General features: G+C 36.5%; 1 long non-coding RNA gene across 1 annotated transcript; it reads left to right on the top strand.

Annotated features, from left to right (window-relative positions):
- Positions 1–46,590: 46,590 nt before the first annotated feature.
- LOC114086952 (uncharacterized) lies at positions 46,591–105,684 on the top strand. The gene is made up of 4 exons (XR_003581704.2): positions 46,591–46,631; positions 102,155–102,304; positions 104,990–105,053; positions 105,457–105,684. It is a non-coding gene; the product is annotated as an uncharacterized lncRNA (long non-coding RNA).
- The last annotated feature ends 31,330 nt before the right edge of the window (positions 105,685–137,014 follow it).

Below are 137,014 nucleotides of genomic sequence, written 5' to 3'. Positions count from 1 at the left end.
ATCACCATTATGAATCAGCATCCTCATATCAAAGAAAACATTCAGCCTTTGTTTTTTGGATATTGTCTTACTTCACTTGGCATGATATTCTCCAACTCATCCATTTATCTGCAAATGCCATGATTTTATTTTCTTTTAATGCTGAGTAATGTTCCCTTGTGTATATATACTAAAGTTTCCCTATCCATTCATCTACTGAAGGGCATTTGGGTTGGTTTCACAATTTAGCTATTGTGAATTGTGCTGCCATAACATTGATATGGCTATGTATGTATGTAGCATTATTTTTAAGTCCTTTAGGTATAAACCAAGGAGCAGGATAGCTGGGTCAAATGGTGGTTCCATTACAAGTTTTCCAAGGAATCTCCATACTGCTTTCCGGATTGGCTTCACCAATTTGCAGTCCCACCAGCAATGTATGAGTGTACCTTTTTCCCCACATCCTCACCAACACTCATTGTTGTTTGTATTCTTGATAGCTGTCATTCTTTTTTTTTTTAAAGAAAGAGAGACAGTCAGAGAGAGAGAGAGAGAGAGAGAGAGAACGAGAGAGAGAACCCTTTAATATTTATTTTCTAGTTTTCGCGGGCACAACGTCTTTGTATGTGGTGCTGAGGATCGAACCTGGGCCGCAGGCATGCCAGGCGAGCGCGCTACCGCTTGAGCCACATCCCCAGCCCCATTGATAGCTGTGATTCTGACTGGAGTGAGATGAAATATTAGAGTGGTTTTGATTTGCATTTCTCTAATTGATAGAGATGTTGAATATTTTTTCATTTATTTGTTGATTGATTGTATATCCTCTTCTGCGAAGTGTCTATTCAGTTCCTTGGCCCATTTATTGATTGGGTTATTATTTTTTTTTGATGTTAAGGTTTTTGAGTGCTTTATATATCCTAGAGATTAGTGCTCTATCTGATGTGCTTGTGGTAAAGATTTGCTCCCATTCTGTAGGCTCTCTATTCACCTCACTGTTTCTTTTGCTGAGAAGAAGCTTTTTAGTTTGAATCCATCTCATTTATTGATTCTTGGTTTTAATTCTTGTGCTATAGGAGTCTTAAGGAAGTTGGGGCCTAATCTGATATGGTGGAGATTGTGGGCCTACTTTTTCTTCCATTAGGCGCAAGGTCGCTGATTTAATTATCAACTTCTTTTAATCTCGGTTCCGTATCTGTTCAAGGAGAATCATGTAACTCACTGCATACATTTGTGAGGAAATGAGATGGTGCTGGGAAGTTATAGTTCACAGTGACGGTGAAGTAAGTCTTGATTATTGCTATTTCTATTAATTTCAAATTTGTGCCTTTACTTATTTTCTTTGTGAAAATCTCTTTTCTTTCTTGATGATGTGGAGAAGTCCTCTTTTCACAATGGCTTACCATGGTTATTTCCAGTGCTGGAAGTCTCTCCCTCCTATATACTCCAAGGTTTTGTGTATACTTCCTAATTTTTAGTTCTGTGTTTACACACCACTTTCCTCAAACTGTAAGATACTATGCATGCCCAACATAAGCTCAACACATACTTGTTGACAGAGTTAACAGTTTTTCTCTCCAACGTTCATCCCTCCTGTATATCTTGCATCTAATTCCATATTCTAGACTCTGATTTCAGGGCTTCCTAAACCCTGGGCCCCCATCTCTGTGTTCTACTCAGCTGAATGTCCTCTGGGTTCTTCACAAAGTTCTACTCTCTCTGCAGTTATAATAGCTTCCTCTCCCACCTCAGCAATATTCCTTCTCAGCCTTTCAGTCACTTCAAGATAACCAACACTTACTTCACAGTTACTGTGTACCAGCAGCTACCTCCTAACTGAAGCATTAGCTAATGACTCACATCAATTTACCTTTCTCTAACTCCATTCAGGGAGACTGTTCATAAATGTAATACCTATGACATAATAAAATCTATCCAGGATGCTAATAGGGGTGCATGGAGTTGAATGGATGAATTCTTCATGGGAAAATGGCTTTTTCCAATTCTCCCTAAACTCCCAATACAGGTTGGTCGAATAGAACACCCAACACTAGATGTCAGAGGAAGAAGCCTATTTGTTACATGCAGATACAAGAAGAGAGTGGTACTAGATGCTCATCACCTCATTTTTCCTCGGGGCACCCAAGGTGGGGCATTCTCTTGGTGAAAGTGATATTTCTTAAGGAATATGTGGCTAGGGCCAGTTGTTGTATTAGTAACCCGTCCTGCAAAAACAAAACCAAACAAATGAACAAAACCCCTGTTCTTGCTCCTGAATCTTCATATTACATATTTGTTTATAGAGGATGCTGTGAATAGAACTAGGTTGCAAACAGTCATCTGAGCTAGAATATATCCGACAGTCATCTTTCCTGTTATGAAGGCCATACACTACTACATAGCCCTGCCCCATACTCTGAACTTTCAGAAGCAAGTGTGATCATAATTGCTGGCAAAAAAAAGTTGAGATTTTCACACTGTAGGTTTTGCCTCATCACCTCAATAAAACCATTCTTTTCAAGATTGCTCAATCTCATTATTGGCTAAATCCAAGAAATTTTTCTGTGTCCTTATTTTAGTTGGTTTCCTAGAAATATTCAGCATTATTGAAATTTCCACCTTAAAACACCGTTTTCTTTAGAATTCCTTGATCTTATAATCTCATGTTATTAAAAAATATGCATCTGTTTGTGTTTATATGATATACTTTTGCATACACTTTTTATTTTTCAACTTTTTTGAACCACTTTAAGTTATGCCTTATCTACAGCATAGAGTTGGATATTGCTTTATAAGTCAGTTTGTAATTATTTTCTTGATATAGAGGTGAAAATGAACTCTTCTGCATCTATCATAACAGATATATTTGGTTTTAACTCTGGAGGGAAGGGTTGGTTTCTTTGCAAGGGGCTTCTGGTTAGGTATCATGTAGCTGGTAGGTTGATCAGTAAGGATGCTTTCAATTGCCAGCTTCAAAAAACAACATAAATGGGGCTGGAGATGTGGCTCAAGCGGTAGCGCGCTCACCTGGCATGCGTGCGGCCCGGGTTCGGTCCTCAGCACCGCATACAAACAAAGATGTTGTGTCCGCCAAATACTAAAAAATAAATATTAAAGAATTCTCTCTCTCTCTTAAAAAAACAACATAAATGGCTTTCAAAAGATTTATTATCTTGAGTAACAAAAAAGCCTAGAAGTCTTTCATAGCTTATTTACTGTACATATACACACATATACATATATGAGAGAAATTATCTATTTTTTCTGTATTTTTCAGTATCACTTTTTTTTTGATTTTTCTAACACACTTAGAGAGATGTATTTTTGCTTTGAAGATAACTTTTGTTTAATATTATATACTACTTTTAGATTTTAATTCTTTAGATATTATCTCCTAGTTCTTCAATATGGAAAATAGCGTTAGCCCATTCCCATTTCCTTGTTACATCCCTTCGGGCCCTGCACTACTCAATTTTGGTCAAGATGGTATATTCTTATTTTTAATCTTTGTATATTTTAATGTTCTTAATATTTTGAGTACTTGTCAGTTTAAATAATAAATCTTTTGGTGCACATTTATTACACCAGAGGCCATTCACTCTACCTCCCACCTTCTTTCTCTCTTCTTCCATTTTTTGATCAGTATGTAATTAAAAATTCTCAAGGCATGTAGCCTGACATCCTAATCTTTACATCTCCTTTAGGACTGGTTCTGTAATTACATCATTCCATGCTCACTGTCACTGCTTTTGCTTTTAGTTTAAGGAATTTGTCAAAAACTACATGGACAGACCAGAGCCAGAATTTAAACCAGTTTGACACAAAATGCCATGCTTCTCCTACTACATCATGCCTCTTCCAAAAGTATGTATGCACATGCATATATTTAAAAGATAAACTATACTGAAAGCAAAAAAAGGATCAAAATATTACATGGAAAAATAAAATATAAATATTAAGAGGTAAAAAGAAACAAAATAGAAATAAATCAATAAATATATTAAAGAAACTAAAATTGACTTAGTTATATAATATGGAAAAATAAAAATGACAAAAGATTTTATGTGGGTACAAAATATTATTTCTTGGTAGGTTGTTGGCAAGTCAATAATAAAACAAAATAATAAAATAGATTAACAATAGACACACAGAGGGTTAATCTTGTTTTCAAAAAAGTATTGAGACAGAAAACAGACTAAATTAAAAATCATTAATCTCATTCCCTGTACAAAGGCAGCCATAGACACCGGAGAATAGTGAATCCATTTTATCTTAGAATGATTTTCTTGCAAGAGGTTTCTGGTTTGGTATTCTTTGGCTGGTGTGCAATTCATGTGGGATACCTTCACCTGCAAGTTTAAGAAGACCCAGCCCTATCAGCTTAAACATAACAGAGAGGTCCACTGAGGGCACTTTCACTGTGGAAGAGAATGGTATTTCTAAGATTGCTTACTTCAGTGCTAATGATGACAACAGGGTTCCAGACCTTTTACTTCTTTTTCCACTGCCTGTTCTCATCATGTAAGGCTTTCCCTCAGGGATACCAAATGATAAAAGTGGTCTTTCTTAAGGAATATGTGGATGGGGCACATTATATTTCCATATAAGCACAACAAAACCAGAAAAGAGACAAACTCTTCTTTGCGGACATTTTGCAGAACGTGTGATCTTTTCCTAGTCGTCCCTTCTGTAGAATCTCCCACTGATTATGGCTGCTATAGTGCTACATGCTCCTTAAGACACCAAACATTGGAAGAGTGCAATTAGAAGAATGGTCACAAATAATCCAGAGCCAAGCATGGTGGAGCACACCTGTAATCCCAGCTACTTTGGAGGCTGAGTGAGGCAGGAGGATCAAAAGGCCAGCCTCAGCAACTTAGTAAGGCTCTAAGCAACTTACAGAGTTCTACTCAAAATAAAATAAAAAGAGGATAGAGCTTAGTGGTGAAGTGCCCCTGGGTTCAATCATCAGTACTGAAAAAACAATTTAGATTCATCTTTCCTTTCATAGAAAGAAATGGACATAGATTTATCTGAAGCACTTAGAGATCCAAACTCAATGCAAGAAAAAAGAGGATACTCAACCAACAGCATTTGTCAGTGGTACAGACAAAATAGAGAGACCTTACCCTTTATCCTCTACCAGTCTGCTTCTCGCTTTTGATCATTCTCAAATACTGGGAAGGATCAGGATGCATCTCTTAAAAGCTCACTACTATTGGACTTAAGTTACTATTATTAGGTATGTAATTCTTTACATATAATGAACAACAAACTGAATTTCTTTTCAAGAATGGCTATCAGAAAATATTTATCCATGACTGGTGTTAACTTCCCAAGGTCTTTAGGAGTCAATGATGAAACCAGCCTTAATGCACAGTCATACTCACAAACACACCTGTGACTCTAATGAGGAAAATAAATCCAAAGCACATGCTAAAAACAAGCATTTCCAATCATCAAAGAACATTCAAGTTTATGCTTATGGAAATATACCCCCAGTTTAAAATTACTGTCTAGATTTCAATGAAAAAAAGGAAGACATAGAAAACCAACACAGAAATGTGAAGGATCAATTGTAAAAAAAATTTACAGACCTTTTGTAATATGCCTGATATCATACTCAGCTCTTTGTGTGCATTTTTCTATTTAAATTTCACAGTAACTTTCAAAGGCAGGCAATTTTATCTTTATTTTGCAAAAGAGGACACTGGGCTAAGAGGATAGGAACTTTGCTGAGGTTCCCCTGTGAGTGAGTGCTAGGGTCAAAACTTAAACCCAGTTCTGTCTGCCTCTAAAGCCATGTGGTTGGCCTTTGATCTCTTTCCTGTAAACATGGTGGAAACAATGGTTCCCAGATGTTTCCCTTTGCTTTCCCCTGACCTGACCTCATAAAGGCCAAAATTTTTCTTGAAGATTTGGAATATCAAGGTGGGACCCAGTTGGTGAGACTTCAGTATTTTCAATACTTAGCAACCCACTAGTACACAAATTATTTCAAAATTGGGGTAATGAGCTACTGAGTGTATGAAACTTGAGTTCCCTATAGTAAAACTTCGCCAATGTTTTACATGTTAATATAAATCTTCAAGAATAAAAGCATGGTTTCCAGCTAGGTCTCTGAGCATGTTAGAGTCACAGGATATACTATTGACTGTGTGTGCATGCATGTGTGCGCGCATGTGTGGTATTTACTGAAATGGGTGATCTGATAGTCATGCCAAATGCTGAGATCCAACAGGAACTCTCTTAGGTTTGAGAGTTTAGAAAGAGTAAAAATTCTATTTTAATTCAATAAAGTGCACCACAAATTTATTGGATTCCTTAGACCTTGAAGCTGCATCTACTATGGGCCCTTAAATGTGCATTTCCTGTTTTATTTGGAGTGATCTTTATGACATCTACCATCATGAAGGCATGAAGTGAAAAGGTGGTGCCCCAAGAGAAAAAGAGCCCATGTCAATGGTTCTGGAAGCCTAGTACTTGATAGTTTGGTATTAGAGGAATGAAGAGTGTGCAAAAATGGAGGTAAAGGGTGAGGAATGGCAGGGACAGGGCAGCTGGTGAGGCCAAATATCTTGAAAGAAACCCCAGACATGTATACACATTCCTGGGACATGGCTACAGGCAGATTTGGTCCTAGCTCAGCCTCCTCAGGAAAGCTGAAGATGGATGTAGATGGAGGACAGAGCTGCTGGGTCTTTTTTTTTTTTTTTTTTTTTTTAAATCAGCTCTTACAATTAAAGAACACTTACCTTCCTGCAGGTAGAGTTCAATGGACTATGTTCTAATCTATTCCTTTGGCTTTACAGCTGTGTGGTTTTAGCCACTAAACTTTCTGAGCCTGTTCCCCCATGGGAGAAGTGGGAATAATACTATCTATCTTACCTAGTTATCCTGAGGATTTGATAAAAACAAAGCATCTGAACATTGCCTAAAGCAGAAAAGGCTGTTAACAAAGGTTCATTCTTAAGTCCTGAGGCACAAAACTTTCCCCTTCTTCTTTCCTACCTCCAGCTTTCCTCAATTTCCTTCACTTTTATTTATTTCACTTTTGTGGGTCATAATGTTAAAAATAAGTGCATAGGGATCTGAGGGTAAGGTAATAGCTTTGGATCCTTCCAGGTGGGTTGAAGGAAGAGGTGTCACAGTGGGGAAGGGGTTGTCATGTTGGAAAGCAGAGGTATTCAGGCTTCTTCAAAGCACAGGAGTGATTCCCATCCTTTGTGCAGTGAGAACTGTGACTGTCCCTGGGACAGTGTACCTGGGACCTCTGACCAGAGGCTGCCCTCATCACTAGATCTAATGGGCTTCCAGTGGTCCAGTGGAGGGAGAGACCCCACCCAACTCAGGGACTAAAATAGTAATGTAGGGAGTCTGTGGTCCTGGCAGGTCAATTGGTGCCCCTTGCACATTTAGCCTACCACTTGTGTTAAGTGCTAGAGGCTTGCCTCTTAAAACAGATATTGAACTTCTTATTCTACAGCAATAGACACCCTCCCCAATCCATTTTGGGAATTCGAGGGAAGCCCAGATGATAGTAGAAAAGGAAATTAGTTCTCTCACTAGCAATCGGGACTATTCTTGGTCCCTCTTTAAAGTGCCTGGTGGTTTTTTCTTTCCCTATTCAATCTTTGCTTAACAATCTACATTAATATTTCAGAAACCTTAGGTGGCCTGTGCATTGATGACACTTTATTCCCTAGGCTAGAAAAACTCTTTCCTTGGAATTGGATTGCTTTATGCAGTTTAACAACCTGTGTTAGGCTAAGAGTCAAGCATATTGCCCCTGTAATTATCTTGTCATAGCCACCAGACAATAGATAAGGGCATGTCTGCTCTGCAAAGCCAATTCAATTGTGACATTAAACAGATGTCATGATCGAAATGAAACACAAATATTGGGCTACCAACTCATCCTATTCATAACCAGACAATCAGCAAACCCCTAACCTCACCACCCACTAAATTATACTGACAGATTATTATTTAAGTAGAAAATGCAAAATTAAAAAGTTATAAAACATTCCCTGAAAACACACCACCTCCAAATTTGCAGTGAGCTAAGTTCAGTCAAGTATCTGTGTATACCTCAAGCCCAAGACCATTTCATGTTTATGGCTAATTTTTTAGTAGTAATTTTAGAGAACATTTAATAAGAAAACCCTATCTCAAAGTTAGGCTTTGAGGCAAAGTCTTATTAAGAAGTACAAGCATGGTTGCTAAAGAAAGTACTTTTAGGAAGAATTTCTCAAAGTCTCTAAGAAGCTGCACGCTGACTGGCAAAGGCCCACCTCCCTTCTGCCCACTCCCCCTGACATTCACAAACTTCCTTAGGGTCTCTGGGAAGTTGAGATGACCTTACAGGGGATATGTAACATATGAATAATAGAAATGTAACAAAGTGCGGGAGCGGGAGGGGTACTTGACAGAAGGCCATCTGAGAGTGCAAACATGGGACTTGGACAAAGGGGAACTTTTAGGGGATGAACTGTATTTGGCTTTTTTAATTCTGAAAAGGTACCCTGCAGTCTTGGTTAGAAAAACACAAACCAATGAGCAGCGCCTCGCCTTTGCTACTTTATTTCAACTCATTCACTGCCATAAAGACCCGGGTGCACGAGTCACCGCGCTCCGGCTTTCTGGGTTGGGGCGATTACTTCCCAGAAAGTCACTCCCCAGCTCTTTCCACCCGTGTCCTCATTCTTTACCGAATAAGTGTGAAACCCGCAGGCCATCCGCCCCAGCTCAGTCCCGCAGGTGACTCCACAGAACCAAACTTTGTACCTTCTGGGAATGGAGGGAAGATCCCGGCAACCACCGCACACTTGAAGGTGAACCCGCCCGGTGGGAGGAGCGGCGGGTGGAGCGCGCGCCGGACGGTCGCCGCTGTGCCGCGCGCTGCACCCCAGACACCGGAGTAGCGGAAAAGCCAAATGGGGCTCACTGGCCTCAGCCTGCGCCCAGTGACACGGATGCCAGACGCCCTTCTTCTCTCAGGGGCAGCAGACCTATCCCACAGGCCCTCGTAGCAAACCGCTCACAACTGGTTCCAGCTGCGGGAAGGTGGGGAAGCAGTGGGAGGGTCTGGATCTAGGACCTCAGTCTCGAACTGTTCTGGTGCCAACCCTATCTCCACCGAAATGAGTGGCAAGGAAATGAAAAGGCCGCACGCACCGCCGCCCCCCCCCCACCTCCCACAAGAGCGCGATTACCTTTGCCACTTAAAGCTCGCTTCCTCCAATCAGCACGTCTTTATTGAACGCCTGTCCTGTGCCCTGCTCTCTCCTAGGAGCTTGGGATGCCTTCTCCAATAGAATGGTAAAACATTGCTCCTCTTGCCCAGCTTGCTTTTTCAAGCGCTTCTCTGGACTGGACTCTGGTAGTCACATAGGTTCCTAAGAACATTTGTTAGTGTTTTCAGCTGGGCAGTTAAGATATAAAAATTTGACCTTTTTAATGTCAACAAATATTTACTGATGTCCCAAAGGTTAAAAGGAAGGGAGGGAGGGAAGAATAAACCTATAATATCACCAAGGAACAAGTTTCTTTTTTAAAAAAACTTTGCCTTAATCCGATTAAATCTCTTCAGTATCCCCCAAACTATTAACCCAGCAAAGTTGTTTGATAATAACCTTGAGCTTCATACTTGCACTTTGGTCAAATCTGCTGGCCTTAGTCATTGCTTAGCAAACAAGATGACACTGATGAAACTGGAGTTGGATCTTTTCTTTTCTTTCCTTCCTTCCTTTCTATTTTTGGTACCAGAGATTGAACCCAGGGTCATTTAATTACTGAACCGTGCACATCCCCACCCCCTTTTTTACTTCTTTTTTAGACCGGTTCCCATTAAGTTGCTTAAGGCCTTGCTAAGTTTGCGAGGCTGGCTTTGAACTTGCCATCCTCCTGCCTTAGCCTCCTGAGCCACTGGAATTACAGGCCTGTGTCACAGTGCCTGGCTGGATTACTTCTTATCCAAAGGGGGTTCAGTGGGATTTTGAAGACAGCCCACTCAACATCCCATCCCAATCTGTTAGGCATATGATCTTGGACATATTCTTTAGTGTGCCAAATCCTCAATTGCTTCTTTTGTAAAATAAGAGTTGTAAAAACTTACTATGGATGGTAGGAGGCTTTATGGGCCCAATATATGCAAAAGTACTTTAGCTGGGTCTGGCATGCAGTAAGAGCTCAATAGGTGGTCCCTAAAATAATTAGGATCATTATAGCCTAGCACCTTTTAGAATTCTTCCCTTTCCTATTAGTGGTCAAAGTGGCATAACAAAATGTCATACATTACACATTAAATTAGAAAAAAGGAAAAAAGAAAAGAGAAAAATTGGTTCAAAAATTCAACATATCAGAATTTTTAAAAGCCAGTGTAGAGTCAATGGTTATGCATTTCAGAACTGCAAGCTACTTTAGAGTTAGTGTTTAAGCAAAAAGACATCTCTAAATGAGTACATGCTTTAAAATCTCTGCAAAAAAATCAAGAAGTATAGGAGATGGAATTTAAAGAGCATTTGGGGTTCAAGGTGGGAGATTTCAAGGCCACTCTGAGGAAAAAATAACCATAGGAACAAGTTTCTTTTTAAAAACTTTGGTCCATCTTGTTGGCTGATTATTTAAACCTCTGCAACACCTTGTGGACAAAGCATTTCCTATTTCTCGGATAAAATTTAAAAAATGTGGCTAATTATATATTAACACATATTAAGTGTTTTCCAGATTAAATTCTTAAAAGTTTATTTTTCTGTTCAAATTTGCTATTTCTGACCAGATCCTCTCTTCTCCAAGTGTAGTCAGGCTGGCTTGTCTTGCTATTCTCACTCATAGACATTCCATCTTAAAAAGACCAGGATTATCTGTGATGCTAACTTCTATGACTTCAATGCTTTATTCCAGTGATTGATAATAATGAAGATGATGATGGCAATCAAATCCCAACTGATTGTATAATTTAAGGATGACTGAATGAAAGATGAAATAATAAATCTGTTTTGTGGTTGTTGCCATACTGTTAAAATGAATACTTCATTAAAAAAAATTCTAGCCCAGTATGTTGCATTGTGTTTTACTAGAATCAGTCACCAAAAAGGCTTGTTCTGGAGATCACTATTCAGGAGAATGTCACCTTATGAGATTTAATTGCATCCTTACTTATGTTTGAAAATTTCCACAGATATGGACGGAGGATACGTGGCTTCATCTTACAGTTTGGTGCCACTTTTATGTATTCTTTTGACAGTATCATTACATTTATTATTTACTTTTATAATAACTCTAGATGGATGCTATTATACTTTACTAATTAATGACTTCTCAGTGTTACAGGTGATGTGCTGCTGACCTGGTTTTCTCCTACTCTGTATATGGATTTCTGGCTATGCATATTAGAGAAAGTTTCATCTGGTTCAAGAGTTCTTGGTGAGGATCACTAATCTGATTTTGTTTAAAAACCAAAAGGATTAGTACAATGACTAAAACCATATATTGATGAGAATGAGGTACATTATACTCCACACAGGTATATACCATGGACCAAAGTGGATCCTGGCGTCTATACCTTCTCATTAAGAGACATTCAGGGACATACGTGATGGCCTGGCTTGGCTGTCTTCTGGGGTTCCATGCTGTTCTTGAGCTGCCTACCTGGCCTGGGAAGGGATATGACATCTGTTGTCCGGATTGGTATTCAATACTGCACTTCCTCAAAGCATAGCCTCTGAGAAGTTAGTTTTACTACCTCCTGTGGAAGAATCTGGATTCCTCCAAAGTGCTTTACAGAATTCTGGCTGAGACATTTAGAGCATGTTCTCTCTCCAAACTGAATGAATTGTGTCTATATTCATTATGGGGGCTGAATTCTTGATAAGCTGTGACAACAGGAGGGATTTTAAAGTCCCATTAACATGAAAATTCTTTCTCTGTTAAGAATCTAAGTGGATGTTCACTTACCTTCTGATAATGTTAAACATCTCTCAGGCTGCAGCACCTTAGGATGTCACTGTCTGGTATCTTGTACCCATAACATAAGCACTGCAAAATATCAATAAGATGTTGCAATGGTTCATACAGTATGTCCCATGGACACCAGTCCCATGAAAGGATCTACAATCAAAGAGTTATGGGATTGTGAGAGATTTATTGATCCCATTCTTCTTCCTGGATCCATTTCCTTGTGATGGCTTCATTAAAGATGGAGCATATTTCATCACCCCTGACTTTGGGCTTGACCATGCAATCTGCTTTGTCTAGTTCAATGTGGATCAGAGAGAAGGCATGACAATTCCAGATCTAGGACTTAAGAGACATTATGCAGTTTCACTGCCTCTTTTGTACCTCTGGCACTGAAGAAGATCATATCCTGACAAGGCTGTTGGGCCAAGAGGGATGAAAGAAGATGATGCTCCATTGAGCCAACCAACACACCTACCAATCAGCCAGCCAATTGAGCAATCAGCCAACTAATCAGAAAACCAACCAACCTGTCAATCAGCCAACCAACCAACAAGTTGACCCATTTACTAGCTCCTTTCATTTTTACATCATTATATTATAACCATCCTATAGAACAGACATATTGGAATTTTAAAAAAATTAAGGATAGTTTTTTAAAATCCTAGAATTATTATTAGGAAACCTGAGAAGAACTCTTAGAACAATTGACAGTAATTTTCAAGCCTTACCAATCAACTGGACTTTATAAAATTTTGCTTCTTAATAAGTCCCCAATTACCCTCTCATGGCTGCTGAATTTTACATCAATTACTTGTCTAGTATGGCTCTAAATTGCCAAATGATTAAGAGTTATTTTCCACTCCTGATGCTAGCCATATTTTACAGTGATTTTATAATCAGTACAAGAACATTTATTTTTTAAATAAATGACCTATAAATTAAACTGATGGATTTTAATTAAATGTATTGGTTTTAATAAAATCACATATCTAATATTCACTTTCAAGTCACTGAGAAGTCATTGTTGGTGTTAAAAGTGAGAATGAATAACCCAAAATACTTCTGAATTCCTTTTTCTTCTCATATTGTGGAGCACATGCAGGAGAACTTTTTTCAAATTTATTCTCGATACCATGACTTGAGGCTGTTTCTCAAGCACTGTAGAAAACAGGCTTTGGGGGAAACATATAAGAAACAATTTTTGTGAATTTAATTCAGGTAACTATGAGTCATTATTGATATCCATTTACATTCTCTAAGGGACCATGGCAGATGCACACATTTCACTCACAGGGGCTTATGTTCAAAACTCAGCTTTCGCAATGATGTCTGTGTAACAATTTATACTTTATTTCCTTCCAACCTTTTTAAGAATGAACATAGATTATCATGTAAGCTATCTTAGTAACCACAACTCATTATGACCTGGAATATAATAAAACAATGTGAAAACTCAGTTTACCTTTTATGTCCCTCCCTTCTTGTAGGTGGATTTCTTTATTTCTTACATTTGCTTCTAGGTACCTGGTCTGTGGTAAGGTGCCCTCTGTGGACTAAAGTGTTAGTAAAGTCTCATTTCTCTTTTATTTGCATTTTTTGAGCTGAAAGAAATTTTATTTATCTTTAAAATTTATTTTAAGTGATAAAACATAAAAATTGTATATGTAATGTTTTGATATATTTGGCTTATTAATAAGTCCCCATTTACCTTCTCATGGATGCTGAATTTTACATTAATGAGTTGTGTAATGTATATATTGTACCATGTAAGCATGGTATGATGTTTAAATCAAGTTAAACATATGTCTCTCCTCCTATCATTTCTTATTGGTGAAAACTTTCAAAATCCTTTCCTCTAACTTTGTGAAATTTACAGTACATTACTATTGTATAGTCACCCCAATGTGCTATAGCACACCAGAACTTCTTGCTTCTATCTAATTGTAACTTAGAACCCATTGATCAACATTTCTCCATCCCTCTCCTTCCTCCCTACTTTCCCCACCACAGTGAAACTTTTAAAAGACATCCATCCCCAATAACCAAATGCTCAGAGACTTGAAGAAAATATTCTATAAGGAAGAAAGACAAGTGATGAGATTCAAAATATTGACTATCCTTTCAATAATCTCTTACTCATATCTTGTGTATCAATGAGGCCTAACTCTGATGGGGGTAGACTTATACTAAAATTGAGGTATCATACTGTGAAGGAATTATAATTTACTAATTAGGTGGGTTATAATTGGTTACTTAGCTTTAATTTTTTTTGGGGGGGGGATTTTATCGTACCATACAGTTATCCAATACAATGTTTTAGAAATTATTAGAACAAACAAATGCAAAAAATAGTTTAAAATATTTAGGAACTGAAAAAAGCACATTAGTGAAGAAATTTTACTTAATGTGGAATTCTATCCATAGCATAATAATAATTTTCTAGGATAATACATCCAGAGACTAATGGGTGGAACACTTCTAACTTACTCCAAAGACTCTGCTTCACTGACTGAGTTAATTCATTCATTAATTTGATTAAACAATCAGTGTGTCAGCTAGGCAATCAATCAACATATTATTGAGCCATTCAACCAGAAGCTAACCAACCAATAAAACCAAAACCTATCAACCAGCCAGCCTACCAACTTGAAAAACAACCAACTAATCAATAGACCAGTCAACCAACAAGTCAATCTATCTACTACACACCAGTGATTATTCCAGTTACTGGGGGTACAAGGAAAGATATCATCCCTGCTAATAAGGGATTTGCAATCTTTTGGTAAAAATAAAAAATATAATAAAGTACAATAAGAGGTTGAGGTATAATGTGTTTTTTCAGATAGAAGTAAGACAGGCTAATTCAGTATTTTTGAAGGAAGTCTACTTTAACAGTTTTGCTTATTTTGGGCACCAGAACTTTAATTAATGTGATTAATGAGTCAGGGTACAGAGTCTGGCTGTTATTACTTGACAAAACATGAGAGGTGCTTTATGTTGGAAAAAGACAATCACAAAGATTCACTGTGAACTGCTGCCCTTTAATCTTTGGAATTAGAACTTTATACTATGTATATAACAGTTTCCCTAAATATAATTCTAGAAAAAAATATATATATATAAGGAGAAAGTAAATGTTAATATCCAACTTTGTGCTTGAGAATGATGAAAGACTTTTTTCTAATTAGTTACACATGACAGTACAATGATCTTGACATATCATACATTTGAATCAAATGGGGTAAAATTTCTCATTTTTCTGAGTGTACAGGTTGCAGAATCACATTGGTCATACAGTCACCCCTATATACATACAGCAATACTAGTGTCTATTTTATTCTGCTGCCCTTCCTTTTCCCCCTTCCCCTCCCCTCCCCTCCCATCGCTTCTCTCTACCCAATCTAATGTGACACACTTCTTTTTTTCCCCCCTCACATCATCATACATATATTTTGTATAATGATGAGGGTTTCCTTCCATCTTCCATGCAATTACCCTTCTCCCTCCCTTTCCCTTCCACCTCTCTTCCCTATTTAGTGGTAATCTTCTTCTTATGCTCTTCCTCCCTATCCCATTTTGAGTCACCCCCTTTATATCAGAGAAGACATTCAGCATTTGTTTTTTAGGGATTGGCTAACTTCACTTAGCATAATCTGCTCTAATGCCATCCATTTGCCTGCAAATGTCATGATCTTGTTATTTTTTATTGCTGAGTAATATTCCATTGTGTATAAATGCCACATTTTTTATCCATTCATCTATTGAAGGGCACCTAGACTGGTTCCACAGCTAGCTATTGTGAATTGTGCTGCTATAAATATTGATGTGGCTGTGTCCCTGTAGTATGCTCTTTTCAGGTCTTTTGGGTATAGTTCTAGAAGGGGAATAGCTGGGTCAAATGGTGGTTCCATTCCCAGCTTTCCAAAGAATCTCCATACTGCTTTCCAAATTGGCTGCACCAATTTGCAGTCCCACCAGCAATGTATGAGTGTACCTTTTTCCCTGAATCCTCGCCAGCACTTGTTGTTTGACTTCATAATGGCTGCCATTCTTACTGGAGTGAGATGGTATCCACAAAATTACAACTACCTTATATTAGACAAAGGTGCTAAAAGCATGCAATGGAGAAAGGATAGCATCTTCAACAAATGGTGCTGGGAGAACTGGAAATCTATATGCAACAAAATGAAATTGAATCCCTTTCTCTCACCGTGCACAAAAGTTAACTCAAAATGGATCAAGGAGCTAGGAATCAAACCAGAGACTCTGCATCTAATAGAAGAAAAAGTTGGCCTTAATCTCTATCACGTGGGGTCAGGCCCCAAATTCCTTAATAAGACACCTATAGCACAAGAGTTAAAACCAAGAATCAACAAATGGGATGAATTCAAACTAAAAAGTTTTTTCTCAGCAAGAGAAATAATATGTGAGGTAAATATGAAGCCTACATCCTGGGAACAAATTTTTACCCCTCACTCATCAGATAGAGCTCTAATCTCTAGAGTATACAAAGAACTCAAAAAGTTAAACAACAAAAAAATAAATAACCCAATCAACAAATGGGCCAAGGACCTGAACAGACACTTCTCAGAGGAGAATTTACAATCAATCAACAAATACACGAAAAAATGCTCACCATCTCTAGCAATCAGAGAAATGAGAATGATGAAAGACTTTAACCGAGCAAATCTAAGTGAAGGGTTTTGGTTTAATGAAGTCTACATATCCTGCTGCATCTGATTCAATAACCCTCTGCTGTGTTTCAGTGCTGCCTGAACTGAGATAGAAATACCAGAGCCTTATTTTCAGTCTCAGCTAATTCACTTGCACAAGCGTCACTGCACTTTAGACTTTGTAGGGATAATTGTTTTTCAAAATTCTCTGGGAAAAAAAAATGCATACTCTTAATACCAGGATAAACTTATATCCCAGTTTTCATAGGACAATTTCAGTTAAAACATGCTGTCCCAGTGTGATGATTAATATATCTCATTTCGGTGTTATAAGTTCCTGGGGGAAACCACCTGTATGTCCTGCTCACCATATGGGGATAGGAGTGTTACAATCCATTCTCCTTGCGTTTGAGATGACACAAAAGCTGTAAACAGCATAATTGCGGGCACCATGATATTTCTGTGGGGCATCATGAATATTTTTGTTGGTAAACAGTACCTCAGAATTCTAAGGTTTTCCTATTTCATGCCCCCATCAAATGGATGTAAACCTCTATCCTTCCATTCTCTTTAAATTCCTCCATTTTAATATTTACAGAATTTATATTTTGAATCATTGTTGTAGTAATTTATAAATGCCCTTGATTTTAATGACACAGATACTCAAAGCATTAATTTATTCCAGTTTTAGTAGAGAGATACCATTAATCTAGAAACATATCGAAGAGAACTCACTGGTTTACTGTTTCTCAATCATGACAAATTTCATCTCTTCAGAGATACAGTATGTCCTCATATATTGGAACAAAATTAGCTCTGCCATACAGTAAAGAACGATATAAAATATTCAGTGAATTTCAGATTATAAAATATGTCTATAGCAGAATTATTTTTAAAATTCAGAGTAAAAGCATGTTAAGGAAAACAGATCTATGCATGCTTCTAGATAGAAATTGAAATCAAGTCTAAGGACTTGTGCCATTGGAAAAATCATTTAATGTCTTTAAGCCATAAATTCTTTGGGGAAAACAGCTTGCCCTACATACCTGTGTTAGTTTTATTTATTTTTTTATCACTGTGACAATACCCAAGGAAAAAAATCTTAAAGGTGGAGGGATTTATTTTGGCTCACAGTTTCAGAGGTTTCAGTTCATGATTGGCTGACTTCTTTGCTCTGGGTCTGGGTGAGGCAGAACATCATGGCAGAAGGGCAGGGTGAAACAAAGTTGCTCACCTCATGGTAGCTGAAAAGCAGAGAAAAAAAAGGTACATGCCATAATCTCCAGGGGCATGTCCCCAAGGACCCACTGTCTCCAACTATGTTCTAACTCCCAGAGTTTCCACCACTTCCCCATTATGCCATCACATTATTGACCCATCAATGAATTAATCCACTGATGATGTCAGAGCTCATTTAATCCAATCCCTTTCTCAAAGCCCCATGTCTGAACATGGCTGCATTGGGGACTAAGCCTTCAGTACCCGAGCCTTTGGAGGACATTCCAGATCCAAATCATAATACTACTTAATGAGGTAAACAAATGTAATTAAGTATAAGAAAATACTTTAAATCAATGGCAAAGCATCATGTAAAGATAAGTAGGTCTTAAGTAAGTGATTATTGGAAGGGATTCTTCCTTCAGTATATGGGGGGGGGGATTATATTCATGGAAGAAAGAAAAGATATCCATCTGAAAGGTGAGATTTCTTAGTCTGTCACTCTTCCCTGTAGCAATGTCATTCTCCCTTTGCAGACTTCAGCAAGTAAGTTTCGGCCAATAAGAATTTATCAAGAATCCATCAGGATATAGCAATGGGTGTGAAGGGGCAGAGGATGCTATTCAATGGGGGCAGTTCTAAGTTGTTACTCTTTGCAAATTCTTGTTCTACTTGTTTCTTCTCTTGCCAGTGCCTGAATTTGGTGTTGACCTGGTTTCTGCCCTAAAGAGCACACAATCCAGTGACAGAGAGAGGCATGCAGATGGATTAATTTCAACATAATGCAATAAGTGAATGATGAAATATTATCAGGAGAAGAATGTGGAGTCACTTAACTAAATCTGCCTCTCATTAGATAAGTTTTAAGAGAGATTTTCGGTGTCAAGGATATTGTGTGTGTCAGAAAGCTTTCTACAATAGCTATATGGCAGAATTTTGCAAAAGTTGCAAAGGAACAGAGGTTCCACCTCTTTGCTTGTAGCATAAAAATGACAAGCATAGGTTTTATTGCAGGATATACCAGTGTGTAAAATCTCATTTTGTCAATTGCTCACTGCATTTCTGAGCTTCAGTTTCTTTACCTGTGACACAGGTAAAAAGCTAGAAAGCTTTCTGACACACACAATATCCTTGACAACAAAAATCTCTCCTAAAATTTTACCTGTGAAAATATCACTGCTGTATAAGGCAGTGAATATGGCCTCTTGTTTATTAGTATCTTCCTTGTTCACAGCATGCTAAACACTATAGACCTTATCTTACATGGTAAGGCCATATTTGGCCCATGGATGGTGCTTAGTAGATGACTGTTGAGCAAACAAAGGAGGTATTCATTTTTCAATCTTCATTTTTTTTTCTTGTTTTAGTGAAAAGCCACAACAAAGTAAAAGAGAGACTGGAGAGGGCCCACCGAATTGCTCTTAATCCCTGTCAATTTTTCTTCATTGTCTTCCAAATGGCTATTTCAAAGATACACAGTATCTTTATGTATTTGACCAAAAATAGCTCCATTATTCAGAAAAAAAGGAAAATAGCATGTGCAGTTCATGCACTTTGTTGTGTATATCCATGTCGTCAACCACATTGAAATACCCCTCCACGTTGAGAAGTCTGAAGTCTGGAGATTCAGGTCTTCCTACAGATATGGTATCATCAAGAACTTCTACTTTTTCTGCCTTTTGATGTATTGGAGTTTCTTTTTCATAAGTGTACAGTTACTCTGAAAATAACTTTTCCCCAAATTGTCAGAAGAAATTATTAATATGTCAGAATAGATCATCTGTCAAGCTACATATTTTATAAAACTTCTTATGTAAGAGACTGACAGATTGTACATTTCACTGGGAAGCTGTCACCCAAATATTATTCTGGAGTGTTAGTAGACCTACAAAGCTTGAGAGTTTGATCTTGATGTTGAAAAGGCAAATGGCCCATTGACAATTGATTCTAACACTAAATGCAGTTCTCACTGCTGACCACTTGGTGGCAGTGACAACTAAGTGGCCAACTCAAATGTACCACAAGTAGGGTTTTTTTTTAAAGGTTTCTTTCTATAAATATTTAATAATATTTTCTTATTATTTGTTGGTGAATTATAGTTGTACAAATGTTGCGATTTGTACACACTCGTATATTTACACAGTATAACAATATAATTTGGCCAATATCATTCCCCAGTATTTCCCCTTTCCTTCCCCTCCTCCCTCCCTCTGGTTCCTTTCTTCTACTTTACTGATGGCACTCCGATTTTCATGAGATTCTCCCACCCGACTTTTCTTGTCCTTTTTCCTCTTTAGCTTTCACATATGAGGAAAAAATTTGATCCTTAACCTTCTGAGTTTGGCTTATTTTGCTTAACATAATGTTCTCTAATGTCACCTATTTTTCTGCAAATGACATTATTTCATTTTTCTTTATGACTGAATAAAACCCTAACAATAGAGTTAGAGTTTTATATATGATATACATATATATGTATATGTGTATCATATTTTCTTTATCTATTTATCGAATGATAGCCACCTAGTTTGGTTCATAGTTTGGCTATTGTGAATTGTGTTGCTGTCAACATGGGTATATGTGTATAGCTATAGGATGATGACTTTAATTCTTTAAGATAAATAGGGTACACTCAAGTTTCAAATTTGAACCTAACAAGATTTTACTTTTTGTCAATTGCATGGGTTACGATAGACTTTGATAACTGAGAAAAAGACCCTATTGAAATTTTAAATAAATTTTTTTAGTTTGACATTAGAGTAGGCCTATATAGTTAGGTGACACCCTAAAAGATAACTAATGAATATTTCTTCAGTGTTTTTTTTTTTTTTTATTAATCTTTACCTACGTTCAATACATCAATTGAACTGATTGTCACCCTGAACTTCTCCAACTCTATAATCTTGAACTCTGTTTTCAGATCACAAACACTTCCATCTCTCTTCACTGTTACTTCAAAGACCACAACCACTTGATCCCTTTTATCTCTTTATTCTTTGATTTTTTACAGGTGCCATTCTGCATTCTGTGTTTGAGTTCTTCCAAGAAACAGAAGCAATAGGGTGTGTGTGTATATATTTCAAAATTTATTGTAGGAATTGACTCATACATCTGTGGAGGCTGAGAAGTTCCACAATGTGGAGTCTGCAAGCTGGAGAACCAGAAGAACTTGTGGTGTGAGTCCCAGTCTGAATCCTAAAGTCCAAGAATCAGGAGCTCTGGTGTCTGGGAGTAGGAGAAGATGGATGCCCCAGCTCAGATAGGAAGTGAGAATTTACTATCCTTCTACCTGTTTGTTTTATTTTTGTTTTCATACAAACATATGCATAACAAAATAAAGAGAAAATACTCAAAACAAGTATGATTCTCATTTCTGTAACTGGTTGTAGTTTTCATTTATAACTCTTCCATCCATTTTTGTATTCTCTTTGCCTTTGGGAAGTGCTTCAGCTGGTTGTATTTTTTTGCCTGTTGGGGTGAGCCAGATGTTCATTCCTGAAGGGCCTGGGCCATTACCAGTCCTGTCTGGATTGGACCATAACAACTCTCCCTTGACTTTTTTCACAGGTCATGATAATGCCAGACTAAGGGAGCTCCTGTGTCTCAGACGTGCTCTTCCTCATCTCCATTGTGATGTTGTAGTTCAATTTTCTCTTGGTATTGAGGATCAATTACTCCAATCCACTCTGTAACCCCCTTCCTGGTCTGTTGATTCAGAAACTGAGGGAACTTCCAGTTCAATGGAATAATATTTTTTTTCCTTTTTGTTTGTTTTTTTAGATATACATGACAGTAGAGTTTATTTTGACATATTATACACATAAGGAGTATAACTTATTCTAATCAGGATCCCATTCTTGTGGTTTTACATGATGCAGAGTTTCACTGGTCATGTATTCATATATGAACTTAAGAAAGTTATATCAGATTCATTCTACTTTTTTCCTATTCCCATCTCCCCTTCCTTTTCTTTATTCACCTTTGTCTAATCCAATGAACAATGGGAATTCTTCCTTTTCCACCCATTATTATGTGTTAGCATCCACACATCAGAGAGAACATTCAGCCTTTGATTTGGGGGGACTGGCTTATTTCACTCAGCATGATAGTCTCCAGTCCTCGATGAGATAATTGTTGTATCTCTTGGTGGAAGCATTTTATGTTCTGCTAACCCAAAGAGGACCTCTGGGTTAGCAGAACATAAATCCACAGGAAGCAAAAAATTTGCTAGCAGATAATTAAGGGTAAGGGTGAGTGAGGGATGCCACTCTGTAATCCAACCCCTAATTCTTAGACTAGTAAATATTGGCTATCACAAAAACGGTATTCCTGCCTGCGACCCGCACAGATGAGACGACTGGGTTTAAATGGGCTGGCTGAAACATTAAGCTAAAAAGAAGGTGGTGAAAAATCACACAACACAGAGAGTAGTTTTTAAATTAAGGGCGGGACGGCTCTGTGACCTTAAGGGTCCTGCTTCCACACTGGAAGACAAGAGCACTGAAAGAGAGCATTAGCCCGTGTTTGGTTTATTTTATAGAGGGGACATCAGAGGCAGGGATAAGGTTTGCAAGTGTGGAGTCTTGCTTCCTGATCTCTTGTGGTCAGCAGATTGACTGACATCTTGGCAAGTCACACCCATCTCAGGTGCTGTGTGGGATCTTAGAGCTAGAGGGGGGAGGTGCACCTGCATCATGTGATCAATCCCTGACAGGGAGTTCACAGGGCCAGGTCTATCCTCATTTGGCTACTATGCGCAATAGTCCACACACACAGCTCATGGACGCTGTGTGACACAGTACCATATTTTGGATGCTGGTTCATATAATATACAGCTGTCTGGAGAACCTTGCCCCAGATATACAAGGTATTATCACTTGGCTGGCACTGTAACTATGTCTTCAGAAGACCACTTGAACCATTCTATCAAAACTGCTGCTTCAGGATTCTGTGGGCTATGATGGTAAGACCAATGAATTCCATGACCTTGTACCCATTACTACACTTCCTTTTATGTGAATGAGTTTCTTGCTCAGAGACAATTCTCTGTGGCATACCACCATGGTGGATAAAACTTTTTGCAGGTCTGTGTATGGTATTTTTGGCAGAAGCATTGCTTTTAAATTGAGGGCCAAAAATCAATGTCAAAATAAGTTTCAATGCTATAAGATAATAAGTCTCAAGATGTCATATGAAACACTGCCCCATCCTGACAGAAGTGGCCCAGGGTAATCAGTATGCCATCAAGTAGCTGGATGATTATGCTAGGGAGTGATAGTTTAATGGGGGTTCAGTGTTGGTCTCTGCTGTTGCTTCAGACAGGGCACTCAGAAGTGGCTGTGGCCAAGTCAGCACAGTAACTAGAATTTCGTGTTGCTAAATACATGCATAACCTCCATCACTGCAACCATGGCCACTTTTTTATGAGCCCATTGTGAGTTGGTAGGTTGGGGAAAGAAGCTGATCATTATCCATAGAATGGGTCATTCTATACATTTGATTATTATAATTCTCCTCCACAGAGTTCACACTTTGCTAAGCAGTCACATGGGACACATTTTTTGACCACTTTACATTTTTTGACCACTCACTGAGGCTTATCTAGATACCTTTTCCCAAAATTTCTTTGTTACAAATTTTCTAATAATATTTCTTCAAGTCTGGATCTGGGGGCCTAAATGTGCACCTGAGGAACTTCCGAGGGCCTAAACATGGATGCCTGAGGCATTCCTGATCCTGGGGCCTAAACATGGACGCCTGAGGCACTTCTGGATCCAGCGCCTAAACATGGATGCCTGAGGAACTTCCGGACCTGGAGGCTTAAACATGGACGTGCACCCAAGGAACTTCCAGATCCTGGGGCTTAAACATGGACGTGAGCCTGAGGAACTTCCGAATGCTTCAGCCTAAACATGGAGGACTGAGGAACTTCCAGATCCTAGAGCCTAAACATGGACGTGCTCCTGAGGAACTTCTGGATGGGGGGGGGGTGCTAAACATGGATGCCTGAGGCACTTCTGGATCATAGAGACTAAACATGGATGCCTGAGAAACTTCCGGACCTGGGGGCTTAAACATGGACGTGCGCCTGAGGAACTTCCCGATCCGGGGGCCTAAACATGGACGCCTGAAGCGCTTCCGGATCCAGGGTCTTAAACATGGACATGCACCTCAGGAATTTCCGGATGCTACAGCCTAAACATGGATGCCTGAGGCACTTCTGGATCTGAGGGCCCAAAGATGGACGTATACCTGAGGAAATTCTGGATCCCGGGGCCTAAACATAGACGCCTGAGGAACTTCCGAATCCTAGAGTCTCAACATGGACATGCACCAAAGGAACTTCCAGATCCTAGAGCCTAAACATGGACATGCAACTGAGGAACTTCTTGTTCCAGGGGCCTAAACATGGACATTCGCCTGAGGAACTTCCAGATCCGGAGGCCTAAACATGGATGCCTGAGGCATTTCTGGATGCCAGAGCCTAAATATGGACGCCTGAGGAACTTCCTGATCCTAGAGCCTAAACATGGACATGCACCTGAGGCACTTCCGGATGCTAAGTCCTAAACATGGACGTGAGCCTGAGGAACTTCCAGATGCTACCGCCTAAACATGGATGTGTGCCCGAGGAACTTCTGGACCCGGGGCCCTAAATATGGACGTGCACCCATCGAACTTCCGGATCCTGGGGCTTAAACATGGACGTGCGCCTGAGGAACTTCCAGATCCAGGGGCCTAAACATGGACATGTTCCTGGAACTTCTGGGTCCTTGTGCCTATAAAGGGCAGGGCGTGACTCTCAGAAGGGATGTGGCCCATGAAGGGGAGCCGAGTATGGGGAGGCAGACTGAGCTGTTGCACCCTGAACTTGAATGTGATGGTGGCCTCACTTCCCGGCCTTCCCCTGAGTGTCACTTCCTCCCCTTCCAGGCAGTGCCAGGGAGGAAGTGAGACCAGGCACAGGGGTCAGGCCCTGAGGAGGAACACCGTCTTTCTCTTGGCTTAGCCAGGCGCCCGGCCTGGCTGGGAACGGGGACATCTTGTGACACTGGCTGCCTCCTGCATCCCAGCCCCAGGACCTCAGGGACCACAGGTGGGGACAGTCGTTGATTCTCCCCTGGCCACTGACCCTCAGCCCTGGGGTCTGCCTAGAGAGAGCTCTGTCTCCCAGAGGGTCAGGGGGCCCCTGTGACTTGCTGCTCCTTACCCACCGTCATCCTGGGTGAGAACAGGTCAGGACACCAGATGCTACTGAGAGTGACATCTCCTAGATGGGCGGCTGGGGACTTTGCCTCTGTCCCCAGGCCTCGGACACTGGATGATCCCCCCCAGAGTCAGAAAATAACCCCACACTGCCCAAGACTTATTTTTAAGCTTTGAATTCTGAAATTTTCCTGCTGCCACCTTCTTTGTGAAGCCAGTTTTCAACAAAGACAATATTCCAAGGGGGGAAAACAAACAAAACATGGAGTCAATCAAACCAAGCTGACATATCTGGTCCTCCCAGAGAAATTTGGATTGTAAGGAGAACAGCCATTCTCAACTGGCGAAATAGTGAAGTTCCCTTGTCCTTATTTTGTGTAAGCAAAATAAATACTCTGATGTTAATCATCAAATTATTTTTGATGAGTGCTTGGCTCATAGGAAAACTGATTCTGTTTTATGGAATGAAGTGTTACCTGACTTTAAAATTTAAAATGAAGCCAATTAGGATTGTTAAATTACACTGTCATAATTCTGTTCTTTGATAGCAGAAATAAATAAACCTTTTAAAAAATATTTATTCAAAGTCCCGAGCTATCCTGTAAAACCATTGGCTACAACCCATGAGTGGGTATATAATTGTGAGTCTGGCCATTTCTTCTTTAAGGCAAAACACACAGATTCACTGTCTGAAGTTCTGCCTGCTGGGAGGATTGTCCTTCACTACTGTTCATCAGGGATGTCCTTGAAAAGGCCTGTGGTGCTACAGCTGTCCACTTTCATGTGGTACCTGCATATAATACAGAACCATCTGTAATCCAGACCCTAGTTTTTTATTCTTCTTTCAACTGATCTTTGGGGCTTCCCTTGAGTCCATAAATGCTGGCTGGTAGGAAGAAGGCAGTGCAGCTGACTGAAGACTATGGGCATTTCAGTCACTTCTTCATATAACTTATTTGTGCCTTCAGGGTCTCTGTGGCCTGATCACAAATATACCACTTCCATTTGATGGAATCTTGCTATGCATGCCCAACTTTATTACTCAGTGTGTCAGCTAACACCCAGTTTATGACAGGCAGCTCAGGTGACATGGCAATTTAGTGACCCATGGCCAAATGTTCACTCTTTGCTAAAGCACAGTAGTAGTCCAAAGATATCTCCCCAAAGGAGAGTAACTATCTGGGGATGATGGCAGGGCTTTGATCTAAAATTCAAAGTCCTGTGATTTTCTTCAAGGGGCTTACATAAAGGATTCGAACAGAATCCCTATTTGCTACTGACACATCAAGACAATTGAATCTGCTTGGTCACATGGCTCTACATCTTTCAAGTCTTTGATGGTGGCACTAATCTTTGTCATCTCTCCAAGGATGTGGTATTGTTAGGTTGTCTACCAGCTGAAAAATCATGAAAGCCAGTGGTTTCATTCCGGTCCAATCCTAAAGGTCCAAGAATTAGGAGCTCTGATGTCTGAGAGTTTGGAGGAGATGGTTGTCCCAGATTACACAGGGGGAATGGATTCACCTTTCTCCTATTTTTCCATTCAAGTTCTCAGTGGATTGGATGATGCCCCTTCTTGTTGGTGAGGGCATCTCTCTCTCTCTCTCTTTCTCTTTCTCTCTCATACTGGAGATTGAATCCAGGGACACTTAACCACTGAGCCACATCACTAACCTTTTTATCTTTATTTTGAGCAGGTCTCACTAAGTTGCTGAGGCTGGCTTCGAATTTATGATCCTCCTGCCTCAGCATCCCAAGATGCTGGGATTACAGGCATGTGCCACCATGTCTGGCTCTCCTTTTTTTTCTATAAACAGCAAAAATTTATTTTTTGTATTTCTGGAGGCTTAGGAATCCAAAATAAAAGTGATAGCAGACTCAGTGTCCAGTGAGGGTTTGCTCTCTGGTTAATTAACAATATCTTCTCAATGTATCCTTACATGGTGGAAGGAGTGAGGGGTCTCTCTGAGGCCTCTTTCATAAGGACTTTAATCTTCTTTACAAGGGCTCTTCCCTCATGACTTCCTCACTTCCCAAAGCCACCACCTCTCAATACCAATACATTGGTGATCAGGTTTCAATAGATGAATTTTTGAGGGGACACAGCGTTGAGACAGGAGCAGATACAAAAGGCTTCCTTCCCATCCCTACCAACGAGTCTGCTGAAAAGTGAGTTGTGATTCTTATCTTGTTTTCCAGGACAGAAATATGTGATGTGAGAACTTCTTAGGAGGATTGAAGACTTGCTCTAGGGTCTGTCATCTTCCAGATGTGAAGGAGGCTCTAACAAGAGCATAGACTATGACATCAAGGGCAGTGTGTGAAGATCTCCAATACCTTGGATGGCACAGTTCCAAGAAAGGCGCATATATATATATATATATATATATATATATATATATATATATATATATATATATCAGGGTTCTCCAGAATAAGCTCAAGGGTATAAGTCTCTTGGTTAATCTGGGCTTTTCATCTTTCAACTACTATGAGAAAGAAAAATAAACTTTTTTTAAAGTAAGCCATCATATTTTTTTTGTCATAGAAGCAAAAGCATTTACCTCAACTAATATAGAAACTACCTGGAGGAACCTCATCCTTAGATCTACCCAACTTTATAACTTCCCCATATTTCCTGAGAGAAATAATACCTAACTGATTATGTCTGTGGCATATAGGCATTTCTCCTCCAGTTGGACCTTCACACTGCCCAGTGGTCTTTTGAATAGAAATACTAATATGCTTCTGCCCAAGTTTTGAATAGAAATACTAGTAAAACAGAACTACCAGTTTAGTAAAGACAAATTTTTGCCCAAGAAATATTTTTTAAGTTACATAATATAAGGTATTATCAGCCCATTCTCTTTCACTCTCAAACATGCCATCGTGTGGATAGATTCTATTGTCACTCAACACGTAGGTCTCCTTGAGCATCTCCAGCATCTAGCATGGGAATATTTAGCATGTATTTGTTACAGGGATAAATGAATACATGCACACCCTGTCTGTGATATAGTCAGTGGTGCTGTCACTGATAAAAGGTAGGCAGTGGCAAAGCTTGATATTAATGCTTTCTCTGTTTGCAGTATTAGGACATTTAACATTCAGGTCAGCCATGTCCAGATGTTGCCTGGTGGGGCCTTGGATGCAGAGCTTAGTGCCTTAACTCTCAGTTATTCCTTTCTCTTTGGGTTACTATCTCTTTAATTTTTTTCTTTTAATGAATTTTGAATCTGCAAAAAAGTTGAAAGAATGAAATTAATATCTATGTTTCTTTCAGTTTAGAAAATGAATAAATTCATAAATATGTAATACAATTAATACTTCCATATTGGCAAAAATGAACTTAAACTTTCCCAGTTATTCTCCAAATGTGTTATTTTACAGCCATTTTTGAAATCCTGAATCTCATACATTGCATCGTCTTTGTCTTTTTAAAAAAATCCATTTAATCTGGAACAGCCCAATTGCTTTTTTCAATCACTTTTTACATCATTGACTTTTTGAAAGAGACTTGCAGCATAATTCTGTACATTCTGGATTTGTCTACTCTTTAGTTTTTAAAATTTTATAAAGTGAATTAAGAACATGTGGTCAAAGTCCCTTTTATTAAACTAGGATGTTTTATGGACCTAGGATTTTTGATGAAAATGTCAATCATAGAAAAAGAGTATGAATTTCATCCAACATACAAGACAGAGGGGATCCATTCCATATGGCAAAAAGGAAAAAAAAAACAACTCAGTTATTTCAATGAAGAAATAATCATTTATTAATCATTTCTACTTTTCAAAAACATTAGGTAAAATTTCCACCTAGTAATTTCTAAAGCACAATAACTACATTTGAAAAGAAATATCTTGCACATTTAAAGGATGATTTTGTTAGTTTTTCAACAAACATTATTGTGACACATTTGGAATAAAATGGCACACTAATTATTATTTGTACCAATAAATAGCCAAATAAGTTGAAAAGAGATGTTTTTAATTTTATTCAATTTTCTTACACAATAACATCTTCTTTCTCATTCTTGATAGGAAATTAACTGTGTGTTTTTTTTGGCAGTGAATAAAGTGGACACAGGCATCAATCCAAATCAATTCTCCTTTCACTCAAACAGACTGATTTATTGTATTGAATCAGTGAATAGCATTTATCTGGTTTTATTATACAAAATGCTAAGAAAAGATGAAGAAAATATTGTAGGTATAGTTCCTACTTTGGAAGATTTTTTTAGTAGTACAAATAATAGAAACACCCTGATTTTTTTTCGCTTTTCAATATTTTACTCTCTGCCTACCTATACAAACTTTTGAGCATATTAAATTTTATTTTAGGTGTTTTATTTTCCATGCCTTTAAATCAACCATCTTTCAGCATCTTGCACAGAAAATGGTAGGTGCTCAATAAATGCCTTTTGCACAAATGAACTCAAATGTGTTCTATGCATATTGCTATTTTCATATTGCTGTCACACATGGTCTGGGTGAATTTCATCTGCATTGAAATTTGAAGGAAGCTCTTGACAGATGACAGCATGGGGCCCTGCAGAGTGAGAAGAGAAGCCATGCCAGCCGGGTAGAAAATAATGTGACCTTAAGGCTGCCCTTGAAAGACAGCAGGAGTGTGTCTCACACAGTCTCCCCAGCACCTCCACACTGGGGTTGTGGATCTCAGGATGTTCACAGGAGTGGAAAACAATAACTGCATTAGCATTCAGAGCCATCTACATCAAAGCACTGCCTCCTCCAATGTCTGCAAATGGGAAATCTGGGGATCTTTAGATAGTTTTTATGATAATTATAATGCTTCTTATGTGCTTATTCTTTTCTAAAACGTCGCTCATAAAGTAACTACCTAACACATTATGCTGTTTTTAGAGGAGGAAAAAGATTAAAATTACTCAATATCTTTGTTTGCATAGAAGTCTCATTCTGTAGCATATATTTGCATACATTTAGATCAAATGTATTCCTTCTGGCATCAAACAATATTGGATCAGTCCCTTTACCTCTCTGAGATTTAGATTCCTCATAAGTGAAGAGAGAATAAAAATATCCACTATGTTTACCTCTCAGGCTTGCTCAAAGATCAAATGACTGACATGTATGAAAATGCTGCAAAATGTATTGCTACTGCTATGAAGCGCCCTCCCGCCCACACATATGTATGTGACCCACACACATGGCTAGAGTGTGGTCTTTGTGAGTATCCATAGTCAAGTAGACACTATCATGGAAAGTTAGAGTGAGCGGTGATAAAAGATGGAAGAAATTATCCCAAGAAAAGTCTGGGATACTGTAAAGTCAGGAGACAGATGGCTTCTCTGTTGGTTTCCTAGAGGAGTTTTCTCATATTGTCTACATCCACCAAAACAGAGCTCAGCCTTTCCCCATCTGGGTCTGTGGTGGGCCTTATCAAGTGAGTACAGAAACCAAACAAAACTGGAATCCTCCTGACTCTCTGCTCTTACTATGGTGTGGGACCTTGTACACAATACTATCCAAAGTCTTGTTTATCTTATTCCTGTAACAATTGTAGCATTGCTCAGTCAGTTGTGCAATATGAAATGTGTGAAGCAGCACATGGTGGGCTTTCCAAAACTGTAATTTCCTTTACTTCAAATCTTCAGCCCACACAGTCTGAATTTCTTCATTCTTGGAATGGAAAGAATACTTACCTTACAGAGATGCTATTCAGGTTAATGAGGCAATATAGGTAAACCCCAGCAGAGACTGTGGAATATACTTAATTCCCTCAGGCTCCAACCTTGTGATGGTAACACATGGAGAAGGATCTGGGAAATAAAATGGGAAGAGTCTATGCCTCAGAGGGAGACCCAGGCCAAGAGGAAAATGATCTGATGTTTGTCTAATAGGGTTAGATTGAGGCTGCATGAACAAGTTCTGCATGCAATTCAAATTTTGGTTCTCCCCTGGTTTAAAAGTGCCAAAAAGTCCAGTCATTACATATGTTTATATATGACTTGACATTGGTGCTTAGAAGGGGCTTGAATTGAAAAGCCCAGAAGCCTGCTTTCTGGTGGCAGTTTGCTGGGACCTGAATTTGGCATTCATACTTTTGTCCTAGTCTGTATTTGGTCTGAAGGAGGACCTGGAGTAGAAGTGGAAGAGATGCAGTGTTTTTTAACTTGTTTTTCATACTTAAATTAAATGCCAACTCTCTCAGTCCCAGTCTAGCTCTAAGTCCTCTTGTCTCTGTCTTCAAAAATGTACTGTCTATCCACCTTCTACCTTCCTGCCACCACCCCAAGTCAAGCCACTTTTAATTCTCAAGTGAACAACTGTGTCTATTCTGTTGAATTCTGCCCTTTTCTCTCTTCCTCCCCTTAGCAAGCATGGTGATTATCTTGTCAACCACCAGTTACCTCTTTGCATTGTGGCAGATGTGTGGTTTGTGTAACAGTTATCAGTTCAGACAACAGAGGGCCAACCCAATCAGCTCCTGACATTTATCTGGCCAAAGAATTGGTTCTAGGTAATGCAAAACTTGGAGCCTTTGTAAATTGTCAAAGGAAGCTGGTCTATTCTTTTCTGGATGTGAAGGAGAGAGCATGAGGTAGAATAGTCTGGTGGGCCATTTTGCACAGCCAGCCCCACAGTGAAACCATCACAGTAGGAGGGAAAACTATCAGAACTCAGAGAGATGAAGTGAATTGACCTTAATCTTGAAACCTTTTTAATCCTGAACTCTTCAGCAACATGGAACAGTAAATCCCCTCATTTTTGAGTTAATACAAAGATTCCCATGACTGCTTGCTTCAAACTGTAGACAGACTGATGTTTTCAAGACAAAAATTAGACTATGCCATACCCTTGTTCAAATTTTTCCGTTAAGGATTTAAAGTACAAATTCCTAACTAAATTGGATATGACCCCATATGGTGAGACATTCACTTCTCTGTCCTAATTGGCTGCCATTTGTCCTCTCTCTCACAGTGTCTCTTCTACTCCTAGAATTCTTCCTGTCCTTTAAATCCATCAAGTTCACTCCAATCTCAGATTTGCACTGTTGGTTCCCTATGCCTGGAATATCTTCCCTCAGATCTTCAGGGTTGACACTGTCATTCAGGTCTCAACTCAAATGCTGCTTCCTCTAAGGTGTCTTCCCTAAACGGTAGTCTCATTGTGCCCAAAGCAAAATGTTACCGTCTATTATATTAATTTGCTTAGTTTTGTTCATAGCACTTACTGGTATCTGAAATCATCTTGTTTCCCTTTTTAATGTCTCCCTACTGAAAGTAGGCTTCAAGTGGTCAGTGACATAGTTGCCATGTCCATGCTGTATTCCATTGTTTATAACATTCCCCAGAACCATAGTTGATGTTAAATAAGTAGTTGTTGAATTAATGAAAGTAAAAAATTATAGGTTAATGTTTTTTTATATCACCAAAATACCCTACTATATAAATATCTTATTTGTTTTTATTAACTTTTGATTGATTATTATATTAAATCCAAATTTCTAGATCAAACAGGGACTCGAAAGTCTCTATAAATAGTACTACGTCTAGGATCCTGTATGTCTGAGTGAGAGAACACCAGGGACCTATCTCTTTATGTCTCTTAAGTGCCTTGGTTTTCTTTTCTTCATTAGGATTCAACCTCAATTTGGCTGCTGTGACCTCAGTTGCATATAGTATAATTTTTTTTAAATTTGCTCCAATTAGTTATACATGACAGTAGAATCCATTTTGACACATCACACATAAATGGAATATTACTTGTCATTCTTTTGGTTGTACATAGTGTGGAATTACACCAGTCATGTAATCATATATGCACATAGGGTAATAATGTTTGATTCATTCTACTTTTCTTCCTACCCATACCCCTCCCCTCCCTTCACTCCCCTATGCCTAATCCAAAGTACCTCTATTTTTCCCTATCCCCCACCATTGTGAATTAGCATCTGCATATCAGTGAAAATATTTGGCTTTTTTTTTTGGATTTACTTATTTTGCTTAGCATGATACTCTCCAGCTTCATCAAATTACCTGTAAATGCCATAATTTCATTCTTTAATGATGAGTAATATTCCATTATAGATATATACCACATTCTCTTTATCCATTTGTCTGTTGAAAGGCATCTAGGTTGATTCCATAGTTTGGCTATGGTGAAATGAGCTGCTATAAACATTGATGTGGTTGTGTCACTGTAGTGTGCTGATTTTGAGTCCTTTGGGTATAAACCTAGGAGTGAGATGACTGGGTCAAATGGTGGTTCCATTCCAAGTTTTCTGAGGAATCTCAATACTGCTTTCCAGAGTAATTGCACCAAATTTCAGCTCCATAAGCAATGTATGAGTGTACTTCCCCCATATCCTTTCCAGCATTTATTGTTGCTTGAATTCTTAATTATTGCCATTCTGACTGGAATGAGATGGAATCTCAGTGTAGTTTTAATTTGCTCTTCTCTAAATGCTAGAGATGTTGAACATTCTTTTATATATTTGTTGATCAATTATATTTCTTCTGTGAAGTGTCTTTTCAGTTCCTTAGCCCATTATTGATTGGGCTATTTGGTTTTTTTTTATGTTAAATTTTTTGAGTTTTTTATATGTCCTGGAGATTAATGCTCTGAGGTACATGTGGTAAAGATTTTATCTCATTCTGTAGGCTCTCTCTTCTTGTTATTATTTCCTTTGCTGAGAAGAAATTTTTAGTTTGATTCCATCCCATTTATTGATTCTTGATTTTACCTCTTGTGCTTTAGGGGTCTTGTCAAGGAAGTCAGTTCCTAAGCTGACATAGTAAAGATTGTGGCCTACTTTTTCTTTTATTAGGCACAGGTTCTCTGTCCCAGTGTCTAAGTTCTTGATCCTCTTTGAGTTGAGTTTTGTGCAGGGTGAGAGATAGGGATTTAATTTCATTTTGCTACATATGATTTTTCAGTTTTCCCAGCACCATTTGTTGAAGAGGCTATCTTTTCTCCAATGCATGTTTTTGGTGCCTTTGTCTAGTATGAGATAACTGTATTTATGTGAGTTTGTCTCTGTGTCTTCTATTCTGTACCATTGGTCACTTGTCTGTTTTGGTGCCAATACCAAGGCATTTTTGTTACTATGGCTCTGTAGTATAATTTAAGTTCTGGGTGTTGTGATGCCTCCTGTTTCACTTTTCTTGCTAAGGATTGTTCTGGCTATTCTGGGTCTCTTATTTTACCAAATAAATCTCATGATTGCTTTTATATTTCTATGAGGAATGTCATTGGAATTTTAATAAGGATTGCAGTAAATCTGTATAACACTTTTGGTAGTATGGCTATTTTGACAATGTTAATTCTACCTGTCCAAGAGCATGGGAGATCTTTCTAAGATCTTCACAGGTCTTTTTAAAAATTTTTTTCTTTAGTGTTCTGTAGTTTTAATTGTAGAGGTCTTTCAACTCTTTTGTTAGATTGATTCCCAAATATTTTGTTTTTCTTGAGGCTATTTTGAATGGGGTAGTTTTCCTAATATTTCTTTCAGTGGATTCATCACTGATGAATAGGAATGCATTTGATTTATGAGGGTTGATTTTATATCCTGCTACTTTGCTGAATTCATTTTTTAGTACTAGAAGTTTTCTGGTGGAGTTTTTCATATCTTATAATTATAGAATCATGTCATCAGTAAATAGTGATAGTTTGAGTTCTTCTTTTCCTATTCATATCCCTATTTTTTCTTCTAATTGCTCTGACTAGAATTTCAAGGACAATGTTGAATAAAAGGACATTGTGAGCTTCAACAGTGTTGAAAGAAGGCATCCTTGCTTCTTCCACTTCTTAGAATGTTTTCAATTTTTCTCCATTTAGAATGATTTTGGCCTTGGTTTTAGTATATATAACTTTTAAAATGTTGAGATATTTTTCTACTATCCATATTTTTTTTCTAGTGTTTTGAACATAAAGTGGTTGATTCTTGATTTTACCTCTTGTGCTTTAGGGGTCTTATCAATGAAGTCAGTTCCTAAGCTGACATAGTAAAGATTGGGACCTACTTTTGTCAAATGCTTTTTCTGTGTCTATTGAGATGATCATGTGATTCTTGTTTTTAAGTGTATTGATGTGATGAATTATGTTTATTGATTTTCATATGTCAAACCAACCAACCTTGCATCCTTGAGATGAACCCTACTTGATCATGGTTCACTATCTTTTTAATATGTTTTTATATACTATTTGCCAAATTTTATTGAGAATTTTTAATCTATGTTCATCAAGGATATTGTCTAAAGTTTTCTTTCCTTGATGCATCTTTGTCTGATTTTGGTATCAGGATGATACTAGCCTCATAGAATAAGTTTGGAAGGGCTCCATCCTTTTCTATTTCATGAAATATTTTGAGGAGTATAGGTATTAATTTTCCCTTGTAGGTCTTGTAGAACTCAGCTGTGAATCTGTCTGATCCCAGGCTTTTCTTGGTTGGTAGGCTTTTTATGGCATCTTCTATTTTCTTGCTTGAAATTGATCTGTTTAAATTGTGTATGTCCTCCTGATTCAGTTTGGGTGATCATATGTCTCTAGAAATTTGTCAATGTTTTTGAGATTTTTTATTTTATTGGAGTATAAATTTTCAAAATAGTTTCTAATTATCTTCTGTATTTCAATAGTGTGCATTGTGATATTTCCTTTTTAATTATCAATTTTATAAATTTTAGTTTCCTTCCTTCTTCTCTTCATTAGCATGGCTAAAGGTTTATCAATTTTCAATATTTTTTTAAAGAACCAAATTTTTGTTTTCTCAAATTTTTTTCATTTTTTTTGTTTCAATTTCATTGATTTCAGCTCTGATATTAATTATTTTCTGTCTTCTCCTTTTTGGTGTTAATTTGTTCTTTTTCTAGGGCTTTGAGATGTAATATTAGGTCATTTATTTGTTGACTTTTTATTCTTTTAATGAATGAGCTCAATGTAATGAACTTTTCTCTTAGTACTGCCTTCATAGTGACCCAGAGATTTTTATATGTTGTATTGATGTCCTCATTTACCTTTAAGAATTTTTTAATATCCTCCCTGATGTCTTCTGCTATCCATTGTTCATTCAAACCATATTATTTTGTCTCCAGGTATTGGAATAGCTTCTATTTTTTAATTTTATCATTGATTTCTAATTTCATTCCATTATAACGTGATGATAGAATGCAGTGTATTATCTTTTTTTTGGTATCACTTAATAGTTGCTTTGTGGCATAAGACATGGTCTGCTTTATAGAAGGGTCTATGTACTGCTAAGAAGAAAGCGTATTCACTCATTGATGGATACAATATTCTACATATGTCTGTTAAGTTAAATTATTGATTGTGTTATTTAGTTCTATAGTTTGTTTATTTTTTGTTTGGAGAATCTATCCAGTAGTGAGAGAGGTGTGTTAAAGTCATCCAGTATTATTGTGGTGGGGTCTATTTGCTTCTTGAAACTGAGAAGGGTTTGTTTGATGTACATAGCTTCTCCATTGTTTGAGGCATATATATTTATAATTTTTATGTCTTGTTGATGTATGATCCCTTAAGCAGTACGAAATGTCCTTTTTTGTTCTGTCTGATCAACTTTGTCTTGAAGGCCACTTTAACTGATGTGAAGCTAAAAATCCCTGCTTGTTTACATGATTGATGTGAGTGATATGTTTTTTTCCCATCCTTCCACCTTCAGTCTATAGATGTCTTTTCCTATGAGGTGAGTCTTTTAGAGACATAATGTTGATGGATCTTGTTTTTCAATCTGCCAGTCTATGGTTTTTGATTGATGAGTTAAGGTCATTACCATTCAAGGTTATTATTGAGATATGATTTGTATTCTTTGTCATTTTGGTTTATTTCTGGTTTTTAATTTGAATTAGTTTCTCCTTTGATTGACTATTACTTCAGTGTAGTTTCTTCCTTTGCTGGCTTTCATTTTTTTTTTCATTTCATCTTCATGGGATAGTTTGTTAAGAATGTTCTATAGTGCAGGCTCTGTAGTTGTGAATTATTTTAAATTTTGTTTGTCATGGGAGGATTTATTTCATCTTAAAATCTAAAGCTTAATTTTGCTGGTATAGTATTTTTGGCTGGCATCCATTTTCTTTCAGAGCTTGACATATATTATTCCAATATCTCTTGTCTTTGAGTGTCTGGGTTATGAAATCAGCTGAGATATGAATTGGTTTTCCCCTGAATGTTACCTGTTGTTTTTCTTTGGAAGCCTTTAAAAATTCTATCCTTATTCTGTATGTTAGGCATTTTCATTGTAATGTGCCTTGGTGTGTGTCTGCTGTAATTTTGTACATTTGAGGTCTGTAAGCCTCTTGTATTTGATTTTCCATTTCATTCTTTAGGTTTGGGAAATTTTCTGATATTATTTCTTTGAAAAGATTCTACATTACTTTGGTTTGTATCTCTGTGCCTTTATCTATCCTGGTAAATCTTAAATGTGGTCTGTTCATGTTGTCCCATACTTCTTGGAAGTTCTATCCATGGTTTCTTACCATCTTCTCTGTGTGGCCAACTTTATTTTCAAGATTACATATTTTGTCTTGATTGCCTGATGTTCTGTCTTCCAAGAGGTCTAGTCTGCTAGTGATGCTTTCCACTGAATTTTTAATTTGGTTTATTGAGTCCTTCATTTTGAGGATTTCTGCTTCATTTCTTTTCAGAATTTCTATCTCTTTATTGAAGTGATCTTTCACCTCCTGCATTTTATCTCTCTTTCACTCCTTACATTGTCCTTTACCTCACAGATCAGTTTAACTACATACATTCTAAACTCCTTCTCTGACATTTGTCCCACTGTGACATCATTTGATTCTATTGTTGGTGCATCTTGGTTTGTTTGAGGTGCTTTGTTCCCTTGTTTTTTCATCCTGTTTTTCTGCCCATCTAGCAGTGTGGATCTGAGGCAGAACAGTGTCTACCCTGTAGACTTATAGTGTACCTAAAAATTTCCAAGACATTACCTTTAAGGAGGAGACAAATAGTAACAGCAAACAATATATAGTCTTAAAGCAAATCACCCCTACTACATCTACAGTTTCATCACAATAAACAGAAATGATGTGTTTAATTATTGCCTATAAATAAAACAATAAGTTTGCAAAAATGGTTTATAGTTTCAGACAGTGGACAAAGAGAACAAGATTGGTGTAGCATGTGATGTTTATGAAGAAGGAGGGGAGAAGAGAGAAGTAAAAAATTATAGGAAGAGTGAAATAGAGAACGGTCAGGATTGATTGTTAGTGCAGAGAAAAGAGAGAAACAGAATTAACTGGAACAGCCAAGGGAGAGAAAAAATATATAAAATAAAAATTTTAAAAAATTAACAATAGAAAGAAAAAGGTATAAATAAAAGAAGGTGATTCATCCCAGGGATGCAAGGTTGATTCAACATAGAGAAATCAATAAACATAATTCATCACATCAATAGACTCAAAGATAAGAATCATATGATCATCTCAACATCTCAATTTATGCAGAAAAAGCATTTGACAAAATATAGCACCTTTACATGCTTAAAACACTAGAAAAACTAGGGATAACAGGAACATGTCTCAACATCTTAAAGGCTATTTATGCTAAGCCCCAGGCCAACATCATTCTAAATGAAGAAAAATTAAAGGCATTCCCTCTAAAAACTGGAACAAGACAGGGATGCCCTCTTTTACCACAGTTCTTGAAACACTTGCCAGATCAATTAGACAGACGAAAGAAATTAAAGGGATATGAATGGGAAAAGAAGAACTTAAAATAGCACTATTTGCTGACGATATGATTCTATACTTAGAAGACCCAAAAAGCTCCACCAGAAAACTTCTAGAACTAGTAAATGAATTCAGCAAAGTACCAGGATATAAAATCAACACCCATAAATCAAAGGCATTTCTGTATATCAGTGACAAATTCTCTGAGAAGGAAATGAGGAAAACTATCCCATTTACAATAACCTCAAATAAAAAAAAATAAGATACTTGGGGATCAACTTAACAAAAGAGGCGAAAGATCTATACAATCAAAACTACAGAACCCTAAAGAAATAAATCAAAGAAGACCTTAGAGGATGGAAAGATCTACCTTGCTCTTGGATAGGCAGAATTAATATTATCAAAATGATCATACTACCAAAAGCACTATACAGACTTAATGCAATTCCAATCAAAATCCCAATGGTATTCCTCACAGAAATAGAAAAAGCAATCATGAAATTCATCTGGAAAAATAAGAGATCCAGAATAGCTAAAGCAATCCTTAGCAGGAAGAGTGAAGCAGGTGACATCACTATACCAGACCTTCATCTATACTACAGAGCAATAGTAACAAAAACAGCATGGTATTGGCACCAAAACAGGCTGGTAGGCCAATGGTACAGAATAGAGGACACAGAGACTAACCCACAAAATTACAATTATCTTATATTAGACAAAGGTGCAAAAAAACATGGATTGGAGAAAAGGTAGCCTCTTCAACAAATGGTGCTGGGAAAACTGGAAATCCATATGCAACAAAGTGAAATTAAACCCTATCTCTCACCATGCACAAAACTCAACTCAAAATGGATCAAGGACATAGGAATTAAACCAGAGACTCTGCATCTAATAGAAGAAAAAGTAGGCCCACATCTTCATCATGTGGGATTAGGCCCCAACTTCCTTAATAAGATTCCTATAGTGCAAGAATTAAAACCAAGAATCAATAAATGGAATGGAATCAAATTAAAAAGTTTCTTCTAAGCAAAAGAAACAATCTGTGATGGGAACAGAGAGCCTACATCCTGGAAGCAAATTTTTACCCATCACACATCAGATAGAGCACTAATCTCTAGTGTATATAAAGAACTCAAAAAGCTAAGCACCAAAACAAACAAACAACAACAACAACAAAAAGGAATAACCCAATCAACAAATGGGCCAAGGACCTGAACAGACACTTCTCAGAAGATGATATACAATCAATCAACAAATATATGAAAAAATGTTCATTATCTCTAGCAATTAGAGAAATGCAAATCAAAGCTACTCTAAGATATCATCTCACTCCAGTCAGAATGGCAGCTATTATGAAGACAAACAACAATAAGTGTTGGTGAGGATGTGAGGAAAAAGGCACACTCATACATTGCTGGTGGTACGGCAAATTAGTGCAGCCAATAAGGAAAGCAGTATGGAGATGACTTGGAAAGCTGGGAATGGAACCACCATTTGACCCAGCTATTCCTCTTCTCGGTCTATACTCAAAAGACTTAAAAACAGCATACTACAGAGACACAGCCATATCAATGTTTATAGCAGCACAATTCACAATAGCTAAACTGTGGAGTCAACCTAGATGCCCTTCAGTGGATAAATGGATAAAAAAATGTGGCATATATACACAATGAAATTTTACTCAGCAATAAAAGAGAATAAAATCATGGCATTTGCAGGTAAATGTGTAACATTGAAGAAGATAATGCTAAGTTAGCCAATCCCCAAAAGCCAAATGCCAAATGTTTTCTCTGATATAAGGAGGCTGACTCATAGTGGGGTAGAGAGGGGGATCATGAGAGAAATAGATAAACTGTAGATAGGGCAGAGGGGTGGGAAGGAAAGGGAGGGGGCAGGGGATTAGCAAGGATGGTAGAATGTGATGGACATCATTATCCAAAGTACATGTATGAAGTTCAAATTGGTGTCAACATACTTTATATACAACCAGAGATATGAAAAACTGTGCTGTATATGTGTAATAAGAGTTGTAATGCATTCTGCTGTCATTTATTTTTTTTTAAATCAATTAAAAAAAGAATGCAAAACAAAACTGAAATATAGGATATCCTAGTCCTCAAAAAACTAATGTATGAAAAATAGTTGCTTTCTAAAATGGTAGAAATATGAGAAAAAAAGAAAAGACAAAAAAAAAAAAAAAAAAGAAAGAAAAAAAATGATCTCGGTGAAAAATTGAACAATTGTTTCTGTTGGAGTTCACAAGTTTCTCAGCTTCCCTTCTCAGCAGTTATGTGGGGTTTTCAGCTGTTCTGTGAGGCGCAGATCAAGGCTGGGTGCCAGTACCTGTGGGCACCTGAGAAGCTGTGTGCTGGACTGGGCAGGTCTGGTGGCTATTCTGCTTGTGGGGTAATTTAGGATCAAGGCTGGGTGCTGTGACCTGTGGGCCGGGTGGAGAAGCTGGGTGAGATGGACCAGGTTGGGGTCCAGGAAGGGGTTGGGAGACTGGGAACTGGGGGACTGGAGGGCCCTATTCGGTGCCAGACTACTGCCAGTCTTGGAAGAACTCAGAGACTGGTGATGCCAGACTGGAGAGGGAGGCAGTTGAGAACCAGTCTGCTGCTGGACTGGCTGGCTGGGTTGAGATGAGGGTAAAATGTCTTCATACCCTCTTCCAGTCTTCCTACTCTAACCTACCGTAACTAGTCACAGCAGTCTACAGGAGCCTTTGGGCTCACAGAGCTGGGGAGAACCAAGTTCTCTTCTGCCTCACTAACTTGTGTTCCCTAGTGAAATGCACCCAGTTTCTGACTTTCCACAGGCTTGCTAGTCTCAGACAGACCCAGGAAGACCTAGCCGCAAACTCACAGATCTGAGTTTCCATTTTCCCTGCACTCCACTACCCTGCAGCCCAAGATGGCTCCTGGAGGAGAGGATTTTTTTTCCCCACTTTTTTTTTTTTAAACATTTCTAAATAATGATTAATGAATCAAACAGTCTCTGGTTCAGTGAGGGCAGACTGCCCCTCCAGAATCAGGAATTTTCACTCTAGACCTCAGGAGACATGCTATTCCTGCTGTTTGAGTTCTAGAAATACTGTGTCATACTAATCTTCCATCTTGAGAACCCCACATATAGTATAATTTGAATGGTGTCCTTGTAGTTTCTCAAGGCCCAGGGTAGATCTGGTCCTGACTACTAATTGGTCAGCTCTCATCCTTGGGCTAGACATTTTTTTTTCATGGTAGCCACTGGCCTAAATGGTTCCAAACTGCCAAATCCTTGGACCGTTAGGAGTTATGAGACTGCTACCAGCTTGTCTTAGTATAGCTACTGGCTTGAGGCTCCTGCTGCTTTGTTTAACTCATTAGATGAGCAGTTCTTGGATATAATCCTGCCTAGAGCAATTCAGAACATGCCACTCATTCAGCCTACCACACATAATACACACAAGAACATCTTGCACTCCCTTACTGCCCTCGACTCAGGCATCTTTTTGGATAGTTTCCCCCCCATTTCCCCCCCCCCCTAGATTATTATGCAGAAGGTAGAATGACTGTAGATGATCCCACATAAACTCTGGGAAGCTCTCAACCATTTTCCTCTGGAATAGTTGTGAAATATTTTTCTTCTCCTCTGGGGTAAATTGTCATCAAAGGTAAAAAAAGAGATAAAAAACAAACAAACAAACAACAGTCAGTATAGGAAAGTAGATTATGCAGTGAAGGAAAATATCAATTGTGAAAATAGGCTAATACAAGGGAAAGAATAGCTATAATTTCTGTTAATCAACTGACACAAAGTGAAAACAAATAACACAATGGCTCACCTCTATTTTCCATTCAGCCCAGACCTGCCTTTCTCTTTTCTGGCACTCATGTGAAGTTGAGGCTGACCAGAGATGAATGGTGGTGAAAAGTGGAGAATCTCTCAGTTCAGAATGTACTGTTTCAGATACCATAGCATATTTATAAGAAAACTAGGGAATCTTATAATTGTTAGATGACAGGAGGTCATTTAAAAAAAAGTAGCACTGTGCAAAAGAAAATGGAATGATTTATAATTTAAATTTTCAAACACTCAGATCTTATCTTTGATAATAGAACTGATAAAGATCTTTTTGTCTGGTTCTTTCTTTTTAAATATCCCTGCAATTTATTTTGATTTCTAGAATAACAGAAATGAAATTCTTTAGTACCATGTTTTAGGTTGACCAAAGTTTGAGGATCAAGCTGATAAAAAGTATCATTACTGTAAACCTCTTTCCATTTGATTGGAAAAGGACATGACCATCTGAAAAGAGTGTTGGCTAGGGTTTCTGTCTTCGACTTCTGGTGGTGAGGAGACCACCAAAGCCTTGTTCCTCTGAGTCTTGCTTTACACATCAATGAAACAAACTTGCCAAGAACATTTTCAGCTGTTCCTGTGATCATAAATATTTGTGAGTAAATTCAGGAAGAACGTGGTGTTGCCCACGCAGGCCTGCTTATTCTCTACCCAAAAGGTCAAATGAGAATGTACATTTAGGCTGAATCTCTTCCTTCATTGGAATCCACAATAAGGTAATGCTGGAGTTTTAGAAGTCAGGTGAGTCCTTTGAATTTTCATTGTATATCTCTGTGATAAGCTTGGGGTTTGGTGACTGTGGTAGATAAGAAAAAAATTTAGGAACCTTTTAGATCCATACATTTCTAATATGTTAACTTTCCACAGGTACGTAGAAAGTTGCTGGCCAAAGCAGAAGTGTGTCAGCACTGTCCCCCCACCCCCACCCTCAGGTAGGCTGAAGTGGGTACTTGTGTATTTTTGAACAAATAGACTTAGGAAACAAACTTTAAGATTTTTATAAATATCTGGTTCCAGTCCAGTGTTGATTCAGGGTCACATCATACTAACATATCTAAATCAGATCTAGATACTATAAAATATTGTGAGATTGTTTAAGGACTTGTTAGTAGGATTTTTAATGCTATGGTAATATCATCCTATACATTTTAATTACTTTTCAAAAAAATTAGATTCATACTTCACTTTGTTGTGGGGAGAAAAAGCAAATAATAGAGTATAACAAAATTGATTAAAAAATATCCTGAGTACTTAGGATTCTAAGTGATGGACAGGAGGCCAAAGGATATCTCTGGCAGAATAACAAAGGTCCAAAGGAGGAGAAAAGCATCTCAAATATTAGCTTTGAATATTGGAGTGGTGTTCCCATGGCCTCAGCCATTGCTGATCGCACTGTCTGCCAGTGGTCTGCTGGGGTTGTGCTAAGTTATTGGCCACCTATTTTACTCTAGATCATGATGAAATTCCACCAATATAACCTGTAATAATCATATCTGTGGTTTTAACTTTAATAATATAAGTTAATTATTATTTATAACAGGCTATTAATGTAAATGACAATTATTAAATTATTTTTACTGAAATTTTTAAGATAAGATAAAAATTATTTAGACAGAAAAGAGATATATAAAAATATTATAGTATATAAACCATTTGAGTAGAGTTAGATACAAGCCCTTTATATATGCTAAAAACAAAATTTTATATTCACAGAATAATACTTTGTAAATGAATCACAGCATTCATAGTAAAAGGCTCATTTTTTCACATTTTTATTGGTTCATTATAGTTATGCATATTGATGGGATTTATTGTTACATATTTGTATATGTACACAATATAACAATATAATTTGGCCAGTATCACTCCCCAGCATTTCCCCGCCTCCTTGATCCCCTTCCTCTACTGATTTCCATGAGAACCAACCCCACCTTTGCTTTTCTTTATTCTCTCTAGCTTCCACATACAAGAAAATCATATGACCATTTACCTTCTGAGTTTGACTTATTTTGCTTAACATGATGGTCTCTAGTTCCATCTATTTTCCTGCAAATGCCATAATTTCATTTTCCTTTATGGCTGAATAAAATTCCATTGTGTATACATATATGACATTTTCTTTACCCATACATCCATTGATAGACACTTAGACTGGTTCACCATAGTGTGTGTGGCTATTGTGAATTTTGCTGCTGTAAACGTGGAAATGCATGTATCACTATAGTATGATGACTTTAATTCTTAAGGATAAATACTGAGGAATGATATAGCTGAGTCATATGGTGGTTCCATGCCTATTCTTTTGAGGAGCTTCCATTCTGATTTCCACAGTGGTTGTATAATTTACAGCTCTACCAACAGTGTAAAAATGTTCAAAAGGCTCAATATTGATAAGTACTTTTCCATACAGTTTCCTAGCAAAGGTCTTGAATTTATGCATCATCATAATATAAATTATGTTCTCAAGATTATCTACTTCCCTCCATTAAATAATAAGGTAGCATTCTTAGTATTCTTAAAATATGAGCACATTACTCAGATTACATAGTTTTACATGTTACTTTGATGAAATTTTAAATATGACCTAATTCTGCTTATTACTTCATCAAAGAAAATTTTTAATCTCCTTTTATTTTAATCAGCAGACAATTCTTGAACACATAGAGAAGCATGGAACTGTTAGCAGGTGCACTTTAGTGTGAAACTCTGAGCCAGGTTGACTTGAAATAATCTCAGCTCTACTTATGAACCATTTATAATCTAAGGGGTAAGAAGATAGAGGAAGCTGTGTACTATGCCATAGGTGTCTTTGAGAACCAAGACACATGAGTGGTTATGCAACTCATACACATGAGTGGTTATGCAATTTGATAAGAAATCAACAGCATTGTATGTAGAATTCAGATAGATCAATTCAAATTGGAGTTGTTTTATCCTAACTAGATTGAAATAACAGAATATTAATTCTGCTGAATGGAAAAATAGTACTGTAAAAAAACAAGATGAATGGATAATGCTCTAATAATTGGTTAATATACTCACTAGAGTCTGGAAATGCCAGGTAATTAAATACTGAAATTGTGGTAGAAGATATTAATATCCTTAAAATATGTTCTCCATGTTACTTGCAAAAAATTAACTACAAAATAAACTACAAATTAACCTTTGGTCTAATTACAGACTTAACCATACACAATGTTGTTCTGGTCATTTCCTGCAATGCACAGATAGATGTCTTTGGAGACTTTGAAACTTGTCAAGCTTTAATTAGCCTTTGCTATTTTAGATATTAGATTTAACTAGAATTGTAAAAAAAATTCTCAGTTTCTGTAGGACACCAATAACCAGGTGAAAAGTGAAACATTGTATTAGTAACATTAACTACACGATTCATCAAATGTCACAGAACACTGACTTCTATCCTCTAGGGTTCAGTGACCTGCATAAAGTATTATTTCCCCAAATTTTATGTTCTGGTCTCAATTCTAAATGTGTTACAACTGCAATGGGGAATTTGGGTGAAATCCATCTGAAGGGAAAGTCCCCATGTATTATGAAAAGCTGAACAACGAGAAATATTTTGGAGGTTTAACTGCCAGTGGACAATAGGTTGAAGTAGGACAGAAAAGGCTGGACACCCGAGGAATTTTCAGGAAGCAGGTTTATTGACTGCAGGATTCAGAGATAGCTCTTGCCTAAGAATTCTTCCTCTGAACAAAGATTTTGGAAATTCTTTGACCTTTATATACAGTGGGAAGAAGGGCTTGGAGGTTTTACATAAAAATAATTTTTTTCTTTGAGTTCTCAGAAAGTGTTTTTTAGGCTAGACAGAAGTCTTATAAGTCTTTACCAAGAAAACAGAGATAATACCTTTTGTACAACAAGCTTACAGAATCTAATTGTATCACACCCTTTATGTGTAAACCTGACATTTACAAGAAAAAGGAAGCTACCAACCACAAAAACCTCTGCAGACATCCTGCTAATCTGACAAGAGGAGAAGCTTAATATGGCAAGGGTCTTTTGGGTGGAGAGCTCTAGCATCCTTCAAGATGACTCTCCATCTCAGTGTAAGTCATCTCTAGGTTTTATTTCTATATTTTGTTTTGTTATTGTGTTTTTTTTTTTTTTTTTTTTGTGTGTGTGTGTGTGTGTGGTGCTGGGGATTGAACCCAGGTCTTTGTGCATGCTAGGCAAGCACTCTACAAACTGAGCTATATCCCCAGCCCTATTATTGTGATTCTAATAATTGAAATGCAAATTTTCACTGTTAGCCCTTCACCTCCCATTTCCTGTTGTGTTGGTTCCCAGAATTTACAATCTCTGAAGAGAAATAAAAAGGAGGCATTGGACAGGGGATTTGTTCCCCAAAGTATCCAAATCTGGAGGATAGCTGCTAAATTTTCTGTTGATACAGCCTCTGGGTATCAATGGGGGTATTTAGGAAATTATGAAGGTACCACTTTTTCCTATTTGGTTTTAGTCTGTTAGGTAAGTTCCATTCATAGTAGCAAAATACACACGTTGCCAGGTAGGATTCTGAAGTCAACTCCATTGATCATGTAAATAGAAAAATCCTCTCATTTATTGGCAGTAAGATGGCTTTGAGTCATAATTTTCTCTGAAGAATGCAATTTTCTGTGTTTATATGGGTTTGTTATTGAGAATTTAGAAGAGACCAAAACTGAAATGGAAAGCTATGTCTTAACTGTTGAGCTATGAAATTGCCATGAATATTTTAGTTCAGTTGTCTAAATAGATGGAAAATCTGGATTTGAAAGTACTCAATGACTTACTTGGTCACAAAGTCAGAAATCAGAAGAGCACAATATTCAACCCCAACTCATAGGATAATGTATAAAAGAAATAACTAAAATAAACTCAATTATGCAGGAGAGCTGACTGTCATATAAGTCAGCCAGGCCCTTACTTTCCTTTTCCTAATGTCCTGTCAGCCCCTTGTCATATTCATGTTTATTAACACTTATATCTGAGGGCAGAAGGAGGTGACATTTCAATCTGTCAACTTCACTGCTCATTATCAACTCATATAAAGGGCACTAAGTGGGAAGATCAAAGGTTAAATTGAGGTTACAAGTTTTCTGTGGCTGTCACCCCTCTATGTCATTAGCATAGATAATGGAGAGGGAGCCATATTAAGGAGTTTTAGAGTTTGAAGGAAGCATGGGAAAAAGCTGTAGAAGGGTTGGGAACCTAGATGTGGTAATTCTATCTGAGAGTGCTGGGAGCTACAGGCACACATAGAAGTTCCTGATTCTGTGCAATGTTGCATCCAGATGAACGTGATTAAAGGTCTTGGGTGTGGCTGAGCAGGATATGTTAGTAGATGACATTAAAAGACCATATCAGATAGTGATGTGTAGGAACAGGACAGCGGGGTCAGCTTTAAGGATGGATTTCATTCACTTGTGAGAAGTAGTGTGTGTGGATCTCCCGGTGGAAGAAAGTAAAAAATATTTACAATAGAATTAGTGCTACTTTTAGGTTAGCAAAATATACTCTTGGTTAATTATCCTTTTCTGTTTTTCTTATAAATTATAAATCTTAAAGGTATAGTGTACCGCATGTATATTTGACTTTGGATTGATTTTTCCCTTGATGTATTATACCTCTTTAATCAAACATTACTCGATCATTTGGGTCTTTTTGAAAAAAGTATCACCACGAGAATAAAATCATGGGGCATGCCAATGACCAAATTAAATTGTTGGAGTGAAAGGACTAAGTAAACAGTACTGGGTTACAAAAATATGAAGAATTTTGCTTTCATAAATACATCTAAGCATTGCATATTATTGTTGTTAAGACTTACATGTGTAACTACAGACATTTTATTTTCTCTCCTTTCTATATCAGAATTTTAAGACAATTTCACATTTGCATTACTTGAAGTTCTCCTTTCAAGTGTGATACCACTGAGATTTAATCAATCAATCAATCAGTCAGTCAGTATTTCAAAATTTCCTCATCTCCATTTTACTCCAGGTCATGTTGAGAATAAGTTGTTTCCTGCCCTAAATGACTCACAATACAGCTATGAAATCATAAAAAAACCTACACAAGGATGTGAGAGAAACCATGCAGCATCAAATATAATATAATAGGATTTAAATTTGGTATTGGCTTTGAGGATGGTCAGAACTTGAAATTTGACTATAAAGGCATTTTTTCTTTAATAATTTGAAGCCTCATTTCATAAAACAATCAATTGTTTTTCTATTCCGCAAATTCCATAGTTTGCTTGTTTGTTTATTTGTTTTTCAGTTAAGATGGTCTCAGTGGGAGGCAGTAGATAGATTTAGTGGTTAAGAGCTCAGCCTCTGGAGTTTCCATGAAGGAGAGTCATTTCTACCTTCTTCACCCTATAAAATCTTCCCTGTTACACCTTGGGGCTCCACCATTGTGTTCTGAAAAATTTTCAGTAAGTTCCTCACTAATCTCCCTCCTTTTATCCATCCCCTCTTGATAAGGGTCTTGGAAATCAGGATTGGGTCTTTGTTTCCCAGGTGTTGGAGATTAAACACCCAAAAAACACAGAGGCAAGTGTAGAAAGCAAGTTTCCTTTAAGAGATTGAGACAGAGATTCTCCAGCGAGAAGGGGACCCAGAGCTGGGTATGGGTTGGAGTGGGTGTGTCTTGTCTTTTTACAGATCCCAGGTTTCCTCTCCCTCCCCACCTGCCTACCTCCTTAAGGGCAGTCAAAGAGCAGCCAAGGGGTGGTGGTGGTCATATTTAGCAACTCCTTGTATTGAGAGGAGGGATTCCTGATGTGTTAGCAACCTATTTCCTTTTCTTTGAAAATATGGCGGATCAATCCTCATCTCATCATTTACTACCTACCCTGACCACCTGTCCTTCGCCCCACCTCACTCTCATGATATATCCTCTACTGGAGTGATCTTAAATCTTAAAGGTGGGCAGTGGTATTGGGGGTTGAACTCAGGGGCACTGGGCCACTGAGCCACATCCTTAGCTCTATTTTGTATTTTATTTCACATAAGTTCTCACTGAGTTGCTTAGCGCCTAGCTGTTGCTGAGGCTGTCTTTAAACACGTGATCCTCCTGCCTCAGCCTCCCGAGTCGCAGGGATTACAGGCATGCACCAACACACCTGAACATGAATTATCTTTTTATAGGCTCTTCTCTCTTCTTTGAATGCTCTTTCACTAGGTATCTGCTGGATTAACTCCTTAAATATTCCCTTTTTAGTGAGGACCACTTGAATATTTAAAATGGTAAAGTCTCTTGTTCTAGTTTATCCTGTTCAACTCTTTTTTTTTTTTAACCTCAACAACTAGACTTCAGTATATGTACAAACTCAAGAGTTTGACAAACATTTTTCTAAAGGGCAGAGTTGGAGGTCCTAGGAAAGAATAAGGAATAGAAAGAATTAAGTAGACGAATGACTTAAAAACTTGTTGGGGTTTGAAGATGATTCATCATTGATTTAACAATTGGACATGTCCCTACATGTAGGGCAAGGCATGAAGCAAAACCTAATTAATCTTTATTCTTGAATAGCATCTTGCACACAGGAAGCTCAATACATATATGTTGAATGAATATGAATGTCTGTAAGTGATAAGATCCTGCCTATAGACATGTAAAGTGTAACTACAAACTATTTAAAAGCAGTATGATTTTAACTAATAGAAGTATATCTTAAAGCTAAGGTAAAATTCAGCAAATAATATCAAACTAAGTTAGAAATTCAATGAAAAAATTAATTCATAATAACATTATGAGAGATGATATAAAATATGAATCCCAATGAAGATATTTTTTCAAAAATTTTATTTATGTATCTGGTTTACCTTAAAACAAGAATGAGTGGGATCTACATTAATTGCTAGAATTTGTATGTTTACCTTTTCTTAATATGTGTGGTTTCTATATCAACACGCTGAAGATTTTCAAAGGGAAGTTTCATTACTTTTATTTAATTTGCAGTTTTTCAGAGGTTGTAGAGTTAGGACCAAGTAGAATAATGTGTCGGCAGGAAAAAGGAAGTCAGAGTACCTAACAACTCTGTTGTTAAGAATAAAAAGTGTCAGTTTTGTACATACAGTTGGCTTGATAGTCAAACATTAACATTTCATGAACTAATATATGTAGAACAAAATAAGTAAATTTAATTTCACATTTCTTAATTTGTTGCTGGTAATAAAATCTGATAAATTTCCTGCTATACAAAAGCTAAAACCTATTTTGAGCTTAATACATAATTAATTCAAGAAGGTGATATTTAAAACTTTGTTCACAGGTGGTCTAGACCTTTGAGATATCAATCACTATCAGAATATGCTTGAAGCAAGGAGGTGCTAATAGAGAACTAAAACTCAGATTGAAATATAATTATTTAAAGCCTTTAAACTAAGATCAACCCCATGTTCATTTTATATTAAACATATTAAGCATGCAGATTTATATCAAGATCCTAGAATATGACAATGAGAACAGAGGTTGCCCTTTTTTGACAAACCTAAACCAAAGATCCTGGTTTTAAGATACCATTATTAGTTATAGTTAATGTCTTGATGCCAGACTTTGAACATAAATAATCAATATTTTAGAGAGCTTATTTTAAGAATACGTCATGTCAATCATTCACTTGGCGTCTACATGTACAATATTAAGTCTCAGAAGAACCTGGTCAAATCTTATCTGTGCTCTAAATAGTCCATACTCCCCTCCGATTCTTCTCAGCATGATGAATGCCTGTGCTGTATTCCACCATCTCTCAAGAATGGCCTCATAGAGATTCTCTGAAAAAGTCTGTTTCAGTGTTTAGCTATTGTCACTGTCAAGTAATATTTCTGTATGTAGTGAAAGTTAGGATCATCCTTTACACACACTTCCAAAGACAATCTAAAGGACGTGCTTTTGTTCATTGGTCACTTTGTGGTGTTGTTTCAAGGTTGTTCTACAGCAGAGGATTTTAGGACTTCAAAGTCCAAGAGCCATCTGGGTTGGAGCAACATCTGAAATATCCATTCGACCTTAGACCTTAGATTGTCACTGCCAAGTGAAATAGCTGGTCCTGCTCTCCATGGACAAGTAGTTGCCTCTTGAAGACATTTTCCCCTTTTCCTTTGTAACATAATCTTGAAAAATGTGACTAAAAGGCTATATAGTTCTCAACTCTCTTTTGCTTCATGTGGTGTTATGACTAAATTTCAGACTATGAGATCAAAGTGGAAGCAAGTGGAATTTCCAGGAAGAACCTTTGACAGGGTGGATACTAGCCTGGAATATATACATAAAGGCTGGAGCTTTAGCAACTCCCTTGGTCCTTGAAGTAATTGTGAATGTAAAAACCATGCACTGGAGATAGCAAAGCGAAAAAATTGTGGGTGGTGGGCTCTTGATGACATACTTGATCTGCCAGATCTGCTTTGACCTCTCTGGATTTCATTCAGTGAAATAAACTTCATTCTTATTTAAACTAGCTATTTTTCTTTCTCTTACTATGCAGCTGAATCTAAGTTTAGTTGATGTATCACATCAGGGATATGTGAATGAAGCCCAAAAGTGGATTAATCCAAAACTTTCTCCCTAACAATGTGTCCTTGTGCCTAAAATTCTCGGCATTATGATTACGTTGTTTGGGGGGTTACAACGTTATTTCTAAGTGTTTCTAGCAGGTACAAATGCTTCATAAAGGATAAGCTGTCAATGGCTTGATGAGAGCCTAATGGTGGAGATCTGAGTGTGATGGTGGTGAGCAGAAATAGTAATGATCCCTCAGACAACTGAGGCTGCGTCTGGGTTGAAGAAGGAAAGCCACTGGGCTCTGCAGATATGTACACTTACTTCACAGTTAGGAAACGTGAGTTAATGGAAAATATTTTCTTTGAAGTTTTGCTTTAGAAATTACATGAAGCTTAATCAACTTCAAAATCTATGAAAGGGACTTTCTGAATGGCAGTGTCTTAATATTCAATTCATTAATGACTTATTTTAAATCCCTAATATTCCTTGCTCTTTCTAAATTTCAAGAGCATTATTTCTTATTATTTCCACGTTGTTCATGTCATTGATGTCTTCTATGACCTGCAACATCCTGCTTCTCTTGTAACTAGTCTTCTCTGTTGTAAATTACAATCCACATTGTAAAGCTGGTCTCAGTGTTCATTTTTGGGCATCTTTTGTTAAAAGTTAGAAATGAAACAGTGTTATTAAGACAAAGCTGCGTAGTGATGGATGAGAGAGAGAGCACAAGGCAGGATTTGAAGCCTGATGGCCTGGTTTTGAGACCTGATCTCACCACTTACTACCTGTGTGAGCTCAGAGAGTCGTTTAAATTACCACACCTCATTTTCCCCATCCATAGAAAGATAATTAAGTACCTACTTCATAGGAACTATTAATTAAGCTACTTTTAAATAAAGCACACAGAATACTGCCTGCATGTTGTTAAATATATTACAGAAATTTTCAGTTAGTGCACAGACAGAATGTAGGATTGAAAAACGGCTTTAGAGGCTAACTTGAGTTCTGCTGCTTCCCAGCTATGCGACCTTGATCTACTTAAATTCTCTAAGACTCAACTTGCATACTTGAAAATGGGCGTGATATAATACTGACTTTTACAGCGTTTGAGAAGGATATGAGGAGGACCCAGGGTTGCCAGCTAGAATACAGGATATCCAGGTAAATTTGATTTTCACATAAAGACTGAATAATTTTAAAGTATAAATGTGTCCCATGCAATATTTGGGTTACACTTATAGCAATTTATTATAATTAAAAGCTAACTTGGCATCTAATCTTACTATCCAAATCTGGCAATCTTAACAGTAAATGAGATCCTAGAGTACTCTTTTTTCATAAAGGGACATCAGTTCCAAATATGTAGAATTTTATGTTGAAGTAATAACCCTTCTATGATTTTTGTTTCAATTAGAAAAGCATTTCTTGTTTTTGATTTTTGTTTCAATTAGAAAAGAAATTCCCAATTTCCCAATATTTTCTTTATAATAAACATATGCCATCTAAATATTCCATTTAAATGCATATATGCTATCTCCTGATATTAGTCTACCAAAATTCTTTGCAGTTTTCATGATCTTTTATTGTTACTTTAAAATAATTGTGACTTTATGGACTGTTAAGCCTCTGGGGAAACTCATCTGAATCTAGTACTTTTAACAGATAATTATATCTCTAGCAATAACTTTGTGATAAAAACAAAAATGATACTGGAAGCAAGCAATCTCTATTTTGAAGAAATTGTTTCTCTGTATCCAACAATTAGGAAAGACAGAAGAAAAAAACAGAAGAAGATTTTGAAAAGTAAATCTGCTAGGCTTCACCATCTAGCAGTCTCACCTATTGACAAGCAGTGAGCTATTTTTAACTTCTTTTAGGCTTAGATATTCTCCTCCCTCCTTGAAACCTTTTTTTTTTCTCCTAGTAATTTCCTATTTCAAAGCATTAAAACTATACAAGTTAGGACTGAAAAATTATAGGCTAAAAACATTTTTCTTGATTTCTTCATTCAAAAGAGTATTATAAAAAAATGTATATATATATATATATATATATATATATATATATATATATACACACACACACACACACAAACACACACATGCACATAGATATACATATATATGTGTAAAATTTGCTTAAGCATTAAGAAATATGTTTTCATCATAGAAATTTTTTAGACATTTATTCATGAATATTAACAGAAATATTAAGATGAAATCACATGTTATATTTATCTGCCAAATGGACAAATATACTAAAAATAATGTCCCAATATTTTGTCTTTTGCCCTATCATTTAAAAATATTCCTAATTAGAGACTTAGATAAAACCCTGGAGAAAATAACAGAGCACTTTTAAAGACATGCTCATCACTAGAGCATTTGGTGGCACAACAAATGTCATTTGTTGGATGCAAGCACTTCTCTGACTCAAGGTGGGAGCATGATGTGAAAGCAGGGCTCTGCTCTAGGTCCTGTCCCTTAGAGGGCTTCATGCTTTATGCACAATGCAACACAAACATGTCTTATTTCTTTTACAATTCATAATAACAGTTTTGGAAAGCTTGGAAATAATGGCTGGGGCCACTCAGTTCTTCGAGGAAGTTGGTCTGAAGGTCAGGGAGTATTGTGGATTCTGCTCTGGAAAACCAGATAAAGTGGCTGCTTTAATTCAAGTTGACTCATTCATAGTGCACAGAGTGAGTGTCTAGGCACAGCAGAGTCTTGGGGTTACAGGCACTCTCTCTTCTGAATAGTTGGGTAGTAGTTTGAAAGGTACTGAAAAATGCCTAGAAATTTTGAGTCAGAAAAGCAAGGCTGGGGAAGGGGTACTTGCTCTTCTTATTTCCTGGGGAGCTTGACCCAGAAGTCTAGATATAGCTTCTTCCCTATCCTAGTTTAGCAAATCTCTGGCTGATAACCTAAATAATGTCCAGTTATTTAGAAATATGGCATGTGGGTCTCCATTTGTGGTTTTTCTTGGGCACTACCAATGTTAGCCATGGATTTGTTCAGAGCAGTTGAACTCTAATATAAAAATATTTTAGGAACACCTTAATCAAATTAATTTGCTTATTTTTCTTCTTGTGCATGCATAAGAATAATAACTAATTTTAAAAACCTGTGTCTGCAGAAGTATGTAAGATGTCTTTCAATAACATGAAAATCCTAAGTTTTAGGAAAGCATTGTGTCATAGTTGACTGGCACCATTTTCTATCTTCCTGTAACACAGTTGATGAATTTGAATTCATGATCTGTGGTGGATCACTAGACTCAACTTTTCTGAACCCAGCTCCATGCCATGACTGAAGGACTTGAAGAGCTTGTGACTGCAAAGTTCCCATAACTGACATTAATGGGTGGGAACACTGCAGAGACATCCTGTGGAGGATAACAGCTCCTTCCTAGTATTGTTCATGAGAAGAACAATGTAGGAAAATTACTTCCTACATACCGGCCAGTTTGGTTAGTGGATGAGCCATTCAGATGTGATCAGGAGAGGTTGAGCCTCTTCTGAGGGCCTCAAAAATATCAGGAAAGTCCTATGCTGAACAGTGCTCATTCTGAAAAAAAATATCAATTAAATATAGAGAGAACCTTTATCACCAAGTGTCAATTTATTATTGACTAAATTCAGATACTTCTTGGTTTTCTGATAACCTGTAACCCATAATCCCTGATACTTGGGAATGACAACAAGAAACCTGATATGTTTGTAAAAAGGGACCTCGGGGGCTACATTGTTTGTCCTTTCCAAATAATTAGCAAGGTAGTGTTTGGATGATTCCCTTCCTCCCTTTCTCTCTCTCTCTCTCTCTCTTAAATTAACTTTTTAAAATTTTTTTCTAATTAGTTATACACAACAGCAGAATGCAGTTTGTATCATTGTACACAAATGGAGCACAACTTTTCATGTCTTTGTTTGTACATGCTGTAGAGTCTGTGCAGTCATACCTGTACCTAGGGTAATGATGTCCTTCTCATTCCACCATCTTTCCTGCCCCTGTGCCCCCTCCTCTCTCTTCCTTCCCCTTTGCCCAATCCAAATTTCCTCCATGCTTCCCATGTCCCCTCCCCCCCATTATGGATCAGCATCCACTTATCAGACAGAGCATTTGGCTTTTGGTTTTCTGGGATTGGCTTAGTTCGCTTAGTGTGGTATTCGCCAACTCCATTCCTTTACCTGAAAATGCCATAATCTTATTCTCTTTTAATGCTATCTCTCTCTTTAAAAAGTCAGGAGAGCTTTACAATTTTTTGGTCTTATAATTTTGTATTGTAGTTAGTCCCTTTTTGAAGTCAAGAATTACAGATACCTGAAATTTTTAATCTTGTAAGATTGCTCTACTTTACTGAGTCCAAAATCAGATTATTGCTCCATTGTTTGTATAGATGGGCCCAGTTACAATATATTTTAATATTTTTTGAGAATTACCAGTGCTTGAAGGAAATGTTAATTAAAAAAAAACTACATAAGGTGAGTGCTCTTGGGAAAGCCTTACTTGGCTCATTTAACTTTAATTTCTACATGATAAGTGACTACAGAGCTAAATGTGAATATTAAAATGTGATGAGGAATATGTGAGTGTGTGTGTTCTGTAGACTGGGGCACCCAGAGTGAGGACTGTAGACCTCCAATCCTGATTCCAGCTCATGAGTAGCTCTAGCAGATGTCAAAGTGGATGCTTAAATGATGTCTGTGAAAACAGAATAGACAGGTGGTTTATCTGACATCCTGTCAACTAGAGATTTGCATTAACTGGCATGTCTGCACACATTCTACAGAGCAGTGGCTGACATTTATAATCACTTTGTGAGTTATCAAAGAAACATGAAATAATGTTTGTGAAAATCATGTTTGTAAGCACATTTTCTTACATACCGCTCTATTAAAATTGACCATTTATATAGAACATATATACATTTTTCTCTTAATAAGAAGAGTTAACTCTACTTTCTAACCAAATCAGATGGCATAAAGGTTATTGTACAAATTCAATACACATTTTCTGATTACCTGCTGTGTAATAGTCTCTGAGAAAACCATGATGAATACAATCTTATCTCCTCAAAAAATCCACAATTATAGGAGATAGAGATTCATATAGTTATTATGCAAAAAATAAAGACAATCATAATGTAAGGATAATTGATATCCCTGGAGAGTTGAAGATTAGTCACTGAGAAGGTAATGTTCTAATTCAATGTTAATGAATGAGTAAGATTTTGTACAGTTGACACATTATACAGTACAAGATAGAGTTTGGTGTGGGTTAAGAAACCCCACTCTGAATACACTGGGGCCTGCTTTTAATTGTCATTTGTGTATTAGAGTAGACACTGTAGTTATGTGATAATCTTTCACTTCAAGTGAAAGAGGCAGGTCTAGAAATTAAACAAGGACTCCAGGGAAATCACAGTGGTCGGTAGGATTATTTGCATTGTTTAACACTCTATTTCACCGTTGTAAGGTAAAGTTCCTTTGGATTCCTTAGTATTGCCAGATCCTATATCTTATGTTATGGAGAGAACATCTGGTATAGCCAAACCACCTTGAAAACAACAAGGGTCACAAATGGCTTAGGTGTTGTTTATTTCTCCTCAAGTCACCTTCCATACCTCCTGCTTGTTAACACATAGTTAATTATGATTTAGATAGCTTCTTGTTCTGCTCGAACCCCGCCCAATGGCTAAGAGGCATTGGCATTTTCCAGCTGTGTTTTGCCCATGGTGGGGTGCAGCTACAGAGTGCAGGGCAGGTAGGGCAGCCTTTCCAGGCAGTTAGGAGTCAGGAAATCTAGGCCACTCCAAGTCTCACCATTATTCACTCAAACTACAGACTTTCTAACTTTCCCCTTTGTGTATAACTCTATGAGTGTAAAGAAACTAACAACATTTAACTGATATATTTTTCAAGATTATTCTTTTCATGGAAATGGGATAATGAAAAAGATACTAAACAGGGTACCTGTGCCTGGATTCTGGTGTTCTCTTGCTGTGTGAACTTGGGGGCCTTTCTGGGCTTCATTTTTATTTCTATATGCATTAGATGATCAGAACAGTGTATTTCCAGTTCTAGGTGCTAGGATTTTAAGATGGTACTTACACAATCTGTGTTACATGAGTAAATTTGTTCATACCATTTCATTAAAAAAAAGCATCAAATCCTTTTTACTAAAAAACAAAGTATCTGAAAGTATTAGTCTAAAGTATTATTCCATTAGTGTACTCTATCGATAAATATACAATTCCATAAACTAACTTTTGTGATATAAGGAGACAAACACCAAAATCTATGTCTATGCTTCCTCCCCATCCCTGCAAACACATTTAGGAAATAGCACCAATAATTTCTTCTGCTACTCCTAGTAATAAATAGAGGCTACAGATTTTAATGTGGATGACTAACAACTCTCAGACACAGCCCGTAATTCATAGTCACAGAGCTCCCTGACTCATTCTCTAATATTTCTTGAGTGAAAATTTATATTCATATTTATAGTTACAAACATTCAAAGCCTCCCTTGCTTTCTACTTAACTACATTTCCTAAATGATTATTACATAGTTGTTAAGTTTATTAAATGGAGCCTCAAACAAAAGAATTTAATCCTGATAACAGCATTAAAGAAAAATGTCAAAATGATACCTTATGATTTATTTTTCCTTAATGACAAAAATTAAGATTCCATGTATATGTATACACACACACAGACAAAATTGATTATCACAGCAGCAATTAAAGTGCCAAAAATTGGACACAATCTAAAATTTCATCAAGAGGGTAAAACATATTTGGTATATAATTGGTGCATGCATAATTATAATTCACTGATGGTGCATGTTATGGAATGTTACAGGGCTATTAAACAGAATGAGCATTTGAGTATAGTCATATGGAAGAAAAACATCAAAGTAAAAAAAAATTCTAGTTGCAAAACTATGTTTTAGTGGTATGGAAAAATACTTATCAAGAGTTACTAGTGGTTACTTCTCCAGACTGAAGATGGGGGTCCTGGGAAGGAGTATCTTGAATACTATGTGTTTTTATATTGCTTAAATTTCTTAGGATAAACATGTATCACTTTAAAATTTAAAACAGAAAACCCTTCCAGAAACTCTTGGTATTACCTTTTAATATCTGAAATTCAAAATTTGTCAGCTAATATTAATTCTTGAAACATGTAATTATTGTTAATTCTTATAGTACTTGTGAAATTGCATCATCTCTTCATAAACTGCACAGAAAATGGATAAAAATTATTTTTATTCAGAGCCACAGACTATAGTTTATGATAAAAGGTTTCAGCCAAATGTCCTCTCCCTTTTTCTCACCATTGTTTCTTTGAATCAAAATCTCTGAAGTTGAATCACTTTCTCTGAGTAAATGTTATGACATCATATCACTATATACTCCCTTCAAAAATGAATTAAGTCACTCCTTCATTCTTTGTTTTGTTTCTCAAATAATTCAGAGCATCACTAACATCAATTAGACTAACTATTAGACTTATCCATAGACTTAATATTTCCCTTTGTCGACTGCATGCCCTTGGCCAACTTGATCATTTCCATTCTCTGTTATCCTGTCTATACTCTTCCCCTTACTCCTGAAAACTTTTCTTTAGCCACCTCTCAGGTTGAGAAACTAAATACTATTTTATGAAACCCAATAAGGTGGAATCAGAATCATGCAAAAGTTTCTATTAAAGCTATGAAGTGTTTAGGTTAGCATCAAACACCCACACTTATTAAACACTCTTTCTACAAAGAACAACCTTTCCCTAAAAGTCTTGTCTATAGGTTGTATTGTTCACAATTGATTGAATATTAGCTTTTTAAATGGAATTTCATTCAACTGTGTCACTGTCTTAAAATGCCTCTAAATTGTGAATGTAGTGTACAGTGAAATATTTGTATGAGTCATTTCTAAGTTGAGCTTCAATGTTGTTTTTCTTTGAATATTTGTATTAACAAAACCACAAATATTCTTTCTCTCAATATTCCCATTTAGTGGAGCAATTTTTATCTAATTTGAGGAATGTTTAGGGGTTCATGGGAGTAGAGAGGTGTGTAATGAGAAAAAGTTGAAGGAGGATTGAACAAGAATTTTGTAGTGAACATTAGCTGCATCTGAAATTTCATATTCCAAAAATTGGAGTGCATTGGTGTTGTAGACTTATGGCATTAAGACAGGGCATTTTAATGACTATGAAATTCAATAACTTATGTTACTTCCCAAGTCCTTGTTTCTTCACAGTGAAGAAAATAATATCCATTTTAGTAGTTAGTTGGAAGAATTAAATAGCAGCAATTGTGAAAACATGTAGCACAAAGCTTAGCATATAGGAGGCATCCGATATATTCATTATTTCCTTCTTTCCTCCCCCTCCCCAAATCTATACAAATAGGACACTTAATCTTCATGTGAGGCATAAGGATGTAAAGATTCAACACAGCTGAGCCTTCTGTGCTTGCAGCGAATGTTTTAGAAGAACAAAAGTAAATAGCCTCCAAGGTTATTATTCTAAGGAAATGTATGTCATGATAAGATCACACCAGCTTCATTCTAGTGAAACTCAGGTATCATGAGGAGAAATTATCATTCATGCTGTTGTAATCCCAGTGAATTGGGAGGCTGAGGCAAGGAGATTGCAAGTTCAAAGCCAGCTTCAGCAACTTAGTGAGACCTTGTCTAAAATAAAAAAATAAGAAGGGTTGGGTTTGTGGCTCAGTGGTAAAGTGCCCCTGGTTTCAGTCCCCAGTGCCCCCAAAATTATTATCTATCTCTCCATCTCTCTCTATATATCTATCATCTGTTAGTAAAACACTTGAGATATTAGGAGAAAGAAACCAAGTTGTTTAGGAGAAAGAAACTGATGCAGATAGAAGGAAATGGAATTTATGTAGAGAAGATTATGAATAGAAATAATGAAAAAAGTCAGTAAATGGACAAGAAAGAGGAATCATGTCATACTGGACCTTCAGAAGTTAGAGGACAGAGAGCTCTAGGTACTTCAAGGTATATGGTCTTATGATAACATCTAGACTTATGAATCTTTCATTGCATTTTTATGACTGCCTAATGAACATTGATGTCCAGGATCACAATAATAAACTAATAAGGTTAATTAGTTTGTTAGTATGTTCATAGCCAACAGTGTTCATTTTTTATTATTATATTGTGCATTGGTCATTGAGAAACTGTGAAGTGTAGGTGCAGAGTTCTTATTTGAATTGGGTGTTTTAACACAAGATAAATTAAAGGGAAATTTTAATCTGCTCCTTAACATTATAGATGTTCAAATGATGAATTCAGTGTCATACTGTGCAACACCATGTACAAATGATGGATTGTCTTGTGGCTTAGTCTGATAGAGTGCCACTCTTTGCAAAGCAATCTTTGTGCTTAATTTTAAAACACAAATCATGTCATGTTGTACTTCCTCTCCTTACAGTTTTGCTCATTATAGGTAAAATTTTCCTTTATTCAACAATTCAGAAATGCTGAAATTATATATCTCGTATTTTAAATCAAGATCCAATGGTGAGGAGATAATATATACATCCAAGATGGCTATAGCCAACACTTACCTCATCCTCCACAAAGAAGAAACAAAGCAACAGTTAAATAACTGAATTTTGAAGTGAGTAACCATGGCAAAATGCTAGAACTCAATAGTAAAGAGACTGGAACCTTACAAGATTTGGAATACCAGCATAGAAAGAGGAACAAATTACCCTAGCAATTGCCACCTCAGTTTCTCAGCTAGGGAGAGGGTTCTTCTTCACAGGGGAAGTAATGAACTAGAGATTCACAGCAAACTTCATCAGCGTTGTTGCTCGCAGTCCCTGCTACTGGAAAGTTTCTCAGTCATCATAGGCTTGAGGCCCCCCCAGTTAGAAGAGCAACCTGGAGTCTGCACGATATCCTCTCTTTAGAGAAGGAACTCATATAGTCCTTCCATTAAACCCCAGAACCTAGGGTGCTGTAGCTTGGAATCATCTTGAGAAGGCAGATAGTATTCAAATTTCTACTGTTTGGGGGGTTAGAGCATATCCCCACCCCTGGGACTCCAGAGACATTCTATTATAGTAGCAAGGGGACTGCAGCCTTATGAACCCAACTTAAACCAGAAGATCAACTGTGACCCTAGAACCCAAGACTGCTTGGTGTCCTACATTGTAGGACACAGGTATTTCAGCACAGAGTGAAAGAGTAGATACTGCACTAGAGAACTGACTGACCAGGGTGCTTGTCATCTAGGCTCTAGAATGTGGCCAGCTGTGTGTGAACTCACACTATCTTCAGAACAGAAACTAGATGACCATGCAGTTTTCTGCCACCACTCTTCATGAATAGCTACATGTGAGCTCTCACCACCGCTGGAATTGAGAGCAGCACCCCTGCCCTACCTCTGAACCATGTCTGGGCAGATGCCACTGTTAGCATTCAGAGCAAATGCTGCACTGCCAAACTCAGAGCAGAAGCCAACAGAGAGGGTGTTGCTATTTGTACCACTTCTTCCCCTCATGCAGTGTGGAGACCCACTGCCATTATCTAGGCAAGGGCTTCAGCCTCCCATACCCCAAAACACACTTCTGAGGCTGCCAGTGCTAGAGGCCCTTTCCCATAGCAGAGCTCACATCAGCAGTGTCTGAGGATATGCTCACCATCTGACTGGTGCCTCCACTTCCATTGTTGAAGTGGCCACATGTACCTGCTGGGCTGCTGGAGTGTCCCCTTGCATCTGTGGGCCCCTGAGGTATTGGGTCTCTTTGACCCTACTGCAGCATGCACTGTGCCTAAAGCCATTAATTGTAGCCAAAGACACTATAGGGAGACTACATTAGGGCACCTACCTTGAACCAAAGCCATTGTTGAATTCCTTAACAACACCACCAAGACACATGGACGTATTCAGGAGAAAGTTGCTTACTTTGAAAATCACCCTATAAAATTGGAAATGCAATTCATGCACTAGATGTACAAATCTCAACATAAGAAACATGAAAAAAGATAACATAATACCTCCAAAAGAACAAAATAACTCTTTAGAAACATATCCCAAAGAAAATGATATTGAAGAAATGTCCAATGAAGAATCTACAAGAACAAAGAGTTATAAAGAAGTTCAATAAGATTGAAGAGAATACAGACAGACCATGTTTCCATCAGCTTTCTTTGTCACTGTGACCAAAAGACCTGATGAGAACAACGTTAGAGGAGCAAAAATTTATTTAGCTCATTGTTTCAGAGGTCTCAGTTCATAGATGGCCAACTTCATTGATCTGGGCTTGAGGTGAAGCAGAACATAAATGGTGGAAGGGTGTAGAAGAGGAGAACAGCTCAGGATATGACAATCAGGAAGCAGAGAAAGAGAACTCTTGCTTACCAAGGGCAAAATAGAAACCCCAAGGCATGCCCCCAATGACCCATCTCCTCTGCCATACCCTACCTGCCTACAGTTACCATCTAGTTAATCCTTATCAGGGGATTAATGCACTGATTATGTTAAAACCCTCACAACCCAATAGTTTCACCTCTAAAACTTCCTTTCATTGTGTCACACAATGGGAGATCTCTCACATCTAAACCATAACAGACAGTTAAACAAAATTAGAAAAACAATGCAGACTATGAATGAGAAATGAGAGGGGGCAGGGTGGGGGGGAGAGAAATCTTGAAAATGAATCAAACAGAATTCTTGGAGATGAAGAAACCAGAATCAAGTTTAAAAAAAAAAAGAAAGAAAGAAAGAAAAAAGGAACAGTTGAAAACTTCAACGACAGACTAAACAGTCTAATGAATACAAGTCTTTTTAAATATCCCAGACAAAAATTAAATAAAAGGAAAAAAAGGAAGAAAAAAGGTAGGAAAAAAAGACAGACTTTGAGATCTTTGGGTCTTTGGGATATGTAATATATATAATATATATATATATATATATATATATATATATATATATATATATATGTATTATCACTAAATGATAAAGATATTTGCATTTTGAGGATAGCCACAGGAGGAGAAAAGAGGAAATATATGAAAAACCTGCTCAATAGAATAATAGCTCAAAATGTGGACATCCAAGTACAGAAGGGCCATAGGAGCCCATCTTTATAGTCAAACTGTCAAAAAGTGCAAGACAAAGAAAATTCTAAAAATTGCAAGAGAAAAGCACCACATCACATTTAAGGAAACCCCATTAGAGTAATAGATTTTTCAGCTAAAACCTTTCATGTCAGGAGAGAATGGAATGACGTATTCCAAGTTCTGAAAGAAAATAATTGTCAACCAAAAATAATATATCCAAAAATGCTATTCTTCAGAAATAAAGGAGATATAAAGACTTTTCCAGGCAAGAAAAAACTAAGGAAATTTATCACCACCATCCTACACTGTCTTTACAAAATATGCTTAAGGGAATCCTACTTATAGAAGTAACAGAAATACATCAACCATCATGAATAAACATGATAATATAAAACCCACTGGTAAAATAGATGCATAAAAGAGAAATAGATAATAATCAAAACTTAGCAATACAATAAACCACCAAACCACAATGATGAACAATAAGAGATGAAGAATAGAGCTGACATTTCAAGTATGATGATCAATCAGGATTGTCAACTTGAGTAGATTAATATATGCCTAGGGGGCTGGGGTTGTGGCTCAGAGGTAGAGCACTCGTATACCATGCATGAGGCAATGGGTTCCATCCTCCACACCACATAAAAATAAAATAAAATAAAGATATTGTGTCCACCTAGAACTAAAAATAAATATTTTTTAAAAGGATATGCCTAGGATTAAGAGACTTCTATGTGTATCCATGAGTGTTTCCAGAGATGATTGACATTAGGGACAGGAAACTGAATGGAGAAACCTACTCTGAAGGTGAGCATCACAGTCCAATAGGCTGGAGGTCTGGATGGAAAAAAAGATGAAAGAAGGAGGAAGCCAACACAGATGTAAGCTTGAGTTGTCTTGACCAGGCGCTTCTATTGCTGCTGTAATTGCCTGAGGACACTGAACGTCAGTTCCTTCACTCTTCCAAAGGGGACTCTAATCAGTGATTCTCCAGGGAGTTTTCAGGCTTTCAGTCTTGAACTGGGGCTACCCTACTGGTCCCTCTTATTCTGAGGCTCCAACTTCTTAGACTGAGCAGCTAGTGGTTCTTCCAAATCTGTAGCATACAGTCAACCATTGTGGGACTATTCAGCTTCTTATTGTGTAAGGCAATCTAATAAATCCCCCTTGTACAATAATATATATAATAATAATTGTTAGGGTCTGTAAACAAGTTAAGATGGCACCTGGCATTTTGCCAGAGGGAGTGGTTTGTGAAGTAACGCCAGCAAGCCATTAAATGTGGAGATTCCTTATTGGTTGACTGCTATATCTAGTTTATGTTAATTAAGATAAGCTGTGTGGAATGTATGTATATACCCCTCCTGTCCTACAATAAACGGCTCCCACTCCTGCTGTATCAACGTACACAAGTTGTTTGTCACCCCCCCCCCCCCCCGGTTATTTTGCTGCAGCCCGACTGCGGCAAATAATAATATATAATATATGATAATAATAAATAATATATGTAATCAAATATAATCATATATATTTTTCTCATATATATACACACACATACATGAACCAACAGGCAACACAACGTAACTATATATCTATATATCTATGTGTACATACACATATCTATGCATGTATACACATGTATGTATATGTATGTGTATGCATACATAGTCACATAGAACTATAGATTATCTCTTGTTGGTTCACACATAGAGATATAGAGATAAATATCCTATTGGTTCTGTTTCTCTAGATAACTCTGACTACTACACCAAGCAAACAGAAGATATTTAACAAAATAAAAAGAGTAAAGTCTTTATATATTAAGTAAAACCTTATATACAATAGGCTAAATTCCCCAATTAAAAGATACAAACTGGATGAATGGATACATAAACAAGACAACAACATGATGTCTACAAAAAACTCATTTTACCAATAAAGACACACACAGAGGAAAGTGAAAGGGTGGAAAAAGTTGTTCCATGGAACAGAAATAGAAAGCAAGAAGAAGTAGCTATTCTTACATGCAACAAAATATCCTTTAAGACAGAAACTGTAAAAGACAAAAGGATCACCATAAAATGATTAAGTAATCAATTTAATAGGAAAGTATAATAATTTTAAGGGTATATATCATCTAATTCCAGAAAGCACGATTTTATAAAACAATGTTATTAGATCTAAAGGGACAGGGATTATCCAAAACAACAACAATGAGAGACTTCTTCAACACCTGACTTTCATCAATGGACAGATCATCCAGAAGCCCCCACCCCATGAAAAAGCATCAACAAAGAAACATCAGAGTTAAACTACACTATAAATGCACTTCATACATTTACAAAACAATTCATTCTACTGCTCAGAATGCCCATTCTTTTCTCTAGCCCATGGAACATTCTGTAGACTAGGCCATATATTAGACCTGTACCTTTTCTGACCATAAGGGAATAAAACTAGAAATAAACAACAAAATATATTTCAGAAACTATACAAACTCATGGAGACTTAGCAATATGCTAGTGAACTAACAGTGGATTATCAAAAAATAAAAAGAGATATTTAAAACAATTTTTTGAAGTCAATAAAAATGGGAAAAAATACTAAAATGTATGGGATACAACAAAAGCAGTGGCAATAGAGAATTTTTAGCAATAAATGCTTATATGAAAATGAAGGAGGAGGCTGGTGGCTCAGTGGTAGAACGCTCGCCTAGCATATGCAAGGCTCTGGGTTTGATCCTCAGCACCACATATAAATAAAGGTATTGTGTGCAACTACAACTAAAAATTTTTTTTAAAAAAAAGGAGGAGAAGGAAAAGGATTTCAATGAAACAATCTATTATTTTAAGACCTAGAAAGTCAAGAAAAAAAAACCAATCCTAAAATTAGTCAAAGAAAACAAATAAAGGTCAGAGGAAAAAAGAAAGAAAAAGAAATAGGGACAAAAATGCAATATAAAAGATCAATTGAAACAGTTTTATGAAAAAAAATAAACAAAATTGACAAAACCTTTAGCCAGACTGAGAAAAAAAAGAGAGAAGACCCAAATAAATAAACTTACACATGAAAAAATAGACATTACAACTGATTCCACATAAGTGCAAAGGATCATAAAAGACTGTTATGGACAAGTATTTGAGAACAGGTTGAAAAACCTAGGTTTGGATAAATTTCTGGACAAAGAAACCAGAAGGAAGAAACAACCTGCAGAATGAGAGAAAATATTTACAAACTACACAATTGACAAGGGGTTAACATCAAGATTTTGTAAGGAACTCAAACAATTCAACAGCAAAACCCCAAAAAAACTGATTTAAAAATGGGCAAAAGACTTAAATAATCTTTATCACCCAAAAAGACATACAGATGACTAACAAGTACATGAATAATGTTCAACACCACTAATCATCAGGGAATTGCAAATCAAAACCACAGCGAGATATCGCCTCACTAATTAGAGTTTTAATTTATCAGAAAGGCAAACAATAACAAGGTGGGTGAGGATGTGGAAAAAAGAGAACCCTTGCACACTAGTAGTGAGAATGTAAATTAGTACAACCATTATGGAAAACAGTATGAAAATTCCTCAAAAAAAAAGTTACTATATGATCAAGCAATCCCACTCCTGGGTGTGTAGAAATGAAATCAGTGTGTTAAAGAGACATCTATACTCCTTTGTTTATTATGGTTGGTTAAAATATGGAATCAACCTAAGTGTTCATAATCTGGTGAATGGATGAACACAATGTGGTACATAAACAAAATGGAGTACTATTTAGCCACAAAAAATGAAATCCAGTTATTTGTGACAACATGGATGGAATTGGAGACCATTAATGTTGAATGAATAAGCCAGGTGCAGAAAGACAAGTACCTCATGGTCTATATGTGAAATCTACAAAAGTTAACCCTTATAAGAGGAGAGAAGTGATTACCAGGGGCTGAGAGTTCAGGATTAGAGGAATGGGAAAGGATGATCAACGGGTACTATGTTACACAACAGCATGATTTTAAAAACAATTGTGTACGTCTATCTAAGAAAGCTAGATAAAAGAATTTTGAATGTTTTTACCATGAAGAAAGGATAGGTGTTGGAACAGAGAGAGATGTTTAACATGATTTAAACATTATTCATTGCAAACATATATTGAAACATCACATTATGTTCTATTTTTATGTTTTTCTTTATCACTTCAAAGTTTTTTAAATTAATAAAGAATAGTTTTGTTCTGAGATATATACTTAATGTGTTTGTGTTCTGATATCAGTGTCTGGATTAGCTTGTTTTGTTATACAGATTAAACATAGTTTTTTTATTTACACACGATTTCAACAAAAAAGAATTTTCCAATTAACTTAGATTTAAAGATAACAGTACCACTTGTGATTATAAATATATCTTAGAGAAGATAATCAAGTTAATTAAAAATAGCTATCCAAACATACCCTTACATTACACAAACATACATATCCTTTAATGCTTTAATGACTCTAGGATAATAAAAAGGAATGTTCTATGTAATAACTGAATTTTTTTTACACAAATAGCACAGGAGCTGATCTGCATTATAAGATATCCAAATAACACAAAATATTCAGAAAGTGGGAATACTTTCCTGCATTTACTTTTCTTCCCAGTGTTTTCCACTTTCCAAGGGGTACCTAGTGCCAAAAATTCATACACCCTTTCCCAGTTCATTTTCTAAACATTTATGTACACATACACTAATACATGCATTTAAAAAATTCTATCATACTATAATTTTATCATTCACCTTGATTAATTTTGCTCTAAAATTTATCTTGGAGAGCTTTTCACATTGCTCCAAAAAGTTTTACTTTATCCTCTTTGATGACTGGCTTCACCGTGATAATTTAATCCCTCCTTTATAGCTAGAAGTTTGGCTTTCCTTCCAAATGGTGTACCACTTTTATGAACAATGCTACAGTGACTGTCCTTGTCCATACAGCCCAGTAGTGAGTAGCAGTGTGGGAGAGTTTCTTAGACATGGAACTGCGGGGTCAAAGGATACCCACATGTGTGAGTTTGAAGGATTCTGAGAAATTGGCTATGTGGAAACCTCCTGAGGAGTCCTTGAGTGCAGATTGTTGACAGTTGCTACTGCTATCAGTGTGCATTACTCTCCCTAATGGAGATGGATTATATGAGTCTGTGATGAAAGTTTAGCATGCTTAGTATCTTTAGAACTCAGGGATTTGTAACCCGAATCCTTTACCACTCAACTCTTAGGACAGGTGGACACCAGCATGAAAGCACAGTGTGGTTAAGATTACATGACAAATAGTGCTATCCACTGCCTCAAACTCTAGTTTCTTTCTGAAACTTCCTGTCAGTTCTTAGTTTCACTGTTGAGTCATTTCCAAGTATTTGTTTTTTCTTTGACAATCAGGCTTATTATTCTCATTATTATTACTTTATGTTTAATAAAGTATTTCTATTATAAACACATTTATTTGTGATTCTTAATTACTTGGAGCTTCAAATCAGAGTCATGGGTAAATTGGGAAGTACATGTATCCAAAAGTTGTAGCCAATTTCTCAGAATCCCTTAAACTTGAACATGTGTGTATCCTTTGACCTTTTAGTTCCACTTCTAGTAAACTATCCCACAGTGTTACTTACTATTCAGCTATATATACAAGGACAGTTATTGTAGCATTGTTTGTAAAAATAAAATTAAAACCTAGGGGGAGGGGAGGATAAGATGGCAGAAAAATCATAATCTTTATTCACTTTGAGAAATTCTATGTGAAATCACTTTTGGTTGAATGTCCTGATTTACTTGTTGCCATTTAATTTTCCTTAGTATTCATAAACCGTTGGGTCTTGAACAATATTGATGTAAGACCAGCAAATGGTACAGCTTGTGTGGATAACTTGATACATTTATAAATGGCCATAAATGTTATTTATAATATTTGTAGAAAACTAACTTGAGTTTGTGGCTTCATATCAAATTCACTTTGACATTAGGTATATCTTTGACAAGTTAGTCCAACTACTTAGCATATGATATTAATGAAGGAAAAGATATTAAAATTCTCCCTGAGACTGAATGGTTGGCCTTTCTCTAAACTACTGCCAAGGAGTGCCTCATGATTGTTGGATAAGTTGCAAATGATGACTGGCACAAGTGAATCAGTATCTGAAATAGTTCATAGCATAGAAAAAAAGAACAGCCTTGCGGGAAGACAGCCCTGAATTTAAATCTGAGCTCTGCTGCCTACAAGCTCTATGATCTTAGTTAATTACTTACCCTCCCTGAGTCTCAGTTTTCACATTTGTAAAGCTATCTACTTCAATACTGCGTGGGTTAAGATACCTGAAACAACAGATTGATTTCCTGGTACGTGCCTGTCTATACCCATGTCAACAGTGACCATCATTTTTGACACTAAGTGTGGCTACTTACTACTGCCAAGTGTGACTTCATTTTTAATTCTGAGATTAGAATATTGTTATCAGATTGGACTCAGCCAGAGATCCTCGCTACTGAAAAGAACGGATGTTTTTAATTGGTTGGCAGTTTAGTTTAATTATTTAGACTTTCCAAATGCTGAATTCATATTCTCATATTTCACATCTGTTTAAATTAGATAGTCTTTGAATCTGGTGTCAAATATATTCACTTTTGTGACTGCCTTTAGTAGTATGGGAAAATGCTATGTTTATATTTTTATACCATTCCACTGTTTGTTGTTGTTGTTGTTGATGTGACACCTGTTAAAAATACTTAAATACATAATGACTGATGTTAAAAATGGTATGAAAATGTTAGTATCTGGTAAAGTATGAGCAATTGGTGTGTGGTGAACAAAGAAAAATGTTATTAAAACTGAACACAAGGTAGGCCAAGTGAAGCTTACATTTTGTTCTTATAGTGAACACAAATCAAATGCTTAATATGACTTCTCTCAAAGAAGTTGTAGGATTTTTTTTTTCAATAAAGCTGTTGTGGAAGCTCGTTTGCATTTGTAAATAGCTCTTTTTGCTCAAGCATGATTTTCCATTACTGAAACCACTAAATTGTGACGAATGAGAAGGGCTGATAGAAAGAAGCAATATTTATGACACTTCCATTGATGTTGGCTGGCATCTGATATCCCCTTATGGAGGGCTGAGCTTTCTGCTGTGTGTGTGAGGAGGGACCTGTTTGGCATGTAATTATTGAAAAAAATTAGCAAATCCTCATTAAACAGCTGCTTTTCTATTTTTTGTTGACTTGTGTGAGATGCCAAACAACTCCATTCTTTGCCTAGAAGATTAGAATTGTTCTATCTGGTTTATATTGCAGGCATAATTTTAATGTATAATCATCCAGGTAAATAGATCCTAGAGAGTGGTAGTGTTAAATATAATTTAAAATATGCAAAAGGAATTATGTTCACTTTTAATACTAGCAATAAAATAACCTGAGGCTCTTTGTGTAGCTCTGCAACCTATGTTAATTTTGCTCTGCCCATAGTTCACTTTTTTTGTGGATGAATTTTAAAGACTTAGCAGAGAGAGTCAAACAGATATACATGTGCAAAATTTAAGTGTAAATGTAAAAGTAATAAAAATGGCATACTTTCAAATGCATTTGTACCTAAATCTATCTAAATTAGAGTAGCCATAGCTTTTGGACTCATGTCCTTTATATGAATGGAATTATTGGTGTTAGAAATTTAAGCAGGTCCTAAATACGGTGCCCCTCTTCTCTTCTAAATTTGAAACTATGTAAAAGATAAAGAATGGAGAATATGAGGGGTCAAAATATAATCCTTTTTACAGATGAAGTTGATATTGGAGTAGGGATACTAAGCTTTCCAAATGCAAATCCCAGAATTCAGCAGAGTTGCACTCCAAATCACAGGAAGCACCAGACTACCAGAGTGTGGGACTTTATTTGTAATTAGGGTAGCCACCTAGATCAAATGGGATCTAAAGAAGTCTGGTTTTATGAAGAAATTGAAGAAGAAACTGAGTTTTGCATGTCCATTTTCCCCCCTACAAACTCATCAATCAGATAAGACATTCCATCCATCTATGTGAAGAAAAAGTGATAAAGAGGGGTCAAGAGTACTATGTCTCTTACATGGAAGCAAATGTCAAGAAAAGGGAAGATAAATACATCCTGCCAAACAATGTTTCCCAGATTTGTTTCTCTTAACACTTATGGCTTAATTATCGAGCCCCTGTTAACTTTAATCCATTCCCCCCCAGAGAAGATGTGCAATTGATCAGGGTAGTTCAGCTCATTATGTGAAGCCACTTTACAGATAAATGGGTGTCCTAATAGGACCATCAGGCCACAGTACAGTTTTTGTTCACAGAAAGCACTAGAATGAGCTTAATTAATATACTCTATCCTAAATTTAAATGTAAACTCATAGGGAGATTGCAATACAAAGATTTAAAAATGGTCATTTGACTGGAAAAGTCACTATGAACTTTTTATTTACAATAGGAAAAAAGTCCTTGTTTCAGGTTTAGTTAAGACAAAGACCTAAATTCACCTTCCAAGATGCACCAGAAACCTCAGATGCTGTGTGGTGTTTTCCAAAGTCCATTCCTTGTCCTTGAAATATTTCAGGATTTCTGGTCAACATATCAGATGTCAGTGTTTGAGGGGGTCCCCAAATGACCTGTCTGTTTGAGTTCAGAACAACTGGGGAATTATACAGGATTCATACAGGGGAAGTTCACCTTTGCCCATACTCTTGGTCCTCTTTGCCATCACTATAGATATGCTGCCATGAGCTACACTCCTTCTCAAGAACGGCTCCTCCATTTGAGCATGAGACTCTATCCTTGGTCACCAACTCTAAAATTCTCCCTTATTCTCTTTTCTGAAATGCTAGTTTCTCTCCAATGCCCCTTAAAAAAAATTCAACTCTCTTGGCCCTACTTCCTGTCTACCCATAGGCTTATGTATCTACTTCTCTTTATAACAAAATTTTTGAAATGGTTGCCTGTGCTTACTGACCCCACTTCCATTTTTCCTATAATCTCTTGAACATCTGAAAGATTTTTCTTCTCTGCCCCACCAAGCTTGTACATGTGAGGTCACTAATGAATGACATGCTAATAAACCTAGTTGCCAAATCATTTGACCCAATTTTTCCTCCTCCTTAAAACACTTCCTTTACTTTTCTTTTTTTTTATTTTTTTTTTCCTTTACTTTTCTTCTGGAATATCTGATGATTTTTTTTTCTTGCTGCTCTTTCTCCATCTCTTTTTCCTCTGATCTTGAACTTTTAATGCTGGATTAGCTCAGAGCAGAGAATTTGGACCTCTTCTTTTCTCTATCTGTATCATATTACACACCAGATACATACATTCCACACCTATGCACACCAGGTGTATGGTTGCATCTAGATTTAAGGCTTTTATTTCATTTGGCAATGCTGAGGATTGAACCCAGATCCTTGCACTTGCTTGGGCAAGAGATCTACCACTGAGCTCAATACCTATTTCCTAGTTTCAAGGCTTTAATTATGATCTATAAAAAAAATCCAAATATTTATTCCTAGCCCAGGCCTCTCCTCTGAACTCCATACTCAATGCCAAACTTGTTATTCAACATATCTATTTGGCTATCTAATATGCATTTCAAGTTTAAATGTTCTAAATTGAACTGGGCACCTTCTTTTATTTGGCTGATCACATCTCTTTGGCTCAGTCTGAAAACCATGAAATCATTCTTGAATTCATCCTTTCTGTCATATTTTGCTTCTGACCTGATCAGAAACCATGTAGGCCATACATTCAAAATATATTGAGGATCCAGCCACTTCTTACTATTTTCATTGCTTCTGCCTTCGTCAAAGCCCTGACAGACCTTTAACAGGATTCCTTGAAAAACTACCTAATATATCTCTGTGCTGTATGCCTTGTCCCTTAGATCTAATCTCAGCACAAGACAAGAACTATCCTGTCACAAATGTATTTTCAGATTATGTCGCTCTGTCTAAAGTTCCCTACTTTATTTTCTTTCAAAGAACTTGTGATTCTTTGATATACTTTTTAATGCTTTGTTTTGTTTGTTAATGCTTTGTTTTGTTGTTCTTTGTGTTAGTCTTTAGGGCTAGCATAGCAGAATACTACAGACTCAATGGTTAAAACAACAGGCGTTTATTTTCTCACAGTTCTAAAGACCAGAATTTTAAGATTAAGGAGCTAGCAAAGTTGATATCTGGTGAGAATTCTTTCCTTGGCTTGCAGATGCCCATCTTCTCAGTGTGTCCTCACATAGCCTTTAGTCTGTACATGCATGTTTTGGGTGCCTCTTCTTTTTCTTATAAGGGCACCAATCCTTTAGATTAGGGCTCTACTCTTATGACCTCATTTAATTTTAATGTCCTCCTTAATAGCCCTGTTTCCAAATATAGTCACATTGGGAGTTAGGACTGCAACATATAAACTTTGAGGGCCACAATTTGGTCCATAACAATTATGTAACTCTGCTAACTGGCATGTTAGCTTCATTAGAATAGAGATTTTGGCTGTTTTGTTCATTGTTATATGTCTAGTCCTAGAACAGTTAAACTAAATAGGTGTTCAATGAATATTTATTACATATGAGCCACTGAATGAATAAGGCAGAAAGAATAGATATAAACTGGATTGTGAAGGCTTAGTATGTCTTGCTATGGCTTCAGACTCTTTTCTGTAAGCAATGGAAAATCACTAAAAGCAAGTAAATACCAGGTAATGTGGACATGTTTGCCCTTTAGAAAGGCTGCTTCATCTGCCATTTAGAAATTGAGTCTAAGACCAGCAAGAATGTTGGCAATGAGACCAATGTAGGAGGTTATTTCAAATAGTGCAAACACTGATATAGAATTTTATTAGAATGTGGCTACAGTCTACATTTTATCTTGCAGTCCAGAAGATAAACAAGCAAACAACTCTCTAATGACATATGACCCCCTTAAGGGCACTGCCCAGAGACAATTCTGTGGGAGTAAAAGGTATTTTGGATACTCATCCTTTGTTCAATGGCTTTTCCTACCAAAACAATGAACTTATACTTAATACTTAAATCCTTCCAAAAGCAATTTTAAACTAGAGTTGTAAAAAAATTCCAGATAAGATTTCTATCCCTATCACTTCAAATGTTTTCGAAGACATCTAGGAAAGTTGGAGCAAGGTAAAGATCATCTTTGTGTGAACCCCAATATCTGACACATGACTGAACAGGAAGAACCAGAAACTCATGAGAAGAGTTCACCTAAGCTAATTTAGAAAATGCCTTCTGGTAACTGCATCAATGTCTCTGAAAGTTCTGTTCACGTGCATTATAGTTAGACTCAGGGTAAAGAACATGTCAGGAGCCAAAGCAAAGCTTCTGCTGATGTAGAGTGATGAGACAATCTGCAGTGTGGATTCTGAAGGACTCATCATGTTCCCCATCTTGAGGCCAGGACCAAAGCCCTGGGTGAGTCACATGAAAACAGAGAAAAGGTCACTGTCATCACATCACAGGTCAACAGTGGAGTCCAGTCTGCAGGAGCAAGTGTGAAGCCAACTCTCCCTTTCCTACCACTGTTTTCTAATTAGACAAACAAGTTTAAAGGTCATTTACTTGCAGGCAAGAGAGAGCAGTGAGGAAGATAACCAAGTTCTCCAAATTAACTCTTTCAGTAACTACCTATAATGGCTTTTGTGTTCTGGGCAATGTGATAAGTATGGGGTATACAGTGACGAGCAGATAAAATAGACATGTTATCTTCCCTGATTTTATAAAGTTTATGACCTGTGGTAGAGGAAACAGAAATAAAAGTTAATTGCAAATTGAAATAAGAATATGAAGAAAATGTTTAGCATACTATGATAGATAGTATTATAAGAAGACCCAACTTAAACTGAGAAGTCGAGGAAAGCCTTCATAGGGTGGTATTTAATGGTAAATCTTGCAAGGGCCATTTATTTCTTGTTGCCTATCCACACTCCAGTTGCCTTCTACATTCCTGGAAAAATATATTTTTCAGATAACTACCCCTTTTCAGTTATACTGCCAATGTTCCCCAATGAAATCAACTTTATTAGCACCAGTAATGACACCGATTAAATAAAGACAAGCCCCATCTTTATTGTCAATTTCTGGTTCAGGTATGGGCTGGATACTATTCAGAGCACTGACGTGAAGAGAGGTTTACTCTAATGAAAAATGCTGTACCCCATGATATTGTAGCTTTTCCCGTGTTAATTGGCTTATTTTTTTTCTTAGACCTAACTCAATGATATTACTTTAATTACTTTTTTAAAATGATGTTTCTATTCCACTGAAATAAAATCTTCATGAACCTTGAGTAGTGCTTTCCCATAGTATATACTCAATAAATATTGCTGAATATAAAAAATGAACAAAGCCCTAGGAATTAGACCAGGAACCCTGTACCTACTAGAAAAGAATGAAGGTCCAACATTCTAAGATATTGGCTCAGGAACAGACTATCTTAATAAGACTCCTAAAGCAAAAGAGTAAAATGAAAAATCAATAAATGGGATGGCATCAAAGTAAAAAGCTTCTTCATAAGCAAAGGAAGCAAGAATGTGAAGAGAGAGCCTACAGAATGAAAGAAATCTTTGCCACCTGCACCTCAGATAGGACATTAATTTCTAGGACATACAAAGAACTCAAAAGACTTAACACAAAAACAAGCATACAAACAAAACCCAAACAACCTAATCAATAAATGGGCAAAGGAACTAAAAAGTTACTTCTCAAAAGAAAAAATATAAATATTCAATAAATATATGAAAAAATGTTCAACATCTCTAGCAATTAGAGAAATGCAAATTAAAACTACACTGAGATTTCATTTCACTCCAGCAAGAATGGCAATTATCAAGAATAAAAGTAATAATAAAAGTTGGCCAGGATGTGGGGAAAAAGGTATACTCATACATTTTTTGGTGGGGTTGCAAATTGGTGCAACAACTCTGGAAAGCAGTATGGAGATTCCTCAAAAACTAGGAATGGAACCACCATTTTACCCAGTTATCCCACTCCTCAGTATATATCCAGAGGATTTAGAATCAACATACTACTACAGTGGCATACATCATTGTTTATATCAGTACAATTCACAGTTGCTAAGATGTGGAGTCAAACTTTGTGCCCTTCAACAGATGAATAGATAAAGAAAATTTGGTATATATGCACAATGGAATATTACTTAGTCATAAAGAAAAATGACTTTATGACACTTGCTGGTAAATGTTTGGATCTGGAGACTATCCTGCTAAGTGAAATAAGTCAATGTTTTCTCTAACATATGGAAGCTAACCCACAATAACGGGGAATAATAGAAGCTCAGTGGATTAAACAAAGGGAAATGAAGGAAATGGAGGGGGATAGGAAAAAGAAAGACAGTGGAATGAATCTGACATAACTTTCCTATGTACATATATGAGTATACCACAGTGAACCTCACCATTGTGTACATCCACAAGAGTGGAATCCTAATTAGAATACGATATATTCCATGCTTGTATAATTATATCAAAATGGACTCTACTGTCATGTATAACTAAAAAGACCCAATGAAATTAGAAATAAATAAATAAATAAATAAACAAGGCCCAGAGGCAGAAAGGGGTTCAAGCTTACTTAAGCTGTGTCGAGGCTGTTTTCCCTGAGTTCTCTTCTCCCCAGTTTCTCTTTGTGATGAATTTGTCCTCAAAGTGTGGCAAGACAGATCCAGCAGTTGAAGTTCCTCACCAGTAATACTGAAGGGAAGAGAAATGGGGCTATTCCAAAAGCCCTCCCATCAGAGGAAAGAAATTTCCTGAAAGTCCCAGCAAACCCTGACAGGAACTCTTCTAATGAAGTGATTTGGAGTAAATAAATGGGGGGAAAAATGAAAGTTCAAAGGGAAATGCAGCTAGTATAGAAAATTTTCATGGGAGTATTGTTGAAAAAGAGAGCGGAAAAAAAAATGGAGCTTGGAGGAGGAGTTGGAGTCAATAAGGGTATTTTCTTTTTTAATCTGAAAACTGGTGCATTTTTATATTGCTGAAGAAAGAGCATCAGGTAAGTGTGGGAGATAAAATTCAGGTAATTGCAGGAGGAGTCTTTGAATAGGCAAGAGAGAATGCAGTTCACTATATAAATGGAGATAGAGGCCTTCCCTAACAACAGGAGAAAGGCAGAGCTTATGGCTACATAAATGGATAAGTTGTACATTTGCTGGTGGGAAGATGACTTAGTTTTTTTTTTTTTTTCAGATTCCTTCTAATTTCCCAGTGAAATGAAAAGCAAGGTCTTTGGTTAAAACATAGAATGCAGAAAATATTGAAGGTCTGAAATGGAGAAGAAAGTATAAAGTTGTCATCTAGTAAGAGAGTATAAATTTTCTAGGATTGATGAGCAGTACTTTTGGAATTTTGGTCGTAAGTGTAGAGTATGACTAGTCATCTAGTTGTGGGCAGGCTGTGGAGAAGGCAAGAAATAAGGTTTCTGGACCTGTGTTTTGCCAATTGAGTTGGTGTAGAAAAAAATAAGGAAATGAGGTGTGCTTGTAAAGGTGCACTTATGTGGGTGGAGTATGGACTCTGAGCCAGGAAGGAAATGATGGGCAGTATAAATTAGTAAGATCAATGGATTCCAAATTCTGTTGAGTGTGTGCTAGAGTAAGGAGGTAGAGAGGAGAGAGTGACAGAGCTGGACCTATTTTTTGAAGGGTGGGGGTGGGTGGGGAGGTATCAGAGATTGAACTCAGGAGCACTCAACCTCTAAGCCACATTCCCAGTCCTATTTTGTATTTTATTGAGAGACCAGGTCTCAAACATTTCATCTCTAAAATTTCTTGCATCGGCTCATACATGAGCTTTTAGGTTGACACCTTATATCTAAATCATAACAGGCTAAAATGTTCATTTCTGATATAGAGAACAGTTGATTACAAATTAGGATAGAAAGCCAACACAGTGGCCCATGTCTGTAATCCCAGTGATTCAGGAGGCTGAGGAAGGGAATCACAAGTTCAAGACTAGCCTCAACCACTCTCTCTAGGCTAGAGAGCTGTCAATCATTCCCAAAGTGGCTGCACAGTAGTTAACCATGGCCACAAATACTACTAATGCACCTGTTGTCTTGACTTGTCATGGACTAACATAGCTTCATTTGGTTAAAAACAAAAACAAAAGATAATGAGCCCAAATAGATTCCGACAGCAAAAGCAAGTAGCATAGTTAGGGTCAGCTTCCTTTATCCCGAGTACTGTAAGATGGCACCAAATCAGAGAGGCCAGATAATATATGGTGGGCTGCTCTGTTGGAGAAGAGCCAACTCTTTAGGCAGTATTATAGACTTGCACAAAATTCTGCAGGTGTACTCTCTGGGAGGGTCAAGATGAAAGTCTTGTTCTCAACTGAACTAGGGAGATAAAGAAGAAATGGCCTTGAAGCTACCTCTCACAAGCAAGGGATAAGAATCTCTCCTGATTATTCCTTACCGCACACTTATTTCCTCTTGCTCTATGAAGAACTGCAGGATGTTCTGCCAAAATTGACAGGCTGCAGTTAAGCCTTGCTTACATGACCTAATTGGAAAGATGCAGGGTCACCAAGTATTGCAGAGCCATTCTACCAGGACCAGGTGTTACTCCAAATTTAAACCTGTTATACTCAATGTTCAGTTGCTACTTGCATGTGACACTCTAAACCAGATATTCTCTTCACATTGAATGATGCTTCTCCCTTCATTCCATCAATTATTTCATCCTCATTCACAGTGATTTGCAGATTTTCCTTCTCGTTCAAAGTTTACTTTGTTGGGCATTGTGACATTTTTATTATAAATAGCAGAGCCTCCAAAGGATGAGGGGACAGGTTTGTGCAGTGAGTACTTCTGTCAAGATTTTTGGCTAATTCATGATTTGATCTCTCTTTGCTTTGCTTTCTAACTGGTTGCTCTAGGTGACTTCTAGAGCAAATCATTTCTTAGAGTTCTTTGTATAGTTTCTGGTGTTTGTGAGTTTTGTGGTTACCTTTCTACACCCTTTATTTCTGACAAATACATATTTATTGGATAAGACATATAAATTTGCCATTTTTGTAAGTCCAAATGGCCAAATGGTGGCAATTTCAGGTTTCAATAACACATCTCATTGACAGGTGTATAAGTAGAGAAAAAAAATGTATCCACATAGACAAAGGCCGCAAATATACTAAAATTAAGTTTAAAAGGAAGCTAGGTACAGTGAGACATGCCTGTAATCCCAACAACTCAGGAGGTGAAGGCAAGAGGATTACAAGTTTTTGAGGCCAGTCTCGGGAACTTAATGAGGCCCTGTGCCACCTAGCAAGACCCTATGTCAAAATAAAATATAAACAGGGCTGGCAATGTAGCTCAGTGACAAAGCACCCCTAGGTTTAATCCCCAGTACAAAAAAAAAAAAAGTTATCATGTCTTATTCTTACCACTCATCTTTTTCTATTGTGATTGACATTTTTATATACTTCATATTAATTTTCCCCTATATAAAATTCGTTATAGGCTAATATTTTTTTATAGACTCAAGTTGCTCCAAGCACTTACCATTCATTTTAGTATTCAAACTGTGAAAGCAGTCTTCAAGTGTAACTTTTTAAATCCTTTTTTTTAAAAAAAAGCATTATTGATTTCTGGAAACAATATATTATATACCCATTTGGATTTATTTCTCATTCTAGATGTAGATTCAGCCATTCTGGCACTCACCTGATTCCTCTAGATGGACAATGATATTAGAGACTAAAACCTAGGAGCTGGGGTGCACATTAAATTGTCATAAATGAAAACCAATAATAGGAAATTGCTGCTGTTATGAGGATTGCTTAAGTTTTTAAGCCCTTGTTTCTATAATTCTTATTTATTTATTTTATTTTATTTGTTCTAATTAGTTATACATGACAGTAGAATGCACTTTGACACATCATCTATAAATGAAGTATAACCTCTCATTCTTCTTGTTGTACATGATGTGGAATTACACAGGTCCTGTGGTCATATATGCACATAGTGTAATAATGTTTGATTCATTCTGCTCTCCTTTCTACCCCCATAACCCCTCCCCTCCCTTCATTAGGATTTCCCTCTGCCTAATCCAAAGTACCTCTATTCTTCCCTAACCCCCTGCTTCTAATTGTGAATTAGCATCTGCATATTAGAAAAAACATGTGGCCTTTGTTTTTTTTTGGGGGGGGGTTGGCTTATTTTGCTTAGCATGATACTCTCCAGCTCCATCCATTTACTTGGAAATGCTATAATTTCATTCTTCTTTAACTCAAGAGTAATATTCCATTGTAGATATATATACATTTTCTTTATCCATTTATCTGTTCAAGGGCATCTAGGTTGATTCCATAGTTTGGCTATTCTAAATTGAGCTGCTGTAAATATTGATGTGGCTGTGTCACTATAGTATGCTGATTTTAAGTCCTTTGGGTATAAACAGAGGAACAAGATAATTGGGTCAAATGGTGGTTCCATTCCAAGTTTTCTGAGGAATCTCCATATACTTTCCATAATAGTTGCCACTCATTTGCAGTTCCACCAGCAATGTAAGAGTGTACCTTTTCCCCCACATCCTCACCAACATTTATTGTTGCTTGTGTTCTTGAAAATTGCCATTCCAACTGGAGTGAGATGAAGTCTTACAGTAGTTTTGATTTGCATTTCTCTAATTGCTAAAGATGTTGAACATTTTTTCATATATGTTGATCAATTGTCTTTCTTCTGTGATGTGTCTGTTCAGTTCCTTAGCCCCTATATTGATTGGGTTATTTTGGTTTTTTGGTGTTAGGTTTTTAGAGTTCTTTATATATCCTGAAGATTAATGCTCTATCTGAGGTGCATGATTTTCTCCCATTCTGCGGGCTCCCTCTTCACATTATTGAGGTTTCCTTTGCTGAGAAGAAGCTTTTTAGTTTCTTTTAGAATCCATCCCATTTATTGATTCTTGATTTCACTTCTTGTGCTTTAGGAGTCTTGTTAAGGAAGTCAGTTCCCAAACCGACATGGTGAAGATTCTGGACAGTTTTTCTTCTGTTAGTTTCAGGGTCTCTGTTCTAGCGCCTAAATCTTTGATCCACTTTGAGTTGAGTTTCAGGTGTTTCTGTAATTATTTTTTGGGCGGTGGGGGGTACTGGGGATTGAACTCAGGGGCATTCAACCACTGAGCCACATCCCCAGCCATATTTTTTATTTTTTATTTTATTTAGATATAGGGTCTCACTGAGTTGCTTAGTGATTCACTTTTGCTGAGGCTGGCTTTGAACTCGGATCTTCCTGCCTCAGCCTCCCAAGCCTCTGGGATTACAGGTGTGCACCACCGCACCTGGCTCCTGTAATTCTTATATGTTCAACTGACCACATCTTCCAAGTCAATAGGGTGCTTGGATATCAAGATTCTTACATGACACATATTACAATATGTAACTGTAATAAAGGTGGTAGACATGAGATACAGGGCAGAATGCTTGAGAGTGAAGATATCAAGGGACTGAGAGCCCAGAGTGCTGAATAGATATTTTGTGAGACATCATCAAGACTAATGGTAGCATTAGCTAAAAAAAACCTTCAGAGAGTTAAATAAAAGGAGTCATTGAAACTTTTTAGATGAGTATAATAAGATAAAATAGTAAATTGTACTGATTTATATAATGTATGTCATAGAATTTGTGGATATTAAGGGAAGAGGGAAAAATAATGAAGCTGAGAGAACACTTAACTATCATGCCAATATGATGGGTAAAAAATAATACTCAATTGTATTTATATTTATTTACTTAATTGTGAAGCTTAAAATATTAATTTGAATTTTTAATCTTTTGTGAATTTTTGATTTATTATATTGTTGCTCATTTGTTTTTCCTGATTCTTGAAAGCATTTTTACACATAGTAGTGATTTTCAACTTGATATGACATAATTTTCTTGATTGAATTCTTGATTGTGTCTTGATTGTGTGTGTGTGTGTGTGTGTGTGCAGGCAGGTGTGTATGAAGGATTTGTTGTAAGGATTTAGCCTCATGCAATTGTGGAATCTAAGCAGTGTTTATAAAGGTGTTGTCTTCGTGTCTGATGCCGGAGCTTAAAATCCACCAGGCAGAGAGTTGAGAAAGAAAGATGACTAGAGGGTGAGAACACAGTAATAACAAGTTGGGATCTACAAATAAAATCTGGAATCCATCAGGTTTAACAAAAACCTGAGTCAGTCCCCTTACATCATGTAGTACTTGAACTTGATGATGTAGGCGAGGCTCCTGCAGTGCAAATTGAAGTTGGCCCACACCCCCAAGTTTGTGTAAGAATAGGGTGGTTCTTATACAAATCCAAAAGTGGGTACCCCTAACTTTTATGTCCTATGTGCTTTGCTTTTCTCACCCTAGTCCTGGCCCTGTTTCAGATCTTGATGCTGTTGTATCCTTCAGAAGCTAGGACTTTCATCATGGCTCAGGAGCCACATTCATTTGGCTGAGGAGTCAGAGACCCAGAAGGAAGATCTAAAGAGATGGTGGGACAGTTGCAGGGTCAGTTGTCTCCTCACATTAATGAAGAGAGTTAGCAGATTCATGGTAAAGTGTGTAAGCTGCAAAATGGCTCCACACCCACCCAGATCTTCATCTTCATCCAAGACTCTGTGACCCACTCTCAGTGGAAATACGCAGGAAAGGGGATGTAGTTCTGGGAAATGTAGTTTAGCCCACCTGTGTTGACACATCACAAAAGTACCAGAGGGCAAAAATTAGTTCATTTACCTGCTCACTTAGAGTTTAGGGAATCTTTTTAAAACTTGACTAAAAGTTTCATCTAGAAGAAAATATGAGAAGGAGTACTAAAAACATTCTTCCACATTTAATTAAGGTCCTTTTTTCACTAGCTACCATGACATGAAAAGTCTATAGTAATTAGAGCAGATGTTGCTGGTGTAGGGAGAGATAGGCTAGTTAAACTGAAGACTGCAAAAAGATAGTCATGTGTACATTTCAATTTTGTAGATGAGAAGAGTGTTTTAAAATACTAAGCAGAAGAGTGGTTATCCTCATATAGAAGTCAATCACTCAAGAATCACAAAATTTAAATGCAAAAAAGTAAAAACATGAAATTATTATGGTGGTATATATTATTTTTGTAGACATGCTATGACATAAAAACTAGAAGTGTAAAATTTATTACATAAAAATTTGATGATATTGATTATAAATTTAACACAATTAAAAACCACTATATATACATTCCAGCATCATTTCTAACCCTATACCCATTCCCTTCCCCTCCCATTCCTCTGTGGTGGACATTATTATCCAAAGTTACATGTATAAAGACATGAATTGGTGTGAATATACTATGTGTACAACCAAAGATATGAAAAATTATGCTCTATATGTGTAATAAGAATTGTAATGCATTCCATTGTTATATGTAAATAAAAAAATACTACACATAGTTGAAAGACAAATCATAATCTAGGAAAAATATTTGAACTCAACATGACAGATAAAATTGATCATCCTTTTTATATTACAAGAAAATATACTTTTTAAAATCAGTAGTAGAAAAAGAGATGACTAGGGACATAATAAACTTGCATTTCCCGAAAGATTAGCAATTCTCATTAATATTTTAAGCTTCACTATTATTGAAATAAATTAATAGAAATTCAACAATTAAGTATCATTGTCATTCATCAGACTGGCAACAATAAAAAGGTTTATGGAACTGAATATTTCCAACAGTACACTTAATATTAGCAAGTAAATTAACTTGATAATGCATAGTTTGGTAGAAAACCAATAAAGTTCTTCTCAGGGGCAGTTAGGCAATATGTATCAAAAATTTAAATGAACAGTCTTTATGTCCAAGAAACTTCACATCTAAATGTTTACCTTAAAGAAACAATTGTACAAATTTGCCAATTTATATGCTGGAGGTTGTTTATAAAGTTTTATTTATAAGAGCAAAAAAAATTGAAAACAATATCCCTCAGCCTAAAAGTATATATGTCCAATATAATTCTACATGACCATTTAAAATTGTATTTATTGGCAAGAAAATATTTATAAAATACATTGCATAATATAGTCCTTCATATGTAAACTTGGATATGTAATTTTATATGTATACATAGAGATGGAAGATACTTACAAAAGTGGTTCTCTGAGTGAAATAATGTCAAGTGACTTTTACTTTTTTGTAATTTCATGCATTTTTGTCTTTTCATTGAACAGTGAATAACCTGTAATTTTTACAGTGAGCAAAAATAACATACTATTTTCACCAAGTGAAAATGCATTTGTGTTGAAGGATTTTTTTTAACTTCCTCTCTCAGATTTTCAAAGCTATTGATAGAATTTGGGGGACTGGTAACATCTCTATTGGGCCATTTATGCCACTTCCTGGGTTGGTATATGCTTCAATTCCTACGGCTTTCAAAGAAAATATGACCTGTCATAAACACCAAATGTACAAAGGGAAGACAGATTCTTCAGTATCTGCCGTGAAAGTGCATCAGAAATAGATTCTGATTTGCCTGTCAGTATCATGAAAAGTAAAATGGAAAGATTACTTGGTGTTTAACTTCAGACATCTGATATCAATTGGGCACAATCCATCTCTCAGTTTAGAGTAGTTATCCCTCAGCTGCTTTCAGTCCTAATCCCTTAAAAAAAAAAAATCTTAACAGTTTCCAGAGTTTGGTCTTTTTCCAATTTTCAATGCATAAGCCGTTGGGAAAACTTTAGATCTAATCTTCCCTTACTGCCTTTCCTTTTCCTAAAAAAACAAAATATTTCTTCACATGTGGGATTTTTGTGGTTATCATTTATCACTTTAGGCTTTCAACCACAAATTCACCCACTATTTTGTAAACTTTTAATTCTTCACTGCAGGGTATTGGTGCATTCTCAATATAGCTTTCTAGACCTGGACAACCTAAAAACTAATAGAAAAGGCTCTTGAATTATTAAAAGTGATTCAGTGATGAACTCTGCTGATACAGATAAACAGAAGGTACCAGATGTGAGTGCCATGGTTCTTCGTGCAATGAGTCATGTTATGAAATATTGCATTCATGTTGAGAGGTAAGCTACATTTAGACCAAGGAAAAGCAATAAGCATACCCTGACTAATGTTAATAAGGCCTTAGATTCTCCCTTACTCCTTGGCAGCCCTGTCTACAAACTAAAAAAATTAAATCTAGACCTAACCACTAGTAGTGGGTACATAACAAACTGAACAATCACCCATTAAGAATTGCTCCTCAGGAGCCCTTCAAAGTCTGATTTTATTTGATAACTCTGACCTGGAGAAAGAAATTGAGATTTCCTCACATCGGCTCATGACAGTAAATTAGCTGGTGCACGTAACACCTCCTAGAATTTCCTTGATATATTCGAGAATGGTTTGTAGAGCCCATTACAAAACAGTTCACTTGGGGTCTCAAACAAAGTCAGAAGACAGTGGGATGGAGAAAATCCACACATATGCAGTCAGATTCCGAGGGCCTTATCAATCACGGTGAGCACAAGGCAAGAATGCAGCTTTTATGAAAAATACAAGATAATATTTCAACATGTTCAGAAACTCATTCATCTTTGATTTTTGGCACTGGACTCTATGTTCTCTTTTCAGAACAGGAATGAGTATGAATCTTGAGAGAGGATTCAAGTTGATTTAAAGATAAGAAAAATAGATCCTTTGAGAAGAAGTTAATAATCTTGCTTCACTTGGATTAAAGATGGAGATGATAATATATTTGGGAGTTATACATTTGGCTAGAATTGAGGAAAAACACTAAGCTAAATAAACATTAGAATAGGCCAAAAATGTATAGTTGAAGTATTTTTGTCTTTGAGATCAATTACATGTAGAGAAGTAGTACTCATTTGGAAGAGCTTAAGTAGTCCTAAACTAGAAATCAGAAGGTGAATTGCATCTTAAATTCATCACCTACTCCAATTTACTTCTTATTTTATGTAAGATGAAAAAAGGCAGTAAATTTTGAAAATGCAATACATATAAAGTTATGTTTTGTCCAAACACTAAACTCAATAAATATCTATTGATCACCTATAATGGCAAAGCACTATATTATTAAGTTTTTGAGGTTAAAAATCTGTTAAACATATGGTTACTTCCCTATAGAAAACAAAATTTTTGAGAGAACATAGGGCATATATATGAATATTAATGAATCAAGGCATGTGTGAGGGGTCTCATCATAAGACATTGCCTATTGGCATTGAGAAAAATGAAAGACAATCATTTATTAAATGACAGTGATGATACTAGTAGCAAGTGCTTTCTGTTCTGTTGCTGCTTTAAGACCTTTATGTAGAGTAACTCATATAATCTTCATTCACCCCATGAGATGGTTACTGTTCCTGTTTTAAAACTAATTAATCTGAGGGCACAGGAAAGTTGAGTAACTTGTCCAGGCTCATATAGCTGATGAATGGGACAATCAGAAGGCAATTGGTCAACTTACATAATAGGCAAAGAATATGATGAATAAATTTGGGTAAGATAAGGAAGGAAAGGGAGTTTTTGACAGAGCTCATCAAAAGAAAGTGATGTTAAGAACAACATCTTAGGGAACAGTGGTTCCCATCTGGGAATGCTGTTCTTCTTGAGGGAAATGAGACTAAGAAGACAGGCTGGGCCAGATGATCTTGGGTCTTGGATTCCATGGCAAAGAGTTTGAACTTAAGTAAGCAGTCACTGGAGAACCAATGAAGACATTGAAAAAGAAAAGTAGCCTATAAAAATGGATTTGGGGAAAATAACATTGTGAGGAAGGAAAAAATCTGAAGGCTGAGATATAAACATCTACAATTAAAATTATAGAAATATTTATTCCAGAGGCATTTAACTATGTTTTTTATTTTTGTAACTATTAAGAGTTAAGAAAATGGAAGATGGCAGAACATTATTCCAGGATTGAAAACATAGGTTTCCTCTGGTATTCTAAATCCAATTAATTTAGATGCATGTAGGGTTGAGTTGTGAAGGATTCTGAGGCCACACACAGGAATAGCAGGAAAGAGTGCAGTGTCAGAATGGGGAGTGCCAGCATAAATGTCAACAATTTGCCATCCCTACCGTTAGCTTTAATGCCTAGATTTATGATCAGCATGAAAAATTTATGGATCATTTTACTCAAAGCTGAGCTCACGTTGAAGGTAACCCAAGGAAAACATAATACACAAGAAGAGAACTGACTATACTGAAAATGTTTCTAAATATAGACTCGGAAGAACTAGATTTGAATGGGACCCACGTAGTACCCAAGTCTCTCAGGTAATAGCACTGGGCCTCCTGAGCTGCTATAGTTGTTTTGTGAATTATTTCAATGAGAGCTACATACAGTTCTTTGTAGACTATAAAACACCATCTAAGTAAAAGCTTTAGATAATCATGTGGGATGTTAATTTAAATATGGTCATAACATTTAAAATGTGGGTGTTTTTGAAAATTTAGCTTGTCAAGAGTATCTTAGCCTTGAGCATACATGGTTCTTCAACTTAGACATCTTTTTGCAGAATTGGGAATTATGAATGAAAAATCTATCCTTTCTGACAAGTGGGTTTCATAAGCCCAATGCCTTTCCTTAGATTAGATGACAATCTCCAGCTAAAATTTGGATATGGGCAATATATCATTTCTCCAATAGAAATGCTCTTTTTTTTAGGTTCAAAGGATCTTTTGTTAATAAATCACATGAGACTACATCTGTGTAATACTAATACCATAGGCCATTCCACTTGTTTTTTTTTTTTTTTAAATCAATCTATTGGAAGGAAAATGCAAATTTGATTTGCCAAATGAATAAACTTTTTGACAAGTAGCTCCAATTAGGCAAGTCCTGAACTTATCAAATGATTTCACTTCCAATGTAAACAAAGTTGTAGCTGCTTCACTCAATTCCTTAGCATTTGGGTAGTGATGAAAAGTGTCATTTAATAGTACCAGCCAGGAGACCAGAGGGAATTAGCTGTTCCCTTGATGCCATATTTGGCTCACCTGATGAAATGTGAAGACATAATCCAAGTTCCAGGAGCAAATAAGATATGTGACCTGCCAACCATGACTCAAAGTTTCCCCATCTTTAATGACTAGTGGAGACATTGGTAGTAATACTCTATTTTTAGAGGCTAACCAATGCTAAAGTTTTGTGTTTTGCATTATCTTCTAGAGGAAGGTGATTTGAAATACACCTCTAATTTTTGTGCAATGATTTGAATGTCTCTGCACAGAACAGATTTGATAGAATTTAACCAGGGAGCAGAGGCAGAGTAGAACAGGGGCAGTGAGTTCATCTACAGTCTTTTTGTCTTACGATCCCATCAGCCCAGTGAATTCTTTGACTTGTTCCTCTGAACTTATTAGATTTATACAATTTTAAGGTGGTACAGGTGCAGCCTAAAAAGTACAGAAGTTATCCATTATTATTAAAACCTAGATATACAAAATAAGAAAAAAAAAAACAATCTTTCAGTATTTCCCTCAGATTTAGATTCATTAATTTTCATAAAAATGAGTTTATTTCATTCAGTTTTTTTTTCTGTAGCCTCTTATTCACATAATGATAATATTCACTTCTTTAACATTTTTTTGGTAAGTAGCAATCTAATCATCATGTGTGATGTTGTAATAATGTTCTATTCTATGTAAATGACATTCTATTATTCAATTCCTTGTTTTTGAGTGTTTAGGTCTAATTTTGAGAGAGAGTAGTGGTCATGTACCCACAGCTTTGCATCAGTTTCTGAGCCAATTTATGTTTCCTCCAGAAGAATATTTATAATCTTATGCATTCCAACTCCAGCTCTGAATGTAATCATTCCTTTTAATCTTTGCTTTTCTGGTAGCTCAAAAATAATATCTTATTGTTGCTTAAATTCCATTTCTTTCATTACTAATGAGAGCATATTTTCCTGAGACTTCATTTCATCCTTTTCTATTTGCATTCTTATTCCCTTTATATATTGGCTTGCTGCTCATTTTAAAAAGTGGTTTGAAAAAATGTTAATCCTATGTTTGGAATGTGAGTTCCACAAAGGTAGAGGTGTGTTCTTTCTCTGCATATTCAGGGCCCAAAACAGTGTCCACGTATAGCAGGTATTCAGTTAATAATAATTATTAAACATATGATAATTGTCTCCAGTTTTTACATTACATTTTAACATTGTTAATTGATATTTACAGAGGTTTTAAGCCTATATTTTTCAACATCTTCAAATAAATACTTGCTTCTGAAAAATACAAAAATCTCATGTCTACACATGTCTACTTTTAAGATTATTTGAGAATTTCAACACAATTTAAACAATATAACTAATGCTTCAGAGCCCTGGCTGATCAGAGAATAGTGAGTGAAAGCAGATGTGGGCTCAATTCCAAGTTGCCCCATACAAGTCAGTCATATTAATCTCTGAGCCTGAGATTTCTTATCTGAATATTAGAGTAGTAATGGTTTCTACTCACAGAATCATTGTGAGAATTAAGTGAGAATGCTTGAAAAGTACTTAGCACAATATGTGGAATATATACAAGCTGCTAATAATGTTACATTGGCACTGGTAATAAGGGTGATAATAATTTCTTTAAGTTTCAGTCTTCATCTATAAAATAAAAATAATGAAGCTGAACTCAAACAATCATTGCTTGGCAGATACTAAGCACTTAATGAGTAATAATTAAACAAAAAAATTAAAATTACATAAAGCAATAGTAATTTTAGAATTCTTTTCTATCATGTGTACACACACACACACACACACACACATACACGCACACATATACATACATGCACACTGATATTCTTCCATCTTTGGGAAAGAGAAGCAATCCTTTGACAGCTACTACCTCCTTTCTGTTGAAAATAACTTTCTGAAAAGTTTTTTTCTTTTTCTTTGAAGGAATCCTCATCTTAAGTCAGGTTTAGGAAGTCCACACTCAAACAAAATTAAAAATACTCACCAATACTTTATTCCATATTCAAAATCCTATTTTTTATGGTTAATCTCTAATTCAGATGGAATACATTATAATAATTGTGAGGTTCCCAATTGATTAGCAAAGTGTTCCAAATGTTTTTGTTGCTAATAGGACTTAAACTTTTCTTGAATGATTTTCAAAATGAATTAGAGGCTTTGTTTTGTGTGTTCTTCAGATTTATTAAGTCCATTTAAGTATTTGTTTTTTTGTATTATTTTGAATAAGAATTTTTACCATTATGTTTTGATTATTAATGTTTAAAATGTTTTGTGTATTTATTTTCCATCTGTTGCCTTGCTGTATCTATATACTTTTATAAATTAGTTTTAACATTTTTTTCAATTAGTTTGAATCATATTACTTGCAAATTACAATCACATTTGCAATTGCTGTCTAAAATTACTTTGAATCAAACTTCCAATAGTTGTTAAATAATCGTAGTGGTAATAAATATTCTTCATGCTCTCCTATCATCAAGAATGACATTTCTGTTGGCTGGAAATAGATTTTTCACCTCTTTTCCACATGAAGGAAATATGCCATATCCTATTTATGTTGAGAACTTTAACCAGAAATAAATGTTAAATGTCATCACACATATTTTTAAAATTTATCAAGATGTGGTTTTCTATTTTGGCCTATTTGTAGAATAAGATTATTTTTTTTTCATGATAAACAATGCTAACATTAAACAATGTTCACAGTACAACTCCTGCTAGGGCTTAATTTTTTTTGTTGTTGTTCTATTTCAGGATTTTTTTCCTAATATTTTAGGATTTTTGCATCTATGTTCAAAATCTGGTTTATTTGTCAATATTTTGGATTACTCATCATGCTAGAAAATGAGATTGGTCTAGGGCTGGGGATGTGCCTCAGGGGTGGAGTGCTTGCCTAGGACATATGAGGCCCTGAGTTGTGTCCCCAGCACCACAAAAACAAAACAAACAAAATAATACTGGTCTATATCTATATTCTTTATGTTTATTCAGAATTTGGAATTAAGGTTGTAAGTTTTTTTAAAATGAGTTTTCTTCATCTCTCTACCCTGGAAATGTATAAATAACACAAGGATAATTGTACCTTGTGGATTTTAATAAATGTGACCAAAAACCTTCTGAGTTGAATGCTGTAATTTTAAGATTGTTCTTTCAAAACTGTCACTTTGTTCTATTATTTGGTTGTACACATTGTTGTGTTCTTTTTTTAGGAAGAACTTTTATAGGTTATATTGTTGTTTAAAAAATATCCTTTTACTCAGATTTTCAAATGTGATTAGCAAATAGAATATTAGCAAGGTATGTAGTTATAATTGGTTTTATTTAGCAAGATTATGTAAAAGAAAAACACAAGCAAGTATCAGCAAGTTTGCAAGAGAAAGGATAGGGAATACAGTCAGGGCAGAAAATCGGGATTTTGAGGGATTGGAAATGGCAACTGCATATAGGCCCTAAGTGGGAAGAAGTAAGATTTTAAAAGCTTTTAAGTAAGAAAATCCCATTAATACTTAATCTTATGGAAAGCATCACATTAAGGTTGTGGCTTTCCTCCTAAGCCTAAGCCCTTGAGGGAGATACTTTAGGTTGAGAGAAAAAAAATATTTATATGAGGAAGAATGAAAAAGAATGTGGGCTTAAGAATTATGTCTAGGAACTCTGAAATACAATTAACTTTCTGTTGCTGCATAACAAATTGCTACAAATTTAGCATTTAAACCATGTTTATTGCCTTACAGTTCATAGGTCACAGGTCTGGGCACAGTATAGCTGGGTCCTCTGGGGAGTCTCACATGGCTGAAGTTAGGGTATGGGTTGGGGTTGTGGTCTCATCTGAAGCTCAAGATCTAATTCTAAATCTCTGGTGGTTGGCAGAATTCACTTCCTTGAGGTTGTAGAGCGAAGGCACCCATTTCCTCACTGCATGTCAGTGGGGTGCTTTCAGCTCCTGGAGGCTGCTCTTGATCATCAAAGCCAACCATGGGGAGTGTAGATTGTCCCCTGTGGAATTTCTTTCTTCAGACAGGATCCAGTTCTTTTTAAGGGATCACCTGATTAGGTCTTGCTCACCCTTGTCATTTCCCTTTTCCACTTAGTTGGTTAGTGACAGGATCATAGAAATAATATCCTATCATATCCCCAGGTCTGTCCAAACTCAAGGGGGCCATATTATACAGGTATATATATCATGGAGTGGTAATCTTGGAGGCCTTAATAGAATCCCAGAGGCTTGGGAGGCTGAGACAGGAGGATCATGAGTTCAAAGCTAGCCTCAGCAATGGTGAGGCACTAAGTGCCGGAGTACGGCTGCAGCAATATAACAGGGGGGGGGGGGGGGGGTTGACGAGCAACTTGTGTAGATTGATACAGCAGGAGAGGGAGCCGTTTATTGTAGGACAGGAGCGGTATTTATACGTTCCACACAGTTTATCTTAATTAGCATAAACTAGATACATCAGTCAACCAATAAGAAATCTCCACACTTAATGGCTTGCTGGCGTTACTTCACAAACCACTCCCTCTGGCATTTTGCCAGGCGCCATCTAGACTTGTTTACAGACTCTAACAACTAAGCAACTCAGTGAGACGCTATCTCTAAATAAAATACAAAATAGGGCTGAAGATGTGGCTCAGTGGCCGAGGGCCCCTGGGTTCAATTCCCAGTACCAAAAAAAAACAAACCGAATTCTGACTACCACAGGAAGTAGCAAGGAATTTTATTGTCAAAGAAACCATGAAACAACCAAAATAAGACAGAAATTTAAAAGTAACTTTTTTGAGTCTCCTCATTTTCATAAGCAATAAATGTTGATGACTATGCCCAGGATCACATAGAAGATTGCAGAGCCTCAGTCAAACTAGATCACCAGATTTCTGCAAGCAGCAGGTGTGTCCAACCTTTCCCATTATCCCTCAGACCACTCTTTAGAGCTCATGTGAGTGAGAACCCACTATGTTGAGAAGTTTGTCCTATTTATTCTAGATGGTGGTATCGTCTTAACCAATGTAATACCCTGGGAGCTTAGGCTTTGGGTCCTGGATGACCCTGTAGAGTCAAGTTACCAAGTTACCTACATTTCCTGGGCTACCTTTCCTCCAAATGTCTACATTTTTGAGGCTTCCTGTTTTTAGGTCTCTATTTCCTTCTCTGTCTCTGTCTTTGTCTCTTTTAGAGTAATAATTTAGCATGTACACCAACTAATACATATATTTTTCCAAATAATTTTATGCTTTCATATTTGCCCTAGTCGTTCAGGAAATCTTAGGTATTACTGTTTATTTTTCATCTAAATCTGTTTTGAACAGTTATTTAGATTTTTGCTGTTAATTACTCTCTGGATGTTTGTAGCTTTTCTCTCCAAAATTGTATGCTCCTTAAAGGACTACAATCATCTCATGTGTTTTTATGTTGCATGATTCTTAATAATGTTCTTTAGAAACAAATAAGTTCATTATATAATTATGAATTTTGGCTTCTTTAGAGCTCTTATATATTTTAATAGTTGCTTAAAATTCATTTAGAATTTCTTTCTCCAAAGTATAATATTTTTATTTTTTAAAACATAGCAAAAACTAAATAACACGTCATTAGTCCAGAATTTAGCAACCTCAATTCTTCATTCTCTTAGCCTATTTATATTGTGAGAATGTTATCCCTACTTCCGTGATTATATTCAAAGCTGCAACAGCTACGGTGGCAATGTTTAATGAAAAAAGACAGTCTTGATGAAGTCTCTAACAAAACATCTAATTACTTTGGAAATCTCTCTTCTCAGTCACTGGATCAGACTAGATTCCATAGGAGAAAATGGGGCCTGGTAGAAAACATTAGGAAGAATAAATTGAACCCTCAGAAAGAGAGGACACTTTTTTTCCCCTCTGACATAGTACAAAAATAACCTTTTTCCTCTACATAGTCTTTAGTCAAATATTCAGATAAAATCAAATATGCAGATAATGTTTTTAAAAATTGATTTTATTTTCACAATAAGGTTTTACTTTGTGACTTCGAGAGGAAGACTTTCAAGATTTATTGCCTGAGATAATGTATGTAGACAGCTTCAAAGGACAGAAGACTTGGAAACTAATTGATCTCTCTGGATGGCTCAGGGTTCCCAGTAAGGTGGGGTCCAGTGGCTCCATCCATTATAGCTTCTATAGCTTCTATCCATGTGCTCTTTCTTGAAGCTTGTTAACAAAGACCACAACAAATCAAGAAAATGCTACATTTTAATATAGAAAATCTACTTTGGGAAAATATTCAAAATTTATAAGCAGTATACATCACTTAATGAGGTTATTGGATATAAATTACTTATATATCCATGACTTAACTAGGAAAAATAAATAAAACTAATTCTAAGCTTCCCACATAATCTATTTTATTAATATATAATAATATATATTTTGCTTTCATTTTCTGAGGAAAAATATTATTCCAGTTCCCAAATGTACTGGACAGGTTAAAAATCTAAACTTAGGCTTCATCTGGAAAAATGAAGAAATTTTTGAATACTTATAACTGATTTAATCTGTTGCTGCCTTCCAGCAAATAGGAATCCGATTTCAATTAAGGGATAAGAATATTATCTTTTCAAAATATCTATCAGGTTCATTCCATTAACAAAATCACATTATATGCATATACGAATATACCCCAGGGAATTTCACCTTTATGTATATTTAGAATGCACTAACCAAAATTAAATACATAAACCAGCAAAAGGAAGATTAATAGAGTAGAGGAAGGAGAATGGGGGGAAGAGAAGAGGGGAGAGAAAGCAGGGGACATGAAGATAGGAATTGAAATCAAATTCCATGCATGTATGATTTTGTTAAAATGAACCCAACCACTATGTATATGTATACTGCTCTAATAAAAAGAGAAAAAACCTACTAGATCATATAAGTTAATTCATTAAGTCAATTTATTAACTACATAAAGTTAATTACCCTTTCCTAGTAAGTACTAAAATTTTAAAATAAATATGGATATGTTATGCTCTTTTTCGTTTTTTGGTTTTGTTGTTTGTTTTACCATCTCATATAAACCTTAGCTGTTTTAGTGTTTGACTGAATGTTATTTCAAACTGTAGTGCCACCTAGTGTTTATGTGATTTATGTGGACCACCCTCTCTAAGAAATGAAATGAAAAAGTCATTTGTTACGAGAGCAAATATTTAATTAAAAAAAAAGCTGAAAAGCAGTATCCTTTCTTAAAGTTTTCATGAAAATTTATGTATTATTAAGTGAAACTAAAATTCTAATTTTAAAGAAAACTAGCCAATTATTCTATGTCTTGGAGATGATTAGTCTTCTACAGACTTCACTGAGAAGTTTGGTATTCATGGTGCCTCGTGGAGCATCAAATCCAAGTAGCTTCTTAGCAGATACCTAGAGTCATAGACTGCTGGAGCTGGGATGATCTGGCCAACTGGCTGAAGATGAGGGGCAGAGGTGAAAACTGGGGATCATGACATGTATGCCACAATTTTTTTTCTTTTCGCCAGTTTCCTTATTGGTTCACAGGATTTCAAACTCCAGAACCACATTTAACTATTCCAAAAGTTAATCTCTATTTCATTAATTTCAGCTCTGATTTTAATTTTTTCCTGTCTTTATTGGTTTTGGAATTAGTAGGTTCCTGCTTTTCTAGGCCTTGAGGTATAACATTAGATTGTTTGGGACCTAAAGTTAAACAGGAGAGGATTACATAAAGCATGCACCTGAAAGTAGGATGGTATGTATTATATGTTTCCTACAGTGAACTAGGAAAAAATTAATAAATCTAATTCTAAACTTTTGAAAGAGATACTAGATTATTCTCCCCTGCTGCTTAGTTGGAACTCTGACCTCACGTTTAGATGTCCTTAAAAGCAGTGAGATTGTTTGAGAAACTGTTAACTGGTGTTTTGGTAACTGCCCACTTCCTTGTGGTTGATACTTCAGATAGTGTCTCAGTTTGAGTGCTTCTGTAGCAAGAGATACAAAATTCTTGCACTTTATTGTCCACATAATTAAAACAAAACAAACTCAAAGGGTTGGTTTGATCATGACTTTGGCTCTGTTTCTCTGAGTTCTTTCAGCTCTGCTCTCTTTCCTGTAGGTTTTGCCCTTTGGCCAGGGTCCCTTACAGTGATAATGCAGTCAATGTATCACAGCTGTCACTGCTTCCTACTAAGGAAAAGAAAGCTCCTCTTTCTTTCCCCCTGAACAAAGTTCCAAGCAGGGCTTCACCCTGATTGGACAAATTCCATCATGTGTTTCATTCTTGGGCAAAGACAGGAGAATGGGATTATGTTAAATGCTTTAAGACACACAGTTGTCATTGGAGTAAACTGGGGTGAATTCAACCAAAATTCATGCCTGAAAGACTCAAGGTTTTGTTAGGAAGTTTTGCACCTCTTTCTAAAACTGACAATCCTACTGAATTGTAGATAGGCTATTACTTCCATCACTGCTTATTCACTTTGGTAATCTCAACATAGGGCTTCACACAAGTAGGTGTTCAGTAAATGTATTTTTAAAGATAAATTAATGAGAAGTAACAGTATGAATTTAATAAAGGTGTAATTGAAATAGAACATAAATATGTTGGTTTGAAAATGTATTCCTAAAGCTATGGTTTAAGAAAGTGGTCATGTTCAAAATGAAGCATCTTTTGTTGTTGTATTTGGTATTGATTGTGATAATAGGTACCATGTATCATTACAGCTCTATTCAACTGAATGGAAAGCTAGAAGGCCGACTCTTGAAAGAACCTATGCTCTCAATGTAGAATGAAGAATAAGAAAGTAGAAAACAGCATAAAACGTCATGTCATTACTTTTCAAAATTTGTTTCAGATGTGATCACAAGAAGTCCGAACAATAAACCTGTATATATTTATTGAAAGTTGGTGCTAAATACATATTGATGGTGTCATTTAGTTGAGTCAGTGTCCGCAAATAAAGATGGGAACCTGAGATTTTTCAGGCTTTTGCTGTAAGGTATTATCTTATTGGTAAGCCACAGTGAATAAAGCCAACCATATCTTTTAGTTCACTACAATGATATGGCCACATAGAAGTGGTTTCATGTTAAACCCCATCCCACAGGCCATGTCTTCAGAGATGAGACCTACTCTGCCTCAATTGTTCTTTTTCAACCACCCCTGAATACTTTTCCCTATTGCAGTGTTATCTGTTACAACTGACCACTGAAAATATGAGGAAGGTACACTCCTGTGTAAAGGCCAGAGTTTAGTTTTCTTCCAAGAAGACAGAGCTATCAGTGTTTGTAAAGTCCCCAACATAGTTTCCAAGTTTGTTCTTCATATAGCCAGGATATTTATTGTATTGCCCCAGGGACTGAGTGATGAAGAAGTTACTAGTGGAGAGGATCCCAGTTCTTTAACTCTTTTAGATGTTTTCTAAATTGAGATTTTATATGTTGACAGTCTGCACACAGATTTATTTGAAAAAGAAAAATCTCCTGCACCAAGAGTTTTGACAATCCCTTCCATGCACTATAGTTGAATACTCATAACTGGAGGGCATACAGCATCAACTGTGGCTAGAGGGGAAGGTCTCAGCACATCGATGTCATGGTCTCTGTGTTAACAAAACATCTCAGTTCATCATCTAGGTGGATTATTTACCACTCAGATATTTGCCTGTGTATGACTCTAAATTCTTAAATAATCATATATGAAATATTAATTGATTTCTAAAATGCAAAGCCATATGTTGGTATACATCATTTCAGGATGGCTGATGATTAGTGACCTAGTTATTTCCCCAAAGCTGTACCTCCTAACCATCATATTGGGGATTAGGATTTTTCAACATATGAATTTGTGGAGGATGCAAACATGTAGACCATAATACTGGTTTTCAGTGAGACTGAGTACAGCAATTGAGAGTAAGAATTTAACAATTCAAGCTTGGGCGTTGTGTTTTAATTACTTTGGGTTTTAAAATTTCATGTATCTGGTCACTCATTTTTAGTATTTTATTTAAAAAATAATGGCTCCTTTACCACAGTAAGTTTGAGAAGCCCTGGCCTAGACAGTTGCTTTCTCCTGCTCAGGTACCAAGGTTGGACTTAACTGGGGTTTCTCTGCAAGGCTTGTGTTGTCCCCATTTTTAATGTGGGGATTTGCATCTCTCCACCCACAAGGAAGTATTGCCTCTGACTCATCGCAGAGGAAATCACAGGAAAATCAAGAAAATGTGTGAAAAGAAACCCAAATTAATATCCCAAATTATTATCTGCCTCATCTGAGATTTCCCTTGACAAAAAATACTGTGGAATAGAAAGAGCTACAAATTCGAGTCATGTTACCTATAGGAAGCCTTATTTTCCTCAGTAGGAGAGAGAATAAGCTCCATGTCCTAGATTGTTGTACGGTTTAGGGATAAAAACAAGTAAACGTCTCAACACAGTGCCTGGCACAGAATGTTAATTCCATATCATCTAAGTAGAATTTCTAAAGCACTTTGCATTTTAACAGTTTTCTATCCATACATGAGACTTTACTATTCACTCACTTTAGTCTTTATGTTACTGAGAACATTTAAAGCTGATAAATTAAATATATAGGGCTATAATTATAAGAATCATCCATACTTATATATTGTAGAATTATAAGATTTAAATAAGTATGCATTCTACTGTCATGTATAATTAATTACAACAAATAAAAAATTTTGAAAAAAGAATGAATGTACAGTGATCAAGCAAAGTGCCTTGTATGTAGTAAGTACTTAATTAAGATAGTGCCCCCATATATACACACTCCCATTTACTCACGCATGTATAGAATACATACACCTAGCACACTCAGATACAAGATTCAGAGGCTGTTATTTTTTTTAACTCAACAATATTCAAGTGCAGTAGACCTGAGCATCTACTGTGGATGACACTTTGCTGACATTTTGTATATTTAGTGTATGGGGTTTATTAGATAGAAACAAAGCAAAAGGAGAGAGAGAGAGAAAAAAAAAAAAAGACTACTTGCTGCTTCCTGACGGTTTTGTTCTTGGCTTTCAGATAGTGACTCCAAAATTGCATCTGTTTTGCTTTTTTCCTATCTTGCCACAGTGTGAGTTTTGCAAAGTAATTATAGTAGCAAAGCCTGGTTTAGACCTCAGAAGTGAAATATTTCTCTTAAATACTGCTGTGTTTTAATTAAATATAACCCTAGGAGAACAGTGTTTAGTTGCACAAATGAAATGGGCTGAGCCTTGGGGCACTCTGACTCCAACAGAGGAAACTGAACAGCAGAGTCAATTGGGCACAAGCTATGAGAAGAGAGAAGCAATTTATCAGGCTGACTGGAAGTTAATTATTTAGTCAAAATATAGCACGTCATAATATGCCAAACACATCAAGCCATGTGAGGCAAATATGTAAATGTGCCGACTATTGATTACCACAAATGAATGCCTTGGTTATTTAATCAGTTCTATATTTGTTTCTAGTGCTTTAAAATCAGTTAAAAGCCAGTGTGATTAAAAAAAAAAAAAGGTTGGAACTAATTACATTATTAGGGACCTGTTTTAGACTGTATATATGCAGCATTTGTTTTAACCTAGTGGGACAGGATACACAGACAAGGAAATGGCTGTCATGAAGAAGGAAGTTTTTATACTTGCAGACCCTGGGTGATAACATAGACTTTTTAGGATGCAGACACCCTATGCAGGGCCAGATGTGGAAACACCAGGCTCAGTCAGGATGTAGAAGGACAAGGAGAGGAAATTTATTGTGGTTCTTGAGAAGGAATGGGACAAGAAGGATAAGGAGCTTTAAGATTGACAGGCAGAATACCTTCAGCAGGTGCAGGGGCTGTTCTAATGGTCTGCAGCTTGACACCGGGTGATTAGGACAGAAGATGGTGGCCTGAGTGCGTGTTCAGTTCAGTAAAGGAGGTATTTGTGGGTGCGGGTTCTGGTTTGCATGTGAAAACCAAGCAGGCAAGCAAGTCCTTTAGGGATTGGCTAGTTCTGGGAGCAGCAATATCCCTCCGCACATGAGGCCCCAAGAATAAGGAAATATAGTAATACAGAACTTCTCTGTGTTCTGGTGATGTGCAGAATATCAAAGCTCAGAAAGTACCAGGGCTGGCATTCACACTGTGCATCACCTCAGCTGGGACAGGGCCATCTTCAGACTGATGCTGCATTAACCATTCAGAGGTGCTCTCTGAGCTTTGCTCATCCTGGCCCTGCATTCTTCTTAACTGCAGATTATTTTTTCAGTTCTGTTGCTAATCTGGTTTTCTTCAATAGCAAGAAGGCTTAAAAAGTTAAATAATGAGAAAATGACTCTTTAGACACCAGTGGTTCTGCTGAAGTTCTCTTGAAAACTCTTCACTTATGGAGAAATGCCCAGGAAGATGTCCACCGGGGGTGTCAGGGAAGGTATTAAGAGATCAAGCATTATTGCAGAATGATGAACATCCCATTGTGACACACACTGAATACATTCTAGAAATTAGGGTCTTCATACTCTAAAGAACTTGAGAAGTAATATCTTTAGACTAGACTAGGTAGAAAGATTTTCAGACCATTTTTAAGGTATTTCATATGCAGAATAAATTATGAGCCAAACTGTAATTAAATGTATAATATCAGAGGTATATTTTGCTTTCATTTATTTAATGTAATCACTATAATCACATTAAATGAATACAGCAAATGGTTTTATTTTTGCCAAATTTTCAGTTATAAAATTTGACTTTCAGCAGATTAAATTTAGTAATAAAATGTTCTCTTGGCCAAAGAATAAAAGGAAAGACCTCCGGCAATAGTGTTTTTTCAATCATTTTATTTTCCTGGAATGCATTTGGTTATAATAAACACAACCACACGTGGTAAAATATGACAACTATTTTTTTTCATTGTTAGCATTTTCATCTGTTAATAAGTTTAAAATCCAGTCAAGAATTGTTCTTGTCAAGAGGTAAAGAAGTGAAAACATAAAAATTTTTTCTTTTTCACAGAAAATAACATCACATTGGTCACATCTAAACTCTGGGAAGAAACAAAGAACCAACTAGTCTTCTGTTTTCAAAGGCACAAATGCCCGGTGTTTTGGTCAGACAGTAGGTATTCCCTGTGCTACCACTGTGTGGTGCTGCTTCCTTTAAATTGTGAGTATGTGTGGAGAGAGAGAAAGAGGTAGGGAGGGAGGAGAAGGAGGGAGGTGTGTGTGTGTGTGTGTGTGTGTGTGTGTGAGAGAGAGAGAGAGAGAGAGAGAGACTTTCACATTTAGTACACCTGATGTTGAAAGTCTAGCCTGCATTCTATCTTAGAACCATATCAAGTGCTGAGATTCTATATTATGAATCTGGGCTCTCTGACAGTGGAGATTCAGATTTATCAACAGATGAATAATTACCTCAAGCCTGAAATTGCATATATTTCTAGTTCAACAAATGACCACCATGATGGTAGCAGAGCTCAACTAACCATATTGCCGATTAGTCTCGTTTCACACATAGATTTTGTGTGGAAACAGGACAAAGAAAAAAGCTTTCAAAAATCTGGAAGTGTTTAATACTTTCCAATTGAGATTTCATCCTTTACATGAAAGTATGGTTAAACAAATAAGATTACTTTATCTATGTGATAATGTGGACTTTCTAGTTAGAATTTGGCTAAAAAGGAAAAACCCACAAACCAATATAAACTGGCTTCGGCACAGAGGGAGTAATTTAAAGGCCATAGGAACGGCTTAAGGAACATAAAGGAAAAAAGTGCATTTTCCAAGACAGGAGCCAGGAATCAACATTCCTCTGGAAATCGGGGAATTGCTATCTCTATTCCTCAGAATCCATAGTCTCCCAACTGTTTTTTCTCAGTCTTTCTCATTGGCTCCAAGTTGGCTTTCTTATAATGTTCTGCTTGTTAGTGGCTTTCACTTGCCATGTCTCTAATTTTGTCTCTGATTCATTCTGAACTTTCAGTTCAATCCCTCGATTGTTGTAGTTCATGTCTCTGTGGTCAATTTCCTGTTAGAGAAAATCTGACAAATCAATGGAATGATAGGCCTTGGAGTGATGGTCTATTCTTAGTCCAAGAGCCAAGGGGGCTGGAGGAGCAGTGAGGCTACCTGTTATGTAGTCATCATGAGACTCTTAAAATGATAATCAGTTCAATATAGTTCAACAAAACATATTAAGTCATCAAACTGAAATTTAAAAAAAAGCATGAGTAGTACTAAAATATGCTTGGTAACACAGTCCAACCCCATATCCTGGAATAAGATCAATCCAAATATATATAAAACCAGATAATCTACTCAAACTATAATATTTCTTTATGTAAAGAAATGTATTATGGAAACTCTCCAAACTTTACCTCATGGGATTTTGCTGCTTTTCAATACAAAAGCGAAAGGAGAGAGGCATTTTTCCATAGGCAAGAATCTGGCCATGATTTGGTGGCCTCAGGGGTTTTACGCCCATCTTTGCAAAGAGAACTTGGAGTGGAGGGATCTCATGATTGAAAGGCCTCGTTATTTGCATATTTGCCTTAGGAGTCTATGACTAAGGATTTGGGGACAGAGGGCATATTTGTTTAAAGATGACTTCCTCTCATATTCAATTCTAGGGAGGTTAGTTAATTTAAAAAGCCTGATAAGATATTCTACTTCAAAAGAATTTCTAAATGAAAGGCACCATGAATATGGCTGGATTAAGCAATTTTAACTGCTAACTCCCAGATGATAAATCTGGCTCTGTCTTCTTTACCACACTTCCCTTTATCCATTTTTTTTTTTTCCCCCATGGTCCTTCTGACCCAGAATCAGAGAGAAGGAACTGTTCCCTAGTGTTGGGATGATAGAAGCAACACAGTTGTTCCCACCTTTGATTCCTCGGCATTTCCTTCTGGTTGACATTGATGGTAGAAAAGAAGGGAAAGTGTATAGTTTTTTAAAAAATGTATACCCATTGATGGTAGCAGGGCTAAAACATTTTTTAATACTTGAACACTTCCACCAGATAAGAGGAATTGTCCATTTCTAGAAGGAGCTCTAAAAAAGAAATCGGTTGATTCTAATTCTACCCTATCACTAACAAACTTTGCATACTCAGGCAACTCTCCTCAAATCCCTGGGACTCATTTCTTTTTTACCATAAAATGATCAAGTTCCTTCATCCTCTAATTCACCATTTTAAAATATATTTCTCTTTATTCTAATGGCAACCTTGGAAGGTGTCTGTACCTGTCCACAAAACAAAAACGTTTTCTTTTTCAACCCAAATCAGGATGGTTTGGGGGGTAGATATACCAATTTTAGCTTTCTAAGAACAAAGAAACAAAAACAGCACCTTTCCCTCAAAGGATGGGTCTTACCATTTGTTTGGTTTGAAAAAGGGAAAGAAGACTTGGTGTTCAATGGAATTAAACCCTGCCCTTCCCACCTCCCACACTTGTACCTACCATAAGTCCAACAAATTGTGTATCTGAAACTTAGGAAGCAGGAGAATGCAAAGTGTTGATGATGTGGCTGCCTAAGGTCAAAGCCAAACTCTGTTATTTGCTATTGTTTTATCTTGAACAAATTACTTCCCCTCTTTGAGCCACATTTCCCCATTCTTTGAAATGGGTATAATAATGGGAACTTTCTTAAAGAATGGTTGTAAGAATGAATAAAAGCACTCAGGATAGTTCTCGGCACATAATAGGTTCTCAGTAGGTGTTGGGTATAACTTTCATCTAAATGTCAAGGTCATGAAAGGGTTAAGGGTCAGTGGGATCCAGTCTGTTCTGCAAATGCATTCAAATAAAGAAGAGTGAACTATAGACACATTTCTTTGACTTTTCTATAGACATTTGCTTCATGTTGTCATGGCCTCTAAATTTGTTCTGGTCTACCAAGACATCATCTGAATGGTAAGTAGCTGCTCCTCTAAAATAAATCCTAAAACAAAGATGGAAACATCTAGGTAGGCAGCCTACACAAGTGGGCTGCAAAAAGCTTCATCTGATAGCCTAACACAGGCCCTCATTTATGGGTTTCGCCCTAAATAAAATGTGGCTTTTCCATTTTGTGTACCTAATGTTGAAAGTATAGCCTGTATTCTAGATTAGAACTATATCAAGTGCTGGAGAAAAGGGTAGGAAGGGAGTTGAAATAGCCATAGGGCAGCACAGGGCAGCACAGAGCATAGAGAAGGCACTGTCTCAGAAACTCAGTGACTGGGAGAGTGGGAGAGACAGGAGAGAAGACCTAAGAGCAGGCTGGAAGGAAGAAGCTGAGAAACAAAGAAGTTATATAAGCATTTCCCACAAATAGCTTCGATAATCATGAAGGCTGGGAACTGAGAAACACCTGCAGAGCCAGGGTCGGTTGTGTCTTCATCATTCGCAGCAGCTCAGGTGGACAGCCCTAGAGACCCTGCTACTGCACAGCTCAGGAGGGCCTCGTGAAGAAGATGCCCGAGAAGACAGAAGAAATGGGCTGAAATGAGTTAACTCTAATTGGGAAGTTTATGAGGAAAAGAAAATACAGCTGCCAACTGCTTACTCACTTACAGGTACTGTAATTTGTTCAATGTTTTATTCAGCTGTCTAATAAAGCTGGTTATCATTTTGCCCATATTGCCTCGGAGTTATTCTCAGAAAATATCTTTTTGTCAAAAATCCTGATGTAAGAGCTCTAATTAGTTTTTGAAAGAGAATTACCTGAATCTGGAGGGACTCTAATGATCAGCAGCTGGCCGCTCTGCTTGTGCTGAGAGAGAGAAGGCCTGTCCTTAATTGGATTTACCTGCATGATTTAGTTACCAGAAGAGAAGTAACGGAGAAGAGTTGTTACAGACTAAATGTGCGAAATAAGAACAGGTACGTGTGTACAAGAGACACGGCCAAATATCAAAGCTGTGTTCTCCTGTGTATTTATAAAGTTGTGATATTGTTATTAGGCTAGGCAGAGTTTTTGTGGTCCCCTATTGTAATTTTTCATTTTTTTTTAAGTTGCAGAAAATGAAGTTCAGGCTAATTCAAACACTTGCACAAGTCACCCCAACTAGGAGTTGATCTGTGTCCTACTCTGTGGTGGTCTTTATCTTAGCCACTGCCTCTCAGGGATATCATTCAGTGTGTGTCTTTGGTAGGGAGGGACTTATTTCACTTTTTTTTTATTATGTAGGCTAGAAGATTTCTTATTAGTAGAACTTCTTATTAGTAATAAACTTACTATTGGTTAGTTTCTAAGCGAACAATTCTTTTAGAAGGAGGATTTCAAAGTATTTTCCCATTAGAAAGGTTCTTTGTAATTATGTGTGAAACATACAACCTCCTTAACGACCCAAGAGCCATTCTCCATGAAGAACATAGGACATAGATAAGGAAATGAGGAAAAGCAATGGCATTTTGTCAGGAAGGAGAAGGGATAGAGGAATGAATCAGTGCAAACTTGGGGGGAAGATGCACACTTAAAAGCCAGCTGAAGGTAAGGTGGTTTTTCCCAACAAAGAATGGCCAAATTAAGTGTATGAATAGGGCAAGTTACTTAAACTTGTCTGAAAGAAGAGGTGGCTTATCCAACTACCTTTCAGGAAAGAGTATCTGGATGCTCTGTGACTCTTCAGGCTGCTAAAATAGGATTACCCAGGAGTCTGACAGCAGTGGGAATAATGAAGTGCCCAGAATAAGCAGGAAGGTGGCTTATGTCACATTGTATGCAGCATCATGGATAAGAGGTGATTTATCCCTTTCATCAGGCCAAGCTCTTCACAAGCAAGGAAACTTATTCAAGCTGTGGCTATAATCACTAGAACATAAATAAAACCCTAAGCAACAAAAAGTATCCTTGACCAAATGTAATTTAAAATTAGACTGAATTCATCTGATTTTGAAGGTTGGAAAATGTTTCAGAAAACCCAACATTTTATACATAGCCTGTAAATAATATCATGGTTTTCATAAATTTGGCATTGTAATTCCTAGTTTACGAAAGCGTGGCTAAATTTTCTCAGGGCTCAAAGGATGCATGAAAAGAATCGGAAGCTACTTGAAGCCAAGAAAGCTTGAGAAAGGGCAGAAGAGTTGCTGTTTCCCCAGATTTTGTAGGAAATGTGGGAAGGGAATCACTGTTTAATGGAAATGAGATACAGATTTCAGGAAGAAAATCGAGGTGAGGATTGGGCACTTAAGCATTATCTTACTTTTGAAAAACATCAGTATCCTGTATTTTTCCTGATGTAAAATATACTTATGCATACTCGCTGCATATTTACACTAACCTAAGCTTTCCCTTTATTCTTATAGAGTAAGGATGAAGCATTAAGTGGATCATTTTTAGGTGGAAAAAAAATCTTATAAATTTGGATTTTATTGTATTATCACACAGTTCCCCAGAGGTTTTGTTTATTATTCATTTTAGTTGCAGAAAAACTAAAGGCTATTGCATGCTATATTTGCCTAGCAAGTGAAGTTTTAATAAGATCATTTTTAAAAGACTTCCTAATTCTACTGTACTTATTTTTTTAAAATAAAATTAGGGGAAAGACTCTCATTGTAACCTCTGCCCTCTGTTGTAAATTGATCTTGCACATGCCTGTCTGGTATGTGAACCGTGAAAAATCTTTTTGGAACTCTTTCAACCCTCTCTCTTTACTCCTTGTGGTAGTTAACATCTACAATGAATGATATACATGTAAAAGGCACTACAACACCGCTCATTAATTAGAACACAGGGCATAAATGTAGGTTGAGACTCTGTTGATCCATATGGGTAAGTTGAGGGCATCAGGTGTTTGTAGCTGTCCTTATTTTTCTTGTGAGAAAATAACAAGGGACATGCTGACATTACCAATAAAACAATTCTAGGATCTCTTCCTAGTACAAGGAGCAGATAGATCTAAAGCCAAAAGACTGACTGGTAGTTGTTGCCAATATTATAAAACTCTCAGCAAATTTACTAGTTTCTTTCTTAAGTGTTTTTTTTTTGGGGGGGGGGGGAGGGGATGGCAATAAGAGGCTGGGAAAGTTTTTTAATGCTATTACAGAATTAATGCATTTCTCATCTGCCAGCTCTCTAACTCAAATATCCTCTTTTAGATCTAAAAAGTCTACCGCCAACTTGGTTTATCTAAAATACAATTCTTGAGAGATTAAGTCATTTAAATGACTCTTTCTTCATTCAGCATAACTTGGGCAAGGGTGGGAACCTGAGCACAGCTTTTAGAATTTCCCTGAAGTGAATGAAGATACTGTGCACACCAACAATCACTACTTAAAGGACAATATGTGCTTAAGGATAACAGTCAATGTAAATAGAATCTCGAAATGAAGATAGAATAAATGAATTATTACAAATGAGCTTTACTGGGTGACTGCTCACGAGGTGATTTCTGGTGTTCGATCCCAGGTGTCTGAATTCTGATCTGCCATTTACTGCTGTATGACTCAGGGCTAGTTGCTTAATCTCTGCACAGGGCAGAAATAGTAATGGGGGACTTCCTCACAGAGTCTGGAGGACTACAGAGATGAAGTATCTAAAGGTTCTAGCACAGTTCTTTTTCTATAGCTATATTATTATGTTATTAATTTTTAGGTTAGACATACAAATTTTCAAAATTCTTATAATGCTAGCAAATTTTATTAATAGTTATGGTATAGTTACATATTTTTTCTTTTCACATTAAGAAGAGGTAAAAATGAGTGACATACTAATTTATTTTGTCATTGTTTTTAAAATATCCTAATATTTTAGAAGCACTTTTAAGATTGGGACAAGAGTTCACAATTGGAATATGAATCTCAATATCCTTATATCTTAGGGCTGGGGTTGTGGCTCAGCAGTAGAGCGCTCACCAACACATGCGAGGCACTGAGTTTGATCCTCAGCACCACATAAAAAAACTGAGAAATAAAATAAAGGTATTGGTCCAACTACAAATGTACTACAATATTTTTTAAAAATCCGTATATCTTAAAACTTAACGTTTTTGAGGGCCTGGGGTTGTGGCTCAGTGGTAGAGTGCTTGCCTAGCACATGTGAGGCACTGGGTTTGATTCTCAGCACCAGATAAAAATAAATGAATAAAATAAAGTTATTGTGTCCATCTACAACTAAAAAAACCCCAACTTGTCAAAAAGTTCAAAGATTGCATTTTACCCTGCCCCCACCGTTTTTTGGCTTTGTAAAATAAGCTGAACCTTTTTTCTTTTAAAAATTTTATTTGATAGACAAATGTCTATACATCCTTTTTCAGAGATTTGCTTTTATGTAGTAAAATATATTCAGTTCTGCTAAGTACTTTGTGGCCAATTTCTCTGTATTGTATTAGCAAAAACAAACTGAATCAAAAGCCACAATAGCCAAGTTACAAGTACTTGCCTCAGTAGGAATAAACCAAGGCCAAAAGAAGAAGGCAAAAACAAAACAAAAAAATCTTGTCAATGGGGCTTATTTCAGCTGATCTTGCATTCATTTCACAATCACTTTTGCATCCATACACATAGAAACGGAAATGTCGAATTCTAGGAAATATTGCTGATGGCATCCACCTCCTGGCCCCTCCTCAGAGGCCTAGGCCTCTCTGACCAAGACCACTGATAATTATTAGCTCTCATCCACTTCCCAGAATGTACCTCTCTTTGTTTTCTTCTTTAATTTCATCCATTAATCAACAAATATAAATTTCCTAAATTCGAGAGATCAGTGCCTGTCCTCAAAACGTTTATCATTGATAGATTTGTCTTGTAGTGATCTCGATCAGCTCCTTCACATTTAGTCAATATCCAGTCATGATGATTTTGGACCTCTCAAATTTAACTGCATTTCATGGGTCTAACAAGTACCTCCTGGGGAGCACCTTTGTAGTATAAGAATCTGCAGCAGGAGAGAGCATATTTTTCTCATGATTACATTCTCTAAAGGGGAAACGTAAAGCATGCCATTTTATTTTCCTATATATAAAACATTGTTTCCAATGGAGTGGATTCAGCAGTCCAAGAGAGCTTTTGTAACTGCCAACAGAGTTCCAGGTTGCTTGGCAATGCACATAAAGAAAAAACAAAACAAAACAAAACATATGGCTGTCGTTCCAGAGATGCTCCGTTGAGAGGGCAGACCAGAAAAAAGCTTTGAGTGAGGGGTGAAAAATTTGAGGGCGCCACTGTGTTTTACTTTTTAAACAAAAACAAAATAAACAAAAAGCAAGCTGTTAATGTATTATTTCCCCCTCAGAAGTGGAAATACCAATAATGGGGTTTAGGGTGGTGGTGCCAAGTTCTGTAGAGTTATAAACTAGACTGATGCAAAGCAGATGAAATTTCATCTGTGCTTGCAAATGAAAGCTTTTTAATGGGCAAATGGAATGATTCCTGCCCCGTAGAAGTGCTGAGACCTCAGGTCAATAGAAGTTCAAATCCTCTTTCTCAGCAACGCTGGAAGCAAGCACCTTGATGTCCAAGGATTCAGGAGAACTCACTCAAGGGCCACTGGAGAAGGCTTTCTAAAAGCCGGTGAATAATAAGTAGTTTTCTTTAAAGCCTAAATTAACTGTCTACTGCTTAAGTTTATTTTTTTAAAAACACATCAATCTAATGTACATAGAACTAAAGCTCTAGCAAATGGAGACCAGTCAATAAAGTACACCTTCTGTAGGACATTTTGTTGTCTTTTCATTTGTAGGCGATAATGAATTTGGCAATGCATTTGTACATCCTTGTTATAAATTTAGGTATGGGATCTCATCCATCCCTAACTCCTGTGTTTTCTGAGCGGGGAGTTTTTAGATCCTAGTTGTCGTAGGCAGAAAGTTAATGCTAAAAGAACTGATTGGATTTGGGAGTGTTGGAGAAGATAGGGTTTTTCATTCTTTTTTTTTCCCTTTGATTATTTGTGTTTTTAAGTTACTTGTGCTCATTCCATGTCAATTTCAATGAAATGCAAACCTTCTTTCTTTATCCAGTCATTTTATATGGCTCATGGGAGGCAGGGGTGGCCTGTGTAAAGGGCTCATGTGAGTCCAGGCAGAACTAGAGAGGAAAGTGTGGAAGGTCACCCCTGACTGGTGCCTGTGGCACCTGACACTAAAACCTTTGGCTGGAAAGTGTGGGGTTGCTTGTCTTTATGTTTTGTGAGACCCAAAACTAGAGAACTAGAATTTACCTTTATTTCTTTATAGAATAAAACAATACCACCACTAATCTGCTCTTGCTCTTTCAAGGTAAAAACTCCAAATGGGCAGGAAAAAGCCTCAAGGTGGCAGCACTTCCATAGCTTTCAGATCCTCCCTAATGTGGATTTTTAATTAGAACTAAGAATACAGTTACTACTTAGAAACAATTGGCCCAGGGAATAGACACCTATGTGATGCCACCAACCTGGAACTATGCAAGACATATTAAAGTATAAATGATCTCTTCTAGTCTCTGACAAAATATTGCTTGTTTTGACTTTCATATGAAAATACTCTCTTGCAAGGAAATGTTGAAAGTTTATAGGCTTAAAGATAAAACAAGAGTAGGGAGTTCTGAGAATGGGGCTCTGGTCTGTGAGTTTGGCACTGATGTAGTTCATCGTGTCTGCCTGTTTCTCATCACCTACTGGCATTTCCAGCCCTTCATACCCAGCCATGTTGTTCTGTGATGACAATTGCTCGGATTTCCATTTCCCTAGGCTTCAGCAAGAAGTTATTATGGGAGCTTTGAGCCAAGGCACTAACAATAAAGAAGTGATTTAAAACCAGGGACAGGAAAAAGAGGGGGTGATAGCCCTTCAGAAAACCAGTGAATGGTAAGCAGAACTTCCTTGTCAAAAGTGGCTTATTGTATTTAGGAAAAGTCATACTGCATTCAAATGAAAAGCCTTCTTTAAGTTTTGGCTTTAGTGAATGATCCTAAGGAAAATATTTACTCACTGCAATTATAGTCACCTCTACAAACAATCTTTTTGGTAGTTGAAGAAATTACTAGAAACATCAAAATAGCTCATACACCCTAACAAGCTTCACCTTTCTGCATACATGCGCGTCAGTCCCCACAACATCAAAACAATTTGGCAGAAAGGGAAATAGTCAAAAGCTAGCTATCTCTTATACATCACTAAACCAGCCAGTTGGTTTTAAAACTGAACTTACTGAATTAAGTGATCTGAGCTTGAACAAGCATAATTTCAATTTTGTGCAATATAGAAATAGATACATACAAGAGGAAGTGAGGGGAAAGGGGAAAATAATACAAGGGGGAGAAATGAATGACAGTAGAGGGGGTAGAGAGAGAAGAGGGGAGGGGGATAGTAGAGGATAGGAAAGGCAGCAGAATACAACAGACACTAGTATGGCAACATGTAAATCAATGGATGTGTAACTGATATGATTCTGCAACCTGTATACGGGGTAAAAATGGGAGTTCATAACCCACTTGAATCAAAGTGTGAAATATGATATATCAAGAACTATGTAATGTTTTGAACAACCAACAATAAAAAATTAAAAAAAGAAATAGATGCTTATGATGTTATTGTCTATCATTTATTGTTTATCAATGTCTCAGTTACCTGTACTAAGAACCTGAGATTTACTATTAGCCACCCACTCAAACAACTTCCAATGAATATTAACTGCCAGGCACTGTGCTGAGGCCTGATCTTCAGCACTTCATTTTTCTTCAGGCCCTATCATAAACCATTCTTTCCCTCATGTTCTCAATTTTATTTTTCCTTTCTAGTTTCATGGACTCTAGAATAGACTCTGATCACTTATTGTGTATTACTGCAAAAGCCCTCCCCTACATTTTCATGTTTGCAGATGCTCTGCCTTTGACTCTGTTCTACATGCCACTGCCACCCACCTGCAATGATTCATTTTACCAGTTGAAAAACCTACCATGGCTCTATGGTTTACAAAACTCTCTTTTTCTAGGGTTAAAACTTCTTGTCTGATCTAACCCCTCCTCCTGGGAATAACTATATCTCAGGTCTCTTCACTGTGTCCCATTATCTGCCATGGTCTTTGGTCCTCTGGGATTTTTCTCATTTACCAGGGTTCTCCTGACATCCCTTCTCTCTTCATTGCCATCTCACTCACAGCATTTATTATTTCTACTCCACATTATACCTGGTAATATTTTCTAATTTTTTAAATATTTGTTGTCTTCCCAACAGGATTACATTCTTCTGAAAGACACAATCTGGATATTTTACTCATTTTTATCTCACTGTGTTTGGCATATAGTTATTGTTCCCCAAAGGAACACCTTTCAGAAGGACTTAAAGTCATTCTATTCATACAAAGTGAAGATTCAATTTAAGAATGTCTCTACCTTTGTCTTAGAAAATGTTGAATCCCTTCATGCTGTAAAAGCCTGCTTTAGATTGATTAAATACTTCTTGACCACCTACTTTGCACATATTCTTCCCAGAAGCTGGGGAGAATAGTAAAGAGGAAAGGATGGCCAAATGTTGAGCAATGGGTACTTTGCACATAGTAGGCGGCCAAGAAGTATTTAATCAAGAAACACCAAAATATAGGTAAATGAGTCTTTATCAGACTAAACTGCAACATGTAAATAAGTGCAAATGATAATAGAACAAGACCACTCTTAAAAAGGTTAGTTTCCTAATATCCTCTTGAAATCAATGGAAGCAACCAAATGAGGAGACAAGCTATAGGATGGAAGAAAATATTTGCAAATTATATGTCTGACAAGAGATTAATATCCAGAATATATAAGGAACTAAAAAAAATAGCCAAAAAATCCCACAAAAAATCTGCTTAAAAATGGACAATAGACCTAAATAGACACTTCTCAAAGGGAGACAAGAAAACTGCCAACAGGTACAACAGATGTATAAATAACTGCTCATCATCACTGATCACTGGGGGACTGAAAATCAAAACTATGATGAGATATTACCTCACTCAAGTTAAGAATGGCTGATATCAAAAAGTTGGTAAGAATATAAATTATTACAATCATTCTGGAGATGAGTATGGAGGTTCCTCCAAAGAATAAAAGTAGGTCTATAACAATCCCTACTGGCTATGTATTCAAAGGAAATGAAATCAGTACATTCAAAATACATCCAATGCTTATGTCAGCACTATTCACAAAAACTAAGAAATGGAAACAACCTGTTTATCAACTGATGGATGGATAAAGACAATGGATATATATGCAGAATGGAATACTCCTCATTCATAAAAGAGAATGGAATCCTGTCGTTTGTGATATCATGGATGGAAATAGATATGATGAGTGAAATAAGCCAGGAACAAAAAGACAAGTATTGCATGATCTCACTTACATACAGAATCTAAAAGTGTTGATCTCATAGAAGTTGAGAGTAGATTAGTGCTTACTAGGCACTGAGGAGAATAGTAAAGAGCAAGGGTTGGGAAAATGTTGAGCAATGGGGACTAAGTTATAGTTAGAGAGGAAAAATATGTTCTGGAGTTCCATTGCACAGTAGGGTGACTGTAGATAATAAAAATGTGCTATATATTTTTAGAAAGCTAGAAGAAAATACTTTGAATGGTTTTATGAAAAAGATAATGGTAAATTTTTGAGGCGATAGATATGCTTACTCTAATTCAAACATTACACATTGTAAGCATGTATCAAAACATTCTTAGGATACACCATAAATGCATGCAATTTTATATGTCAATTAACAATAAATATTGTTATATTAAAGAAGTAAAACTTTAAAATAGTGCCAAAATCTCCATGCACTTTCTCTTAGAAATTTTCATTCTCAGAATAGTATGTGCTCAATAAATGTTAGTTTCTGTTTCCAAAAAATAAGAAGAAATGATTACCAAATTGAGTGTTTTCTCTATATCAATTTTCCAATCAATATACAGTTATTGTTCCCCAAAGGAACACCCTTCAGAAAGACTAAATGTCATTCTATTCATAAAAAGTGAAGATTCAATTGAAGAATGTCTCTAACATGTCTTACAAAATGTTGAATCCTCTCACGCTGTAAAAGCCAGCTTTAGAGGATTATATGATTGTTAATGTAACAGAAAAAGCTTATACTTGATTTTCATTTGAAATAGGAAGGTCAGATTCCTGAAGCATCTCTTAGATTGTTATGACATATTTAATACAGGACAGCCTGAACTCTGAGTCTATCTTAATAAATATTATTTTCTCTAATAACACAGTATTTATAATAGTGAATTGTGATATTTAGAAACATTTTGAAGAGTGCCTGCATAAAATGAGTAATTTTGACCACTGAGCATATTTTTTTTCTGCACTAAAATAAGGAATCATTATTAGTCAGTTGCCCTTTGCCATCATCCCAGTTGAGTTTGAAGAGCATGGTGACACAGCAAGGAAGCTTTCTCTCACAGGACTTCAGTGTGTATCTTTCCCACATCCTGGTATTTCCATTACTCATATTGCTTCAGCCTCCTGGGATCTGGAGAAAGGGGGGAAAGAGGATGATTTGGTTAGCACTTCAAGCTTCACATATAATAAGACACATTTATTTCTGAAGCCTCCTCCTGAAGAAACAAGTAATGTAATTATGTGACTAAAAGAGTAGGAAACTAACCTTTTTAAAAGTGTTTGTTCTATGCTCAATTGTGTTCGTTTATATATTACCACATTTGGCATAGCTACCATCAAGTATAAATAGACTTCACATGTTTAAAGCTCCCATTGTACAGATGAAGAGGTTAGCAGGTATCAACCACCTGTTACTACACAAGGATCTGCAAAGGTGGTTCACTGTGAAAGGTAGGAACATTTCTGAGCAGAAAAGTCTGGAACCCTGAGAAAGTTGCTCATGTGAAAACTCTATGTGATGGGCAACCCCACGTAGTTGGAATTTCAGCCTTTCCTGAAAAGTCATTGGCTACTGACACTCTCAGTTACTACCCCAATTCAGTTCTTCTGCCACCTTGACCAGATGGTCTGTTTTGCATAACTAGAAAATTCCATTTCTTCTCAGCATTAATAATCAGAAAAAATTGTGAGTTTCACTTTCTAACTTGTATGAGAATTTATATTCTGTTTGGTGAGCCTTAATAAAGCAACTGTGCTGGATTACAAAGATTGTGGCAGATAGGAAGGGCTCTGCATCCCCCTCTTTATAGTAGTGGAGGAGATAAGCAGGCTTCTCTCTCTCCACGAAAACTGAACAGGCCAAACTAAAGCAATAGAAGTAGATATTTGACACAGCAAAGAAAAGAGGCCTCATGATAATTAATCCTGGAATTATGATGAAAGAAGCCATCTACATTATAAGAGATCAGAGTATGTTTACCTCAAAAATAGTTTACCACAAAGTACCTGAAAAACTTCAAGCCCTCTGGCATGCTCTTCTCCAGCTCTATGAAAATACGTAAGGAATCTAGATGGCACAATGTAATTAGATCCAACATCTTTAGGTGGGAATAGAAGGATAAAATATAGTCTAGAATTTCTGGGGAGGTAAATAAATGGGAAGGATATGGAAAAATAGAGAATCCTTGACGGATCAAAGAGAGAGTCGTTACTAAGAGAAGGGTAATTTAGGAGGAAATATAAGGAGTTTTGCTCCATTCTCTGTACCTGCAGTATGTATGCCTTCTAATCTAACAGTACTATTTCCTTTATACTAAGGTAGTTTTCTTCCCTTCCAAACATGTAGTTATAGGAAATATGGAGAGAAAGCGAGCGAGCGAGCGAGCACGCCTAGCTGGATGAAAAAGTTTATAGATGTACCACATACATGTTCAAGAGATATATTTGGGCAGTATTTCACTCACAGTTCTTCCTCCTTCTTTTCCTGATGTCATAACTCAGAATCTACTGTTTTTCATAGTTCTTTTTGGGAGTTCTCGGCTCTATCTTGCATGCTTTCAAAATGGTTGTAAATATTAACTGAAAAATCCCAGAAGAGAGGTGTGAAAAGGAGAGGAGAGAACTGCTGCGTGGTCTGTGCCTTCAAGCCTACAAGTTTTGCAAAGTCTTTTAGAGGTAGAGAAGTCGTGTACTGTATTAGTGAAAAGTTCATTAAAGGAAATAGTTTTTAACTCTTTAATATCTTCTGTGGGTTGCTTGGCAAGTGTGACAAATAAAAAAGCAGAAAACATACCAGAAAAACAAACTGGTGGAACACCAGAACCAGCCTACTGCAGAAGTTGCTGCTAGTTCTGAAGCCTGTTGGCTCTTCGCTCAGTGGTGGCTTGAATTGGTGTCTGATGTCTGTCTAAATTATCCGTTTGTTACTGAAAGTCAAAACCCATTTGTATGAGTTAAGAAAGAAGTTGTTTCCCTGAAATCTTGTTGGCATTCAGCCATGCAGGAGCAGACTAGAGTTTCTAGGAAGGTTAGAACATCGATTTCTCTGCTGCTTGCATTTGTCTTTTCACACTCCAGAAAACTCAGTACTCAGAATGGAGTAAATGAAACAAGTCTGCCATGACTCTCTGATTACTTTTAATGCCATTTTCTCTCATTGGAGTAAGTGGAGAAAAGAGAAGAGAAGTTGAATGCTAGGAGAGCCTAGCTTGAATCACAATGTATTAAGAATGACCAACAATGATCCTCACATGCCCATGCTTTAGCAACTGTACTGATGACTCATGAGTCAGGTGCCACAGTAGTTCTGAGAGCCCTGAGCACAGAACCCCAGCTCTGTAGGTGCTCTGAGCCTTGTGCCTCATGAACTGCACTAGACCCTAGGCCAATAGGTATCCCCTAGGCATGAAATCACTCTTATGGGGAAAAGAAGAAAAGGAATACTGCCATACACTTCAAACCTGAAGACTCCATCAGTCCACACCACATTACTGCTGCCACAAACACTTTCAGCCTTGACTGCCAGGGCCTCCCCAGTCTTCACTGATGCTGACTTAGCGGATGGAGTTGCACTGTGACTACACCACTGCACCCCTTGGAGTCAAAGCTGCTACACTGTACCCCACTGTGCCCTCACGCCACAGATCAATGTCTTTACTCACTAAGGCCAGTCTGCAAAGTAAGAAAGAGCTGATTTCTCCATTAACTTAACAGACATCAATAAAAAGCCACAAAAAATATTTTTAAAAAGCGAGGAGATATGACGCTTTCAAAGGAATATAGTAAATGGCTGCAATGAAATGAAATGAAGATCTACAAGTTATTTGAAATAATTTAAAATAATTTATATTAAGGAAGTACAAGAGGTTACACGAGAACACAGACAACTTACTGAAATTAGGAAAACAATGTATGAAAAAACCAAGAATTTTAACCAAGCTAGAAAATTATAAGAGAATCAAACAGAAATCCTAGAACAGAAGAATACAGTGAAAGAAATGAAAAAATGCAAAGGAAAGCTTTAACAGTAGACAGAAGAAAGCAGAAGAAAGAATCTGAAAAGTTGAAGACAGGTCTTTTGGAAAAAAACAGTGACAAGAGTAAAGAAAGACTACTGGATTTACAGGAGAGCGTTGAATCAGACAATGTATGTATTATGGGAGTCCCATGGCAGGGAAGAAAAAGAGAGGAAGGGCAGAAAGTTTATATAAAAAAAATAATAGCTACAAATTTCACAAATCTTAGGTGAGATATGGATATCCAGATTCACACAGCTTAAAAGTCCCCACGTAGGTTCAGTATAGAGATATTCACCAAGACATGCTATATATAATCACATTGTCAAAATTTTCTCTTTGACTTTTGACAACAACAAGAGAGAAGCAATACATCACATATGGGTGAATGTCCATTAGACTATCAGCAGTTTTCTCAGCAGAATGTTATAGGCCAGGAGAGAATGGGTATATTCAAAGTGTTGAAAAAAACAACTGCAAATCAGGACACTTTTTTAAGCAAACCTGTTCATCAGGAATGAAGGGAGAAAAAAAAAATTTCCCAGGGAAGATGAGGGATTTCCTCATGACTAGATCTGCCCTTAAGAAACTTCAAATAGAAATGAAAAAGCACCAATAACTAATATGAAAACAAACAAAAATATAAAATTCACTGGTAAAAGTAAATATATCAAAATTCAGAATACTGTAATAGTGGGTAAAGGAATTTTTAACTGTAGTGTAAGAGGATATAAAATTATATAAGTAAATATTCACCCAACATCAGAGTACCTATGTACATAAAATAAATATTAATAGATTTAAAAGGAGGAGTAACCAAACAATAAAGCAGATTTCCGTACTCCACTAATGGATATATCATCCAGACAGAAAATCAGCAAAGAAACGTTGGACTTGAACTATATTGTATTTTTTATTTTTATATTTATTTTTTAGTTTTCAGTGGACACAACATCTTTATTTTATTTTTATGTGTTACTGAGGATCGAACCCAGTGCATGCCAGGTGAGCGCGCTACTGCTTGAGCCACATCCCCTGCCCTTGAACTACATTTTAGATCAAACAAATAAAATAGACATATACAGAGCATTGTATCTGCCAGTAACAGAACATACAGTCTTCTCAAGCATGCATAGAATGCTATCCCGGATAAATATATTAAGCCATGATCAAGACTAAACAAATCTTACAAAACTGAAATCCTGTCAAGTAACTTTGCCAACCCCAAAGGTGTGAAAATAGAAATCATTAGCAAGAGGAAAAGTGGAAAATCCACATATATGTGTAAACTAAACAATATGCTCCTGAAAAACTAATGAATCAAAGAAGAAATTAAGAGGGAAAATTTAAAATATTATAAGACAAAAATGGAAGCACAGCATACCAAAACCCATTGGATGCTACAAAAATATGTTGCAAGAGAGAAGCATATAGTGCTAAACACATTTAAAAAGGGAAAAAAAAGTCAAATAGTCTACCATTACATTTTTAGAAAGTTGGAAAAGAACAAGTTAAACCCAATAAAGTCCAGAGCAGAAATAAATAAAGGTGGGTCCAAAAATACAGAAAATAATTGACAAAACTGATTTTTTAAGAAAACAAACAAAATTGACAAACATAACTAAGATAGAAGCTTCAAAAAAATAAAATCAGAAATGCAAGTGAAGAATATATACTCAGTTATTTAAAAAATGGTTGTGGGGTTGTGGTTGTGGCTCAGTGGCAGAGCACTTGCCTAGCACATGTGAGGCACTGGGTTTGACCCTTAGGATCACCTAACAAATAGTTAAAGGCATTCTGTCCATCTACAACTACAAAAAAAAAAGTTTTTAAAAATGTTTGTAAAGAATTATTATGAACAATTTTATAGTAACAAATTAGATATCTACAGAAGTGGATAAATTCCCAGAAGCACATCCAGGATCATACAACCTATCGAGATTGAATTAGGAAGAAAATTGAGATTATTAATTGAGATAGTAATTAAAAGCCTCCTCACAAAGAAAAGTTTTATGTTTATGGCTGAATTCTACCAAACATTTGAAGAAGAATTCATACCATTTCTTCTAAAACTCTTTCAGAAAACTGAAGCAAAGGGAATACTAGCAGCACTCTGATATCTAAGCCAAACAAGAACACCACAAGAAAAGAAAATTATAGACTAATATTTCTGTTGAACATAAATGCAGAAACCCTCAATGAAATACTAGAAAACAAATTAAACAGCACATCAAAAGGATCATAGAGGTTCCCTTGCATGTGATAAGTCATTTTAGTTGTAGTTGGACACAATCCCTTTATTTTATTTATTTATTTTTATGTGGTACTGAGGATCGAACCCAAGATAACCTTTCCAAAATGGTAAAAAGCAACTGAAATAAATGACATATGATTTAGGCACATAAGTGATGAAAACCACATTTTAAAAAGCATGGGGATAGTAAAATCAAACTTCCAGATAGTGGCTCTTGTGCATTGGAGGCAAAGGAGCTCAAGCACAGAGTCTGATTTAATTTATTGGCACCATTCTAGTGTTGTGTCAGGCAGGGGCTCATTATGTTAATAACTAAAGTGGTATAAAAGAACATTATGCATATACCTATGGTGACAATTTGTTTTGAGCTAGGAATTTCGACAAATTCAATTTGAATTGTCCCATGAATTTCATTAATTTTTTCTTAAATAAAAATGATTCTGGAGGAAATGACAAGGATTATACTTTTAAAACATTTTTTAAAAAGTTTTCAAAGTTAGTGACATATGTTTTCATCAGTAGCTTTCAAATTATATTAATTAGATAGGAGATTATTTTCCTAAAAGCAACCACACCTGAAACCATATCCTATGGTACGTGGGGGTGGGGGAGAAGAAGGGGACAAGGAGGGAAGAGAAAAGGATAAATTAAGAAATAAATGAAACCCATTGTTTAAATAGGAAAGTGTTCAGAATATAAAGATATGAATTGAAAATTCTAATGGTTGACAGTGACTACATTGTCAAGTCCGTTGTGTAAGCATGTATGTAACATGAATATAAAATTATGTGTTAAACATCTGTTATGCTTGGTGTGAGATATGGTTACATCCCTCAAAGAGGCTTAGAGCCTGAAAATAAAAGACCTAACAGGTTCTCAGATTTAAAGAGACCATTAACTGTTCCCATCTTAGAAATTAGATTCGGCAATGAATGGTGAAAAGAACAGGCTCCAAGGAAAGGATATCAGCATAGACTCTGGACAGAACTGTGGGAAACCGACTCAATTTTCTATAGTAAAACCACAATGGACTCCCCCTGATGGTCACAGATCTTCCTCTCCCATACTTTGGAAGCAGAGAACTTGTAGCCATAAGGCTAATTGATAGACAGCTCTTTGAAATGTGCACTTTCCTCTTATCTACAGGATTCTTTTAGCTGGTATCACCGGGTGGATGCTTTATACAAAGCAAACACTGAATTAGAAATGAAGCCTTCCCACCCCCCACCCCCCCCCCCCCGGAGAAGATAGTCATTTAAAGCAGTTTTAAAAACTGAGCCTGTCTGATTTCATTCTATCAGTCATGGCACACTTCTTGTGGACAATTTAAGTTTGCTTTTGATTTGTGATGCCTTGCTGGGAGCCTCTGTCCTTGCCACTTGGGGGTACCCTCCCCCTTTGTGTAATACATATATTACCTAGGATTGGGGCTGAAAAACATCTGTAACCAGCATAGTTCTGTTCATACACAGAATCTTGACTTGGAATTACAATCTGTTTTGCAATAAAACATACTTTCTGGTATTTACTGGCTTCTTTAGCCTGAACACCAATTCTAGTAATTAGGCTGAAACCATGGCATGATTGATTTGGAGAGGCTGATGTTAGCTGCTTGGATCAGCACGTTCTATGGACCTTCCATGACATGATTTTTCTGCAAACTGCCATCACTTTATGGCAGGTGAAAAGCAATGTTCATAGATGCCCTTTGACATGTTTCCAACTTTCGATTATTCACGGTAATGAAGACCAGATAGATAGCTCTGCAATTCCCAATGGAGCATTAAGTTAAATACTGATACCCTAGGAATAATGCAACCCCTGGGTCAGTAGCCAGAGGCTAGTTAGACATTTGTCAGTGGTACTTTCTGCATTTTTCTTAGGTGGGAGCTTAGAGCAGTAACTACCAGCTGGACAATTCATCTATTTTTATAGACCTCAAATGATGTCACAACTCTGAAGAATTCTCCAAGAATCACCTTGAATTCTAGCATTGAGGCTGTCTTGGTCACCTGCACAGTAGAGACATTGGCAGTCCTGAACTCCAATCTTATGAGTGCTTAATCTCCTTCCCCTTCCTGCATTCTTCCCTTGTATGTAAATACAACAACAACAACAAAAAAAAAAAACACAAACAAACAAACAAAAAACACTGAAGAAGGACACTTGGCTGAGTGGAGGAAGCAGTTGACCAGATAGAGAACCTTCTGTGTGAGATGGGGATCTCAGAGGGATAGGGACACAACAGGCAGAGGAAACAGGCTATTCCAAAGGGGGAAGGCTAATAGGTCCCTTTGGAGGAGTGTGGCGAAAATACATTCTCTTCACTTGCTTTCACTTCTTATTTTGTGGTGCATTAACCCACTATCATGACCCAAGACGTGGAGTCTAGCACTTATTTCAGGATTCCTATTTTTATTTTCTTTTGAAAAACTATTAAGAAAGAATTGTGTCCCAAAGTGGGTTGGATAGTGGTAAAAACCACTTAGTAGATTCAATAAAAAGAGAATAAATTTGGGAGTAAATAATAGGCCAAGTGATTGCTTTAGATTTCAAATAAAAATTAAAGAAAGCACCTTTTTTGAGTAAAAATTGATGGAAAACATTCTATTCGTTAGCACAATGAACAATGTGGTTTAGGTCATTTCTAATGAATTATATATGCACAGGCATGTTTTACATTTATTTGATCCAAAAATTGTCCTTCTCAGGTACCATTGGCAAGATAAGGGGAAAACCTGAAATCAGAGAGGTCATATACTTTACCCTTGTCCTATGGCCAAGGAAGGTGGTGAGGTGAGGGAACTCCATCTGGTGGAAAGTGCTCTGGTTAACATCAATAGACTTAAAGACAAGAACCATATGATCATCTCGATAGATGCAGAAAAAGCATTCGACAAAGTACAGCATCCCTTTATGTTCAAAACACTAGAAAAACTAGGGATAACAGGAACCTACCTCAACATGGTAAAAGCTATATATGCTAAACCTCAGGCTAGCATCATCCTAAATGGAGAAAAATTGAAGGCATTCCCTCTAAAATCTGGAACAAGACAGGGATGCCCTCTATCACCACTTCTATTCAATTTAGTTCTTGAAATACTAGCCAGAGCAATTAGACAGACAAAAGAAATTAAAGGCATTAAAAATAGGAAAAGAAGAACTTAAATTATCGCTATTTGCGGATGACATGATAATATATTTAACAGACCCAAAAGGGTCTACAAAGAAACTGCTAGAGTTAATAAATGAATTCAGCAAAGTGGCAGGATATAAAATCAACACGCATAAATCAAAGGCATTCCTGTATATCAGCAACAAAACTTCCGAAATGGAAATGAGGAAAACCACTCCATTCACAATATCCTCAAAGAAAATAAGATACTTGGGAATCAACCTAACAAAAGAGGTGAAAGATTTATACAATGAAAACTACAGAACCCTAAAGACAGAGATAGAAGAAGATCTTAGAAGATGGAAAAATGTACCCTGTTCATGGATAGGCAGAACTAACATCATCAAAATGGCGATATTACCCAACGTTCTCTACAGGTTTAATGCGATGCCAATCAAAATCCCAATGGCATTTCTTGTAGAAATAGATAAAGCAATCACGAAATTCATATGGAAAAACAAAAGACCCAGAATAGCAAAAGCAATTCTAAGCAGGAAGTGTGAATCTGGAGGTATAGCGATACCAGAGTTCAAACTGTACTACAAAGCAACAGTAACAAAAACAGCGTGGTACTGGTACCAAAACAGGCAGGTGGGCCAATGGTACAGAATAGAGGACACAGAAACCAATCCACAAAAGTACAACTTTCTTATATTTGATAAAGGGGCTAAAAGCATGCAATGGAGGAAGGATAGCATCTTCAACAAATGGTGCTGGGAAAATTGGAAATCCATATGCAACAAAATGAAACTGAATCCCTTTCTCTCGCCATGCACAAAAGTTAATTCAAAATGGATCAAGGAGCTAGATATCAAATCAGAGACACTGCATCTGATAGAAGAAAAAGTTGGCTACGATCTACATACTATGGGGTCGGGCTCCAAATTCCTTAATAGGATGCCCATAGCCCAAGAATTAATAACAAGAATAAACAAATGGGACTTACTTAAACTAAAAAGTTTTTTCTCAGCAAGAGAAACAATAAGAGAGGTAAATAGAGAGCCTACATCCTGGGAACAAATTTTTACCCCTCACACTTCAGATAGAGCCCTAATATCCAGAGTATACAAAGAACTCAAAAAATTAAACAATAAGATAACAAATAACCCAATCAACAAATGGGCCAAGGACCTGAACAGACACTTCACAGAGGAGGACATACAATCAATCGACAAGTACATGAAAAAATGCTCACCATCTCTAGCAGTCAGAGAAATGCAAATCAAAACCACCCTAAGATGCCATCTCACTCCAGTAAGATTGGCAGCCATTATGAAGTCAAATAACAATAAGTGTTGGCGAGGATGTGGGGGAAAGGGTACACTTGTACACTGCTGGTGGGACTGCAAATTGGTGAGGCCAATTTGGAAAGCAGTATGGAGATTCCTGGGAAAGCTGGGAATGGATCCACCATTTGACCCAGCTATCGCCCTTCTCGGACTATTCCCTGAGGATCTTAAAAGAGCGCACTATAGGGATACTGCCACATCAATGATCATATCGGCACAATTCACAATAGCTAGACTGTGAAACCAACCTAGATGCCCTTCAATAGATGAATGGATAAAAAAAATGTGGCATCTATACACAATGGAGTATTACACAGCACTAAAAAATGACAAAATCATAGAATTTGCAGGGAAATGGATGGCATTAGAACAGATTATGCTAAGCGAAGCTAGCCAATCCTTAAAAAACAAATGCCAAATGTCTTCTTTGATATAAAGAGAGCAACTAAGAACAGAACAGGGAGGAAGAGCATGAGGAAAAGATTAACACTAAACAGAGACGAGTTGGGGGAGAGAAAGGGAGAGAGAAGGGAAAGCATATGGAAATGGTAGGAGACCCTCAATGTTACACAAAATTACATATAAGAGGTTGTGAGGGGAAAGCGGGGGGGGGGGGGGGAAACAAGGGAGAGAATTGAACAACAGCAGATGAGGTAGAGAGGGAAGATGGGAGGGGAGGGGAGGGGGATAGTAGGGGATAGGAAAGGTAGCAGAATACAACAGTCACTAATATGCCATTATGTAAAAACGTGAGTGTGTAACTGATGTGATTCTGCAATTTGTATTTGGGGTAAAAATGGGAGTTCATAACCCAATTGAGTCAAATGTATGAAAGATGATATATCATGAGCTTTGTAATGTTTTGAACTACCAATAAAAAAGAAAGAATCAAAAAATCCATTTTCTAATTCGGAAGAGCTAATTAATTTTGCAACAGCAAGCAAGCAAATCATTTAACTGTTTGAGATTCCTCACTCACAGGGAGGGAATTTGAGAAGATCATTCTCTCTATATTGCCCCTCAACAAATAGAGATCATAAAAAAAAAAAAAAAGATGCTAAATCTCAGTCTCCAGATTCCACCACAGAGTGACTAGTATGAATGCTTGTGTATGAGCTCTTGTGCATGACCATCTCTTTCTTTCTTTGCTGGTTTATTTGTTTCAAAGCTACCAAGGTGATTGGACTCTTCAGCCAGCATGGAATACCCCTAAAATGGATTATTTCTGAGATGTCATCTAGCTTTTATGTTCTACATTAATTTGTTTTCCACACCCCCTAGTTAGGAACCAATGTTTTGAAGCCTCATTTCTTTACCTCCCACAATGTAAAAACTTGATGAGATGCTAAATGAATTTGTTTATTCACAAGAGCAGAGTTGGGACATAAACGTGGATACCGATGCTTGTTCCATGTTATTGACTAACATCTCAAAGGTGCCTGAAAATATAAGTCTCATATAAAGTAAGTTTCCTCAGTTAATTAAGAGGAAAATAATAAATTTTCACTGAAACATGTTGGTTTAAGGAAAAGTAAGCAGAAAAAGTACAATTATTACTTTCAGTTCTAAGTACTGACAACTTACCCACAAGAATGAACATCTTTAAGAATAAATAATAGAGTGTAAAATAGTTCACTTACTGTGGAAAAACATGGTATTTATTTCATATTCCTATAATTACTTTGCCTTTCAATAGGAAACCCATAGTAATTTTAAGGGTATATAATGATGACTTGTAATTTGTTAATAACACTGAAGGTCCAGGGAATATTTCATTATTGTTCTTTTCCTTGATGCATTAATGTTAACATCTTTTTTTTCCAGTCTATTTAGGAACTCTGTCTTTTGATTGGGAAATTTAATTCATTTACATTTAAAGTAATTATTGATGGAGATGAACTTAAATATTGTCATATTGTTTATGATTTTCTATTTTTTAGTTATTTTGTTTCTATTTTCCTCCCTGGTATTTTATTTTGTGTTTCATTTTTAAAAAATATTTTTTAGTTGTAATTGAACACAATACCTTTATTTTATTTATCTGTTTTTATATAAGTGGTGCTGGGGATTGAACCCAGGGCCTCGCACGTGCTAAGCGAGCACTCTACTGCTGAGCCACAACCCTAGCCCCTGGTTCTTTCTCTTCTTATTTTCTGTGTCTTCTATAGTTATTTTCTTTATGATTACTCTGTGTAACTACATGAAACATCTTATAGTTGTAACAGTTTATTTTAAACTAATTACAACTTAACTTCAATTACGTATGAAAATTCTACCTTCTCTACCCACCATACTTTATTTTATTGATTTCATAATTTACACCTTTTGTATTGCATACCTATTAAAAAATCTTGGTGTAGTTATTCTTAATGTTTCTATTAACTTTCAAACTAAAATTAGTTTTAGTTTAAAACTAAAAGTTTAAAAGTAATTTATACATTATTGAACTCAGGGATGCTTCATCACTAGTCCTTTTCATTTATTTATTTTAAAATTTTGAGACAGTGTCTCACTAAGTTGCTCAGGCTGGCCTTGAACTTGCAATCTTCCTAACCCCCATTCTCCTGAGTTGCTGAGATTATAGGCCATCATCATCACACCTAGCTGTTTAGAATATTTTTATTTCAACTTGAAGAACTCTCTTAGGATTTCTTCCAAGGCAGGTTTAGTGATGATGAACTCCCTCAGGTTTTGTTTGGACAATCTTTATGTCTTCTTAATTTCTGTAAGACAGTTTTGGTGGGTTTAGTATTCTTGTTTGGCATTCTTTTTTTTAGCCCCTTAAGTATATTATGGTTTGAATGTGAAGTGTTCCCGAAAATTTCACATGTGAGACAATGCCAGAGGTTCAGAGAAGAAATGATTGGGTTACAAGAGCCTTAACCCAATCAGTGAATTAATCACCTGATGAGATTAATCGAGGGGTAATTAAAGGCAGGTAGGGGTGTGGCTGAAGGGGATGGGACATTGGTAGCATGGCTTTGGTGTATATATTTGTATATGGTGAGTAGTGTCTCTTTCTCTGCTTCTTGATCATCATGTGAGCTGCTTCTCTCTGCCACACTCTTCTGCCATGATATTCTGCTTCACCTCAAACCCCAAGGAATGAAGCCAATCTTCTATGGATTTAGACCTCTGAAACCATGAACCCTCAAACGAACTTTACACATTCTACAATTGTGCTGGTTGGATCCCTTAGTCAAAGAAGTGAATAAGCTGACTAAAACTACTCCTGCAAGATTTCTGTTGGGAAATTCACCCAACTGTCTTACAGAGAGGTTCCCTTGCATGTGATAAGTCATTTTTCACTTGTTACTTTTAAAATTCTTTATCTTTGACTTAGAACAATTTGATTAGTTTTCTTTGGGTTCATCCTGTTTGGGACTTCATGAATCTGATTTTGTATATCTCCCAAGATTTGGAAAGTTTCCAACCATTATTTCTTGAAATAAGGTTTCTGTTTCTTTTTCTTTCTCCTCTTCTTCTAGAATTCTTTTCACTAGTTTACTAGATGGTGTTCCATAGGTTTCTTAGGTTTTCTTCAATTTTTTGTTTTTAAAAATTTTTGTTCCTCTAACTAGATAATTACAAATGAATTGTCTTTGATTTTGTTGGTTCTTTCCTCTGCTTGATCAAGTCTGAGAATTAAAGGCATTAAAATTTACAATTCATCTATTGTATTCTTCAGCTCTATAATTGCTGTTTGGTTCTTTTTATAGTTTTATTTCTCTTTTGATATTTTTATTTTGTTCACATATATTTTTCCTGGTTTCAAATAGTTGTCTATTTTCTCTCCTAACTCACTGAGCATGAGTAAGATGATTATTTTAAATATATATTTTTTGTCAGGCAATTCATAAGTCTCTATTTCCTTGCAGTTACTAAAGATTAAAATTTTTCCTTTGGTTGTGTAATATTTCCATGATTTTTCATGTTCCTGTAGCTATATGTTGTGCCTAAATATTTAGAAAAACATCCAGTTCTCTCAGTCTTTACAGTGTGGCTTCAATAAGGAAAGATTTTACCAATCAGTCTTGTTAGAGATTCTGGGGGCGGGGGGGGCTCTCAAATATGTTCTATGGATGTGCATGTTCTGCTCCTCTCTCTTCTTCCTGGAGGAGATTTTTCATGATTATGCACCTTCTCTCAATCTTGCAGAGCTATGCTAGCTTCAGTAAGCTGTCCCCCCACCTTTTCCCTAGGGCAGTGCAATGATAGACCAGGATGTTGAATACATGTTCCACTTTTCACCCTCATTTCCTAAGAGAGAAGTCTCGAGGTTGTGTGCCTTCTCTCAATTTTGCAGAACCATTCTAGCTGCATTAAGCCACCTTCTCACTCATTTTGTTCTTAGCTGTATCCAGCTATTAAAATTGCACTAGTTCCCTTATCACTTTGTATGAGATGGAACAAAAAATGATCCACCAGACAGAGCCTTGGAGGGACATAAATTTTGGGTGCACATTGCTGTCTCTCTTTCTCTTCAGGGGAGAAGTCATGGGTCAAGGCAATCTCTCTTGGTGCTGATCTGTGCTGGCTAGAGGAGAAATGTGAGTAAAGTAAAATTGCTCATCTTAACCAATTCAATGTCTATTCTTGGTTTTGTGCTTATCTGGGTTAATGCAACTTATAAACTGGATTCTGAACATCTCATGAATATATTTCAGCTTATATATCATTGTTAATTTGGTATTTCTCTGGCAGGATGAGGGCTGAAACTCTTATTCTGGACCTGCTTGATGTCACTCCACATCAAGATTGATTTTAAAGCTGGATAGTTAGATGGCAATTGTTTATGCTATATGTTTAATATAATTGATGGCATTGGTTACTAGTAAATGTGTTTTAAGCATGAAAAAATGAGTCAGTGTTTCTTGAAATTTGTTTCTTGGAACAGAAGTTTCAGGACAGGAGGGAAAGGGTTTTTTTCTGTCTAAATAAATGGGAAAAATTGACTAAAGTCATATAGGTTATATTATAGTAAGTGTACTCAGGACAAAATATCCTAATGGACTTTGAATTCAACAAACTCATCTTATCTCAGAACCATATTTTTCTGTGGTGCATTCTATAGGGTACAGATATTTAGAAAAAAATGTGGAAGAAAAATAAGAGTAGAAATAGGTTTCCCAGTCATCTTACTTTTGTTGAATTATGTCATTAGAAAGCATTTATGTTCAATGTTCACATTAAGTTTTTAATAAATGATGATAGAAGAATGACTAATTGTTCCTCTACTCCTAGGGTATGGATTGCCTTCACAGAGACTCATGGTGATAACCCTAAATAGCTATTTAACAACAAGGATGCCATGAAGATAAAATGAGTCAAGAAAAAAAAATAGAACAGTTTCAGAAAAAATATGGATACATTAAAATAAGTCACTTACTGAGGGGTAGATAAGTCAACAGTGTGTTATAGTCAGAAATAACATACCATCAGGGAATTGAAGGACACTCAAAACACTTTCTTTATTTGGGTAATGATGATTTTCTATTCAAAGGATGCTCTGTTCTATATTAGCTATAAAAATGTTTTAGTGGCAAAAAAATGTATTTTCAAAATGAAATTGAAACTCAATTTGTTTTGATAACATTCCTAATTTAATTAAAAATGCATAAATTATGAAAGTATGGGCAGCATATCTTAAATTAAGATTGCTAACCTAAATAGTCAAGAAATAAATACAACTTATGCTTCTTCAGAATTAACAAAAAGCATTTGAAACTGGGCTGTGTTCTTGCATGAAACATTTCCTCATTCTAGGTGAATACCCTGAATTAGGAATAACAAGGATGAATGAAATATTCTGACAATTCAAAGGCTTAATTTTTGTTCACAGTTCCAATTTTTTTTCCTTTAGTAAAGACTATCAGCATTGGTAAATGTAGGAAAGGTGACTAATTTTAGGTTAGCTATTTTTTTTTTACTCCTGCTTACACATCAATGAGCAATGAAAATCCATAAAGTAGAATGCAAAAGACAGAAGGAAAAAAATATATCAGGGGAAAAAATACTCTGCTGGTTGGCTGAATAATTATTTCCTGAATTAATCAAAATTGGAATTCAAAATTATCCTGACAGATGGAAAAGACAATTTTAAAGGTACTGTTAAAAATACCTATTGAAAAATAGTGCCTTTTATTCATACACACAGGCTGTTTGAAAAATATGCACATGTGCACTATTGAAAGTAAGAAAAATCAAACATTTTTATGTTTTTAGTAACAGTAGTCGTGGTGGGGCCTTTGAACCATTCCTTGTCTTAAGCAAAAGTGATTAGAGGATTCCAGAAGAGCACTCTGAACCAACATTGCTAAGTACCAAGCAGGCCCACAGCAGTTACCACTGTCTGGGTTAAAGAACGATGAAAGGAAGACATGACAGGAGGAGAGAAGTCACCTTTGATGCTGGTTTCTTTCTTATTTTATGCTCTAGTTGTTCAATTGTGCCCAACTATCTTCTTCCCTCCAGGACTATGCTCTTTTTTTCTGTCTGTTGTTTTGCCCTGTGTCTGCTCCCTAGGGATAGCATCCTCTGATGCTAACTGCCTTCGAACCATCTGGCTTCTTAATTCTACCTACACTTGGACCTCTGTTGCACTCCCTGAGCAGCATGTGAAGGACCAAATCTACAGGCACTGATTTCCTGAGCATCCATCTGTCTTATCCACGTTCTCCCTCTGGTATCTGGCTCCACAGTGCATCTGACTTGTCTCTAGTTACTGAGACCTACTGTTCTGGAGTTCGCTAAGGGCATAGTGTTTTGTCCCAAGGTATGTCCTTAAATGTGAATCTACCTAAACAACTGGATAATTTAAAGTAAAGCAGTTTTGATCTGGAATGTCCCCCAAAGTCTCATGTGTACAGAGGTGGGGCTTTTAGGCAATGATTGGGTCATGAGGGCTCTGGCTTTATTAGTGGATTATTTCATTTGATGAATTTATTCATCAATAGCTGAATGGACCACTGGGAGATGAGACCTAGTTGAAGGGAGTAGGTCACTGAGGTGTGCCCTGGAAGGTTTACCTTCTCCTTGGCCCCTTCCTCCCTCTCTCTGCTTCTTGGCTGCCATGAGTTCTTCAGCCTCCTCTGCTACATACTCCTGCCACCATAATGTTCTGCCTTACCTAAGGCCCAAAGCAATGGATCCAGTCAAACATAGCCTGAAACTTCTGTAACCATGGGCCAAAATAAATATTTCCTCCTCTAGGTTGTTCTTGTTAAGTGTTTTGGTCACAGTGATGAAAATATAACTAACACAAATGCTGACTGCACCAATACCATCAGCACCTACACAAGTTTATGGACATACTTATAGTCCAGAGAGGAGTCATGACCTTAACCAGAAAATGTATTGCTGTAGGAGCTCTGTGTAATTGTAAGTTTTCAGTGGTTCTAGCTCTAGGTATCTGGTGTGAGGATTATGATGCACCATCAGGCTCAGGAACCACAGGGCTATGTGTCATAGTCTTCACATTAAATTAGCTTTTGAATACCAGGTCTGATTCATCTGACCAAAACAGCTTGGCTAGCAGTGATGTGGTTTCTGTTATCTATTATTTCTGATACTTTGTTACATCTTAAGACTTTGAGAATACTTTTAAAAATAATCCAACTTTTCAATGTAAGATGGTAGAAGAAAAGTACGTTGGTTTCTTAAAAAATTAAGCATACCATTAATTATCACAAGATTTAGCAATTCCACTTTGGGCTATATACTCAACAATTAAAAGCAGGGTCTCAACAAGATATCTTTACACCCATACTCATAACATTATTCATAATAGCCTAAGTAGAAGCAAACCATGTATTGATCTGTGAATAAATGGTTAAACAAAATGTGAATGTAAATATATGTACAATAAAAAATTGTTCAACCTTTAAAAAGAAAGAAATTCTAAAACATGCTACAACATGAGTGATTTTTGAGAACACTTTGTTAAGTGAAATTAGCCATCACTAAAATGCAAATACTTCATGAATCACTTGTATCAGCATCTTATTAAGTTGCTGAGGCTGGTCTTGACCTTGTAATCTCCTGCTTTAGCCTCCAGACTCACTGGGTTTACAGGTGTACACTACCATGCACAGCTAGTTCCAGTGTTTTTAAGATTAAAAGAGTTCTGGAAATGGAATGTGGTGAAGATTGTGTAACATTACACTTAACCCCACTGGAGTGCACACTTGATGGCTACATTTTCTGTTGTGTGTGTTTTACCACAATTTAAAGAATTAAAAATTACATTGTTTGCCAAAAAATGAAGGGGGGAGGGCAGGGAAGGAGAGAGAACCTGTCTTTGTGTTCTAATGATAAGATGTTGTGTTGTTATATATATATAAATTGAAAAGTCAAAATGAACTTCCTAAGTTAGAAGTTATAATGTTGTCAGATTTTGCTCTAATATTTTGATGTTCAATTACTATCAGTGCACATTCGCCATATTCAAGGCACTATATTAGGTATTGTTAAGTGAAGGAGGGTAGAATATTGTATATGACAGAATCTCAGGGATGGGAAATTTTCAAATCTACTTAAAGAGTAATGTATATACACTATTAACTGTACTGTTTTGGTTCTATAAGAAAGAGAAAATAACATGTCATCGGACAACATAAAAGAAAGAAGTTACAGTCAGTTTGGAGACTAAGGAATGGCTTCATGGAAGAGGTGACACTGATCTGAACTCTGAAGGCTGGAGAAGACAATGGCAGGCAGAAAATTGGGGCAGCTGTGCCAAATATAAGGAAGAATAAATGAAAAATTATGGGTTGTAGTCCAAGAACAGGGAGCTATCAGTTTGTAAGAGAGCATAAGAGACCTTTTTGGAAAGAGGAAAATGAAACAACAAAAACAAAAACATGGGTTGGTTTAATTTTGATATCCTTTGGGAAAATAAGAAAAAAAATTAAGTTAAAGTAATCATAAGAGAGCTCTTTCAAATATTTAATTATGTAATCTGCAGTGCTTATATTAGAATGGATTTGAGAATGCAGGTGGGATATTAGCCAGGGAGCTATTACAAAGTGCATGAAAACTAATGACCACTTGGAATACATGATTTACTATAGAAATAAAAATAAGGGAAGGGGTGAGATATTGTTAGAGGTGTTAGAATGTGGCAGTGTGGAAAGAACACAAGATTAGGAGTCAGGGGGCATGTTCTAATCTGGTTTTAATGGCCCCTTCTTTATATAATCTTGGATGATCACTTGAAATTACAGAGCTTGTTTTCTCATCTTTAAAATTTGGAGGTTACATAGGATAATTTCATAGAAATTTCATATACATAGGAAACTTTTAGCACCAAAATTCCAAAATTCTGAATTGAAGTATATGGTTTGGGGAGAGCTATTCTATGAGAAGTGGTGGTTGAATATTCAATCACTAAGTAGGAGAAAATCCAGGAGGAGATACAAAGTCAAGATACTCTCTACTTCCTTCTCTCGGCATGGTGAATAGGCTATATCCTGTTACCATTTTAGTAGCAACAGGAAATGATAAACACGAAAAAAAGAAGAACAAAGAGAACAGGCACTAGGAAGTCCAAATGTGGCCTTTCTAACACACAGGTTACACTTTTTCTCTCCTAGGAAGTCAATGAAGCTGACTCTGAATTGACTAGATTTATTGTGTCTCCCAAAAGATGTGTCTCTTGCAATTCTTGCCATGTCCAGGCCACAGTTTTGAGGCAAACTGGACTGGCCACCACTCTGGCATGAGATTAGCACCAGGGAGGGTAGCAGCTGAGCTAGCAAGGGTGTGCGTCTGTTTTCATGGCCCTATTCCTCTTGGCTTGAATGATGGCAACACCATCACTCTGGCAGGCCTGAAAGCAGGTGCAGAACCATTGTTTATATTGCCCAGCTCTGCAACAGCAAAAGCTGGGCCAGGAAAATGGCAGCTGCTCAGCTGAGCAAGGCAGTAGAGTGGGATTTTTTTTCCCTAGATTATTTTGCAGCTGACATCAGACAAAAATTATTATTGTTTATGAAGATGCTTTCTCCTGTTATTTAGCATTCCTCTATTGGGTAAAAAGATAAAAGGACCAAATGGACACAGTATTTGATTTGGTATTGTTCTTACCCATGCTCAAGAATTTCAAGAAAGTGCAACCCAGGGCTAACAAATTTGTGCCTTTGGATTCTGTATTTTGTCCCTGATGAGCAGAGCTCTCTCTTTAAAACCAAGTCTGCTGCTTCTAAATTCCTCCATTAAACAACTATATTCAGACAGTCTTTCTTTGAGTAATTGGTTACAAACTCATATTTTTCAATTTATCAAAAAAGTAATTCTTACTAGATCTCAATAAAAATGATCTTATTTATGCTATCTAACACTTATTTGGAACATTGTTTGTCTTAGGAAGTTGTAGAATTTATTATTCATATTAAAGAGGATCTACTATACAATAAATTTCATGAGAGCAGGACATAATTTTCTAGTTTGTTAAGGATACCTGAAACACACACTGTAGATACCCAATAGTTGTTTGTCAAATGAATTAAAAGATGGGTGATGATGGTGGGCAAGACTTCATAGCAGCAGGATTGCAGGTTGGAAACCTTTCGAAATTTGTTAACTTCACCAGATTAAATACTTTATTTAGATCTTTTTGTCTTTGGTAGAAATAAAGTTCTCCATTGGCATCCATAATTTTGGTTCAGTAATAGTTTGTTTCAAAGGGTAACAGCTAGTAGATCTTAATGCTTAGTACCTGTTGCTGATGTCAGTAGAAAAATCTAGATGAGTCAGAATTTATAACATTTTTACCTAGGGATAACTTTGCAGGAGATCTTGAAAACCTATGCTTGAGAATGATGTCTAGAACATATATGTATACTTTGTCTAAAGATATAAATGTTTATATATACATTCATATATAAAATGTTCCAAGGTGTTTTAAAGTACACATGTCCTAATGTTACTTAGCCACTTACATTCTAAAGTAAGTTATGTAAGAGATAAAAGTTACTGAAATGGTGATTAATCCTGCAAAAATAGTTTTATTATATTGCTTTCATATTTACTTAATTTAATATTAGATTATAGATTTAAATTCATAGTTCTCAGAAGTTCAGACCCAGAAGGAATATTTTCATTGGTGCATGTTCAGCAACTACTTGAAACTGTTATTGTTTAGGTATGAGGTGTCTCCCCAAAACTCATGTATGAGAAAAATGTAAGAATGTTCAGAGGAGAAATATCACATTATGATAGATTTAACCTAATCAATGGGTTAATACACTGATATGGATTAACTGGGTGGTAGTTGTAGGCAGGTAGGGTATGATTGGAAAAAGCAGGTCACTGTGTGCCTTTGGGTTTTTTATCTCTCTTTGCTTCCTGGTTGCCATGTCCTGAGCAGCTTTCTTCTACCATGCCCTTCTGCCACAAATGTTCTGTGTCATCTCAGGCCCAGAGTTACAGTCAGCCATTTATGGACTGAGACCTCTGAAACTGTGAGCTGAAATAAACTTTTTCTCCTCTACATTGGTTTTTGTCAAGCCTTCTGGTTGTAGTGATGGAAATGCTGAGTAAATTAAAATATTTTCCAATTTTCCTTTTGGGTGAGCTAATATTAGATAGATGTATCAATTTGAAGAACAACTTAAACTTTATGTTAAATAGCATCTATACGACCCAGAACATATTGCAGTGGATGAACTGTCTTCAGTATAATAATTTTTCAGTAGGATATATAACTATCTAAAATATTTAGAAGTACACAAATCTCCTGAAAAGAGAGGAGCTTCATATGATAAATTGGAATACCAATCTATGCACAGACATTTCACAGAGGATACAGAAGATCACAGTCTTAGAATTTAAAATACACGTGGTGGAGAGTCAATGCACAAGGT

The sequence above is a fragment of the Marmota flaviventris genome, chromosome 6, assembly GCF_047511675.1.
Source record: "Marmota flaviventris isolate mMarFla1 chromosome 6, mMarFla1.hap1, whole genome shotgun sequence".
Classification (NCBI taxonomy): Eukaryota; Metazoa; Chordata; class Mammalia; order Rodentia; family Sciuridae; genus Marmota; species Marmota flaviventris.
This window is presented reverse-complemented; position numbering and strand designations above follow the sequence as displayed.